Below are 144179 nucleotides of genomic sequence, written 5' to 3'. Positions count from 1 at the left end.
GTGGTGAAACAGAGGAGTCACTGTCAGTCCTTTTGAGTTTTGAGTCAGAGTCTTTACAAGACAAGGTCATGTTAGGATATAACAATTATCCCGTTAGAGCTTTTATGGCGAACCCACTGAGCTGTTTCAGGTGCAACATTTATCGTCATGTCGCAGCAGTGTGTAGGAGGGAGATTCCAAGATATGTGAAGTGTGCAGGAGGGCATGGGATGGAGGATTGTGTAGTTATATGGATACATTTGTGTGTCAACTGTAGGGGTGCACATGTTGTTGGGGATCGGAAGTGTCCAGTGAGAGAGAGGCAGGTTGAGGTGGCTAGAGTCAGAGTAGTGCAGAAGGTAAGGCCTCCCGAGTGGAACAGCGGTCTAAGGCACTGCATTGCAGTGTTGCTACACCCTGGGGTTTGATCCCAGACGTGACCGGGAGTCCCATAGAGCAGCACACAATTGGCCCAGCGTCATCCGGGTTAGGGGGAGGGTTTGGCTGCGGGTGCTTTACTTGGCTCATCGCGCTCTAGAGGCACTTTGTGGCTGGCCTCGAGCCTGCAAGCTGACTCGGTTGTCAGTTGAACGGTGTTTCCTCCGACACATTAGTGCAGCTAGCTCCCAAGTTAAGCGAGCGGGTGTTACGAAGCAGCGCGGCTTGGCGGGTCATGTTTAGGAAGACGCATGACTCGACCTTTGCCTCTCCCGAGCATGTTGGGGAACTGCAGCGATGAGACAAGATCGCAATTGGATATCACAAAATTGGGGAGAAAAAAGGGGTAAAGAGAAGAAAATTATGCAGAAGGTGTCGTATGCTGAGGCAGTGAAGAAAGTAGAAGAGGATGGGTCAAGGGTGAGGGATTCTGAGAGGATCCGTGTGAATAGTACATATGTGCTTGCACAGAAGGATAAGCCAATGAGTGATATACAGTGCATTCGGAAAGTATTCAGACCTCTTGACTTTTCCACATTTTGTTACGTTACAGGCTTAAAATGGATTAAATAAAAACAAATCCTCTCAATCTACACACAATACCCCGTAATGACAAATTGTAACAGGTTTTCAGAGATTTTTGCAAATGTATTAAAAATGTGCATAAGTATTCAGACCCTTTGCTATGAGACTCGAAATTGAACTTGGGTGCATCCTGTTTCCATTGATCGTCCTTGAGATGTTTCTACAACTTGATTGCCCCTTACAGTTCAGTGTTGTGATACCTGTGGTAAATTCAATTAATTGGACACGATTTGGAAAGGCACATACCTGTCTATATAAGGTCCCATAGTTGACAGTGTATGTCAGAGCAAAAACCATGCCATGAGGTTGAAGGAATTGTCTATAGAGCTCCGAGACAGGATTCTGTTGAGACACAGATCCAGGGAAGGTTGAAGGTCCCCCAAAACACAGTGGCCTCCATCATTCTAAAATGGAAGAAGTTTAGAACCACCAAGACTCTTCCTAGAGCTGGCTGCCTGGCCAAACTGAGAAATTGGGGGAGAAGGGCCCTGGTCAGGGAGGTGACCAAGAACCCGATGGTCACTCTGACAGAGCTCCAGAGTTCCTCTGTGGAGATGGAAGAACCTTCCAGAAGGACAACCATCTCTGCAGGACTCCACCAATCAGGCCTTTATGGTAGAGTGGCCAGACGGAAGCCACTCCTCAGTAAAAGGCACATGACAGCCCGCTTGGAGTTGGCCAAAAGGCCCCTAAAGGACTCTCAGACCATGAGAAACAAGATTCTCCGGTCTGATGAAACCAAGATTGAACTCTTTGACCTGAATGCCAAACGTAAAATCTGAAGGAAACCTGGCACCATCTCTAGGATGAAGCATGGTGATTGATGCACCATGCTGTGGGGATATTTTTCAGCGGCAGGGACTGGGAGACTAGTCAGGATCAAGGGAAAGATGAACGGAGCAAAGTACAGAGAGAGGAGGAGGAAACCTCAGACTTGGGCAAAGGTTCACCTTCCAACAGGACAACGACTCTAAGCACACAGCCAAGACAACGCAGAAGTGGCTTCAGGACAAGCCTCTGAATGTACTTTTTTTTTTACATGTATTTTAGAGGCTAGATCAGCTTTAATATTGCAGATAGATTGTAGCTTCCATCAATGTAATTGTCTGCATCACTTCCAATCCCCCATATATATTTTTGCTAATATATATATAGTACCAGTCAAAAGTTTGTACACACCTAATAATTCAAGTTCTTTAGTTTTACTATTTTCTACATTGTAGAATAATAGTGAAGACATAAAAACTATGAAATAACATGTATGAAATCATGTAGTAACCAAAAAAGTGTTAAACAATTATTGTTTCCAGTACTTGCCTTATCTCTCATGTATCGTCCATGTAAAAAAACCTGTCTGATTAGAATGAATAATGTCCGACAATACCTTTTTAATTCTATGAGCTATACATTTTGCTAGAAGTTTTGTATCACAACACTGAAGTTTAAGGGGCCTCCACATTTTTTAAATGGACTGGATCTTTATATTTCACACTTGTATCCTGTTTCAGTAATAATGAAATCAGACCTTCTTGTTGAGTGTCGGATAATCTACCATTTACATTAGAGTTGTTAAAACATGCCAGTAACTGTAACGGGCTTCCTCCTTCTCCTCATCCGAAGAGGAGTAGCAGGGATTTGACCAAAATGCAGCGGGTTGTGAATACATAATGATTTTAATAAACAAAAACAGAAGAACACGACGAACACTTGAATAATTACAAAACAAATAAACGAATGTAGACAGACCTGGACACGAACTTACATACAACGTGAAGAACGCATGAACCAGGAAAATAGACTACATAAAACGAACTAACTAACTAACAAAAACCGGAACAGTCCCAACAAAAACCGGAACAGTCCCGTGTGGCGTAACATACAGACACTGACACAGGAGACAATCACCCACAAACAAACAGTGAGAACAACCTACCTTAATATGACTCTCAATTAGAGGAAAACGCAAAACACCTGCCTCTAATTAAGAGCCATACCAGGCAACCCAAAACCAACATAGAAACAGAAAACATAGACTGCCCACCCAAAACTCACGCCCTGACCAATAAACACAACCAAACAACAGAAAACAGGTCAGGAACGTGACAGTAACGGTCCTCTGAGTATATCAAAAAAGTTTTGTATACCTCAACTGATATGCCATCCAGCCATGGAGTTTTCCTGGACTTAAAGCTTTAATTGCATCAAGAAGTTCCTCCTTTGTAATTTGGCCTTCACATGAGTCATTCTGTACGTCTATTAATTTTACATTATTAATAGAAAAAAAAATCCATACAATTAGCGTCTGTTAGAGGAGATGGAGGAGACTGAAACAAAAACATATGCTTAAAGTACTTTGCTTCCTCTTTCAAAATTTGTTCAATCATGGGTAACTCTGTCATTTGTAACAAGTTTCAGTAAATTATTTTTGGTAGCATTTCTATGTTGAAGATGTAAAAATTATTTGGTGCATTTGTCCCCACATTCTATCCGGTTTGCTTTATTTTTTATAATATATTACACTTGAGTTTCTTAAATAAGTTCCTCCATTTCTTTTTGTTTTTCCTCTAACTTATTCTGAGCCTCTGAATGTCCTTGAGTGGTCCAGCCAGAGCCCGGACTTGAACTCGATTGTACATCTCTGGAGAGACCTGAAAATAGCTGTGCAGCGAAAACATAGCTGTGCAGCCCCATCCAACCTGAAAGAGCTTGTAGTGTCATACCCAAGAAGACTCAAGGCTGTTATCGCTGCCAAAGATGCTTCAAAATGTAAAGGGTCTGAAATCTTATGTAAATATGACAGTTTTTTATTTTTAATACATTTGCAAAAAATTCTAATAACCTGTTTTTGCTTTGTCATTATAGGGTATTGTGTGTAGATTGATGAGGGAAAAAACTATTTATTCCATTTTAGAATAAGGCTGTAACGTAACAACATGTGGAAAAAGTCAGGGGGTCTGAATACCTTCCGAAGGCACTATATGCCCGACTAAGGTTGACTTCTGAGCGTCAGTGGTGGAAAAAGTATCCAATTGTCATACTAAAGTATAGATACCTTAATTGAAAGTTACTCAAGTAAAAGTCACCCAGTAAAATACTACTTGAGTAAAAGTCTAAAATGATTTGGTTCTAAATATACTTCACTATCAAAAGTAAATGTAATTGCTAAAATATACTTAAGTATCAAAAGTAAAAGTATAAATAATTTCAAATTCCTTATATTAAGCAAAGCAGATGGCACCATTTTCATGTTTCAATTTTTTTACGGATAGCCAGGGGCAGAAGCCAACACTCAGACATCATTTACAAAAGATGCATTTGTGTAATGAGCCTGCCAGATCAGAGGCAAAAGGGTTGTCTTGATAAGTGCGTGAATTGGACAATTTTCCTGTCCTGCTAAGCATTCAAAACTAGTACTTTTGGGTGCCAGGTAAAATGTGTGGCGTATGGATCCCTACTCACAGGGATCAGCTTAGGCTCCCTCACACTTGGCACACCATCCTCTACTTTTCTCACTGCCTCAGCATACTGAGTGTACAAAACATTAGGAACACCTGCTCTTTCCATGACATAGACTGACCAGGTGAAAGCTATGATCCTTTATTGATGTCACCTGTTAAATCCACTTCAATCGGTATAGATGAAGGGGAGAAGACAGGTTGAAGAAGGATGTTTAAGCCTTGAAACAATTGAGACATGGATTGTGTATGTGTGCCATTCAGAGGGTGAATGGGGAAGACAAAAAAATGGTCTTTGAACGGGGTAATGTAGTAGGTGCCAGGCACACTGGTTGTGTCAAGAACTGCAACACTGCTGCGTTTTTCCACACTCAACAGTTTTCTGTGTGTATCAAGAATGGTCCACCACCCAAAGGACATCCAGCCAACTTGACACAACTGTGGGAAGCATTGGAGTCAACATGGGCCAGCATCCCTATGCAATGCTTCTGACCCTTTGTAGAGTCCATGCCCTGACAAATTGAGGCTTTTCTGTTGGTGTTCCTAATGTTTTGTACACTCTGTGTACAGCTAATGTGTATTTGTAGTTCCTAGGCAGACTAAAACATAGCATCAACAGCACTTCATTGCACTTATCAACAACACCTTTCTTCTCTCTGAGTATGAGCTCTTTGATTGTGCATTGATGAGTGAGTGACCTGTTCTTGTGAATCCGACATGGGCACCTTGTAGAATGGACACCTTGTAGAATGCATGCCACGGCAAATTGAGGCTGTTCCGAGGGCAAAGGGGGAAGCTAAACACTCTAGTGTCCCATGCCCTCCTGCATACTTCTCACACCTCAGAATCTCCCTTCAACATATTGCTGCAACATGACCATGAACTTGGCACCTGAAACACCATAGTGGGATCAGAACAAAAGCTCTCACGGGATAACTTATATACCCTAGCATGACTTGATCTGGCAAACATTTTTCAAAAGAACACAGGGTCTCCTCAGTCTTGTGCTCACCACCGGGTCTGCGTCGCACCAAACGACATACATCACAGACACCGGGGATCCCCAACTTCAGTTGATCCACCTTAACACTTAACCCCACCCCAGTTATCATTCCTTTCAGCGGCGCTCCACGCATCACCCTCTCCTTTAGAGCAGCAGGCAAATAAAAACATCAACAAGGCCACCTCTGGATACTTTGAGCAAATTGATCATTTGACCGCCTCCCTTTCCCAGCCTGATACAACAAACAGAGCGGCCAAAAGGCAATGATCCACTTTCTCCACGAATCGTACTCTCACTAGACCAGTCATCTAGGGGATTTTTTTGATCGTTGGGGTGAAGCTCGGAAGCCTTCACCTCACCTGACGATGCAGGTTCTTTCTCCTCATTTTTGTAAGGATCGATTTCGAGTTCCTTATCCAGCGACTGCTCAGGACATTCAGGCGCATAACATGTATTTTTTCCTCCTGTACTTGTCTCAAAGAAGAAAGTACTCAGCTTTGCCATCCGCCATTTTCCTCACCCGGTCCCTTGACATGAATTCCATTTCCGTGTGGGACTTCAGGAAACTCAGTATCAATCCGTCTGCAGCTGCCATGTCACATGTCCACTAGCTCGAGCACTGTCCCCAAATAAAACTTCCATGCAGGACACAAAATATGGGACTTTACCGGTTCCTGCAGCCTCATTGTTAACGCTAGGCAGGCCTTCATCTTCGGTATTATGGCGGTCCACAAACATAGGTTAGAGGTACATGCTGCCACTTACTGTATGGGCTGTGTGTCAGCCTACTGTTCTGGAGTGTGAAGTCATTACACAAAAAGGGAAGAAAAATTGCCCTACCAACTAACCCTACACCCGTTAAACCTTCACCACTATTCCACTACTTTGGCCCTATCTGATCCTACACCAGTCCAGCAGCCTGGGTGGAGGGGACACTATCGTTCAACACACCTTGTAACTCTTCTGCAGTAAAATCTCGTAAACCCAAGTACTTCTCTGCAGCTGCCACCACAACATCTATTTTCTGTGATTCACGTTCCATTTCTGCGGTACAGTTGATAACCATGGCTATGAATGCTAAGAATCCAACGTTACTGAAGCACATGTTATTCCTATCACTCTATATTGGCCTCAGCCTACTCACAGGGATCCCCTGGACCCATCATCTTCCTCGGCTACTCTCTTCACTGCCTCAGCATACGACACCTTCGGTATCTGTACTACTCTGATCCTGGCAACCTCAACTTGCCTCTCTCTCACCGGACACTTCTGATCTCCCGCACCATGGGTACCCCTACAGTTAACACACCCAACTTTTTCCACTGATACTAAACATTGCTTTGTCTAATGCCCTCCTGCACACCTCTCACATCCAGAAATCTCCATTCTACACACTGCTGCAACATGACCATAAGCTTGGCACCTAAAACACTGTAAAAGGTTCGGGACAACTGACACATCCTAATTTGACTGTTGGGTAATGACCTTGCATCAAAACTCAGTAGGACAGACTGTCTTCTCTGTTTCACCACACTCTCCACCGGGTCTGCGTCACACCAAACGGCAGGCGACACAGACCACGGGAATCTTCAATTTCAGTTGATCTTCAACACTTAATGCCACCCCAGTTATCACTCCTTTCAATTGCGCCCTGCTCCGTAGAGCAAAGGAAGTCACAGATGTCTCTAGGCGCGTGGTGCGGAACGCCCACTTGGTCTGAACGGAAGAAACACAAAAAAAACATCATGAGACAGTCATCCTGAGTATCTCTAGGGCAGAGGAAAGCACCTCCACCACTGCACTCCATCTGAGCATCACCAACACCGGGCAAGGGAACTTCGCTGTTGATGAGACTATCACCAACACTGTGGACGAGATCCAGGCCAACACATCTTCAGAAGCCTCTCCGGTTTCATCGTCTCTGTATTCCTGCATTGAGTTCCTCCTGCCAGAGGTTAATCAGAGGATGATGCCAACAGCCAACGATGTGGTAGCCAGTGATGGGGCCCCAGTTGTTCCGAGTCAGAACATTCTGAAGATAACCATGAGGAAGATCATAGTCCAAATTCCCTGTCCACACGTCCTTAACCCTATTTGACCAGGCACTGGCAGGATAACCAAAGGTTCCAGTAAGCAGTTTCCTTGAGGATGACACTGTGTCCTGGACACCATCGTCACCGCTGTTGATATGAACCTGTATGTATGCTGCCCTATCCAGGTCCTTCTGCTGTGGTAGAAAGAAGAAGAGTTACAGAGACACACGCAGTAAACAACAACAACACTGTGGTTTACATCAGCCACATTTATATTTACAAGCATACATACATTTTTGGGGGGTTCATTCTTCATGTTTAGTAAGCTAAACATCTAATCTTCAGTCCTTCCATGTCTCAGAAAGGTACGTTTGAAAGGATTGTAAGAAATACTGGTGTGGAAACATTTTGAGAATTCCAAATGTATTGATTACATCACTTCTTTATTGCTCTGTACAAATAAATCAATACAACTATGAACATGTGTCAAATAAAAACAAACAAAAACGTGTTCACTTAATACTTTCTTACTTCTGTTTCTGAGGAGCATCATGCTGTAACAGTGTCATACATAAAACCCAGTGTTTAGTGGGCTGCAGTCAGAACAGGAAGTAGGAAGAGGTAGACAGGAAGTCAAGCAGGGAATTTAGGGGGGGGGGAAACATACGCACGCAAACAGCTATTATTCTGCTAAACAAACTGATTAAAAGGTTAAGAAAATAAAGCTATTTTTACCAGTTAGGGGCTAGACACCATTACAAACATGCTCTTTCTTTTGTCAAAAAATAATTCAGAGCTTCACCAACAGATCTGTGCTTCAGATGGGTTCAAACTGGGAAATGTGTGGCGTCATCAGTGAGGCATATCAGCAATATGTCTGCAGTCGTATGACAGTATAACACACGGTGCATCCCAATCAATAAATGGTGTCTGCTGGTGACACCATAGAAATGAGTAGGGATCTTTATGGATGGCATATTGTCTTAGCAAATGAATATTGATCATCTCAAATGTACATCCTAAAGTGTAAAAAACAAAAGAAAGCAACAACAAAAAAGATTGAAACGAAACCTTGAACGGGTTCATTGTGAAGGCATTCAGCCACTCTCTCTGCCACAGACAGAGGAAGACAGAGCCATGACATCAGGCTCCAAATAAATACCCTCTAGAAATATGAGTAACTTCCAATCCTCGTCTGTACGTTACCCTATTATTTCATAGGGTGAAGGGGGTAAGGGGGAGCTTTTCCAGTTTGACAAAAATCAGCGGGCACATCTAAAATAAAACCCTATTCCCCATACAGTGCACTACTTCTGGCCAGAGCCAAGGTAGTGTATTTATGGGGAATAGTGTATGATTTGAGATGTCGCCCCGCTCCTGCTTCATACAGCAATAGCCGGTTGCGAATCCTCCTCCACCTCCACCTCGCTACCCTCCACCTGGATCGCAGAGTTCACCTGTCCCTCTGCTGACACCTGCAACACCCGGATCTCAACACCCGCTTCCTTCAGTCTCTCTATGTCCTCCTCACACATCTCGGTCACCTCCCCGTCCACCAACATGGCTGTTTCCGACAATGCTACCACACCTACGGGCTCCACAATAACATGCTCCACGCTTATCCCGTCCTCTAGTAGAAGGGTCTCCCTCTCGCCTCCCTTCTCCTCCCCGGCCACTTCCCCTTGCGTTGCCACGGTGGCGGCAGCAATGACCAGTTCCTGGGTTATCAGCTTGTCGTCTGTGACGCTGTGCAGGTCACGGAGATGTTGGCGGAGGTCGTCGGGCTGGGTGAACCAGAGGTCACACATGGTGCAATGGTTAGGCTTTTCTCCCGTGTGTGTCGTCAGGTGATCTTTAAACAGCTCCCAGCTGTTGAACACACTGCTGCACACCTGGGGAGGGGGGAGAGGTCATTTTACAATCCAGCATATGCCCTACTCAGGGATGTGATGGGTGATTTTGACTCTTTATAAATCAAGAAAAAACAAGAGCGTTCTCTGCACCTGACATTCGTAGAGTTTCTTGCGTCCCTTCTTGGCCCCGGCTCCGTTCTGACAGGCAGCCATGTGACATTTCAATGTGCTGTTCCTGGCAAAGCGCTCATGGCAGTCTGGACACGCAAACGGTTTCTCACCTACACACACAAGGGATAAACTACTTATTACATCCACCGCATAACTCAGGAGATTCTATTAAGGTGGTCTGATTTACATTCACTTCACAAGAACAGGTCATTCACTCATCAATGCACAATCAAAGAGATCACACTAAGAGAGAAGGTGGTGTTGATGTGCAATGAAGTGCTGTTGTTGCTATGTTGTAGTCTGCCTAGAAACTACAAATGCACATCAGCTGTACAGAGTGTACAAAACATTAGGAACACCTTCAACAGAAAAGCCTCAAATTCGTCAGGGCATGGACTCTACAAAGGGTCAAAAGTGTTGCTGGCCCATGTTGACTCCAATACATCCAACAGTTGTGTCAAGTTGCCTGGACGTCCATGTCTCAAGGTTTAAACATCCTTCTTTAACCCTTTTACTCCCCTTAATCTACACTGATTGAAGTGGATTTAACAGATGACATGAATAAGGAATTATAGCTTTCACCTGGATATCTATCTGGTCAGTCTATCATGGAAAAAGCAGGTGTTCCTAATGTTTTGTACACTCAGTGTATAGTTAACTCAGGCACTTCTACAAATATGAACCCCTTAATTAATACCTCTTGGTATGATAACTCTTACCAGTGTGCTTTCGTAAGTGCTCCTTGAAGTGTCCAAAGTGGTCAAATTGCTTGTCACAGTACTCGCACACGTGTGTCTTCTTCTTCTGGGACTGGCTGCGCGACAGCTCCTCCGCCTCGTAATGTAACGCGTTCAAGTGCTGTTTCAGCGCCCCCTCCCGCGTGTACGCCTTCCCGCAGTGGCAACACGCATGAGGCTTGTCCAGCGCGGCCATGTGCGCGCGCATGTGCTGTTTAAGGTGATAGTACAGGCGGAAGCTGCGATCACATTTGTTGCAGCGGAACATGTTGTCCAGCTGAGAGATCTGGACCTCGACCATCTCCAGACTCTCGAGAGTCTTGGGAGGTGTCACCGTCTCCTCCTGATACACCATCTCCTGGATCACACACACAAACCATGATGTATGGATGCATTGAGATGAAAGGATGACTTGTTTTGAGAAAGATTGGAAAGATCAACAAAAAATATTCTTATATATAATTTTTGTTTTGTTTTGAATCAATGTGTGTGGTTTTTACATGTGCCACAGAGAAACAGAGTGCTTTGTTTACCTCCTCCAGTCCTTCCTTCTTCAGGACATGCAGCGTTAGCCCCCCCTGCTGGTACTTGCTGGTAATGTCAGCAAGCAGAGCCAGGGCAGAGTCATCAGAGACTGCCTGGGTGTTCCGAACAGCGTCCACCACCTCCTCCAGCCCCGTCTCCTCCACCTCAATGGTACCCTCCCCGATCTCAATCTCCACCTGCAAGGACAGACTTGGGTCAGCACAGCAATACATATCAGGAGGAAAGGACGGATGATGAAGAGGATGATGAGTATCATTTGGGACACTTTATGCCGATTTTATGTCATAACAAATACAAACATAATGTGCAATTGTAGATCTCTAACCTGCTCCCCCGCCACTGAGGGAAGAGTTTCAGATATCTTCCTCTTCTTGGCCTTGCTATTCCCTGCCGCCAGAGCCTGGGATAGCTGGAAAAGGGTGCCATCACCCATCCTATGGAGAAGAGAGAGAGAGGGTTATATTCATTCAAAGTGAGGGTTATATTCATTCAAAGTGCTTTACGTTCCAACAGATACCATTAAACAAGAATAGAACCCAACACGCAAGCCTTCAGAAAGTGTTCACACCCCTTGACTTTTTCCACATTTTGTTGTGTTAGAGCCTGAATGTAAAATGTTTTATTTTTGTTTATTGAATGTTTAAAACATATAATATACTTGCAGTGAAGCCACTCAACAACTACATCACATTAGTCATCTAACAGACTCCCATCCAGAATGACACACAGAAGCAACCAGGGTCAACACCCTGGTCAAGGGCACGTCGACAGATCTAACACAAGGTCAAAAAACGGGGACCAGAAACAGCGATCCATCAGCCGACGGCCCAAGCTCCCAACCACCAGCCCTCCAAGATCCCTCCCCACAGTTCCCCAAGAGCTGACCCTCAACCATCTGAGACCCCCCCCCCCCCCCCCAGTAAAAAAATTACCAAAAATAAAAAAAATCCCATTCACCACCCCCAAGACCCCCCCCATGCACCAACAAAATATATATATAAAAAAAGAGAAAGACAAAGCAAAACAGAAAACAACAATGCAAAAAACAACAAAGACACCAAGGACAACAAAATCATGACCGCAAGGCCAACTGAATATGTTTGAGTGCATATATGGCACTATTTACCTGCGTGTGTGTCAGTGTATGTGCACATTTGAATGAGAGTGTGAGTATATGCATGTGTACAAACACCTGCACGGCATCAGCCTCATGCAAACCCGGCATTAGCTGTAACAACACTGTCCCTCAGTGTCATTCAAACATACTTTTTGTTTTATACTTTTATCTTTGACCATCATTCTACACGCCGCCCAACAACTCCACTCCACAACACAACTCAACAACTCCACTCCACAACACAACTCCACATCCCAAACTTCAGCTTCCCTCAGCCCCTCCCACCTAGCTCTGCTGGCCACCCACTTCAGATTTCTACACACCACATATTTTTCAACTATGCTGTGATGTTTAACATAGAAATTCAATCTATCTAATCGAATCTACAGACTGCGAGTTGAAGATAAATACTTTTACTAAGAGTATTAGTATATTATTAATTGACTGACCTGGTCTCTCCAGATCTCCCAACAGTACTAAACTCAGCAAAAAAAAAAAAGAAACGTCCTCTCACTGTCAACTGCGTTTATTTTCAGAAAACTTAACAAGTGTAAATATTTGTATGAACATAACAAGATTCAACAACTGAGACAAAAACTGAACAAGTTCCACAGATATGTGACTAACATAAATGGAATAATGGGTCCCTGAACAAGAGGGGGGTGAAAATCAAAAGTAACAGTCAGTATCTGGTGTGGCCACCAGCTGCATTAAGTACTGAAGTGCATCTCATCCTCATGGACTGCACCAGATTTACCAGTTCTTGCTGTGAGATGTTACCCCACTCTTCCACCAAGGCACCTGCAAGTTCCCGGACATTTCTGGGGGGGGAAATGTCCCTAACCCGCACCATCCGATCCAACAGGTCCCAGACGTGCTCAATGGGATTGAGAGCCGGGCTCTTCGCTGGCCATGGCAGAACACTGACATTCCTGTCTTGCAGGAAATCACGCACAGAATGAGCAGTATGGCTGGTGGCATCGTCATGCTGGAGGATCATGTCAAGATGAGCCTGCAGGAAGGGTACCACATGGGGGAGGAGGATGTCTTCCCTGTATCTCAGTGTTGAGATTTCCTGCAATGACAACAAGCTCAGTTTGATGATGCTGTGACACACCACCCCGGACCATGACGGACCGTCCACCTCCAAATCGATCCCGCTCCAGAGTATAGGCCTCGGTGTAACGCTCATTCCTTCGACGATAAACACTCCTTCACTCACGTGAATCCGGTTTTGGTGAAACAAAACCGCGACTCGTCAGTGAAGAGCACTTTTTGACAGTCCTGTCTGGTCCAGCAACGATGGGTTTGTGCCCATAGGCGACGTGGTTGCTGGTGATGTCTGGTGAGGACCTGCCTTACACCAGGCCTACAAGCCCTCAGTCCAGCCTCTCTCAGTCTATTGCGGACAGTCTGAGCACTGATGTAGGGATTGTGCATTCCTGGTGTAACTCGGGCAGTTGTTGTTGCCATCCTGTACCTGCCCCGCAGGTGTGATGTTTGAATGTACCGATCCTGTGCAGGTGTTATTACACGTGGTCTGCCACTGCGAGGACGATCAGCTGTCCGTCCCGTCTCCCTGTAGCTCTGTCTTCGGCGTCTCACAGTACAGACATTGCAATTTATTGCCCTGGCCACATCTGCAGTCCTCATGCCTCTTTGCAGCATGCCTAAGGCACGTTCACACAGATGAGCAGGGACCCTGGGCATCTTTCTTTTTGTGTTATTCAGAGTCAGTTGAAAGGCCTCTTTAGGTCCTAAGTTTTCATAACTGTGACCTTAATTGCCTACCATCTTTTAGCTGTTAACGACCGTTCCACAGGTGCATGTTCATGAATTTTTTATGGATTATTGAACAAGCATGGGAAACAGTGTTTAAACCCTTTACAATGAAGATCTGTGAAGTTATTTGGATTTTTACAAATTATCTTTGAAAGACTGGTTCCTGAAAAAATGACGTTTCTTTTTTTACTAAGTTTATTTCTAGGGTAAATTTTAGATCAATGTTCTGCATTTTCCGCCATCCCTGAAAGAGAAAACAGGCTACTTGAGGGCAATACCAAAATAAATGGTCTATTGATTCTGTATCCTCACAAAAAAAATCTGCAGAGCTTTGATGATTGAATGCAACATTATTTAACATTTTGTTGGTGGCAAGAATTCTATATAATACTTTTAGCTGAAAAGCACAAAGTCTTGAATCTTGCGTCATTATTTTTATATCACCTCATACACCCTGTACCGTGGAATTGGTACATCATAAATCTCTTCCCAAATATTTTGCAATCTGTATGGCACAGCTGTCAACATCCTGGTCCTCAAATGAAACTGGTATATTTTCCTATTTATGCTATTGGTATTCCTCTGTCAGTTGATTTTTTTATATTGGCCAGACAGACCAGTTCCCTACCTCCTTCAGCTGCCAACTGCCTCATCCATTTTTGGGGTAATGCTGTAATCAATTGGTTGTAATCTTGGATTGAGCAAACCTTCCCATAGAATTCTGATCACTCCATGAAAGACATAACTCTACCATAACAATTTACAATATAATTTACAAACAAAATACCCTTTTCAAACATCTTTCCCATAAATACAGGTATTTTATCAACCAGCACATTTGAGTTCAGCCAAAATATTTATTCCACTCAAAATTGATTAAAATTGAGATTGTGTAGGCTAGTGACACTATACCCTATAAAGTGGAATTGTGTTTTTAGACATTTTCACAAATTGTAAAAAAATAATAAAAATAAATAATGAAAAGCTGAAATGTCTTGAGTCAATAAGTATTGAACCCCTTTGTTAGGGCAAGTCTAAATAAGTTCAGGAGTAAAACATGTGCTTAACAAGTCACTTAATAAATTGCATGGACTACCTCATCTCTGTGCATCACACAATTATCTGTAAAGTCCTTCAGTCGAGCAGTGATTTTCAAACACAGACTGAACCACAAAGACCAGGGAGGATTTCCAATGCCTCGCAAAGAGCACCTATTGGTAGATGGGTAAAAAATAATAATAAAGGAAACATTGAATATCTGTTTGAGCATTACACTTTGGATGGTGTATCAATACACCCAGTCACTACAAAGATACAGGCATCCTTCCTAACTCAGTTAGGTGAGAGGCCTAGTTACAGTTTTGACTTAAATCAGCTTGAAAATCTATGGCAAGACTTGAAAATGTCCGTCTAGCAATGACAGACACTGCTCGGAACACCTAGACAACCAACTTGACAGCTTGAAGAAATAAAAAAATTATGTGAAACTATTGGACAATCCAGGTGTGCAAAGCCCTTAGAGACTTACCCAGAAACACTCACATCTGTAATCACTCTTAGAGACTTACCCAGAAACACTCACATCTGTAATCACTCTTAGAGACTTACCCAGAAACACTCACATCTGTAATCACTCTTAGAGACTTACCCAGAAACACTCACATCTGTAATCACTCTTAGAGACTTACCCAGAAACACTCACATCTGTAATCACTCTTAGAGACTTACCCAGAAACACTCACATCTGTAATCACTCTTAGAGACTTACCCAGAAACACTCACATCTGTAATCACTCTTAGAGACTTACCCAGAAACACTCACATCTGTAATCACTCTTAGAGACTTACCCAGAAACACTCACATCTGTAATCACTCTTAGAGACTTACCCAGAAACACTCACATCTGTAATCACTCTTAGAGACTTACCCAGAAACACTCACATCTGTAATCACTCTTAGAGACTTACCCAGAAACACTCACAGCTTAATCACTGCCAAAGGTGATTCCAACATGTAATGACTCAGGGGCGTGAATACTTTCTGTATTTCATTTTCAATACATTTGCTAACATTTTTATAAACATGTTTTCACTTTGTCATTATGGTGTATTTTGTGTGGATGGGTGAAAGAACACAATCTAATCCAATTTGAATTCTCTAACACAGTGGTTCCCAAACGTTTTATAGTCCCGTACCCCTTCAAACATTCAACCTCCAGCTGCGTACCTCCTCTAGCACCAGGGTCAGTGCACTCTCAAATTTTGTTTTTGCCATCATTGTAAGCCTGCCACACACACACTATAAGATACATTTATTAAACATAAGAATGAGTTTGTCACTTCCCACGAACCGGGTTGTGACAAAGAGCTCTTATAGGACTAGGGAACAAATAATAATCAATAATTTTGCTCTATATTTAACCATCTTACATATAAAACCTTATTTGTTCATAGAAAATTGTGAATAACTCACCACAGGTTAATGAGAAGGGTGTGCTTGAAAGGATGCACATAACTCTGCAATGTTGGGTTGTATTTGAGAGCCTGTCTTAAATAATTTTCCACACACTGTGCCTGTATTTACTTTTCATGCTAGTGAGGGCCGAGAATCCACTCTCACATAGGTACGTGGTTGCAAAGGGCATCAGTGTCTTAACAGCACGATTTGCCAAGGCAGGATACTCTGAGCGCAGCCCAATCCAGAAATCTGACAGTGGCTTCAGAGTAAATTACATTTTCACAGAACCACTTGTTGCAATTTCGATGAGGCTCTCTTGTTCGGATATCGGTAAGTGGACTGGAGGCAGGGCATGAAAAGGATAACGAATCCAGTTGTTTGTGTCATCCTTTTCGGGAAAGTACCTGCGTAATTGCTCACCCAGCTCACTCAGGTGCATCGCTATATCACATTTGACATTGTCTGTAAGCTTGAGTTAATTTGCACACAAAAAATTATACAATGATGGAAAGACCTGTGTGTTGTTAATGCAGACAGAGAAGAGCTCCAACCTTTTAATCATAGCCTCAATTTTGTCCCGCACATTGAATATAGTTGCGTAGACTCCCTGTAAACCTAGATTCAGATTATTCAGGCGAGAAAAAATAAAATAAAAAATCACCCAGATAGGCCAGTCGTGTGAGAAACTCGTCATCATGCAAGCGGTCAGACAAGTGAAAATTATGGTCAGTAAAGAAAACTTTAAGCTCGTCTCTCAATTAAAAAAAACGTGTCAATAGTTTGCCAATTGATAACCCTTGCACTTCTGTGTGTTGTAAAAGCGTTACATGGTCGCTGCCCACTATTGCATAGTGGAGAAAATACACAAGAGTTCAGGGGCCTTGCTTTAAAAAGTTAACCATTTTCACTATAGTGTCCAAAACGTATTTCAAGCTGTTAGATATTTCCTTGGCAACAACAGCCTCTTCGGTGGATGCTGCAGTGTACCCAAGTGGCGTCGGGAGCAACTGCTTGCACTCGCTTTACCACTCCACTATGTCTCCCTGTCATGGCTTTTGCGCCATCAGTACAGATACATACACATCTTGACCACCAAAGTCCATTTGATGTCACAACGTCCCAGTGGGACTCTAGCGTCCCACCTCGCCAACAGCCAGTGAAATTGCAGGGCGCCAAATTCAAACAACAGAAATCTCATCATTAAAATTCCTCAAACATACAAGTATTGTACCCCACAAAAGACAGAAATAGCACACTAACCTTTGATGATCTTCACCGGATGGCACTCCCAGGACTCCATGTTAGACAATAAATGTGTGTTTTGTTCGATAAAGTTAATCTTTATGTCCAAAAACCTCCTTTGAAATTGGCGCGTTATGTTCAGAAATGCATTGTCTCAAACAAACATCCGGTGAAAGTGCAGAGGGCCACATCAAATTACAGAAATACTCATCATAGACATTTATGAAAGATACAAGAGTTATACATACGATTAAAGATAAACGTCTCCTTAATGCAACCGCTGTGTCAGATTTGAAAAAAGCTTTACGGCGAAAACACACCATGCGATTATGTTAGGTCAGCGCCTAGCCACAGAAAACCATACAGCCATTTTCCAACCAAGGAGAGTTGTCACAAAAGTCAGAAATAACGTTAAAATTAATCACTTACCTTTGATGATCTTCATCTGATGGCACTCCCAGGTCTCCATGTTAGACAATAAATGTTTGTTTTGTTCGATAAAGTTAATCTTTGTGTCCAAATACCTCCTTTTTGTTCGAGCGTTTAGTCCAGTAATCCAAATGCACAAAGCGCGCTCACAAAGTCCAGACGAAAAGTCAAAAAAGTTCCATTATAGCTCGTAGAAACATGTCAAACGATGTATATAATCAATCTTTAGGATGTTTTTATCAGCTTTCAGCCTGACCACTGGTTGAAACAGCTCTTATTCGCTCCCCTTTCATAATAGAAGCCTGAAACAACTTTCTAAAGACTGTTGACATCTAGTGGAAGCATTAGGAAGTGCAATCTGACCCCATAGACACAGTATATTGGATAGGCAATCACTTGAAAAACTACAAACCTCAGATTTCCCACTTCCTGGTTGGATTTTTCTCACGTTTTTGCTTGCCATATGAGTTCTGTTATACTCACAGACATTATTAGTGTTTTCTATCCGAATCTACTAATTATATGCATATTCTATCTTCTGGGCCTGAGTAGCAGGCAGTTTACTCTGGGCACCTTATTCATCCAAGCTACTCAATACTGCCCCCCGTTCCCAAATAAGTGAATTATTTGACTAGGCTACCTGTATTTGACATTGTGTTGTTATTTCACTGAACACTAGCTGGTTTAATTTTATTTTTGGCAGTGAAACGAGGCTACTCAGGTGATAAAAAAATCTCACCCAAATGTATAGATAGCCCCGTTAGAAAATATAAATGGACTGTTTGAAAATGTGTGTTTTTTTTAAAAGTAAATAAATAATATATATATATACTTTTAAATGTAAATCACATTTTTATTTGGCGTACCCCCGACGGCATTGCGCGTACCCCTGGAAAATCCAGTTTGGGAATACCTGCTCTAACACAACAAAACGTGGAATAAGTCAAGGGGTATGAATACTTTCTGAAGGCACAGTAAGTAGTAAGGGACTATATTAGTAGTAAGGGGGTCCAGATGTTATAATGGCCGTCCAACCTGTTGTTGAGGGCCTTGATGGCCTCCTGCATCTGGAGGTACTCTGCTGCCTTCCACACGTCGTTGACCTCCTCTGGCCCATTGACAGCCAGCGTAGCCGTGTACGTAAATTCCATCAGCTGGCGGAAAGCTGAGTTACTCACTCCTGCACAACACAGCGGATTGATGGGTACATTGGGTTATTGTGTGATAGTCTTATAGTTATTGTCAGAAGTGGCTGTAGGCCTTGTTTTGTTTCTCAGGGTCTATAGCGCTATCTGCTATCGTTTATTTTCTTGATTGATGACAGACATACGTCAGTGGATGCATCAGTGGTTCAGCAGTACATACCTTCAATCTCAACTAGTGGCTCCTGTGTGAAGTCCTGGAAGAACTTGTGGAAGAACTGACTGCACGCTGCTAACACTGCCTTATGGGCCCTGAACTGGTGTCCTACAGACCAGAGGTAAGATGAACGCATGAATGGTACAGCACATAATAGAATACTTAATACAATGTGGGCATTTTTCCTTAACACAATGATATTGAAAAACTTTTTTTTGTTCTACTATTAACCTACAAGACTGAAACAAGGCTGTTTTTGTATTAATAAAATATATAATTAACTTTTAGTTGACAAGCTAAAGCTGCACCTTCACTTTCTGCAATTCAACAAACATCACTGAGGATGAGCTTACCGTCCACTATGAGAGTGATGTCTGTGAACTGGTCCAGCTGTCTCTGTTCATTCAGTTTGTCCAGCATGACTTTATAATGGTCTGGGAACTGACTACCACACTCCTCACCCTCATCTGCCATGGCTCAGCCCCTCACCTGCACACAAGGAAGAAATCCATGCAGAGATGGCACACAGTTCACATCACCAGTAATGACAGACTATATGGTCTGAGTGTACAATTACATCTGGGCAAACAAGTTAAACATGAACAACATGCTCACAGCATATTGATGCACAGACAGTAATGTGATTTTAACATAGATTTAAATACAATGTTATCATTGGGCATTCTGCAGCTTTTATGAATATGTATAGTACCAGTGAAAAGTTTGGACACGTACTCATTCAAGGATTTTTCCTTTATTTTTTACTATTTTCTACAATGTAGAATAATACATCAGAACTATTAAATAACACATATGGAATCATGTAGTAACCAAAAAAGTGTTAAACAAATCAAAATATATTTGAGATTTTTCAAAGTAGCCACCCTTCGCCTTGATGACAGCTTTGCACACTCTTGGCATTTTCTCAATCAGCTTCATGAGGTAGTCCCCTGGAATACATTTGAATTAATAGATGTGCTTTGTTAAAAGTTCATTTGTGTAATTTCTTTCCGTCTTAAAGCGTTTGAGCCAATCAGTTGTGTTGTAACAAGGTAGAGGTGGTATACAGAATATAGCCTTACTTGGTAAAATACCAAGTCCATATTAGGGCAAGAACAGCTCAAATAAGCAAAGACAAACAACATTCCATATTTTACTTTGGAAAGTTTCTTCAAGTGCAGTTGCAAAAACATTCAAGCGCTATGATGAAACTGGCTCTCAGGAGGACCGCCACAGGAAAGTAAGACCCAGAGTTACCTCTGCTGCAGACGATAAGTTCATTAGAGTTACCAGCCTCAGATATTGCAGCCCAAATAAATGCTTGAGTTCAAGGTTTCAGGTTCCTTTGCAGCAGTTCAAGTAACAGACATCTCAACATCAACTGTTTAGATGAGACTGCGTGAATCAGGCCTTCATGGTCGAATTGCTGCAAAGAAACCACTACTAAAGGACACCAATAAGAAGAGACGGAAACACGAGCAACGGACATTAGACCGGTGGAAATCTGTCCAAATGCAAGATTTTGGTTCCAACCGCCATGTCTCTGTGAGATGCAGAGTAGGTGAACGGATGATCTCCGCATTTGTAGTTCCCATCGTGAAGCATGGAGGAGGAGGTTTCTTTGCTGGTGACACTGTCTGATTTATTTAGAATTCAAGGCACACTTAACCAGCATGGCTACCACAGCATTCTGCAGTGATATGCCATCCCACCTGGTTTGCGCTTAGTGGGACTATCATTTGTTTTTCAACAGCACAATGACCCACCACACCTCCAGGCTGTATAAGGGCTATTTTACCAAGAAGGAGAGTGATGGAGTGCTGCATCAGATGACCTGACCTCCACTATCACCCGACCTCAACCCAACTGAGATGGTTTGGGCTGAGTTGGACTGCAGAGTGAAGGAAAGGCAGCCAACAAGTGCTCAGCATATGTGGGAGCTCCTTCAAGACTGTTGGAAAAGCATTCCAGCTGAAGCTGGTTGAGAGAATTTTCTTTAAATATTTGTTTTTATTTTTAATCCCAGCTCCCATCCCCGCAGGAGGCCTTTTGCCTTTTGGTAGGCCGTCATTGTAAATAAGAATTTGTTCTTAACTGCATAGTAAAATAAAATAAAAATTAAATGCCAAGAGTGTGCAAAGCTGTCATTAAGGCTAAGGGTGGCTACTTTGAATAATCTCAACTGTATTTTGATTTGTTTAACACTTTTTGGGTTACTACATGATTCCATATGTATTATTTTATAGTTTTGATGTCCTCACTATTATTCTACAATGTAGAAAATAGTCAAATAAAAGGAAAACCCTTGAATAAGTAGGTGTGTCCAAACTTTTGACTGGTACTGTATATTTCCATCTTTGTCTGCCAATGTGGGCAATATTTGTGGGAAATATCGCTGTTTGTCGTATGTGTGTGTTCTGCACAAATTGGACCGACAGTATTTCGTCATGAAAAATGATAACGTTCGAGGCGGGAAAATTGCGTCAACCTCATGTGTTATCCAATAGAATATTACCGATGCAAAGAGAAGACGTCGAATTCAGCCAATCATGCGTTTGACAGCAGTGTGATTGGCATCAAGTTGACCAATTGAATATAGCAGACAATGCTAACGGTAGCTAGCAAGCTTAGCTGCAGCAGAAGGCCTCGGGCTATAATTGAGGGCCGTAAAATCAAAGTTAACGATATATATTTAATCAGAATGTGTACCTAATACTAGCAACGCTAACTACATAATGGGTTATAAGAAGCAGCGAACAATCTAGTTAACGTTAGCCAACAAGTTACAGTAGCTAATCCTTTCAAATAGACCCATAAAGGCTCTCCCCATTTCGAGTTTGACCATCGCCAGTACGTCATCAAATCGCGCATTAAAATACACTTTTTCCTGAGACATTTCTTAATTTAGACATAATTTGCCTGAAATATTTCACCTCATACATCTGAAAACATACCTCAAGTTACGTTCTGCCGCTTTATTAAGTTGTTTTTGCGTATAGCTCTTTCCCGACACTTGCAGCGTTGCTCTTCTCTCGTTCGTCTAAAAAGGGCGGTCGCTCAGTCGGGCCTCAGATTCCCAGCAGTCACTGCAAACTCCAGAAGACGCCGAGGAGCGTTGCTGAGCAACAGATGGTCTTCTCCCGTTTGGTTTACCGGAACACGGGCCCCTTGGTTCGGTTCTCGGGTCCAGTTCCATTTCGGTAGTCAGCTCCTTCCCCCTTTTTTCATATTCTACACAAAACAACAATACAGTACACCAAAATATACAGAAACACACCAAAATACAATGGAGAGTATTTTTTGTTTTGTTCGTTTTTTCTACTAATAGGTGTTAGGCTATTTCATGGCCAGGATATTATTTTATGTGCTTTTAATGAACAACAACAATCTTTCCCATATCTTTTGTGAGTCTGTCTGTATTATTTTCTCCAGTCTGTGCTAACATGATTTCATGTGATGTTTTAATCAACATATTCATCCATTCCGTAAAACATTGGATTATTAAAGATTTTCCAATACCTGAGGACCAGTCTTAATTAACACTGACACAATACCAAAGCATAATATTTTATATTCTGTTTGGTTACGTCGCGTTCACATGCTATTCAGAACTAGGAAACTGGCATTTTCGGCTTGTTAACTGCTTATAAACGTGCTGCGTACAACCAGTTAATAAGTCAGACATTTTCAAGTTTCCTAGTTCCGACCTGCACGTGAACACGGCATAAATCCCTCTCTATTCCAACCTGTCACTTACCACAGGGTTTCCCAAACTCGGTCCTGGGGCCCCCCCTGGTTGCACGTTTAGTTTTTTCCCTAGCGCTATACAGCTGATTCAAATAATAAAAGCTTGATGATGAGTTGGTTATTTGAGTCAGCTGTGTAGTGCTAGGGCGAAACCCAAAACGTGCACCCAGGGGGGCCCCCAGGACCGAGTTTGGGAAACTTAACAGATAATGGGCTTGTTTGAGTGGTAAGGCTGAAGCAACCGACTGCAGATGAAAGTCGAGGAGTGAAGTTGAGGGAGGTGCATCTGCTACAGCTGAAAGTCAGACACTGATGTGGTTTTCCAACAACAATAAGGCTCAGTGCAACATGGCAGTGTTGTCATTGTTTGTAAAAGTTTTGCTTTACACACTCCAACCAACCCCCATATCTCACACTCATAAATAAATATATGTGTGTATATTCAGTGTACAACATTGTACTATCAATTGGGGTGAGAAAGCCTCAAATATCACATTTATTTGTGTAATGACCGATGCTGGAGTCGAGAAGCAGGTACAGGAAGTCAACATTTAATTAGGTACAGACACGGAACAAGACAGGAACAGCGCCAGCAGACACGGGTATACAAAGACAGACGACAATCAATGCAGCAGCGGGGAACAGAGATGGGGAACTGAAAAATATAGGGGAGGTAATAAACAGGTGATTGAGTCCAGGTGAGTCCAATAATACGCTTGCGCGTGACGGGGGAAGGCAGGTGTGAGTAATGATGGTGACAGGAGTGCGCAATGCTGGGGAGGCTGGTGCCCTCGAGCGCCAGAGGGGAAGAGCGGGAGCAGGCGTGACAGTACCCCCCCTTCTGGGGTCGCCACCCGGCATCCCACCTGGGCGAGCCTGATGGGCCGGCCGAGGCACGAGCGCTAGACAAGCCGGTTGGACGTGAATTCCTGACGAATCAGCAGAGGTGTGAGAGCCTGGCGAGCCGGCTGAGGCATAGCAGCCTGACAATCCGGCTGAGGCATGAAGGCCTGTCAATCCTGCTGAGGTGTGGAAGCCCGATGATCTGGCGGAGGCGTAGCAGGAGTGCGTAATGCTGGCGAGCCTGGTGCCCTCGAGCGCCAGAGGGGAAGAGCGGGAGCAGGCATGACAATTTGTACATATCCACTGTATACGTATGAATCGTGGAAAAAGTTGCATCACAGATAGAACCAGTGGTGACCCGTCATTCAGGGCAGGTGGGGCAGAGCCTGTTTTGAGCCCCACCTGTGTTGCATGTTATTTTGACATTAATACGTGTCACATATCAGTTTGCAAACAGCGTAATAAAATATATGTCATTGAGTTAAGAAAGCCGCATACAAACATGGTCTCTTTTTTTCTTTCTTGAGTAAGGAAGCTCCAACATGCAGGTGTTTCAGCCTAGCTCAGTGCTTTCTGTGGTGGTGGGGCAGCCAGGGGAGTTGGTAATGTTCTCAAGTTGTGCCGTGATTGGCTCAGTGTTCTGTCACTCATGGGGACACTACGTCACTGCAAAATCTACAGGGAGAGCTCAAAAATTCAAGCCCCCTGGGTGCTGCCATAGAGATACATTAGAAGTGCCCTTCCAAAAAGGCTCAAGGTCATTGGCCACAGATAAAAGGACGTCAAATCACGTTATATCTACCATAGCTTTGATTGGACTGATCATGTCAACATCATACTTTCACAATCTTAGCTAGCAAGCAAGACAAGCAGTCATCATCATGACTCATGTTGACAATCTACTGGTGTCGTGGAAAATCGGTTCAAAATATAACGCTTACAAAAACTTTTAAATTCAATATACGCTTTTAATACAACGTATCACAAACCGGGATGGTCCGTGGATCACACACCGTTTCCCAGAGCCCTGGCTCTTGTATTTATACACATACAGCATATGAGTCCATCCCACATGCAAATGAAGATACTTCCCCTAAGTCATCTGCCACTATTATCTTTTTAGTTCAGGCTTTCTGCTTGTTCATGCCCAATAACGCCCATATCTGCTTTCAGTTAGATTATAATGGTGGCAGGACCCTCGCTCGTCCTAAAAATAATATATGTCCATCTATCCTATAGGCCTATGTCTTGGCCTTGTATTTAGCTCAGTATATTCTTTGGTATGTTTGCCCTTATTAGGATCAGCAGACTATGTGTCTCTTCTATCATTAGTGTGTCCAGTTGTCTTAGGCGCCTATGTGTCGCCTTCTCTTCCTGTAGTCTGTTTTAGTGTTCAGCTGTCCTATACGTCTATGTGTCGCCTTCTCCTCCTGTGGTCTGATGTACACTTCTATGTCTGTCCCTAAATGTATCATTCACTCCCACACTGGCAAATCCTTTTCATTCCTTGTCGTATGAAGATAAATTATGGATAAAATGTATGTGCTCATCGGCCATTGGACATAAACATTACACAACAAGTTAGAAAACGCAAATTCAACAATGAGTCGTTTGGAAGGAATCAGTGGCTAACTGCAAGCGTTGCAAAAACAATCACTAGCCTGCAATTCCGTGGAAAGGGTGTGTGGTCCAAGTCTGGGTTTAACGGTCTCTTTTCCAAGCTTAAAAGTATAAACATTCAACACCATGTGCCAGAAAAGTTTGAATCCATTGGCCATGCTGTCAATCCATCATGACTTCTGCCGAGTTCAAAACAACTGGAAACTCAGAACTGCTCTGACTGGGAAAATAAGTTTTGAACGGTCATCCAACTCGGAATTCCAAGTCGGAAACTCGGGCCTCTTTCTAGAGCTCCGATCTGAAGATCACTGACGTCGTGATTCAACCTTGTTTTTTCCAAGTTCCCAGTTGTCTCGAAAGCACTATAAATCCAGAGAATGCCTGACTTTGATGACAAAGTTTGATGACAAAATTTTCCAAAAAGGACTGCCTCGCCACCTTCCTGTTCAAGTGAGCATAGCACAACAAGGTGAGTCCAAAAAAGTCTTGTATGCTGCTGCATAAATTATGTAATATTTTTTTTTTTATGTCACCTTTATTTAACCAGGTAGGCTAGTTGAGAACAAGTTTTCATTTGCAACTGCGACCTGTCCAAGATAAAGCAAAGCAGTTCGACACAACAACACAGAGTTACACATGGAATAAACAAACATACAATCAATAATACAGTAGGAAAATCTATATACAGCATGTGCAAATGAGGTAGGATAAGAGAGGTAAGGCAATAAATAGGCCATGGTGGCAAAGTAATTACAATATAGCAATTAAACACTGGAATGGTTGGATGTGCAGAGGATGAACGTGCAAGTTGAGATGCTGAGGTGCAAAGGAGCAAGATAAATAAATAAATACAGTATGGGGATGAGGTAGATTGGATGGGCTATTTACAGATGAGCTATGTACAGGTGCAGTGATCTGTGAACTGCTCTGACAGCTGGTGCTTAAAGCTAGTGAGGGAGGTAAGAGTCTCCAGCTTCAGAGAGTTTTGCAGTTCGTTCCAGTCATTGGCAGCAGAGAACTGGAAGGAGAGGCGGCCAAAGGAAGAATTGGCTTTGGGGGTGACCAGTGAGATATACCTGCTGGAGCGTGTGCTACGGTTGGGTGTTGCTATGGTGACCAGTGAGCTGAGATAAGGAGGGGCTTTACCTAGCAGAGACTTGTAGATGACCTGGAGCCAGTGGGTTTGGCGACGAGTATGAAGCGAGGGCCAGCCAACGAGAGCATACAGGTCGCAGTTGTGGGTAGTACATGGGGCTTTGGTGACAAAACGGATGGCACTGTGATGGACTGCATTCAATTTGTTGAGTAGAGTGTTGGAGGCTATTAGTAAGCTGTTAGTAGTCCATGTGCCTCACCCTAATAATGTGGTCCCTTTCCCCCTCATAATTTAGCCTACTGTTCTGACTTGGTCATGCACATGTAGCCTATAGCCTGTTTCAGAGAAATGTAATCATTGAATATTGTAAGAGCTTTCATTGTCTGCTTCTATGCCCCCTTTATTTATCCTACGGTTCTGACCTGGTGTACAGGGAGAATACTGTAAGAACGGCCCATGTTCTGAATTCTGTCGCTGTACATTTCAAAAGTGTTGAACCAATTGACTACGTCCGTCGCAGCTCGCTCATTAATGTCTTAATTGAAAATCTGTGCGTCGTCCCCTTATGCCTTAGTTTGTACATCTCATTTGTCAGTAGAAACCACATTTGTTTAAGCAAGTCAGCCATAGCAGCTATTTCTTTTTAAAGGCAGTAAATGAGGCTGAATGAACTGTTTCGCTGTCAGACAATAGCCAGGTGTAGCAGTGGTAAGGATTCACTTCATGGTGCTGGGGCACCATTTGTCAACATTATAGTGCAATTAATGTATTTTTTAGTGTTGTGTTGTGTCGTGGCTTTGCTGGCATGTATATGAAATGTATTATTCTTTTTTTGCCCCACTAACATTTAAAATTGCCACTGGATAAAACAATACGCCAAATATTTCACCGGATGTATAAGTGTGAAGCATCCAATTGGCATTTCCACTCACTACCAAATATAGGGATGAGAGGAAGCCCAGTGGCCGGCAGCAGGAGAAGATGGATTTTGACCGATATTATGCACATTTTCACATCAATGAAACATTTGATCTCAACACAGTTTTCTGTTCTCAAAACTAGAATATGTTACGAACAGAGTGGACTAAGTTTTGTAGATTTTACCCTTTGCTAAATTAAATAAAAAATTGCATTTAAAATGTTTTGTTCATGAGCATGGCCTTATTTCTATTACAACATATTGGATGATTGTCATTCATATTTCATTCACCCAGTTCAATGTAAAAGCAATAAAAAAAGTTTGTTACTAATACAGGGTCAGAACAACAGGTCAAGGGCAGGCAGAGGTCAGTAATCCAGATTCAGAACGGCAGGCAGTCTCAGGGTCAGAGCAGGCAGGGGTCAAAACCGGGAAAAACTAGAAAACAGTAACTAGAACCGACAGGAGCAAGGGGAAAACCGCTGGTGGGTATCACAAAACAAAATGAACTGGCAACAGACAAACAGAGAACACAGGTATAAATACACTGGGGGATGAGGTATTGGGGGATAAATGTATTGCCACCGGGCCCCGGTGGCAATACCTTTGTAAAACTAAAAGCTTACCTTGACGTGGAAGAGTTCAAATGTTGTGTTGGATAGTCATAGCCAGCTAGCTAACATAGCATCCCTCTGTTTGAGCAGGGTGTTTGAGTAGGCTAAACTTGCTAGCTGCATAATGCTTCAGCAAATGTATATTATCCCAGGGGTGCTGGAAGACACAATGTAAGAAACCTAATTTATGTCCCTCTTACTACCCTGAATGCCTCTGCTGATCCTACAGCTATTTTATGCTATGAACCAGAGTTATACCGTTAGCACTGAGGCTGTAATAGGTCTGGGTGTAGCTGGTGCAGAGGAGTCAGGTGCAGGACAACAGAGATGAGTAATACACGTAAATTTACTCAAGACTTGTGGTAGATTAATTTCTGTATTACCAAAGAGAGAGAGAGAGAGAGACAAACTTCACACACCAGTCAGAGTTATACTTAATCGACACCTTTAATAATAATTAAGCTTTGCAATAGCATTTGAATTTCAACAATTCACTATCTCTAATGAATAGTTTAGTGTCAACATAATGGCAACTGAGATCTTTTATAGCAAAGATCCACCCCCCTAGTCGACATGACAAACCACAGATAATAGGAACTGTTCACAAAGAAAGACTTTTATTTGAGAGAGGAGTATCCCATAGCCAGATAGCATTCGCTATAAATTATCGTTCAGTTTGGGCTCTAAGACGAGGTTCTAATTTCGTTCCTGGTACTTCATAGTACAAAAACACCAACTCATCCAATGGCATATATCAATTGTCAACTCTAGATACTGCCACCCCACTCCTGGACAAGCTCACTGAGGGGAGTGAGCCTCGAGGTCATATACTATCTCAAGATAAGTGCAACATCAGAGGGGACATACAATGGTTCCAGACACTGCCATACTCATCCCCCCAATGGGAAAAGGAGGGAGTGACTGGCATACAGACATTGTGGAGACACTTAATTGGTTCCCCGTTAATCACGCCATCCCTTCACATGGTTTAAGAATAGGTAAAGACACATTCACATAAGAAGACAATGTTCCATTCTGTCCTCCTCCCCTTCTGATATTCTGCATAGCACCAAATGGTTTAACAGATACATTCACACATTCACACAAGCCTGACCTCTCCCCTCTCTGGGCCCAAGTGACTGAGCCCTAGCTGAGAAGGGGTAGGTGCAACTGCCAACCCTATAGTCCAAAGGGAAACATTCTAATGACAAGTATCTCACATAAGCATATTATGCAAATAAAACATATTATCTATGTTACCCAACTAATTCTGATTAATCCCCCACAGACTTAAAAATACAAGTCGATAATACTGAGCCCACAATACGGACCGTAAATACAACAAACAAACACACACAAAAACCGATGGGGGAAACAGAGGGTTAAATAATGAGCATGTAATTGGGGAATTGAAACCAGGTGTGTAAAACAAAGACAAAACAAATGGAAAATGAAAGTGGATCGGCGATGGCTAGAAGGCCGGTGACGTCGACCGCCGAACGCCGCCCGAACAAGGAGAGGGACCGACTTCGGCGGAAGTCGTGACAGAGGCGGTGTGCCCTAGAAGTAAGTTAACTGTGTGCAGCTCACCCTGCACTAATATAAATAACCTGGGCATGTCTACCTCTGCTAATCTTCCCAGTAAAACAATAAAAACAATCAAGCATACCAGAAAAGGGGAAAAAATTGCCCCCTTTAACATATATAGCTTAAGAAATTTGCTAGTAACAGATGACATTCATATTCTGACAACCTCTGAAACTCACTTAGATAATACCTTTGATGATACAGTGGGAGCAATACATGGTTATGAGATCTATAGAAAATACAGAAATGCCAAAGGTGGAGGTGTGGCTGTTAATATTCAGAACCACATTCTTGTAAAGCTTAAAGAGGATCTCATGTTAAATACTGTTGAAGTAATTTGGCTACAGGTTCATCTGCCTCACCTAAAGCCCAGTCTGGTGGCACGCTGCTATAGACCACCAAGTGCTAACAGTCAGTATCTGGATAACATGTGTGAAATGCTTGATAATGTACGTGATATCAATAAAGAGGTATATTTTCTTTGTGATTTAAATATTGACTGGCTTTCATCAGGCTGCTCATTCAAGAGAAAAACTGGGAGGGGTTGTGTTGTGGGTTAAAAAAGCACCGCTGCTCTTTAAATACTTCACTCACTGCATCAAGTCACACCCTATGAACGGAGCAAACGTATCTCAAAGTCAAGAACGTACAAGAATGTTTTGGGAAAACGGTAGCATTCAGTACAAACTGTTCCGCAATGTAGCGAACGTTAAAGCAAACTGAATGCACGCCTGGTGTGGTGCCTAGTTGAAACAAAATCCTGCAGTACCTGCGGTACTCCAGGAACAGGGTTGCCTACCCCTGCTCTAGGGTCCTGTGGTGAAAGGACTGCTTTGCAAGGTCAATACCTTGCACAATACCTTGGGTAGTAGCTTTCTTCCAGGGCTCATATTCACAAAGCGCATCAGAGTAGGGATAGTGACCTAGGATAACCTCCCCCTTGTCAATGTAATTGTACTCTGTGCGAAGGCAAAATTGATTATCCTAAAATCAGTAATACTCTGTAAATATGGGCCCTGGCCTGTCAGCAATGTCACTCCACCTGAAATGCAACAACAACAAAAACATGACTAAGAATGAGCTTATTCAGTCAGTAACTTAGCTAACTAGCTAATTAAACACGAATGTAAATGTCCACAAGCCCCCTTATCAGCCAAATTATATGGAAACAATGCTTATTTGCAGTAAAATAAGGAGGGGCATTTTTCTTGCCAACTTGCAGTCCCAAAAGCATCAATAAACAGGCAGGGGAACAAAGTAGTTTAACAAAAACTGTTAACATAGTCAGTAACAAGCTACTCTTTAAAATATATCTACCAATTATATAGCTGAGAGAATGCCAAGAGTGTGCACAGCTGTCATCAAGGCAAAGGGTGGCTACCTTGAAGAATCTAAAATGATATTTATATTTTGATTTGTTTAACACTTTTTGGTTACTACATGATTCCATATGTGTTTTTTCATAGTTTTGATGTTTTCACTATTATTCTACAATGTAGAAAATAGTCAAAATAAAGAAAAACCCTTGAATGAGTAGGTGTGGCCAAACTGGTACTTTGACTGGTACTATATATATGTGTTTTATATATTTTCCTTTATTATGCTCCCCTATCCCTACTACCCCTCCCCTAATTGGAGTAAACAAATGGACAACACCACTTAGGCGTCTACTTCCAGCTTATACACACTATATACACAACCGTTCAAAAGTTTCGGGCCACTTAGAAATGTCCTTGTTTTTGAAAGAAAAGCTATTTTTTTTGTCTATTAAAATAACATCAAATTGATCAGAAATACAGTGCAGACATTGTTAATGTTGTAAATGACTATTGTAGCAGGAAACGGCAGATTTTTATGGAATATCTACATAGACGTACAGAGGCCCATTATCCGTAACCATCACTCCTGTGTTCCAATGGCACGTTGTGTTAGCTAATCCAAGTTTATCATTTTAAAATACTAATTGATCATTAGAAAACCCTTTTGCAATTATGTTAATACAGCTTTCTGATTAAAGAAGCAATAAAACTGGCCTTCTTTAGACTAGTTGAGTATCTGGAGCATCAGCATTTGTGGGTTCGATTACAGGCTCAAAATGGCCAGAAACAAATAACTTTCTTCTGAAACTCGTCAGTCTATTCTTGTTCTGAGAAATGAAGGCTATTCCAATGCGAGAAATTGCCAAGAAACTGAAGATCTCGTACGCTGTGTACTACTCCATTCACAGAACAGCGCAAACTGTCTCTAACCAGAATAGAAAGAGGAGTGGGAGGCTCTGGTGCACAACTGAGCAAGAGGACAAGTGCATTAGTGTCTAGTTTGAGAAACAGACGCCTCACAAGTCCTCAACTGGCTGCTTCATTAAATAGTACCCGCAAACCACCAGTCTCAACGTCAACAGTGAAGAGGCGGCTTCTGGATGCTGGCCTTCTAGGCAGAGTTGCAAAGAAAAAGCAATATATCAGACTGGTCAATAAAAATAAAAGATTAAGATGGGCAAAAGAACACAGACACTGGACAGAGGAACTCTGCCTAGAAGGCCAGCATCCCGGAGTCACCTCTTCACTGTTGACGTTGAGACTGGTGTTTTGCGGGAAGTCTTGTGGAAGAGGATCTTCAGATCCACAGCCTCCAGTGGTTAAAAGGTGTCCTCACAAGGAGCATCCAAAACCAAAGCTAATACCCAAGTGGGCGCAATAGGTTTAGAAACAGGTCTGTGACAGTGCACACCTTTTAGGAACCGCACTACTAGGGCATAAGGTTGAAAAGCTCCTGCTTGAAAGCTCCTGTAGGAACATTAAAATGTCCCCCAGAGAACTCTGAAAAGGCACAATTTATTTTGGCACCATAGCCAGGGTCAAAGCCTTGGCCGAGGGTGCCAAACCCACCCATGCGCCTGGGACAACAGACCCCTGCGCAGTGGGACTTGCCATGCGTCCCCGGCCAACAGGCAAATGATCCTCGCAAATCAAGGTTGCTTGGGCCAAAGGGGAGCCACACGAATCGACAACAAGCCCTCCAGGCGCCACCTTTCCAATGTGGGCTGAATCAGCTCCACAGGGAAATATCCGTAGAGGGGGGTTCGAGGCCACTGGGGTGCCAGAGCATCCGTCGAGTCCCTTATAGAGAAAAACAGACGACATTGAGAGATTTTTCTTGCAAAGCATCAAATGCTTACGTCTGCCCTGCCGAGCATTTCCCATATCTGGTAGACCACCCAGGGGTGTAGCCTCCACTCCTGAGAAAGAGGATCCCACCTGGATAAAAGAGTTGAGGCAACCAGGGACATGCGTCGCCCGTAGCAATACCATGTGCACACTGATGCTCTGCAATAGGGAGCGAGGCAAGGTTAGGAGGGAGAGAGACAGGGGGCTTGTTTGTCATTGCAGCCGACAGTGCAGGCAACAGCTGACTGACTGATCGACAAAGAACATTGCATCATAAATAATTACTCATTATTATTTGTCGTCAGTCAGTCACAATTTACCCATAATACATTATGGTTTTAATCCTCTTGAACACAACCAGTTTCTCCCTGTCTGTTGATGCAAGCCACTGACATATTGTCGCTCCGGGGGGGATGCTTCTGTTGCTTGCGGGATACAACTGACAATAGCAGAGGGTCCCACCACTGGGCCAGGGCCGGTCGGCATGACGGGGACACCCGAAGCGACTGGCTTAGCTGCAAGATGTGTCCAGGTGAGGGGCTAGCACAGGGGAATGACTTCCATCACAGAAGCCATCAACCACAGTAGGTGTAAGCACTGGCAAAAACACACTGTGTGACCCAGCCAAAATATGGGCTAAGCAGAGCCGGAACCCGGACACCCTCCGCGGGTATACAAAAGCGCGATATGCGTGTGCGTCTAGCTCAAGACCCAGAAAAAGAATGTGCTGAGACAGAGTCAGACAGCTCTTTTTCTGGTTTCTTATGAAGCCTAGAGACCAGACATGGGACAGTACCATGGATGTGTGTAACACTGTTTGCTCCCTCAACTCTGCTACCACCAGCCAATAGGCTGTCATTCTGAGGCGCTTGTTGTTGTTGTTGTTCTTCTTCTTCTTCTATGATATAATGGCGGTCTGTAAACCAACGTTAAAGGTACATGCCGCTACTGTGCTGGAGTGTGTGGTCAATCACGGTTAGAAACATTTCTATATCCTCCTACCTAACTCAGTACTGTTGAGAAAATAAAAAAGAACCCTATTAACTTCTAATAGACCCTCCCCCATCTCCAAATTCCCTAACAACCCCCCTCCCCCCTCGATCCTTACACTCTATGAGATGCTTGTTGAGGGCATGTAGGTCTAAAATGGGACGCAAAGCCCCGTTCCTTTTTGAAACCAGGAAATACTGGATCTTCTACAAAGGAACCACTCGGATTGCCTGCTTCTGGAGACCGGAGGATATTTCCTTCCTCAAAACAGGCGCTGAGGGGACTCACAACAAATTGTAGCCTGTAACCTGACCTCACTGTTAGTATCATCCATGGCGACACTGCACATGCACGCCATTGGTCGGAGCAGACAGCGAGCCTCCCATGAAGTGCCATCTGAAGGGGCCGGATGCTATCTTGTGGACTGGGAGAGATTGGTTATTTTTCCATTTCTACCATTCTTGACAACGGTGTGTCTGAACGTGGAGAAGGGACACTTTTCATTAAACTTAAATGCGGGAAGCACAACACTTTGGACACCCGTGAACACGGTGGAACTTGCAATTGAAAAAAACAGTGCCCGTCCCATGCTGGGTTCCCGGCCCCCTCTGGGTACAAGTGCTCCGGCATTCAGTGACATCCCCTGATTGGCAGTGCCACCTGGGGGTACTGTTGTCACAACAAGCCTCACTCGGTTTAGGTGGTAAGATGCGTTCCGGTAACCATCTGGAACCCAGCAGTGGACCGCACACATAAAAAATAAACCCAGGGAAAATACTTTATCATGGAGGCTATCCTACTGACCAGTCATATGTGCTGGCGACAAAGTGCCTTGTGATCTAACTGAGAACGGGACAGAATTTAATTCCTAGGAATGAAAAGCTTTGAGCTGTAGAAAGACAGCTCATTCCGGGGTTCATATGAACCACAAGGAGTGTGTGGGATAATAGCATGGTCGTGTTCAAACTTCTTGTTCCCTCGACTCTGCTACCAACAAACAATTGCCACAGAGCCCATAACCTGTATCGCTAGACAGCTCATAGGGACTAGTGAGCTACAGGCAAGAATAAGCAATCAATCCCAGTAAGGCTCCACCTAAGGGGAGGGGTGCCTCCTTGTGGACAGAGAGTGATTCGTCCAATTTATTAATCTCACCCTAGGGAGATCGATATACCCCTTGAACCCCGTGAACACCATGGTACATAATGTTGCAGCTACTGTCTCTTATGACCGAAAATAACTTCTGGACATCCGAACAGCAACTACTCACCTCGAACTGGACAAAGATTTTTTTCTTTAATGAGTCCGACGTGAAGGATATACTGCTTTCTCGGGAAAGGGCCCAAATCCACGTCATTTGTAGGCGAGTGAGTAAACTTCCACTACCATCCCTTCTATTGGCCAACGTGCAATCATTGGAAAACAAAATGGATGATACACGATCAAGACTATCCTACCAACGGGACATTAAACACTGTAATATCCAATGTTTCACAGAGTCGTGGCTGAACGACGACACGGATAATATAGAGCTGGCGGGATTTTCTATGCATCGGCAGGATAGAGAAGCTACGTTTGGTATGACAAGGTTTGTGCGCGATGTCTAATAGTCTTGGTTGTATCATAAGGTAGAGTACCTTTTGATAAGGTGTAGACCACACTATCTACCAAGAGAGTTCTCATTTATATTATTCGTAGCCATATATTTTCGGGATAAGTGTCTCATCCATGGGACAGTTGGCTAATGTAGGCTAATGTGATTAGCATGAGGTTATATGTAACAAGAACATTTCCCAGGACATAGACATATCTGATATTGGCAGAAAGCTTAAATTCTTGTTAATCTAACCGCACTGTCCAATTTACAGTAGCTATTACAACGGAAGAATACCATGCTATTGTTTGAGGAGAGTGCACAGTTTTGAACTTGAAAAGTTATTAATAAACAAATTAGTCAAATTTGGGCAGTCTTGATACAACATTTTGAGCAGAAATGCAATGGTTCATTGGATCAGGCTAAAACTTTGCACATACACTGCTGCAATCTAGTGGCCAAAATCTGAATTGCACCTGGCCTGGAATAATACTGGAATAATACATTATGGCCTTTCTCTTGCATTTCAAAGATGATGGTACAAAAAAATACAAAAAAACGTTTTTTTCTTTGTATTATCTTTTACCAGATCTAATATGCTATATTCTCCTACATTTCTTTCACATTTCCACAAACTTCAAAGTGTTTCCTTTCAAATGGTATCAAGTAAATGCATATCCTTGCTTCAGGGCCTGAGCTACAGGCAGTTACATTTGGGTATGTCATTTCAGGCGAAAAATGAAAAAAAAGGAGGATCCTTATGAGGATCATAAATCTGTTTTACGTCATTTCTACCAGCATGTCACATGTGCAACCACAGAGGAAAAAAACTCTACAGCGCTTTTATTCCACACACAGAGATCCATACAAAAGCTCTTCCTTACCCTCCATTTGTAAAATCTGACCATAATTCTATCCTCCTGATTCCTGCTTACAAGTAAAAACTAAAGCAGGAAGTACCAGTGACTCGCTCAATACGGAAGTGGCAAGTGTCTTCACTGACATTTTCAAACTCTCCCTGACCGAGTCTGTAATACCTACATGTTTCAAGCAGACCTCCATTGTCCCTGTGCCCAAGAAAGCGACGGTAACCTGCCTAAGTGATTACCGCCCCACAGCACTCACGTTGATAGCCATGAAGCGCTTTGAAAGGCTGGTCATGGCTCACATCAACAGCATCATCATGGATACCCTAGACCCACTCCAATTCGCATACCGCCCCAACAGATCCACAGATGATGCAATCGCACTCTATATTGCCCTTTCCCACCTGGACAAAAGGAACACCCATATGAGAATACTATTCATTGATTAGAGCTCAGTCGTCAACACCATAGTGCCCACAAAGCTCATCAATGAGCTAAGGACCCTGGGACTAAACACCACCCTCTGCAACTGCATCCCAGACTTCCTGACGGGCCACCCCCAGGTGGTAAGGGTAGGCAACAACACATCTGCCATGCTGATCCTCAACACTGGGGCCCCTCAGGGGTACGTGCTTAGTCCCCTCCTGTGTTCCCTGTTCACCCACGACTGCGTGGCCAAACACGACTCCAACACCATCATTAAGTTTGCTGACGACACAGCAGTGGTAGGCCTGAATACCGACAACGATGAGACAGCCTATAGGGAGGAGGTCAGAGACCTGGCAGTGTGGTGCCAGGACAACAACCTCTGCCTCACTGTGAGCAAGACAAAGGAGCTGATAGTGGACTACAGGAAAAGGCTGGCCGAACAGGCCTCCATTAGCATCGACGGGGTTGTAGTGGAGCGGGTCGAGAGTTTCATGTCCTTGGTGTGTACATCACCAAAAAACTACCATGGTCCAAACACACCAAGACAGTCGTGAAGAGGGCACGACAACACCTTCCCCCCCTGAGGGGGAAAAAAAGTTCCACAGCTGCACCATCTAGAATAATATTCTGACCGGTTGCAATCACTGCCTGGTATGGCAACTGCTTGGCATCTGACCATAAGGCGCTATAGAGGGTAATGCGTTCGGCCCAGTACATCACTGGGACCAAGCTTCCTACCATCCAGGACCTGTATACTAGGCAGTGTCAGAGGAAAGCCCAAAATATTGTCAAATACTCCAGCCACCCAAGTCATAGACTATTCTCTCTGCTACCGTACGGTAAGCAGTACCGGCTACTTAACAGCTTCTACCCCCAAGCCACAAGACTGCTGAACAATTAATGAAATGGCCAATCGGACTATTTACATTGACACCCCCCCATTTGTTTTTACACTACTGCTACTCGCTGTTAATTATCTGTGCATAGTCACGTTACCCATATCTACAGGAAAAAATTACCTAGACTAACATGTAACCCCGCACATTAACTCGGTACCGGTACCGCCTGTATGTGGCCTCGTTATTGTTATTTCATTGTGTTACTTTTTATGATTTTTGACTTTAGTTTCTTTGGTAAACTCTTTTTGGTAAACTTTGATTTGATTTGGTAAACACAGGCTAGGGAGATCTTATACGTTTTGTTCTATGAGATAATCTTCATCAGCTAACGTTACATTTTGTGAATTTTGAAGGATAAATGTAATCACAAAAAGCACATAAAGCACATAAATGCTTCATCATTCATTAAGGTCATGTTAACTGACTGATATTATCTCATAGAACAAAACGTATAAGATCTCCTATGCATGTGTTAACCTCAGACCTTATTTTCAGCGTTTATCCCCAAACCGTTTTCTTTCCCCATTAATTTTACCCATAGGAATGGCTGAACAAACCAGAGGTAAATCATTTGCAGTTTTTAGGACTATAAGCTGGTGAGATCTTTAGAAATGACTAGAATCAACCAATCTCTCATGGCCAAATTCTGATAAGGAAGCTGACCAAATTTAGCAAGAAGGTACTTCTGGATAAACAAATCTAGTCTAGAAGAGAATAAAATAGAACTATTATAAATTTTGTGTGGTCTGCCTTTCTGCCTATTTCACATAGAATATATTCATTGTCTGCAATGGAATAACTTGTCTCAAAGGTTTTCAAATTAGCCTACACAGCATTTGTAATCTGCCGTTGTCAACATACACCTTTTGAATTTGCAGACAAGACAATTTTCTAAGTTAATCGTTTACGCTTAAGATAGTATCATTGACTTCAGATCAAGTTCAAGTTTTTTTGTCACATGCACAATTACAGTGAAATGCTTAACTTGCAAGCTCTACCCAAAAGTGCAGTGATCAATATCAAAATGGTAATTAATTGTTTTCTACATTGTAGAATAATAGTGAAGACATCCAAACTATGAAATAACACATATGGAATAATGTAGTTACCAAAAAGGTTTTAAACAAATCTAAATATATTTTATATTTTACGTTCTTCAAAGTAGCTATCCTTTGCATTGATGACAGCTTTGCACACGCTTGGCATTCTCTCAACCAGCTTCACTTGGAATGCTTTCCCAACGGTCTTGAAGCAGATCCCACATATGCTGAGCACTTGTTGGCTGGTTATCCTTGACTCTGTGGTCCAACTCATCCCTAACCATCTCAATTGGGTTGAGGTCGGGTGATTGTGGAGGCCAGGTCATCTGATGTAGCACTCCATCACTCTCCTTCTTGGTCAAATAGCCCTTACACAGCCTGGAGGTGTGTTTTGGGTCATTGTCCTGTTGAAAAATAAATAATAGTCCCACTAAGCGCAAACCAGATGGGATGGTCTATCGCTGCAGAATGCTGTGGTAGCCATGCTGGTTAAGTGTGCCTAGAATTCTAAATAAATCACAGACAGTGTCACCAGCAAAGCACCCCCACACCACCACACCTCCTCCTCCATGCTTCACTGTGGGAACCCACATGTGGAGATCATCCGTTCACCTACTCTGCGTCTCATAAAGACACAGCGGTTGGAATAAAACATCTCAAATTTGGACTCATCAGACCAAAGGACAGATTTCCACCGGTGTAATGTCCATTGCTCATATTTCTTGGCCAAAGCAAGTCTCTTCTTCTTCTTGGGTTCCTTTAGTAGGGGTTTCTTTGCAGCAATTCGACCATAAAGGCCTCATTCACGCATTCTCTTCTGAACAGTTGATTTTGAGATGTGTCTGTCACTTGAACTCTGTGAAGCATTTATTTGGGCTGCAATTTCTGAGGCTGGTAACTCTAATGACCGTATCCTCTGCAGCAGATGTAAGTTTGGGGTTCCCTTTCCTGTGGCAGTCCTCATGAGAGCCAGTTTCTTGATAGCGCTTGGAGGTTTTTGCGACTGCACTTAGCCAATTAACTTGCCTAAATATTTTGAAATAACTTACATTTGTTTTGAAAATATAAGCTTGAATAGGCATGGACTGATTGATCCAACAACCAAAAAACATATCTTAGTTAAGCTTTCCTAATGAACCAGAAAATCTGTAGTTATTTCTGTTTGTTTATCAAAGTTTGCTGACTAACCCATTGATCCTACTTTGTAGTAGGCCTATTTCCTATTTGTATTTGTTTTGGATCTCCATTAGTTGCTGCCAAGGCAGCAGATACTCTCCTAGGATCCAGCAAAAAATAAGGCAGTCATTTATTTTATAATAACACTTTTAAACATTAAAATAAATTTCACAATACATTAAGTGTACCCCTCAGTTTTAAATGAAATCTTGACAAATACCATTCAAATCACATTTTAATTGTCACGTGCTTCATAAGAGAACAGGTGTAAACTAATAGTGAAAATTACTGACTGAGCATTTTGTTGGATTAAGGTTAAAAGACAAAATGCTCTTACGTTGAGGAGGTTTTGCAAATCCAATTCGTTTTCCACATTGATTTAACTTCAACACATAGATTTTTGGGGTCGAAATGACGTGGAAAAATATTGATTCAACTATTTTTTTCCCAGTGGGCTCTTCTACAGATCTATGTGTGGACCAATTAAAATAAATACCACCATTGTGTCATCTAAATGGGCCAAAGATTGTTTTTTTGATACAATCTTGATTGTCTTTCAACTTATACCCAATTACACCTGTACTGTAATCTTACCTGTGGATAAACCTTGTCCTATGGTACCTACTGCCATAATAGGGAGAAGAGTTCAACCAAGTCTTATGTCATTGACTTGCTGTGGTCCTATCTTCTAGCTAGCTGACTTCTGCCCCTTAGTGATCACTGTTTCATAAGCTGACCTAGATCCATACGGAATGAGAAACACTTTGCTGCTTAAGGACTTAAGTTCTGTGTTTCCCAAGAGTTCATTGCATCCTTGTATTTTTTTATGATGTCTTTGGAACTTTGACTTTTATGTCTCTGTGCCCTTGAAATGGAACACCAGAGATAAGCCATTGGCAGTTAAAACCTCTTTGTAGAAGATTGGAATTTTCATACCATGCTGCAAGACAGTACATGGAACAACTTTGAGATTTTTTGGTGCATTTTTCTGTTCAACTTTACAACACAGTATAGCCTTCATGGTTTGCAAGTCCATACATGCACGCTCTCTCTCCTTTTTGTTAGATTGATCTGTTTTGTGTCAAATTGTTCAGTTAGGCGATCAGGTGATATACTGTACTTGTGCTGACTTGCATAACATGCTGGACACTGGCCAACCCCCACTTCCTCTCCCTCCCCTCACCCCGTTTCTTCACTACTCCTTTTTCACTTCTCCCCTTCAGAGAAAAACAGGATGTCAAAATGTTCTGTTCTTTAACCATTCTGTGGCAGGCTTCACTTTTTCAGGCAAAGGAATGAGACAGAGGTAGTCATATGATCTGCATGCAAATCAAGTGAGATATAGGGACATTTTGATTTACAAGCCTAGTGCGCACAGACATGACAAACAATTACAAAGCAATAATGATGGTTAAAAGTTCACTGTTACTTTCCATGCTATTCTCAAGATATGTGTACTCTCCTTCTCTCTCTCTCTTTTTTTCCTCTCTCTCTCTTTCTCTCTCTATCACACACACATGCAAGATGTGCAGTAGTGCATCTGCACAGAACCCCATCATGAACTTTGTCTTCCTTTCGGGTATACAGGAAAATAACAGTGCGAGTATAAAAGGGGGGAGCAGAGGCAGTTGTTGTTGTTCCAAAAGCTACTGCTAGACAGAGCTGAGCTGACTAAGGAGGGACATTTTAACAGAGGGTAAGTGACTGCAGAATTATTTTGTAACTTGTTGTGCATTCTGATAATACAGAGAACAGCCTACATCTCTCTCTCTTTTCTGTATATAACCTGTGATGCACGATATGAACAAATTGAGATAGTGTTTTGCTATTTAAAAAAATGTTGTTTTTTGATGCTCCGTGCGGCATATATTTAATCATTTCCAGTTGGTTCACAATTAAGTGTTTCTATAGCATTAATATGCAGAGAAAGAGAGAGAACCTTCTGCATTTACCCACCCGTCTCCGAATCTTAATTTTTCTGTTGTTCATCAGTTTGCCTTTGGTTGTGCAATAGAATAAAAATAAACTAAATGAAACAACAAAATGATATCCCTATAATAAAAGGCAAGAAGTGTAAAACATCAGAAATAATTACCTTATATTCTAATCACTAATTTATTTCATATCAGCAGATAAATATATATTTTTTCAAAGTCAGTCAAAACTGGAGAAATGTAACCACTCTCAAATTCATAGACAGAGCTATGGATGCAAGAACTGACCCTCCATAATATGAAAATAATAGTTTTAACCATGTTTTGTGGCTATACAGTGTTTGTTTACATTTACTTTATTTACAAACATTGGTGTAAAGGGTTCTGATGGGCTACGACAGTTGAACTAAGCTCACAAGGCATTTGTAAGGACCAGTACCAAAATATTGTGCACTCACAAATGTAAGTTGCTCTGGGTAAGAGCATCTGCTAAATTACAAAAAATATATATATATATATATATTCTTCAAGAATCAATGGGTACATATAATTAATTTATGAGTCCAAAAATGGATGCAGCAACTGCAGATTGCTCCTTTACCTGCCATTGAAAATACCTAATAAATCAGTTCCTTTTAGAGAAAGAGAAGTAATTTAGGAACATTTGGACACACCCAACGTTTGTACATAGGGAACATCCCCCTCATTCTCTGAGATTGTCAGCTTGAGCTTTCTCTTTAGTGTTGACACAGGAAAGGGACACTGTTCAAATCTTCATTACCTGAGTTGACTCTAACCTTTGTCTTACTTCTTTCTCTCTCTCTGTCTTTCTCTTCTACTCACACACCCTCAGCAGATCGAGCCTGCTGCAAGGCACCGTGATGAAGGCGGGGCTCAGCCTGCTCCTGGCTCTCTGCCTGCTCCCTGGGGGCAGAGCAGAGGGGGAGGGGACCCGCTGTAAGCCACCACCTGGTTGGAGCATTGGGGAGGTGGAGCCAATGAAGGGGGTTATGGGCCAGGTCACGGTGGTGGCCCTCCTTCAGGCCAGTTGATTGTTCTGCTTGGTGCAGGCATCCTTGTAAGTGGACCAGATAGGGCTCTGTTCCATTCCCTTAGCCACTTTCCTACCCTTAGTGGGGTGTGTTTTTTTTTAAAAGAATCTTTAAAATTGACACTTTTCCGGTTGTCAACAGCACATCTCTTTATAGAACGCCCGTTCTTTATTTTGTTATAACATGATTTATTTTGGCCATCTCTCCATATCCTCATTTTTCACTTCCTTGTTGTGTTCCTTTGAGCAGATTGGATGAGCTGCGCCTGAAGCTGGAGGGCCAGGGTCTGGACAATGTGACCTATATGGTGGTGAACCACCAGGCGGACCAGGCCCAGCACCTCCACACGTTGCTGAGCCAGAAACTGTCTGAGAACATCATATTGTACAAACAGGTGCCCAAACAGGATGACGTATGGCAGGCCCTGGCTGGAAAGAAGGATGACTTCCTCATCTATGACAGGTCAGCTCCTTACTGTGGTCTGTCTGTCTGTCTGTCTGTCTGTCTCGTCTGTCTCGTCTGTCTCGTCTGTCTCGTCTGTCTCGTCTGTCTCGTCTGTCTGTCTGTCTGTCTGTCTGTCTGTCTCGTCTGTCTGTCTCGTCTGTCTCGTCTGTCTGGTCTGTCTCGTCTGTCTGTGTCTCGTCTGTCCGTCTGTCCGTCTGTCCGTCTGTCCGTCTGTCCGTCTGTCCGTCTGTCCGTCTGTCTGTCTGTCTGTCTGTCTGTCTGTCTGTCTCGTCTGTCTGTCTGTCTCGTCTGTCTGTCTCTTGCCTGCCTGCGCTTGGTCTGCTCAGAAATACAAAACAGTGCTCAGCATTCTGTCTGTTCCTCTCTCTCTTTCACACACAGTAGCTTGTCTTATACAGTATCATATACATACCTCTTTTTCCTACAGCATGCTGCTGTGTAATCATTAAAGTATCCCTCTCTCTCACTCTCAATTAAATTCAAAGGGATTTATATGCATGGGAAACTGTATGTTTACATTGTCAAAGCAAGTGAAATACAGTGCCTTCAGAAAATGTTCATACCTCTTGACTTATTCCACATGTTGTTGTGCTACAGCCTGAATTCTAAATGTATTCAATTCATTGTTTTCTCTCACCCATCTACACGCAGAAGCCCATAACTACAAAGTGAAAACATGTTTTTAGAAATGTTTGCAAATTTATTGAAAAATGAAATATAAAATTCTCACCCTTGAGTCAATACTTTGTAGAAGCACCTTTGGCAGCGATTACAGCTGTGTCTTTCTGGGAAAGCCTCCAAGAGCTTTCCACACCTGGATTGTGCAACATTTGCCCATTATTCTTTTCAAATTGCTTCAAGCTTCGTCAAATTGGTTGTTGATTGTTGCTAGACAACCATTTTTAAGTCTTGCCATAGATTTTCAAGAAGATTTAAGTCAAACCGATTACTCGGCCACTCAGGAACATTCACTGTCTACTTGGTAAACAACTCCAGTCTAGATTTGGCCTTCTGTTTTAGGTTATTGTCCTGCTGAAAGGTAAATGTATCTCCTAGTGTTCTTTGGAAAGCAGACTAAACCAGGGTTTCCTCTAGGATTTTGCCGGTGCTTAGCTCCATTCCATTTATTTTTCATCCTGAAAAACTCCCCAGTCCTTAACAATTACAATAATACCCATAACATGATGCAGCACACACTGTAATTGAAAATATGGAGAGTGGTACTCAGTTATGTATTAGATTAGTATTGTGGAGTAACTACAATGTTGTTGATCCATCCTCAGTTTTCTCCTATCACAGCCATTAAACTCTGTTACTATTTTAAAGTCACCATTGGCTTCATGGTGAAATTCCTTAGTGGTTTCCTTCCTCTCCGGCAACTGAGTTTTTGTAGTGACTGGGTGTATTGATACATCATCCAAAGTGTAATTAATAACTTCACCATGCTCAAAGGGATATTCAATGTCTTATTTTGTTTTGCATTTACCAATAGGCGCCCTTCTTTGCAAGGCATTGGAAAATCTCGCTGCTCTTTGTGGTTGAATCTGTGTTTGATATTCACTGCTCGACTGAGGGACCTTACAATTGTATATGTGGGGTACAGAGATTAGGTAGTCATTAAAAAATAATGTTAAACACTATTATTGCACACAGAGCAAGTCAATGCAACTTATTATGTGACTTGTTAACCACATTTATACTCCTGAACTTATTTAGACTTGCCATAACAAATGGGCTGAATACTTTAACAATTTCTAAAAACATAATTCCACTTTGACATTATAGGGTATTGTGTGTAGGCCAGTGACACAACATTTAAATTTCATCTATTTTAAATTCAGTCTGAAACACAACAAACTGTGGAAAAAGTCAAGGGGTTTTACAAAAGTGAAATAAACAATCAGAAATGAACAGTAAACATTACACTCACAAAAGATTCAAAAGTATAGAGGCATTTCAGATTTCAGAAAATACATAAACATATATATGGGTTGTATTAACAGTAGTTTGCCCTTTTCTTGTGGCAACAGGTCACACAACTGTTATGGGTTTAAGATGGCACAGTGATGCCATCTGTTGGTAAATGTTTATTACTGCAACTCATGTATTTATACCGGGGTGCTTGAGATACCCGGAAGTGTCATGATGTACAGAACAAGGCTGGTTACTCGCATGAATGTCTCTGTCTCGTCATTTACCATTGGAACAAACATGGTGTCAGAAGAGGGATCACTAACCATGCTTTCCGCAAATTAGAGTAACCTGTTCTGGTTTACCAAACAATTGTTTATTTGAGTAAAATTTCGCCGGAATTGGCTTTAGCTAGAGTGAGTTTGCTAGTTAGCTTCAGTGTTGTTAGCACCGGTTAGACATGGCAGCGAACATTCCCCCTCCCGCCGTTATGAAGCTCAGCGGGGATTGGAGCACGAACTGGGATACGTTTAGAGGTGAATGGGAAGACTATGCGCTAGCAACGGGACTTCTGGAAAAGGACGAAGAGGTAGTGGCTGCCACTTTGAGGACTATAATGGGAACTGAATGCCGACACGTATACAAACACAACCTGAACCTAACAGCAGCTCAGCAAGGTAACGCTATAACTATTCTTGATGCTCTTGAACATTACTTTAAGCCAGCAAAGAACGTCATCTACGAGCGTTATGTTTTTGGTTGTTGCAAACAGGAGAACGGGGAGTCCATTGACAGCTTTGTCACTAGGTTAAGGGAAAAGGCAGCTACATGTGACTATGGTGCTTTAAGAGATGAACTGATCAGAGATAAGATTGTGCTTGGCATAACTGATGAGGGCACCCGCAGACGTTTGCTGAGAGAACGTGACCTGACGCTGGTCTTGGCAGTGGAGACATGCCGTGCAGCAGAGCTTACTGATATACGGATAAGGTCCATGGAGCTAGAAAGGCAACATATGGACAATGTCAATGCTACATTCAGGCAGCCAGTAAAGAAATTCCCCTTTGCCACAGCTAATGCTAATACTACAGCCAACTCTGCAGTAGACAACCCCAATACATGCCGATATTGTGGCATTTCTCATGGACGAGGAAAAGAACACTGCCCAGCCTATGGAAAAATATGCAAATCCTGTGGTACAGCTAATCACTTTGCAAGGGTCTGCATGAAAAGCAAGAGAAAGGAGGGTAAGGTGCACTCTATTGAAACAAACCCAGATGAAGGGAACAACAGCACGGAGGATGTATATGCTAGCGAGTGCATAGGGGCAGTGAAGGCAAAAGGGAAAAAGTGGTTCGTCACTCTGCTACTTAATAATAAACCACAGCAATGCCAGATAGATTCAGGGGCCACATGCAACGTTATGAGCCTTAAAGATAAAAGGAGGCTCGCGCCCAGAGACAATCTCACACAGAGTAGCACCAAGCTGAAACTGTATTCAGGCCAGTTCATGACCTCTTTAGGCCTGTTTGTGACAGAGTGTGTTTTACGTGGCCAGAAACACACCCTTGAGTTTGAAATAGTTGAGGCTAGTCAACAGCCATTACTGTCAGGTTCTACATGCGAGCGCCTTGGGCTTATTAACTTTACCATCCCAGCTGATCTTAACATTATAGATAAAGTCAAGGCTGGGCCCCTGAGCAAGGAGACACTCCTAAGCAAGTACCATGATGTCTTCAACGCCCCGGTCGAGTCAGTTCCCGGGGAAGTCCACTTTGAGTTGGACGCAGCAATCCAGCCTGTCCAGTGTGCACCCCGTAATGTACCAGTGGCCATGAAAGCAGCTACGAAGGCTCAGCTTGACAAATACGAAGCAGATGGCCACATGATATCCGTCACTGAGCCTACAGACTGGATAAGTAATATGGTTATCATCAAGAAACCAGACAAGCTACGGATATGCATTGATCCTAAACACCTCAACCGGGCTCTGCGACGTTCACATTACATTATGCCCACGTTGGAGGATGTTCTTTACAAGCTCCCAAAGGCCAGAATCTTCACGCTCGTGGACGCTAGAGATGCCTTCCTGCAGTGCAAGCTCGACGAGCCCAGCAGCTACATGACCACCTTTTGGACACCCTGGGGCAGGAAGAGGTGGTTGAAGCTTCCGTTTGGTGTCTCCGTGGCTCCAGAGGTGTATCAGCGGAAGCAGCACGAGCTGTTGATGGGACTCAGTGGCGTGGAACCCATAGCAGATGACATCCTCGTAGTGGGCTGTGGGGACAGTGATGAGGAGGCAGAATGTGACCATGACGCCAAGCTGCTGGCCCTGATGGTCAGATGCAGACAGGTCAAGCTAAGACTAAGCATAAAAAAGCTTCAGTTTAAAGTGCCAGAGGTCCGCTTTCATGGGCACATTTTGTCCTCCATCGGATTGAAGGCGGATCCTGAAAAAGTGAAGGCTGTCTTGGAAATGCCCCACCCATCTGACGTGAAGGGAGTGCAGCGCTTCGTCGGATTCGTCACTTACCTGGCCAAATTCCTACCGCGGCTCTCTGAAGTGTGTGAGCCACTAAGGAGGCTCATGGACAAGGACGCCATCTGGCATTGGCTCCCAAAACATGACGCAGCGGTGAGGGAAATAAAAAAACTGGTCACCCAGACACCTGTACTGCGTTACTACAATGTGTCAAAACCTGTCACGATTCAGAGTGACTCAAGCCAGTATGGACTTGGCTGTTGCCTCATGCAGGAGAGCCAGCCTGTGGCATTCGCCTCTAGGGCACTCACCCTAACAGAGCAGAACTATGCCCAGATAGAGAAGGAGTGCCTCAGCATTGTGTTTGCATGCCAACGCTTCCACCACTACCTGTACGGGCGTGACAATATTACCGCAGAGACAGATCACAAGCCCCTTATTGCTATATTCAGCAAGCCTCTTCTGAATGCCCCAAAACGACTGCAGAGCATGCTACTGGCCCTACAAAACTACAACCTCACGGTGGTGTATAAGCCAGGGCCAGAGATGTATGTGAGTGACACGCTCAGCAGGGCTACTGCATCAGGCATTCACACACGCTCCATGCATGAACAACACGCAGTGTGCAGCTTACAAAGAGAGCAAGTGGATGTTGAACACATCAACCAGGCTGACTACCTCAATGTTACGGACCAGCGCCTTATACAAATCAGACAGCACACAGACAGGGACGGACAACTCCAGGAATTGAGGTCTGTGATTATGATGGGCTGGCCCGACTGCAAGGAAGAAACTGCTTTAGCCGTCAGAGAATATTGGCAAGTCAAAGAGGAGCTCAGTGTTCAAAACGGAGTAATATTCATGTGTCAGAGAGTCGTTATTCCCCGGTCTCTGCGCCATGAGATGTTGGCGCGTGTGCACTCAAGTCACATAGGAGGTGAGGCCTGTTACAGACAAGCACGTGACACACTGTATTGGCCAGGAATGCAGAGTGAAATCAAAGACTATGTCAGTAAATGCACAATCTGCAATGAATATGCCATTGAACAACAGAGAGAGACGATGATGTCCCACGAGCTACCGATGCGCCCCTGGCAGATAGTAAGTTTAGATCTCTTCCAGCACAGTGGCAAAGACTTTCTGCTGGTAGTTGATCATTATTCAGACTTTTGGGAGATTGACCTCCTCCCCGACCTCTCAGCAGAGACAACGATCAAACGCTGCAAGGCTCAGTTTGCCCGCTATGGCCAGCCAGATAGGGTAATTTCAGACAATGGACCCCAATTCTCCGGTGTTGAGTTCCGAAAATTTGCTGCAGGATGGGAATTTGAGCACGTCACTTCATCACCACGATACCCAAAAGCTAATGGGAAGGCGGAGTCCGCAGTAAAAATCGCAAAGAACCTCTGCAAAAAGGCTCTGCGAGAGGGCAAAGATGCCTGGAAAGCAATCCTGCAGTGGCGCAATACCCCGACAGAAGGCATGGATAGCAGCCCGGCCCAGCGCCTCATGGCACGGCGCTTAAAAGCAGCTCTGCCAGTAGCCAACACTCTCCTGGAGCCCTGTGTGGTGACTGACGTGCTGGTGAAGCTACGTCACAGAAGACAGGTCTCCAAGTTCATCTACGACAAATCAGCAAAAGACTTACCTGAGCTCAGGGTGGGTGAAACGGTGCGAATGAAGCCACTACCAGGGGACCGGACGGGCCTCTGGAGACTCGGATCCTGTGTACAGAAAGTGGCACCACGCTCCTACTTGGTCGAAGTGAATGGATCATTGTACCGTCGCAACAGGGTTGACCTTCGGATTGCTGAGCCCGCACCTACTCAGAACCCTGATGGTCAAAGGGGTCGCATGACAAAAGACGGAACTCCAGCAATGGTGCCTGAGGCACTGGGCGAAGAGCCAGGTGATCACAGGTCAAGTCACATGGGGCCTGAGGCACTGGGCGAAGAGCCAGGTGATCACAGGTCGGCTGCTCCCTCGCCCATCAATACTCCTCTTAGACTGTCAGGTGACACGCCTGTGCGGGAACCCGCAGTCCTCGCAGACAAGCCCCCTGTCTTTTCACGCTACGGGCGTTTGTCTCAGCCACCAAAAAGACTTAATCTGTAGGTTTCCCATCAGGGTTGACAGAAAGAGAAAAGAAAAAAAAAAAGTAAAGAGACTATCAAAATGTGTTAAGTTGTTATCTGAGAAAAAAAAAAAAAAAAAAAAACTAAACTGTTCATGTTGGAAACTATTACTAGGTTTGTTTTGTTAATGAATTGACACCTCCTGTCCTATTTTATTAAAGGGAAGATGTTATGGGTTTAAGATGGCACAGTGATGCCATCTGTTGGTAAATGTTTATTACTGCAACTCATGTATTTATACCGGGGTGCTTGAGATACCCGGAAGTGTCATGATGTACAGAACAAGGCTGGTTACTCGCATGAATGTCTCTGTCTCGTCATTTACCATTGGAACAAACAACAACTTGCTGATGTGATAGCACTCTATGGTATTTCACTTAATTTGTTTTCTAATTCTTTGTGGATCTGTGTAATCTGAGGGAAATATGTGTCTCTAATATGGCCATACATTTGGCAGGAGGTTAGGAAGTGCAGCTCAGTTTCCATCTCATTTTGTGGGCAGTGCCTGTCTTCTCTCGAGAGCCAGGTCTTCCTACGGTGGCATCTCTCAACAGCAAGGCTATGCTCACTGAGTCTGTACATAGTCAAAGCTTTCGTTAATTTTGGGTCAGTCACTCAGTTATTTTCCAACTGTGTACTCTCTGATTAGGGCCAAATAGCATTCCAGTTTGCTCAGTTTTTTAGTAAATTCTTTCCAATGTGTCAAATAATGATCTTTTAATTTTCAAATGATTTGGTTGGGTCTAATTGTGTTGCTGTCCTGGGGCTCTGTGGGGTCTGTTTGTGTTTGTGAACAGAGCCCCAGGACCAGCTTTCCTAGGGGACTCTTCTCCAGGTTCATCTCTCTGTAGGTGATGGCTTTGTTATGGAAGGTTTGGGAATCGCTTTCGTTAAGGTGGTTGTAGAATTAACAGCTAATTCCTGGGTTTTGATAATTAGCGGGTATCCTCCTAATTCTGCTCTCCATGTGTTATTGGTGTTTTACATTGTACACGGAGGAGGTTTTTGTAGAATTATGCAATTAGTCTCATTTTGGTATTTGTCCAATTTTGTGAATTCTTGGTTGGTGAGCGGACACCAGACCTCACAACCATAAAGGATAATGGGTTCTATAACTGATTCAAGTATTTTTAGCCAGATTCTAACTGGAGTTTTATGATCCTTTTGATGTCATAGAATGCCCTTCTTGCCTTGTCTCTCAAATTGTTCATAGCTTTGTGGAAGTTACCTGTGGTGCTGATGTTTAGGCCAAGGTATGTATAGTTTTTTGTGTGCTCTAGGGCAACCGTGTCTAGATGGAATTTGTATTTGTGGTCTTAGCATCTGGATCTGGATTGGAACACCAATATTTTTGTCCTACTGAGATTCACTGTCAGGGCGCAGGTCTGTTAATGATAATCCAGAGGATTTTCCCAAGGTTGCTGTTGATGCATATGCCACGGTAGTTATTGGGGTCAAATTTGTCTCCACTTTTGTGGATTGGGGTGATCATTAGTTGGTTCCAAATATTAGGGAAGATGCCAGAGCTGAGGATCACGTTAAAGAGTTTAAGTATAGCCACTTAGAATTTGTGGTCTGCATATTTTATCATTTTATTTAGGATACCATAAACACCATAGACCTTTTTGGATTGGAGGTTTTGTATTTTGTCCTGTAGTTCATTCAATGTAATTGAAGAATCCAGTGTGTTCTGCTAGTCTTTAATAGCTGATTCTAAGATGTGTAATTGATCATGTATATGCTTTTGTCTCTCTCTCTCTGTCTCTCTCAGGTGTGGTCGTCTGACCCACCATATCTTCCTCCCCTTTTCCATCCTGGGTACTCCCTACGTAGAGAACGCCATTAAGGAGACCTACTGCCAACGCATCTGTGGGGACTGCACGTATGAGGTACACACTCTCACACACAATCGGTATGTCTGTGTTAGTATGTGGGAATTAGTTCTATGACAAACCATCCAACACCCATCCTCCTTCTCACACACAGAGCACAGAGATCCCAGCAGAGTGCAACAGGATGGTAGAGGTAAAGCCTGAGGGAGAAGAGAAGCCAGTCACTGGAGGGGATACACCTCACGGTGGACGCGGCCATCATCACCATGGCAATGGGCACGGTCACCATGGCAAAAGCCATGGTCACGGTCACCATGGCGAGAGTGAGGTGGGGCGCGATCACGGTCGTGGCCATGGGGTGGAGCAGCAGCAACACCAACATGGTGCTGAGGGGCTCCACCATGGCCAGGCCCATGGCCAATTGCACGTTGGTCAGGAGCATATGGGTCAGCAGCCCAAGGAGGCGCAGGAAGGGCATACTATGCAGAGACCCTGAGTGAAGGGGAGGGCCAGGTGAAAGGCGGAGCTCAGTTGACATTGGAAGGAGGGGTCTGATATAAGTCCCTCCTCCAAGGTCAGCTGATGCTGACACTGACGGGGGCTGTTTGGCAATGGGGTGAGCAACGAGCCAATCGGGCTCTGACACTGTGATGAGGCGCTGCCCGCCTCCTGACAGTGACAGGGACTGATGGGCGACTCCACCAATCACATCAGGGAGACCTGACAGTGACGCTCGCCCCCCGCTGACTGACAGCAGCCTCCGCCAGTGATGTCAGCCTGATCCCCGGGTGTTGAAACCTGAGGCTGAGAGCAGTTGTAAGCAAGTTGTGAAAGTTACCTTGCTTATAGGCCTCATATTAACATCTGTGAGACCAACACCGGGGCAAAGCGCTCATACCATCTTACCAACTAGTATTGCTCCGGTACTGTAAAGCCACACTTGATAGAGAGGGATGGAGGAATACATTGGGTCTGGTAGAAGAATGCTAAGCCTAAACCTATTACGATATGGGGAACAGGATGGTATTTGAGATGTACCCAAAGAGATAGTATGACATCAAGGAAGGTAGCCTCCACCCTCTCTCTCTCTATCAGTGCGTTGGTGTCACCCTCCCGGAAGTGTATGGGGTGACTATGTTGACGTTTCTCCCCCTCCGTTTTGCTCCCTCCATCCAAAATGAAGGCAGGCACAGAAACTACGCTTTAGTGGTGTCTGTCTGATGTCCGGCTGGGGAGAGGGGAGGGAGAGGGCCATCCAATATGACCACCCCCTAAAGTTCAAAGTTCACAATATCGAGAGCTTTGGATGGAGTATGAAGGAGTAGCGGCCAATGTTGAAATAAACTGACATCATGGCCAGAAATGAAAGATTTAAACCAAAGTTAGACATTGTTATATTCAGCGTTAGTTATACATTGTTATATTCAGCGTTAGTTAGACATTGTTATATTCAGCGTTAGCAAAACAAATTTGGTTAAAATACATCATTGATAGAGTAAGATTTTTCTATTATGACCCCATCAACCTTTTCAACTTTTTCTTCAACTAAAAATCTAATGTCACTCCTTTCAAGCAACCACATTTATTTTTACTTTTGAATTAACGCTGTTTATTAAAGCAGTAGTATGTTTTGTAGACAAAATTCAATATTCACAGTTGTAATAATGTGTGTTTAGTTTTCCATTTTTCTGTCACTGTTATTGCTGTTGGCAATATTACACACATATCTATAATGCACTGTTTGTGAACTAACAAAACAAAGTGACCACTTTTCAACTAACAAAACCAGCTGGAATGAAGGTGGGTAGAGAGAAATATTGAATATACTGTACTTAATGAAGGTCTCTGGGGAAGACTACGGTCACCTAGAACACCCTATGCTTTGTACAGAGCAAATTCTTTCTGACTGTGGAGTGTAGGTGGTGGAACATGTAAGAAAATATCAATAAAGAATGGTTGATGCACTCATATTGCACTATGTGGTTTCTCTCTCTCTCTCTATATATATATATACATTATATATCTTCCCTCTCTCTCTCTCTATATATATATATATATATATATCTTCACTCTCTCTATTTATATATATATATAAATATATACATATATCTTCTCTCTCTCTACTCTCTATCTATTTATCTCTCTCTATATATACATTTTTCTTTCTTTCATCACATTCCCAGTGGGTCAGAAGTTTACATACACTCAATTAGTATTTGGTAGCATTGCCTTTAAATTGTTTAACTTGGGTTAAACATTTCGGGTAGCCTTCCACAAGCTTCCCAAAATAAGTTGGGTGAATTTTGGCCCATTCCTCCTGACAGAGCTGGTGTAATTGAGTCAGGTTTGTAGGCCTCCTAGTTCGCACACGCTTTTTCAGTTCTGCCCACACATTTTCTATAGGATTGAGGTCAGGGCTTTCAAATCAAAGTTTATTTGTCACGTGCGCTGAATACAACAGGCTCTAACCAATAGTGCAAAAAAAGGTATTAGGTGAACAATAGGTAGGTAAAGAAATAAAACAACAGTAAAAAGACAGGCTATATTCAGTAGTGAGGCTATAGAAGTAGCGAGGCTACGTACAGACACCGGTTAGTCAGGCTGATTGAGGTAGTATGTACATGTAGATATGGTTAAAGTGACTATGCATATATGATGAACAGAGAGTAGCAGTAGCGTAAAAGAGGGGTTGGCGGGTGGTGGGTGGTGGGACACAATGTAGATTGACCCGTTAGCCAATGTGCGGGAGCACTGGTTGGTAGGCCCAATTGAGGTAGTATGTACATGAATGTATAGTTAAAGTGACTATGCATATATGATAAACAGAGAGTACCAGCAGCGTAAAAAGAGGGGTTTGGAGGGGGGGAGGCAGACAATGCAAATAGTCCAGGTAGCCATTTGATTACCTGTTCAGGAGTCTTATGGCTTGGGGGTAAAAACTGTTGAGAAGCATTTTTGTCCTAGACTTGGCACTTGCCATGCGGTAGTAGAGAGAACAGTCTATGACTGGGGTGGCTGGGGTCTTAGACAATGTTTAGGGCCTTCCTCTGATACCGCCTGGTGTAGAGGTCCTGGATGGCAGGCAGCTTAGCCCCAGTGATGTACTGAAAACCTGCTCCAGAGTGCTCAAGACCTCAGACTGGGGCGAAGGTTCACCTTCCAACAGGACAACGACCCTAAGCACACAGTCAAGACAAGGCAGGAGTGGCCTTGGGACAAGTCTCTGAATGTCCTTGAGTAGCCCAGCCAGAGCCTGGACTTGAACCCGATCAGAATCTCTGGAGAGACTTGATATTAGCTCTGCAGTGACGCTCCCCATCCAACCTGACTGAGCTTGAGAGGATCTGCAGAGAAGAATGGGAGTAACTCCTCAAATACAGGTGTGCCAAGCTTGCAGCATCATACCCAAGAAGACTCAATGCTGTGATCGCTGGTAAAGGTGCTTCAACAAAGTACTGAGTAAAGGTTCTGAATACTTAATTTTGCAAACGATTGAATCCATTTTAGAATAAGGCTGTAACGTAATGAAATGTGGAAAGAGTGAAGGGGTCTGAATACTTACCGAATCTTTAAAACTTGATTGCTGATAAACAAAACATTTAGGGACTATATCAACTATGGACTACTGAAATAAAATACAAGATAACATTTTCCTTTAAGTGTGTTAAGGGGTGTTGGCCGCGCCCAATAATTGGCAACACCTACTAATTGGCCACATCGATCTTAATGAGTGCTTGTTTCCTTTGAAACGGAGTCTGTTTAAATAGACTAAAATGAACAGCTTTGTATGAGTAAAAACATGGCATGCCTGCTCCATCCTGGTGACAGATAATGGACTAATTACATGGATAAAGATCAGAAGATTATAGGTCATGCTCTCACTGATGCTGTGTCACAAAAAAAAAGAAATGTGTTTGTATGATAAATGCCTAAGGAAATTAATTTCCATGTGTCCCAACTGTGCTTGGAGTTTAAAAAAGTTAACCCAAAATAAGATAGCAGTGTTATTAAAAGTTTCATTAAAACATTCAGTGAAAGTTAAAGTTTTAAGTAAGTTATTTAAAAACCTCTCAATAACCTTTAACTTCCATTCTTAAAGCGTTAATAAAACCTCCCATGGAAACGTTCAAGAGTAAAACATTCTCAGAACCTCCCTACAACCTAAAAATCAACATGCCCAGAAAAAAGGTGAAATTTTCACTTCTGTTCTCAGAACGTTTAAAAAACATTTTGTTTTACCGGTCAGGAAACGTATGGCTTCGTTCCCACAACCAATGTGAAACCAAAAACATACAGTACCAGTCAAACGTTTGGACACACCTACTCATTCAAGGGTTTTTCATTATTTCTACATTGTGAAGCTGGTTGAGAGAATGCCAAGAGTGTACAAAGCTGTCGTCAAAGTAAAGGGTGGCTAATTTGAAGAATCTCAAATATAAAATAGATTTAGATTTGTTTAACACTTTTTTGGTTGCTACATGATTCCATGTGTGTTATTTCATAGTTAGATGTCTTCAATATTATTCTACTTCTAATAAACCAAATGTGCTAGCTGGGAAGTAATTTGAGAAGCCCTTCAGAGTGGTTTGACTGTCAAAGGAATTTGGCATGTCACCTACTGTACAAGTGTCTAGTTCTTTAACACCTGACTCACATGTTAGTCAAGTAGTGGAAGTCATATTACTACAAACATGTATCACGGTAATAATCATGTACAACTTTTTACAACTATTCAAACAAAACAGTAAACAGTAAAGCACTCCCAGAAACATTTTTTGTTGTTGCCTGCAATTCAGAACCATTAACACCAGATGGCAAAGGAGATCCGTTAAAGGTCCCAGAGCTCTCCCTTGCACAGGCCATCCTGCTCATTGCCAGAGCGCGTCTCTTTGTGTAAGCAGCCTGTAGACTAGTTATACCAGAAAACTGGGCAGTGTTCCTTCTCCTTTGCACAGACGACTGGGTTCACAAATTACATTCCTGGGAGGAACATTGCTTTCAAAGTGAGTCAACTCCGTCTCTGTCTCTACATATTACAGGCCTAGGCATAATACTGCTGTAGTAGGCTAATAATCATTTAATTAATAAAAGTGATGTTCCTACTCTAATTATTTGTATAAAGAAACCCACTTTTCAAATATTTTTGGCCCTTCAATGTCATCCTCACTGAATTCTCATAGTTAACAAACCACACATCAATCAAAACAGACTTTTCAACTGTGACCAGGAGGTTACCTTTGCGTGACCAGTGTGACCAGGAGGTTACCTTCGTGTGATCAGTGTGACCAGGAGGTTACCTTTGTGTGATCAGTGTGACCAGGAGGTTACCTTTGTGTGATCAGTGTGACCAGGAGGTTACCTTTGTGTGATCAGTGTGACCAGGAGGTTACCTTTGTGTGATCAGTGTGACCAGGAGGTTACCTTTGTGTGATCAGTGTGACCAGGAGGTTACCTTCGTGTGATCAGTGTGACCAGGAGGTTACCTTCGTGTGATCAGTGTGACCAGGAGGTTACCTTTGTGTGATCAGTGTGACCAGGAGGTTACCTTTGTGTGACCAGTGTGACCAGGAGGTTACCTTTGTGTGACCAGTGTGACCACGAGGTTACCTTCGTGTGATCAGTGTGACCAGGAGGTTACCTTTGTGTGATCAGTGTGACCAGGAGGTTACCTTTGTGTGATCAGTGTGACCAGGAGGTTACCTTTGTGTGATCAGTGTGACCAGGAGGTTACCTTTGTGTGATCAGTGTGACCAGGAGGTTACCTTTGTGTGATCAGTGTGACCAGGAGGTTACCTTTGTGTGATCAGTGTGACCAGGAGGTTACCTTCGTGTGATCAGTGTGACCAGGAGGTTACCTTCGTGTGATCAGTGTGACCAGGAGGTTACCTTTGTGTGATCAGTGTGACCAGGAGGTTACCTTTGTGTGACCAGTGTGACCAGGAGGTTACCTTTGTGTGACCAGTGTGACCACGAGGTTACCTTCGTGTGATCAGTGTGACCAACTGCAAAAAGTGTTCTTTCTCTTTCTTTCCTCAAGTTAACACGGCAGCATGTATTGCCTTACCTCTGAGGACTAAACTGGGATTCTACACAGCACATAGTGTATAAAACATCAGGAACACCTTCCTAATATTGACCTGCATCCCCTTTTGCAATCAGAACAGCCTCAGTTCATCTGAGCATTGACTCTACAAGGTGTTGACTCCAAAGCTTCTGACAGTTCTGTCAAGTTGGCTGGTAGTGGATCTCTACTCTGAATAGCTTGTTCCATCTCATCCCACAGATGCTCAATTGGATTGAGATCTGGTGACTGGGCAGGCCACTGCAGTAAGCTGAATTCACTATCATGTTTGTGGAACCATTCCTGGACAATCCTAGCCTTGTGGCATGGGACATTATTCTGCTGAAAAAAATGTGGAGATGGATACACTGCTGTCAGGATTGGCGATGATGTTCAGACATCATGTGGTATTCAAACGTTGCTCCACTTTTATCAAGGGGCCCAATGTGTGCCATGAAAACACACCCCACACCATCAGCCTGCAATGTTGACACCCGGCATGATGGCTGCATATCCTCATATGGTTCTCCATACCCTAGTCCTCCCATCAGCGTGAAACAGCAAGAACCGGGATTCATCAGACCAGGCAATGTTTTTTCAATTGTCCAGTGTTTTCGTTCCTTAGCCCACTGCAACCCCAGTGTCTTGTTTTTTGTCAGAAAGAAGTGGAACTCCGTAAAGTCGTCGGCTGTCATACCCCATTCGTGTCAAAGTACGACGAGTTGTTTATCCTTGTTTGCGTCTTTGGGCACCAATGTTGTCCTGGACTGTCAGTTGACTAACTGTAGCCCGTCTGTTGCTCTGCACAATTCGTGTCAGCCTCTTTCGTCAATGACACATTTTCGACCACTGGCATGCCGTTGGCAGGATGACCTTTGGGTGGTGGACCATTCTTGATACACATGGGAAACTGTTGAGCGTGAAAAAACGAGCAGTGTTGCAGTTCCTGACACACTCAAAACGGTGTGCTTGGCACCGACTACCATACCCCGTTCAAAGGCACTTAAATCTTGTCTTGCCCATTTACCATCTAAATGGCACACATATGCAATCAATGTTTCAATTGTCTCAAGGCTTAAAAATCCTTCTTTAACCTGCCTCCTCCCCTTCATCTACACTGATTGAAGTGGGTTTAACAGGTGACATCAATAAGGGATCATAGATTTCACCTGGTCAGTCTGTCATTGAAAGAGCAGGTGTTCCTAATGTTTGTACACTCAGTGTACTTAGGAGTTTATGTAATGGGGTCAAGGCATCCTCTTCCACCTTTAAAAAGCATATTCCAGAAGCGTCTCTGCACAGCAACTGTAATGGAGCTGAATAACCATTGAGACTGCTCCTCTAAGAAGGTCAACAAGCAAGCAGAGGCAATAAACGAGTGCTGTGTGGGCAGATAGCGTGGGCGTAATTGGCCTGAAGATCCAATACAGGGGGAGCAGTGACTTATGGGTAATTACCTGCAATGTCCTGGGACGCAGACCTGTGAGTGGCTGGCTCTCTGATCCAATCAGCCCCACACTGAGCAGCTGGGTACACAGGCTCTGTCTAATTGGCCAATCTGTTGTCCTCTCGACACAGGGCTGCTTCCAGGATGCTTCCTGATCCACTTAGCGCCGGAGAGACCCACACAGATGCATGGACAAACGCGCGAGCACGCACACACTCTTTATTCCTTGCTGTGTAGAGCATTTACTGAATCAACACCCTCCACTGTCACAGCACATTGTGAACTCATCCTGAGTGACCTAAAATGTGGAATATCACGCTCCTATTTCATCTGCATCAGAAGGTTTAATGGCCCATGCATTCTGGCCTTTAAATCTACACTCAGGCATGACCTTCTTAAGTAGTGTGAGAAATCAACAACAATGTACAAATACCTAACCGACAAAGATATGTATTTATTGTGCATCTTTTTGAAAGATTTAACAGAAAACATGAAAGAAAACAATGCAGCAGAACTTCAGAAACCCGTGGAACGTCGAGGCCCTCAAACCAGACCCTGTCACATTTTGTCAAGCAGGGTGTATAGCCAATCAACTCCAAAATAAATCCCAGAACTCAACACTTTCAGCCTAAAAATAACAAACAAACATAACATAACATAACCTGAGCCTGTAGCGTCGATGCTCTGGTCTGCTGATGCAAACGTTTCATGTCGATTTAAAAACCACTATAACTCATAGTAGTACCCTCCTGCTCATCTCACTCTTAATTGTCAACGTATGAAACACTTACGATAACCCTTTGACACAGATGACATGGGATTGTACAAAAACAATATAGAGTTCAGTTACAGTACGATCAGACTAAGATATTGGCTTTTATCTTGAAATAATACTTGTGCTACCATATCTATACTGTATCACCATATACAAAATACTCTGTAGGAAAGCTTCTTATTGGCTGATGGATCAAAACACACATTATCTTATCTTTGTAGTGAATAAGAAGGCAATATTTTAAACAATGTCATTGAAGCTTATTGATAGGTGTCTCCACCTTCAATTATTATACAATTTTACAACAGACTTTGCTATGCATTCATGATAGATAATTCACAGACTTGACTTAGTCTGAAATACAAAATATAACAGCCTAAATCATATAGTGTCTAATATTCCAAAGCACAAATAATTGAGCTAATATTGACACATTAGTATTCAATTTAACATAAGGTACATTGGCAAAATTACTGACACAAATGGTAAACAAATGTCTGGTAACCTTGAATGGTAACACTTTACTTGACACCCAGCGTCATAACAGGTTATGAGAGTCATAACCATGTCATAATGTCATAACGTTGTCATGACATATATATTTAGACCCATTGTGACATATATTGCGTTATTTTATGACTGGTTATGACACCTACATAAGAATGTCAAAACCCACAAGGCAAAACGTTCCATTTCACCATAGCCTACGAGTCCACAGTATTACCTACCCTCAATGCAGGAGGCGAACAAGACACTCATGTACGAGGCTTATATGATTATGATGTTGATAATGCTTCTTGACAGTGTCATAAAGTGTACTTTCTTAGACCAAGTAAAGTGACACAGGATGGTCATAATGCTTCATGACAGTGTCAAAAAGTGTATTTTCTACAAGTTCATTAAAATATGATGAAAAAAACATTACTGTAAAGAATTCATTGCAACAACAAAAAAGGATTTAAGAAACAAACTTTCAAAGAAAGGAAACTATTTGGCATGGAAAAACTAATTTGAATAAATGTGGGTTTTGACACTTATGTAGGTGTCATAACCAGCCACAAAATAATGCATAATATGTCACAACAGGTGTAAATATATGGGTCATGACAGTGATATGACCATATTATGACAGGTTATGACAGTGTCATAATGTTATACCTTGGGTATAGCAACTTTGGATGCTACAAACCACGTGCATGTCGTATAGTACATTCCACTATACAAACATTTACCAATGTCCAACAGACTAAACCTTAGCAGTACTTATCTAAATAATCTGATAGAGCTTTCCTTATAGTGTACATACACATAGGCACCTCTGGCTTATTCAGTTAATTGCAAAGTTTTAGAATGTTGCATATAGAAATGCAATGAATAGAGCTGACTCCAATGCTTTCATATTCTACTACACAACATAGAACCATGTCTGTTCCAAGATAATGCATTTCTATTTCAACCTTCTATGAAGTTACATCCGCCTGAATAAGCCTGTGGCAAGGCTGAATGCAGAGAGGAAACGTACCAAGCAGCAATATTTCTGACTAGTAACAAGACAAAATACAACATACATAATACAGTAGTTGTTACAGCACTAGTAGATATATTAAGACATTTATTTTTCAATGTTTACATGCTGGTAGCAGAAAGAGAGAAAGCGAGAGAAAGAGAGTGAGAGAAAGAGCGAGAGAAAGAGAGAATAAGCATGACAGAGAATGGCACATTTGCACAGGTTGTGAACGATATCATGTGTCTAAAAACAGTTATCATTCATTAATTGTTAAATAGATTAATCCACAAGTGAACATTCTTGCTGTGCCGGCATAATATATGTTATCATATTTACCTCAGAAACCTGGTCTTAAGGTTTGATTGGCAAGGGCTGTGTATCACAGCCTCGATCTAAAATAGCTTATTCTATGCTGTTGTATTTCTGAAAAAGCCATGCAAATCGTCAAGTCCAAGAGTTCCTGTAGTGAACAACACAAAATAATCACAGATTTCCTGCACTTATAGAGGCTTTTAGTCTGTATGATGCAGTTTGTACAGGCTGAATGTATCCCAGATATACACAGAAACTTTGCAAATCCAATCAGTTTTCCACATTGACTCAACGTAATCACATTGAATTTGTTTGTTGAAATGACGTGGAAACAATGTTGATGCAACCAGTTTTGGTTCAGTGGGACAGCTCCTCACATATCCTCTGGAGCTGATGGTTCTCTTGTGGATGAAGATAATCTTTCTGATGATGGTAATAATATTTCATTTGTAGTGTGCATTTTCCACGCTCAATGCGCATAAGGTAGAAAACAAAAACAAAAACGTTTAAAACAGCATGAAGTATAAACAACGATCACAATACATGGAAACATGACATACTAATGCAAAATACAGACTTTAAGCAAATGAAGTGATGATACATCTACACTGAGTTTACCAAACATTAGGAACACCTTCATAATATTGAGTTGCACCCCCCCTCTCCTTTTACCCTCAGAACAGCCTCAATTTGTCGGGGCATGGACTCTACAGGGTGTCAAAAGCATTCCAGCATGGGATGCTGGCCCATGTTGACTCCAATGCTTCCCACAGTTGTGTCAAGTTGGCTGGATGTCCTTTGGGTGGTGGACCATTCTTGATACACACGGGAAACTGTTGAGGGTGAAAAACCCAGTAGTGCTGCAGTTCTTGACACACACAGACCGGTGCGCCTGGCACCTACTACCATACCCCGTTCAAAGGCACCTAAATCTTTTGTCTTGCCCATTCACCCTCTGAATGGCACACATACACAATCCATGTCTGAATTGTCTCAAGGCTTACGAATCCTTCTTTAACCTGTTAACTCCCTTTCATCTACACGGATTGAAGTGGCTGTAACACGTGACATCATTAAGGGATCATAGCGTTCACCTGGAATTACTAATGCAGATTAATCAAATATGATAAAGTGTTCTTTGTTTTAATGTTACATTTCCCGTTCACTTTCAGTTGTTGCCCTTTACGACAGTGTGTGTGTGTATGTCAGCTCAAAAGAAGAGTGGATACTATCCTTTCCCCTTCTGTGTGTGTGCGTGCCTGGGTATGTTTGTAAGGTTTTGGGCGTATAGAAAGCTCTGAGCTTCTAAGTACATATTTCACTACATCAAAGGAGCTAATTTTACTATCATTACAAAGTGCAAGCGAGAGCACATTAACATTGGCATTACATTTAGAAACAATAGAAACAGAAAAATATTATAACTACCCCTTTTCACATTCCAGTCATAGAGTAGTACCACAGTATGAGTCATAATACCCATAACACCTAGTGGTCAAACAGGGAAATGATTCCAATCGTTTTCCCACCATAAATCTTTCCCTTAGGGGATTTTATAAATAGGTCAACTAAGGGCTGTGTTTCGTGTAGGCTCACCCTGGCATGACGTTTTGATAACCGTGTAAATCTCTCACGGACCAGGTGTCTTATCAATATATTTGCCTGTATTTACCCGCACAAAAATGAAATGCTAATTTATGCTAATGTCACTATCATAAAGAACTACAAATGCCATGATGATCTGGACTAGACTGCCAAATCGAGGCAAAGGTGAGAATCTCTGGATGAACTATTGTTAGCTAAATGTAGTAATGAATAAATTGGCAACATTTATTTAAACAGAGAATTCTATGAACTGTCTTGTGCAAATTTTAAATTGACACAATGTATGTTATTAAGGTGTCAGCTAGAGATGACGTGCAGGAGCTTGCAGGGATTTGTAGTTTTGCATGTCTACTTTGACACTAATTTAAAAAATGTAGATTCTGAGCGTAAATAGATCTGAATATATTGATAAAGTCACCTTGTCCGTGAGAGATTTACATGGTTATCAAAACGTCACGCCAGGGAAAGCCTATACGAAACATAGCCCTTATTTTAAGTGTTTCTAAAATCCCCTTTGGTGGAAAATGAATGATTGGAACCATTTCCCTGTTTGTCCGCTAGGTTTTATAGTTATTATGACACCTCCACTGTGGAGCTCTATTGTCCCTGCAATTACAATTTATACAAAGTAAGAAAGTAGAACATATAAAAGCAGTCTTTCCTATATTGTGAGAATTAAGTCTATGCTGTAAGTGAAATCTGCTTGGTGTTACAGATTTTCTTGTTCTCTGTTTATTATAGTGACCGGTGTCTGAGTTGTCACAGTGAGTGCAGACAGGTTGTCTAATGGCCGTGTTAAAAACTGACCTCAATCTGGTAATAATTAGACGACTCTGCCGCAAAAAGGATGAAAGAGAAATATAAGCATAAAAATAGGCCATTAAGCAAAATAATGAGAGCGCGAAATGAACGACCGTAGTTACTAATAGTCACTGCTCGCTGTAGCGCTAAGTTTGACAAACAGCACACTCAAGTGTTCTGTCAATTAATGAGGCCATAACGATGATGTTAAAGTTGGTGTGTTTGTATAAATGGCAAGTAGATGTGCTTGTTATTCTCCCAGACATTTTGTTATTGGATCCATCTACAGTCAAATTAAGACTTAAACCAACAAGCTAGAGTATTAAATATGTATATGTTAAACGTACATATATATATATATATACATTAAGGTGGGACTATGTGTGTCTGCAAGGCAAATGTTTACATTGCACCTCATCAGTCAAACAACAGATACATTGAAGTATCAGGTAACATAGAACTAGAACCATGTCTGAGCTTGTCTGTCTGTGTATGTATGGTGCATAAGTGTATCTGTGTGTATGTTAGAGAACCGTGCATTTCAAGGTTTCAGACTGTGGGTTTTTCGGTGTCTCAGTCTCAGTCAGAAAGAACACAGTAAGATTTGTTCACGCATTACCTTAAGCTCTATCAAACCAGAAAGGCCAATTTTACAGAAGCTCTTTCCTCAAGTTCCAGTCACTCATAAAAGCCAAACACAACAACTAAACATTTCTCTTTCTCAGCTTCCCTTCAAGCAAACTGTCAAACAAACGACTATGCTTGTTGTAGAGTCTGTCCTGTGACATATTTGGCTTCCAGCATTGATCAAGTAGAACAAGGCTGTCTGTAATGATTATTGACTTTATGACAAGTGACCTCCAACCTCTATGCCCCAAGGCCTCCTGGGCGGTGTAGTTTTTCTTAAGGCGAGAGGTTGCCCAACAGGTCCGGGGTGAGGTACCCTATGGGCATGACGGGCAGGGGCTTGGAGGGGGGTTGTGGGGAACAGGTAGGGGACCTCTGGGGGGACGGGGGGTTGAGGAGAAGGCTGTGCTGGAAATCAACATCCTGAACCACAGTGTAGTCCGAAACAGGGGGGAGGAACTGAGCAGGGGGGGAGTCAGGAAGGATGTAAGGGGACTGGTAGTCCCCTAGGGGGGTGGTAGCAGGAAGATAGGCCTCCTGGTGGGGCTTGCTCTCGGCGGAAGGTGGGGGGAAGGTGTGGTAGACCTCCCCAGGTGAGGAGGGGTCAGGGGTGCTCATCTGCCGGCCACTGCTCTCTGTCGTGTAGCCCCCTGTCTCAGGAACAACCACCAGCAGCTGAAACTTCAGCTTGTTCGTTCTCCTCTCCTCCTCTTCCTCACTCTCCTCCTCTCCTCCCTCCATTTTTCCCTTCTTATCCTTCTCTGTTGTTGGAGTGTTCTCCGGGGCTCTGACCTGCTGGCCTGGCGAGAGCACCACCCCTCCGGTGGGCGTCACATCGCTGACCTGGGCATAGAAGTCCATGTTTACCCAGCTCTGAGGGCCTCCCAGCTGGGTCTGGACCAGGTGCCTCTCCCCTCCCTCTGGAGGTAAGCCTGGAGCCTGGAGCCGGGGGCATGGGACCTCCATCACATCTAGGGACGGGGTGCTTGAGTGGCTCCAGTTCCCCAAGCATGGCTCAACTTTGTCGGGTTGGCAGGACAGGAGGGCAGCCATTAACATCAGGGTCTCCTGGTCAGGCAGCTCTGGATCATAGGAGCTGGCCCGGCCAGAGTCATCATCAGGGATACTGAGAGAGGGAGGGAGAGAGAAAGAGAGAGGGGGACAGAGGGAGGGAGAGAGAGAAGGACAGAGGGAGGGGGAGAGAGATAGAGGAGGGAGGGAGGGAGGGGGAAAGAGAGAGAGAGGAGGAAAGAGATAGAGAGAGGAAGGGGTGGAAGGGGAGAGAGAGTTACCTGGAGGTACCATTCCAGATCCCGAAGCTAGCTACTTTAACGCTGCTTCATGCATCCAAAAGAGGCTCCTGTAGACTGACACTTTCCTAGTATAATTTCAGAAATGTTTCACTGAACAAAGCCTGCTCCATCCTATACCCGAGGCCATGAGAGCAGCCATGGTTTGCGTGGTGGTTGTTGTGACCGAGCAGTCTCTGTGAGTCTGAGCTCTGGTTGTCCTTCTCCCCAGGCTCGTCTGCGTCCAGCTCGATGAACTCCACCCAGGGCACGTCCTGGTACAGGTCCGGGGGGTAGGAGTGGAGAGCCCCCATACCAGCTCCACTCAGGATGAAGTTCAGCTCGTCCAGCTTTCCCTTCTGGATGGGGTGTGACAGAGAGAGAGACATGACATTTGAAATGTTGTTATTCTTTTGGAACTTCTCGTGAGTGTAATGTTTACTGTACATTTTTATTATCTACTTGTCTTGCTATGGCAGTTAACATATGTTTCCCATGCCAATAAAGCCCTTGAATGAGAGAGAGAGAGAGAGAGAGAGAGAGAGAGAGAGAGAGAGAGAGAGAGAGAGAGAGAGAGAGAGAGAGAGAGAGAGAGAGAGAGAGAGAGAGAGAGAGAGAGAGAGAGAGAGAGAGAGAGAGAGAGAGAGAGAGAGAGAGAGAGAGAGAATGGGTTTGAGACAGAAGAAAGGGAGAGTTAGTGTGGGTGAGAGATTTTCCATGAGATTGAGGTCAGGGCTTTGTGATGGCCACTCCAATACCTTGACTTTTTTGTCCTTAAACCTGATGAGGACAGAGGGCACTGTTTTCACTTTGGGGGAAAAACGTGCCCAATTTAACCGGCCTTGTACTCAATTCTTGCTCGTACAATATGCATATTATTATTACTATTGGATAGAAAACACTCTCTAGTTTCTAAAACCGTTTGAATTTTGTCTGTGAGTAAAACAGAACTCATTTGGCAGCACACTTTCTGACCAGGAAGTGGAAAGTCTGAAAATGATGCTCCGTTCAAGGGCCTGCCTATAAATGGGTATGATACGTATGAGTATACATGCACGTCATACACCTTCCCCTAGATGTCAAGAGGAAGTGAGAGAAGAAATGAAGTGTTTATCTTGGTCTGAGGTGGAATTAATCCTCTTGGCACGACGAGTCACCCATTTTTTGTTTTCAGGAAGGCGCGAAGTTGGACCTGGATTTGCCTTCTGAATAGCTGTCGTTATAGGCGACTACTATCTCCGGCTTTGATTTTATTTGATACATGTGACAATATCATCGTAAAGTATGTTTTTTCAAAATAGTTTTATTAGATTTTTGAAATTTATTCGGGATGTTAGGCGTGTTGTGTTGTGTGCCATTGTTCAGAAAGGAGAGCTTCGCGCCACTTGGCTAGTGCGCTTGCTAATTCAAGAGGGACAATGGACGTTCTAAATCCAAACAACGATTGTTCTTGACAAAGGACCCCTTGTTCAAAATTCTGATGGAAGATCACCAAAAGTAGGACCCATTTTGTGATGCTATTTCATATATCTGTCGAACTGTGTACTAGTAGTTTTGCGCCCAGGTTTTGGCCACTCTCTCGCTATAACATAAGCCTTATGTCGTAATGAAGATATTTTTAGAATTCTAACACTGCGATTGCATTAAGAACTAGTGTATCTATCATTTCCTATACAACATGTATTTTTTTGTAATGTTTATGAATAGCTATTTGGTCAGAATAGGTGAGAGTCTAATAGAAATATCCGCATATTCTGGGAAAAAGAAGCTACGTTAGCATAATGGATAACCACTGATTTCAGCTCTAAATATGAACATTTTCGAACAAAACATAAGTGTATGTATAACCTGATGTTATAGGACTGTCATCTGAGGAAAGTTTATGAAGGTTAGTGAAAATTAATATCTTTTGCTGGTTTATTCGCTAACGCTAACGTGCCTATTGCTATCGCTAACGTGCCTTGATGAATGAATGCGGTTGTGTGGTAGGCTATTGTAGTAAGCTAATATAATGCTATATTGTGTTTTCGCTGTAAAACACTTAAAAAATCTGAAATATTGGCTGGATTCACAAGATGCTTGTCTTTCATTTGCTGTACATGATGCATTTTTCAGAAATGTTTTATGATGAGTATTTAGGTATTCCACGTTGGTCTCTATAATTACTCTGGCTGCTTCGGTGCTATTTTTGACGGTAGCTGTGATGGTAGCTGCAATGTAAAACTGATTTATACCTCAAATATGCACATTTTTCAAACAAAACATAGATTTATTGTATAACATCAGATGACATCAGACTGTCATCTGATGAAGTTGTTTCTTGGTTAGTTTGGTTGGTTCTTGGTTAGTTAGGTTGGCTTTGAGCATGCTACCTGTGCTGTGAAAAATCTCTGTCCTTCTTTGTATTTGGTGGTGAGCTACCAAATATACGTGCTATTTTAACTGTAAAACATTTAAAAAATCGGACATGTTGGCTGGATTCACAAGATGTGTACCTTTCATTTGCTGTATTCGACTTGTTAATGTGTGAAAGTTAAATATTTCTAAAAAATATATTTTGAATTTCGCGCTCTGCCTTTTCAGTGGAATGTGGGAGGAGTTCCGCTGGCGGAACGCTGGAGCGGTAAAGGTTAAAGCCATTTTGCCACAACTTTGGAAGTATGCTTGGGGTTGTTGTCCATTTGGAAGAACCATTTGCGACCAAGCTTTAACTTCCTGACTGATGTCTTGAGATGTTGCTTCAATATATCCACATAATTTTCCTTCCTCTTTATGCCAACTATTTAGTGACGTGCACCAGTCCCTCCTGCAGCGAAGCACCCCCACAACATGATGCTGCCACCCCCGTGCTTCACGGTTGGGATGGTGTTCTTCAGCTTGCAAGCCTCCCCCTTTTTCCTCCAAACATAACGATGGTCATCATGGCCAAACAGTTCTATTTTTGTTTCATCAGACCAGAGGACATTTCTCCAAAAAGTACAATCTTGTGCCCATGTGCAGTTGCAAACCGTAGTCTGACTTTTCTTTATGGCAGTTTTGGAGCAGTGGCTTCTTCCTTGCTGAGCAGCCTTTCAGGTTATGTTGATATAGGACTCGTTGTACTGTGGATATAGATACTTTTGTGCCTGTTTCCTCCAGCATCTTCACAAGGTCCTTTGCTGTTGTTCCTGGGATTGATTTGCACTTTTTGCACCAAAGTACGTTAATCTCTAGGAGTCAGAACGCGTCTCCTTCCTGAGCGGTATGACGGCTGTGTGGTCCCATGGTGTTTATACTTGCGTACTAGTGTTTGCACAGATGAACGTGGTACCTTCAGGCGTTTGGAAATTGCTCCCAAGGAGGAACCAGACTTGTGAAGGTCTATAAATTTTTTTCTGAGAGCTTGGCTGATTTTTTAAAATTTTCCCATGATGTCAAGCAAAGAGGCACTGAGTTTGAAGGTAGGCCTTGAAATACATCCACAGATACACCTCCAATTGACTCAAATTATGTCAATTAGCCTATCAGAAGCTTCTAAAGCCATGACATCATTTTCTGGAATTTTCCCAGCTGTTTAAAGGCGCAGACAACTTAGTGTATGTAAACTTCTGACCCACTGGAATTGTGGTACAGTGAATTATAAGTGTAAATAATCTGTCTGTAAACAATTGTTGGAAAAATTACTTGTGTCATGCACTAACCGACTTGCCAAAACTATAGTTTCTTAACAATACATTTGTGGAGTGGTTGAAAACCGAATTTTAATGACTCTAACCTAAGTGTATGTAAACTTCCGACTTCAACAGTTTTTTTTGTGTTTTAAGCAGGTATAAAAAAAAGAAGAGAATACGTATTTTAAGTAATGTTTCAATTGCAATTCTGGCTCTAGGTAAAACAAGTAAAATAAATACATAATGACGTATGTGAATGTATGTGGCTATGAGAAGTGTAAAATCCTCCTATGCTGTCATTATCACTCTCCATTAGGGTTGCAAAGGGTCAGAAACTTTTCAGGAAATTTTCCATGGGAAGATAAGCCTGGGAATTTTGGAATTATGCTTAAATTCATCAAAAAAGTTCTTATAACAGTGAACCTTTTTTAGTGGGATACACAAGTCAAATTTAGGTCTTGTGGCATATTTTGGTTAAACTATCCCCAATTCAATGGAATTGCAACCCTCTGCATGCACAGTGCACTCTTCCATCACATGTACAGCTGATTCTCAAGATCTTGCACACTAATGAGATGCTAATGAGCCCACACTACTACACTGTCTGAGCCAAGGACTACATGCTTTCTCGTAAGTTTTGATTACAATACTGGGTGAGGTGAATATATTTTATATGACATACATGATTATTTGTTAACTAGTAAATAGTAGCCTCCAGCAAAGTGTGTTTAAATCATTTCTAACTTGTTAACAATTTCTGCTAGTTAGTTTTTGCTACCAATTGGGTTTTAGCTTGCTTGAGCCTGCTAAACAAGGAGTGTTAATTCACCCTGTTTCCATACATGTTTCATTTTAAAACACATATCTTACAAAGCAGTTGTTTTATCTAACTGCTTAACTATTTATCTGTACATGGAATTGTATTGGGTTTAAAAAAATAAAAAATAAAAAAATCTTTACAGGAAAATGCCACGGGTACTATCTGATGTGTGGAGACATTAAACTGCAGCAAATGTAGAAGGAAAAGCGGTGTACATTTGCAAATACTGTGCCAAATCATATGTGAAGAATGCAACACATCTGGCCAAGTGCATAAAGTTCCCTCAGCGCTCACAACAAGCAACCTCTGACAAAAATCCCTCTACTTCTATTCGAGGTGAAAATGATGAATCAGACACCTTATCGATAGCAACAACTCACGGTCCTCCGGGAATGCTGATGAATGTCTTGCTCGAGTTGTGTATGCAACTGGTTCAACTCTGATGCTCACAGACAATGTGTATTGGGAGAAATTTCTGAATGTTCTTCGCCTAGCACGCACCCCTCCAACCAGACATGCTTTATCTACTAATTTGCTGGATGCAGAGTTCAACAGAGTTTAAGTGAAGGTCAAGCAAATCATAGAGAAAGCAGACTGTATTGCAATCATCTCTGATGGATGGTCAAATGTTCGTGGGCAAGGAATAATTAACTACATCATCTCCACCCCTCAACCAGTATTCTACAAGAGCAAGGGACCACAGACATAACGGTCTCTACATTGCAAATGAGCTGAAGCCAGTCATCAATGACCTTGGACCACAGGAGGTATTTGCACTGGTGACAGACAATGCTGCAAACATGAAGGCTACTTGGTCTACCCTCACATCACACCCATTGGCTGTGCTGCTCATGCATTGAATCTGCTCCTCAAGGACATCATGGCACTGAAAACAATGGATACACTCTACAAGAGAACCAAGGAAATGGTTAGGTATGTGAAGGGTCATCAAGTTATAGCAGCAACCTACCTCATGAGGCAAAGTGAGAAGAATAAGAGCACCACATTGAAGCTGCCCAGCAACACCCGTTGGGGTGGTGTTGTCATGTTTGACAGTCTCCTGGAGGGGAAGGAGTCTCTCCAAGACATGGCCATTTCACAGTCTGCCGATATGGACAGCCCATCAAGAGGATCCTCCTGGATGATGTATTTTGGGAGAGAGTGGTAAGCAGCCTGAAACTCCTGAAACCTGTAGCAGTAGTCATTGCACAGATTGTTGGAGACAATGCCATCCTGTCTGATGTTCAGACTCTGCTTGCAGATGTAAGAGAAGAAATATGTAATGCCCTGCCCATTTCACTGTTGCTCCAAGCAGAGGAAACTGCAGTTCTGAAATACATGAAAAAGCGTGAAGACTTCTGCCTGAAGCCCATACACGCTGCAGCATACATGTTGGACACCAAGTATGCTGGCAAGAGCATCCTGTCTGGTGCAGAGATCAACAAGACCTATGGCGTCATCACTACCATGTCTCGCCACCTTGTCCTGGATCAGGGCAAGGTTCTTGGAGGTCTCACAAAATACACTTCCAAGCAAGGGCTTTGGGATGGAGATGCAATATGGCAGTCGTGCCAACATATCTCATCAGCCACCTGGTGGAAGGGACTTTGTGGATCTGAGGCTCTTTCCCCTGTTGCCTCCATCCTCCAAATCCCACCAACATCAGCCATCTCAGAGCGCAACTGGTCCTTGTTTGGGAACACACACACCAAAGCATGCAACAGGCTGACCAATACAAGGGTTGAAAATTTGGTGGCAGTCCGGGCAAATTTTTGGCTTTTTGAGCCTGACAACGAGCCATCCTCAACAAGGTTGGATAGTGAGAGTGAAGATGAGGCCTTAGAGTCTGACGTTCAAGAGGTGGACATTGAGGAGGTCCAGGGAGAAGACATGGAAGCTTGAGAGGAAGACAACCGAAGCCTATGTTTCTAGACTATCATTTTAAAGATATATGTTGAAAACATTTTTGGGAGATGCGATGGATCATTGGGGATCATTCAATATTCCATTTCTTTTGTTGTTCAGTGAAATCATCCCATGTTTAGACGGGCGGGCGGGTACGGGCAACGAATGGTTGACGAGCATGCACTTAGTTTAACTTGGATTTAAGAGCAGTTGGAGGCCACGGAAGGAGTGTTGTATGGCATTGAAGCTCGTCTGGAGGTTTGTTAACACAGTGTCCAAAGGGCCAGAAGTATACAGAATGGTGTCGTCTGCGTAGAGGTGGATCAGACAATCACCAGCAGCAAGAGCGACATCATTGATGTATACAGAGAAGAGAGTCGGCCCGAGAATAGAACCTTGTGGCACCCCCATAGAGACTGCCAGAGGTCCGGACATCAGGTCCGTACAGTACTCAGGTACTCTATCTGAGAAGTAGTTGGTGAACCAGGCGAGGAGAAACCAAGGCTGTTGAGTCTGCCGATAAGAATACAGTGATTGACAGAGTCAAAAGCCTTGGCCAGGTCGATGAATACGGCTGCACAGTATTGTCTATTATTGATGGCGGTTATGATATCGTATAGGCCCTTGAGCGTGGCCGAGGTGCACCCGTGACCAGCTCGGAAACCAGATTGCATAGCGGAGAAGGTACGGTCAGATTCAAAATGGTCGGTGGTCTGTTTGTTAACTTGACTTTCAAAGATTTTAGAAAGGCAGGGTAGGATAGATATAGGTGTATAACAGTTTGGGTCTAGAGTGTCTCCCCCTTTGAAGACGGGGATGACCGCTGCAGCTTTCCAATCTTTAGGGATCTCAGACGATACAAAAGAGAGGTTGAACAGGCTAGTAATAGGGTTTGCAACAATTGCGACGGATAATTTTAGAAAGCGAGGGTCCAGATTGTCTAGCCCAGCTGATTTGTAGGGGTCCAGATTTTGCAGCTATTTCAGAACATCAGCTAACTGGATCTGGGTGAAGGAGAAATGGGGGAGGCTTGGGAAAGTTGCTGTAGGGGGTGCAGAGCTGTTGACCATGGTAGGGGTTCATAGGGACACTGAGTGGTTTCCTGTTCATAGGGACGCAGTGGTTTTACTTGAGCTACTGTACAAGTGGTGGGGTTGTTTGAAAAGTACATGTTCCTCATCAACAGCAGCCCACATCCCATTTCAACAGCACACCAACACAATGACACCTGGTCACACCTGACCCCACATCCTCCTCCCGTTTGCTAGTATCTCTAGAGCATATACAATCAAATCTTCTTGGTCACATGCTTCGTAAAGAACAGGTGTAGACTAACAGTGAAATGCTTACTTCCCAATAATTGAGAGAGAGATAAAATAGAGAACTAATATAAAAGTAATAATAAAAACACAACAAGTAATCTCTTATAGTATGTTATTGTTCAACTTTCTACTCAAACCATGTTTTTAATTAACATCAATGTGGATTATGTGTTTTCATCATATGTACTTGAACAGAAAAACTAGACTTGGATCATATAACACAAGTGTCTCCCTAGCCTACCTGTAGGAGATACACTACATGACCAAAATTATGTGGACACCTGCTCTTCGAAAATCTCATTCCAAAATCATGGGCAATAATATGGAGTTGGTCCCCCCTTTCCTGCTATAGCCCCCACTCTTCTGGGAAGGCTTTCCACTAAATGTTGAAACATTGCTGCGGGGACTTGAATTTAAGACTTGCTTTTAGCCACAAGATCATTAGTGAGGTCGGGCACTTATGTTGGGCAATTAGGCCTGGCTCATTGTCGGCATTCCAATTCATCTTTAAGGTGTTTGATGGGGTTGTGGTCAGGGCTCTGTGCAAGCCAGTCAAGTTCTTCCACACCGATCGACAAACCATTTCTGTATGGATCTTGCTTTGCACGGGGGCATTGTCATGCTGAAACAGGAAATGGCCTTCCCCAATCTGTTGCCACAAAGTTGGAAGCACAGAATCGTCTAGAATGTCATTGTATGCTGTAGAGTAAATGTTTCCCTTCACTGGCACTAAAGGACCTAGCCTGAATCATTAAAAACAGCCTCCTCCACCAAACTTCACAGTTGGCACTATGCATTCGGGCAGGTCGTATTCTTCTGGCAACCGCCAAACCAAGATTTGTCTGTCGGACTGTCAGAAGGTGAAGCGTGATTCATCACTCCAGAGAATACGTTTCCACTGCTCCAGACTCCAATGGCGGCAAGCTTTACACCACTTCAGCCGACGCTTGGCATTGCGCATGGTGATCTTAGGCTTGTATGCAGCTGCTCGGCCATGGAAACCCATTTCATGAAGTTCCCGAAGAAACAGTTATTGTGCTGACATTGCTTCCATAGGTTGTTTGGAACACATTAGTGAGTGTTGCAACCGAAGACAGACAATCTTTACGCGCTACGTGCTTCAGAATTCAGCGGTCCTGTTATGTGAGCTTGTGTGGTCTATCACTTCGCGGCTGAGACGTTGTTGCTCCTAGATGTTTCCACTTCACAATAACAGCACTTAGTTGACCCGGGCAGCTCTAGTAGGGCAAAAATTTGACAAACTGACTTGTTGGAAAGGTGGCATCCTATGAAAGTGCCACGTTGAAAGTCACTGAGCTCTTCAGTAAGGCCATTCTACTGCCAATGTTTGTCTATGGAGATTGTATGGCTGTGTGCTCGATTTTATACACCTGTCAGTAACGAGTGTGGCTGAAATAGCCAAATCCACTAATTTGAAGGGGTGTCCACATACTTTTGTATGTATAGTGTACATCCATAATCAGTCAAGCCTGAGATCTTAATTAATAATATACTGAAGAAAAATATCAACGCAACATGTAAAGTGTTGGTCCCATCTTTCATAAACTGAAATAAAAGATATTCCATACAAATATTCCATACGTACCAAAAGCTTATTTCTTTCAAATGTTGTGCACAAATTTAATTACATCCTTGTCAGTGAGCATTTCTCCTTTGCCAAGATAATCCATCCACCTGACAGATGGGGCACATCAAGAGGTTGATCAAACGGCATGATCATTACACAGGTGCACCTTGTGCTGAGGACAATAAAAGGCCACTCTAAAATGTGCAGTTTTGTAACACAACACAATACGACAGATGTCTCAAGTTTAAAGGGAGCGTGCAATTGGCATTATGACTGCAGGAATGTCCACCAGAGCTGTTGCCAGATAATTTAATGTTCATTGCTCTACCATAAGCAATGTCGTTTTAGAGATTTTTGCAGTACGTCCAATTGGCCTTACAACCGCAGTCCACATGTAATCACGCCAGACCAGGACCACCACATCCGGCTGCGGGATAGTGGTGGGGTTATGGTATGGGCAGGCATAAACTACGGACAACAAACACAATTGCACTTAATTTGAATCCAGAGAGATACCGTGACAAGATCCTGAGGCCCATTGTCGTGCCAATCAACTGCCGCTATCACCTCATGTTTCAGCATGATAAGCCACGGCCCCATGTTGCAAGGATCTGAACACAATTCTTGGAAGCTGAAAATGTCCCAGTTCTTCCATGGCCTGCATACTCAGCAGACATGTCATTCATTGAGAACGTTTGGGATGCTCTGGATTGACGTGTATGTTCCAGTTCCCGCCAACATCAGCAACTTCACACAGCCATTGAAGAGGAGTGGGACAACATTCTACAGGTCACAATCAAGCCTGATCAACTCTATGTGAAGGAGATGTGTCGCGCTGCATGAGGCAAATGATGGTCACACCAGGTACTGAGTGGTTTTCTAATCCACGCCCCTACTTTTTTTTTTATAGGTATCTGTGACCAACAGATGCATATCTGTATTCCCAGTCATGTGAAATCCATAGATTAGGACCTAATAAATGCATTTAAATTGACTGATTTCCTTATATGAACTCTAACTCTGTAAAATCTTTGAAATTTTTGCATGTATTTATAGTTTTGTTGAGTATAATAATCTGTAATGCACTCTGAGCCATAACAATTCACACTTGTTTTTACATCCTAAATACTTGATCACACCTACTCAAAAGACAAACTCACGCACGCACGCAGTGTTTGTCGTCTTACCTTAAGCAGTGCTGGATCTATCCCTTTGATTTTGGGTGCAGGGACAGGAGGCAGCAGAATCACCATCAGTCTGAGAGGAAGAGATGAGATGAAGATGTGTGTGTGTGTGTGTGTGAGTGTGTGTGTGTGTGTCCTCACCTCTGCTGCTGAGAGAAGATGATGAGCATGAGGAGAATGGCCACGCCCACAGCCCCGAAGATCAGGACCAGAGTCACAGGGAACGTTGACTCTAGAACAGGATCATCATCATCAACTTAATCATCATCATCGTCTTCATCACGGCCATCATCATCATCATGGACCATCATCATCATCATCATGGACCATCATTATCATCATCATCATCATCACCACCAACATATATGTATCTTATAATGAAGAACACTTATTTAACCATTGTCATTATGCAGTGATACTATCTTATCCTTGCACAAGATGGCTGCCATGTTTGTTCCCAGGGACGGCAGTTGAAAAATTTGCCATCTGGCTAAAATGGGCACTTTTACAGTAATGTTGATTAATGTGCACTGTCTCTGTAAAACTACATTTAATAGTGTAAACAACACCGCCCCTCCTCTTCCCTCTGCCTCAACATGAGCCACCCTGTCTGACTCCACCCAGACCCCGCTCTACCGCACCCTGCCTGACCCCAACCTGCCCTGCCCGACCCCAACCGGACTCTGACCTCTCACCTTTATTGGGAATCTCTGGCACGTGGACAAAGATGACATCACTGAACTCCCCAAAGTTATTGAAGGCCCTCATTGCACAGTGCACACGCACCTCGTACGCCTCTCCTGTCTGAAGGCCGTAGATAGACTGCTGGGTGCCAAACTCATGCTCCAACTGAGAGACGGGGGAAGAGGGAGACACGGGAAAAAACATTTGTAAGAGAGGATGTAAAGCTATGAAATGTCCAAATAAAAAGTGATTATGTCTCAGAGTAAATTTGCTTCTATATACAGTCTTCTGTGCCACAAACAAACTTGGTACTGTCGCTGATTGAGGCAGTCGACAACAGAATCTCTCTACTTGTTTGTGTCTATGAGAGGTTGATCTGTCAGTGACCTTCCCTGGCCTTGCCCTCTAACTCCTCTGACCCCTGCCCCTCATCAAGACCCTGTTTTCCCAGAAGGCCTAGCTCTGGCTTCCGCTACGGCCCCATCAAAGCTGCAGAGGCAGCTGGGTAATAGGCTGAAAGCGCCGTCAGGGTGTGTGTGTCCCTGTGACTCACCACTTTCCAGTGTGAGCTGTTCCTCCTCCTGTACTGGACTTCATACACCAGTGTCAACCATCCAACGGATACGTCAGCCGATGGCGGGGGTTCCCAGCTTGCCATGATGTCATAGTTCAGGCCCGACCGGCTGATATTCAGCAGCGTCCAATTCAGAGCCACTGGCGGGTCAGGGTGCACTGGCAGGGACGAAAGGGCCTAGGTCAGTATATGAATGACTGGCCAATAAATGACAAATAGTGTAAAGTGGTTTCCTTCTCCATATGCATTATGCACTGATGAAACAAGTCAACCAATTTAGAATTGTCTTCAAGACCTCAATTGGTTTAATCATGTGTTTTCGAGCTGGACTGGGACAAAGCCTGTACCCCTTGGGGGTCCCAGGACCAGCATCTCACGTCCCCCTGCTAGTCTATAGACCAGGGGTCCCCAACTACATTCAGCCGCCAGCAGATTGTTTCTTGAGCGGAGGGTCGAGGTGCCAGAACATAATTATAAATAACTTGTACACTGCAAATTGACCGCAAGAAGCCCAAACAGATTCACTATTTGACAAAACATACATTTCAAACCTTGATTACATTGGGATACGTTCACATGTGTCTCTATGGGAAGACTTGGGAACAGATTTCCTACATCACTTTGAGCTGATTTCCTGGTGATTTTTTTCCTGGTGTCTTTTATGTCCAACAATAACATGTTTTAAATCAATTATTTATTTAAGAGTTAATTTATTTACTTTTACATGGGGTGCCAAATAAAATCATCCGCGGGCCGCCAGTTGGGGAACCCTGCTATAGAAAATGTCTATCACACTGTCCACCTCACATTAGAAGAGCATGTCTGAAACATGTCCCCGCAAGTGTACCTGTATCCACTAGTCCAGTCGGTGTGAAACCTCCCTGAATAATAACAACAGCTGCTGCTATGATCAGTCATTATCATCAGCTCTATTCTGCCTGAGGATTGTCCACCCCTCCTCCGTCTGTTCATCCCTGCTGTCATCTTTCCATTCACCTCTGAACACAGGGTTTCTGGTAGAAACGGCCTCCATCGCTCGGCTATCGTTAGTCTCACATGCTGATAGTCCTTCTCTGCTTTTGGAGGTGCGGGATGGAGAAGTTGCTTTACAATATTTCATTATTTTTCCTACGGTGTCCGTCTAATACGGATACTTGTCATTTCCACACATGTTCCCACTGTTAGGTAAAGGACCCACAGGTCCAAATTAGATATAGTATATTCAAACTGTGGGAGCATGGTCTGACATTGACCAACATGCAACAGGACAATGCTGTTGTCCTGGTATTTCTGATAACGTGTTGGCCCTCTAGGCCTTACTGCTCCTGGTCCTCCTGGGAACCCAGTGTGCTTATAGGTTTTCATTTCAACGCAATTACTTCTGTCAACATGATTTAACGAAACAGTAATCAACCCCTCGTCCCACGACACGTTTGGATGGCCCCGCAACCAATCATGTAGATGGACGCAACAAAGTGTTAAAGTCAACTGCCACTGATGATGTCAAGACTGAGACTTGATGACAATTGTGTATTTCAAACAGTCAATTTCTGGATTTTTAAAAGACATCAGTGGCTTCCAGAAAATGAACAGGGATTTCATTGAGGACCCCACCCAGTAGGTAAGCCAGTCAGGCCCATTCAGATTCCTCACTTCTGCATCTGGGCATAAAGAAGTGTCTAGGAGCTATCAACTAAGTGTTGTTAACTACAACAGTCCATATTAGCATGTCTCTGTTGTGCCCTCACCAATGTCCTGCAATTCGAAGCACAAGGTATCGTAGGTTTTGTTCTGGCTTTCAGAGTGGAGCCGCACACAGTATTTGATCCAGATAACCGTGTTGTTCTTATTAAAGAAACATTCGTTCTTCACAGAGGAGGAGTAGTCAGGGCACTCCTTCCATTCCTTCGTCAAGTCATTCCTAAGGGAGAGAGAGAGGTATTTTAGAGGTCTATTATGCAAATATACATTTTAGAGGTATATGCAGGTATACTCTCAAGTAGGGGTGTGCCGAGTACCCGGACAAAACGACTATCAAAACGGATATGGAGAATTTTCAGAATACTATTATGACACAAGTACTATTTATTATTATCCGTGATCAGAAAAAAACCACGTCCAAGTAAGTCAATCGCATTTAAATCACACTTCCTGGTCTTTCGATCATGAGTAAATCCGATTACGAGTATCAAGTGTAATAAAACGGATACGATTATGAGTATAACGAGATCGGCACACCCCTACTCTCAAGTCCGCATAGGTCATTGATAAAGAGAGAATAAAACTTAAATAAACAGCTCTCTCTCTCTGCTCACTTCTTCCAGTACTGGATTTGCAGTGCTCCGGGTTCCGTGAGATTCTGGAAGCTTCCGGGACTCCACCAACACCTAAACGTCTCCTGTTCACTGGACTTACACCCAGTCAAATGAGGAGCCTGGACAGAGGGATCTGAGAGAGAGATTTTTATATTGAAAAAATACCTTTATTTGCCCAGTAGTTTGATTTCAGCACAATCTTTAATTCTGAGAGAGAGAGACTTCAATGATCACAGAGAAGCAAACTGACAAAATGACATGGGCTACTGCATAAGACAAGACACAGTATGTGACTCCATCTGTGGTGTGGATCAAATCTTTCATTAGGAGAAATATGCAGGCCTCTGAGGTGTGGACTTGGAACAAACTTTGATATGGGGTGGAACTGAGTGTAATTGAGTTTGTGCTTTCCTCTGGGTTGAGACAGGGAGAAGCAAAGCATTTCATACAACAGTTAATCGATGGCTGTTCATACATACACATTCCAAGCTAGCTGTGCGCTATGCATTTCACTCAGGCAAAGCATTACTACTGTAGAAAACAGTGACATTTTGAGTCATCAAATCTTGGTAGCAGGGCACCTGAGTGTAACCTAAATATACAGTTTCCTACTCTGTTTTTCCATTGCCACTTCTCTTCGATCCCTCATCAGCCACTTCTCTTCCTCTACCCCCCCCCCCCCCCCCACCCGGCCCATTCTCCCTTCCTCTACCCTCTCCACACCCCACCGGCCCATCCTGCCTTCCTCTACCCCCTCCACCCCCACCGGCCCATCCTGCCTTCCTCTACCCCATCCACCCCACCCGGCCCATTCTCCCTTCCTCTACCCTCTCCACACCCCACCGGCCCATCCTGCCTTCCTCTACCCCATCCACCCCACCCGGCCCATTCTCCCTTCCTCTACCCTCTCCACACCCCACCGGCCCATCCTGCCTTCCTCTACCCCATCCATCCCCCCCACTGGCCCATCCTGCCTTCCTCTACCCCATCCACCCCATCCCCACCGGCCCATCCTCCCTTCCTATAACCCCCCCCGGCCCATTCTCCCTTCCTCTACCCTCTCCACACCCCACCGGCCCATCCTGCCTTCCTCTACCCCATCCATCCCCCCCACTGGCCCATCCTGCCTTCCTCTACCCCATCCACCCCATCCCCACCGGCCCATCCTCCCTTCCTATAACCCCCCCCGGCCCATTCTCCCTTCCTCTACCCTCTCCACACCCCACCGGCCCATCCTCCCTTCCTATAACCCCCCCGGCCCATTCTCCCTTCCTCTACCCTTCCCCCCCCCACCGGCCCATCCTGCCTTCCTCTACCCCATCCACACCGGCCCATCCTCCCTTCCTCTACTCCCTCCACCGGCCCATCCTGACTTCCTCTACCCCCTCCACCAGCGGCCCATCCTGCCTTCCTCTACCCCCTCCACCAGCGGCCCATCCTGCCTTCCTCTACCCCCTCCACACACACACCCCTACCGGCCCATCCTCCCTTCCTCTAACCCCGCCACACCCCCACCGGCCCATCCTCCCTTCTTCTACCTCCTCCACACACCCCCACCAGCCCATCCTCCCTTCCTCTACCCCCTCCACACCTCCACACCCCCACCTGCCCATTCTCCCTTCTTCTACCTCCTCCACACACCCCCACCTGCCCATCCTCCCTTCTTCTACCACCGTCACACCCCCATCCTCCCTTGCAGCCAGTTTGTCATCCGGTTGTGAGGCTCTGGGTTTGGCACAACCATAAACAAGGGTCTGAAGGTGCCATTGATTTCTGCTCTCCCCTACTGAATGCAGCACAGAACCCAGAACCCACATACAAAGTCATCTACTCTCATAAACATGTCTACTAAAATCTTCAAATACTAGCCATTTCAATGAAAATGTACTTTTTTTGTTTGTGGAAACGCTTTGCATTTGATAAGTGGCAATATCATCACCATCAAAACCATTATCAACATGGAACATACAATACATGACCAAAAGTATGTGGACACCTGTTCGAACATTTCATTCCAAAATCCTGGGCATTAATATGGAGTTGGTCCTCCCTTTGCTACCTCCACTCTTCTGGGAAGACTTTCCACTAGATGTTGGAACATTGCTGCAGGGAATTTCTTCCATTCAGCCACAAGAGCATTAGTAAGGTTGGGCACTGATGTTGGGCGATTATGCCTGGCTCGCAGTTGGCGTTCCAATTCATCCCAAAGGTGTTCGATGGGGTTGAGTTCAGGGCTCCATGCAGGCCAGTCAAGTTCTTCCACACCGATTTCGACAAACCATTTTTGCATGGACCTCACTTTGTGCACGGGGGCATTGTCATACTGAAACAGGAAAGGGCCTTTCCCAAACTTTTGCCACAAAGTTGGAATCATGGGATCATCTAGAACACCATCATATGCTGTAGTGTTAAGATTTCCCTTCACTGGCACTAAGGAGCCTAGTCCGAACCATTAAAACAGCCCCAGACCATTATTCCTCCTCTACCAAACTTTACAGTTGTCAGATATGTATTCGGGCAGGTAGCAATCTCCTGGCATCCGCCAAACCCAGATTTGTCCATCGGGACTGCCAGATGGTGAAGCGTGACTCATCACTCCAGATTAGTCAGCACTCGGCAGTCCCGTTCTGTGAGCTTGTGCGGCCTACCACTTCGCGGCTGAGCCGTTGTTGCTCCTAGACGTTTCCACTTCACAATACCAGCACTTACATTTGACCTGGGCAGCTCTAGAGGGCAGAAATTTGACGAACTAGACCTGTTGAAATGTGGCATCCTATGACGGTGCAACATCGAAAGTCACTGAGCTCTCAAGTAAGGCCACTCTACTGCCAATGTTTATCTATGGAGATTGCATGGCTGTGTGCTCGATTTTATACACCTGTCAGCAACGGGCGTGGCTGAAATAGCCAAATCCACTCATTTGAAATGGTGTATTTGGATACTTGTGTGTATATAGTGTATTTCTCAGTTTCTTTGGGATGTTAAATACATGTACATACTGCATTCAGGTTCTATGTGAATATAGGCCTACAGCTCCTATTTCAGTGCATTCCTCTCTCTCGCCGTCTCTTCCTCTCTTTTTCTCTCTCTCACACCAAGGTCGATCTGTTGCTCCCTGCACTCTGTTATTTCAACCCTTCCTAACTCCCACCCCTCGAATTCCAGCTGCCACAAGCAGAGTTCCCGCAGACCTGGAAAGCCATGCGGCCACAACCTACAGCAAGGAGAATGGCCTACAAGTCAAGTCAAAGTTTATTTGTCATACCGTATTCACATGGCACAACACAGTAAAATAAAATGCTTACTTGCAGGTTCACTCTTACTCTCCACAGGGTGCATAACAAGAAAGAATAGTTATAATAAAATAAATATAAATACAGTGAGGCACTTATACAATGTTTGTGTTTGTGTGTTCGTATGTTTGGGCATATATGCTAAGGTCTGAGAGTCAGTGCAAGGAGACTGTTGGTGTGCAGGTGGTCAGCAGTCATTGTGTAGATAATGACCGTACCATCTAAACCGTTGTGACATATTTCCATAACCAAACTTTTCCATAACCAAAAATATTGTATTTTCAGCTGTTTGAAGCTGGTGTACAAAACCGAAAGTAAAAGACGCAGAAAGTCAACTGTGGAACGGGAAGCATAGAAATAGCATATCTACCGCTTCTTAGATTTACTTTCAATGACAAATCTATAACTTACATATCTATGTAAATTTGGTTTGGTCGGCCAAAAAGTTACATATTGAAGCTTTAAGATACTCGGAGTTCAATTTTAATGAAAAAAAATCTAACCCCTGCCAACTGAAAGATTTGATTAAAACCTGTTAAGGCTAGGGGGTGCTGTTGTCACTATTTATGGAAATCGTGTAATTTTTGAAACGGCTTCCTACAAAATTCTTGATCGTACAATATGCATATTATTATTATTATTGGATAGAAAACAGTCTATAGTTTCTATAGCCGCTGAAATTTTGTCTCTAAGTGGAACAGAACTCATTCTACAGCAATTTCCCTGACATGGAGTCAGATTTCACACATTTTGGCCCCTGTTCTGGAGTCAGTTTTAAGGCCACTGTTATTCCTATGAGTATACGGACACTGCTTACGTCTTCCCCTGGATGCCTTTACGTGATGACGCTTTGAATGGTATCGATTGCCCAATCACAGCCACTATAAATGAAAAAATCCTGTAGGTAGGAACTCTTTTCTAGGTGCGTCAGGCGCGCGGAGGACACCGACCTACTGTTTTTCCAAGCATTAGTGTAGCCAGTTATATTTCTCCGGTCATATTTTTACTCGTTATAGGAGTTAAAAACATCATAAGGTAGTTAATTTAAAGCGTTTTATAGCAATTTATATCCGTTTAGTGCGATTTTGGGACATTTATTTCTGAGCCACTGTGAATCTCTGGGCACCGTTCCAGTTCATGCCGAACGCAATGTGCATTTCTGCATGGCAAGAGGACAGCTTTCGGCCAAAAGACGATTAGACCCAAGAAACGATTCTTTGACCAAGATTCTGATGGAAGAACAGCTCAAAGTAGGAACAATTTATTATGATAAATCGTGTTTCTGTCGAAAAATGTTAGTGGCTTAGGACGCCATCTTTTTTGACGTAGCTTCGCTTGGCGCAAACTGTATTGAAAAGTAAGGATAATTTAAAAAATGTAATTCCGCGATTGTATTAAGAATTAAATTGTCTATCAATCGCTGTCCACCCTATATTTTTTAGTCACGTTTATGAGTATTTATGTATACGACTAGATTACTGTCTAATGTGGCGCAGGACATTTTCTGACCAGCTGGGCTACTTTTCTCATTGTCTAACCATGATTTTGGTGGCTAAATATGCACATTTTCGAACAAACTGTATATGTATGTTGTAATGTGATGTTACAGGAGTGTCATCTGAAGAATTCTTAGAAGGTTAGTGAAAAAATTAATATATTTTGGCGATGTTTACGTTATCGCTCTCTTTGGCTAGAATCAATGCTGGTGTAATGTTTGCACATGTGCTATGCTAATATAACGATTTATTGTGTTTTCGCTGTAAGACACTTAGAAAATCTGAAATATTGTCTGTATTCACAGGATCTGTATCTTTCGATTAGTGTACGCTGTGTATTTTTCCGAAATGTTTGATGATTAGTAGTTAGGTAAACACGTTGCTCATTGTATTTATTCTAGTCCATTTGTGACGGTGGGTGCAATTGTAAACTATGACATCTACCTGAAATATGCACATTTTTCTAAAAAAACCTATCCTATACCATAAATATGTTATCAGACTGTCATCTGATGAGCTTTTTTCTTGGTTAGTGGCTAACAATATGTTAGATTAGCCGAATTGGTGATAGCTACTGGTGTTGGTGGACAAAGAAAAGATGGTGGATTATGCTAATGTGTTTAGCTAATAGATTTACATCTTTACATATTGTGTCTTCCCTGTAAAACATTTTAAAAATCGGACATGTTGGCTGGATTCACAAGATCTGTGTCTTTCATTAGCTGTATTGGACTTTAATGTGTGAAAGTTAAATATTAAAAAAAACTTTTTTTTTTGAATTTCGCGGCTCTGCCTTTTCAGTGGGGGTGGGGGGGTGTGCCGCTAGCGGCACCCCGGGGCTAGACAGGTTAATGGTAGAGATTCATCGAAGAAAACACGTACAGATGTAGGATCTTAATTTGAGACAGTTTTCTATAGCAAGAATATAATCCTGCCGCAACAGGAAATGTGAATTATTATGTGGATTCAAAATGTATGGACATTTTTGTAGGGCAAATCAAGTTTCTAAGTGGAAATTACAAACTTTAGAAGCCTTTTTAAAACTCAAATACATGTTTGTATTTCCTGCTTTGCAGGATAATTCTCAGCAACAAAAGAGTGATCAAATTAAGATCCTCCATCTGTAGCTTAAAACAACTTGCCAAGGCAATTACTGTAAAGCTAAACTAATAGGCTAAGCATGAATGGAAATATTGCATTAAAGAACCTTTCCAAATAGATTTAAAAAAACATACTACTGGTAGACTTCTGAACAGTAAATTGTTTACAAATGTCAAATCATGACTTTTTCTCTATACATTTTAAAATGTTAGCAAAATTTATCAAAATAGACTAAGATCAAATAAATCTGAGTCATGGATACAATAATAATAATAGTAATAATAAGGCCCCGTCAAAAGAAAGTGTACTCCATCGTAGCTTGTGTACTAGGCTAAGTAAGTGAAAGGATTGTGATGAATTAATGCTGAAGTTGTAAAGTTGTAGGTGGTTTTATATAAAAGCGTCTGCTAAATTACCATATATTCTCCACTAACCTATCACCAACGGGACACATCTATCCAGCCTCCCAGCCTAAAGTGTGTCAGATGTGAAAGGTCCGAGGTGAAACGGTCTCTTGCATGCTCATTCAAACCTTTGATCTGTAAATTTTTGACAACTAAAGGTCCAGAGACCTTTGTCAGTAGCTTTTTGTGATGTCATCTACAGTCAGGTACAAAATTATTGGCACACTTGATAAAGATAAGCAAAAAAGGACAAATAAATAATTATCTCTCTCACTCTCAAATAGTGTTTGCCTGGATTTCTTCCTCCATACAGCGTAGCTAGGAAACGAGAGCCAGACTCACTGCTCAGATGTCAGCTTTGGTCATCGTGCATCACACAGACCCTCACCAGTCAAAATAAATCACTTTATGGGAGTACCAAAGCTGCCTGGTGACTAATGATAAATCCTGGTTTGAAAAGAGCAAAAGGCATGATAGGGATGAATCAGTGGGTATATTGCTAAACGGTAAGTTAATTACCCTGAAGAGGCTGACGCTGACTCATTTCCAACTCATTTGATTTGATCAACCATGGGGCTAAACAGATGATGTTGGCTTAGATTGATGACAACTTGTAAGCTATATTTTTTTGGGGGGGGGTGGGCATATTATGGGGTGGCAGGTAGCCTAGTGGTTAGAGCATTGGGCCAGTAACTGAAAAGTTGCTAGATCAAAACCCCGAGCTGACAAGACAAAAATCTGTCGTTCTGCACCTGAACCAGGCAGTTAACCCTGTAACGCTCGTCGTGGGTGGAAGAAGAGGAGGACCAAAGCGCAGCGTGGTAAGTGTCCATATTGTTTTAATACGAATAAATGAACACTTAACAAAAACAATAAACCGCCAAAGGAACACATTTTCCTCTATCTTTTTTACTACAAAAATAGAAACACACCATTTTCACATATGTTGATGTTGTGGTGGTGCTGGAGAGGATGAATATGTCGTTGAAACATTTAGAAGAAATTTCCCTTTAAGAGTCTCACCTAACATTTTCATAGGAATATTCCAGTAATGTGCAAGGACTGTTACCAAGAGACCATTTCCTTATTGTCAAACAGATCTTATCCAGAATGTGGTTACCATGTTCTCAGCATTTTCAATATTAATGTTCTAGACACTTTTCATTGGAACGTTCCAGTGTCCAGTTTTCTGAGGGATAGGAGAATATTCCATCAACGCCACACCTTCAACGTACACAGAACATGGCTACCATGTTCTCTGAAAAGAAGATAATGTTCTAGGCATGTTTCATGGGAACGTTGCAAGAATATTCCTGTGTCCATAGAAGTTTAACCTAAGGCCAATGTCCGTGCCCCCCCTACGGAAATACCATTAGAATAATACAAAAGTTCCCATAAAAATCTGTCAGTTTAAACTAGAGATATGTTTTTTGAATGCGTCTCAATCCACCACATCCGCCTATGTCGCACTACTGCATCTGCGGTGAAAGGTGACAAAGCTCGAGCGGTGTTTGTCAGAACATGCGACATCCCGAAAATCTTCTCTTCTCACAAATCGTCTGCAGCATCCGAACGATTTGGCCTACAACTATTATGACCCCTCAATGGAAAGATGACTCTCACGAACACAATGGTTTTGACCTCCACAAGTGTCAGGAGACTTTTCTGAAGTTGGTACAGCAGATCTGCCAACTTCTGTCTGTAGCATCCGGACAGTTTGGGCTACTCTGTGCAAAGGTGGGACTCTCATGAACACGTACATGTCGGTTGTCTTGCTCTAGGATGCCCACAGGCCTCACAAGACTTGTCTGAAGGTCCCTTGGTACCAGTTGAAAAAATGAATGGAAGTATATATGGAGACTGTTTAATGCCCAAAATATGGGGTTGAATATATAACAAAAAAATATGTATTCCTGGTATTTGTTATACATCTCTCAGATATAGGACAGACACTTCAGAGCAAACTTCCTTTTGACATTTTTGGGGGACTATCTTTTGTTCCATGTAGTGAATCTGTTATTCACTGCATTAGTATGGGCTAAGGCTAAATTCAAAATCAAATAGATAAATTATCCTTGATAGGACCTTCTTAAAACAATTCCATGTAGCTTAGTAGAACCCCCCCACCCGGTATAGACAAGACTTAAACTCTGATGGGTTAAATCGTTCTGTCATGGCCCCCTAGAGGCTTGTGTCTAGTTCCCAGCTTCTGGTAACAAAATACAATTTTAGGACGTCTCCTAATGGTCCCTGTAGGGGTGTTCGATGTTGGTCCTGGAGGTTCGAAACACTTGGTTTTTATCCTCTTTTTCTAATAAGGGACGAATTCAGACCTGGGGCATCAGGTGAGTGCAATTAACTACCAAGTAGAAACAAAAACACAAGTGTTTCGGCCCTCCAGGACTGGATTTGAACAGCCCTGCTTTAAAGAAATGACCTTTCTGTCTCAGGTACTGCTTGTTATCTTGGCCATGAACTCGGTTTTATTTATCTGATAAACCACTGAGGCACAGTGTGTGTGTGTCAAAACAAATTGTATTGGTCACATACACATATTTAGCAGATGTTATCGCGGGTGTAGTGAAATGCTTGTGTTTCTAGCTCCAACAGTGCAGTAGTAGTTAAGGGATCCTGAGTGGCGCAGAGGTCTAAGGCACTGCATCACAGGGCTAGACGCATCACTACAGACCCGGGTTCGATCCCGGGCTGTATCACAATCGGCTGCGATTGGGAGTCCCATAGGGTGGCGCGCAAAGTGTCGTCTGGGTTAGGGGAGGGTTTGGCTGGGGTAGGCCGTCATTGTAAATAAGAATTGGTTCTTAACTGACTTGCCTAGTTAAACAAAAAAAGTAACTCACAACAATACACAAATCTAAATGTAAAATAAAGCGTGTGTGCTGTCAGAGTTAGCGTGCAATTCTACATGCATGAAAAGGATGTTCACAATAATTAAAAACAGCCTTTTATTGTCATTCCATTCACAGGCTCATCAGAATGCCATGTAGGCCTTTACAGTTTCTTCTTCATCTAGACACACCAGCCAGCTGCAGTCTGATCCTTGCCTTAAATGTTTCCCATCATTAGATCCTTGCCTTAAATGTTTCCCATCATTAGATCCTTGCCTTAAATGTTTCCCATCATTAGATCCTTGCCTTAAATGTTTCCAATCATTAGATCCTTGCCTTAAATGTTTCCCATCATTAGATCCTTACCTTAAATGTTTCCCATCATTAGATCCTTGCCTTAAATGTTTCCAATCATTAGATCCTTGCCTTAAATGTTTCCCATCATTAGATCCTTACCTTAAATGTTTCCCATCATTAGATCCTTGCCTTAAATGTTTCCAATCATTAGATCCTTGCCTTAAATGTTTCCCATCATTAGATCCTTGCCTTAAATGTTTCCCATCATTAGATCCTTACCTTAAATGTTTCCCATCATTAGATCCTTGCCTTAAATGTTTCCAATCATTAGATCCTTACCTTAAATGTTTCCCATCATTAGATCCTTACCTTAAATGTTTCCCATCATTAGATCCTTGCCTTAAATGTTTCCCATCATTAGATCCTTACCTTAAATGTTTCCCATCATTAGATCCTTACCTTAAATGTTTCCCATCATTAGATCCTTGCCTTTAATGTTTCCCATCATTAGATCCTTACCTTAAATGTAACTCATCATTAGATCCTTGCCTTAAATATTTACCATCAATAGATCCATTGCTCCCTTGTAACTACTGTGCTTAAACCTGTAGCTCTGAATACAGATGTGATTAGCTAGTAAGTGCCCTATATCCGTGCCCTATATCCATCCCCATAGGCCCCATGTAATATCCCTCTGCTGTACAGGACATTCTGTCATTTTAAAAGCATGTCCTTTCACCAACCATGTTGCTCTCTCCACTTAAGTGTCCAAATCAGTGGGATTGAATGTGATTTCCGTGCAAATTGAGTTAGGCTACATCCATTCAGAGCATGACATTAGAAAGACTACAGCTTTTTACACACACATTAACATGCACACAAACGCACACGCACGAACACACACAAAAACACTGAACACAGACTGAACACACAGAACAGAGGAAGCGGTTGTTTCTTACTAGTCTCTGAGGTACGCTGGCAATTCTTTGCCCTTAGCTTTCTATCACCGGCACAAACCAAATTAAATGCTACTCAAGGCCATCTTACTGTGTATACACGTCTGCAGGACTGATCCATTAAAGCCAAACAGATGAGCAAGACAGACAGAGTGAGTGTTAGAAAAACGGTGTTTACTGAACACTGGTTCTATTAAGTAGGATGATAATAGCTAATATTAAGTGCTACAGTAAATGTGTGTTGACGGGAAAGGTCTCCTCTGACTGGGGTGTTCATGCAGCGCTATTACATTAGTAACCATAGAAATAGGATTATAATCCCAATAGGATCTCTATGACATTAAACATATCCATCATTCACTCATCTGACTAATTAGCAAATGATGGAACACAGCATAGTTTGTCACCACACTGATAAGAGAGACGTGAGAACAAAACCCAACCCACAAGGCCTGGGTGTGTCTTACAATATGGGATAGATTGAGACATACACACCAACATAACCACACACACACACACACACACACACACACACACACACACACACACACACACACACACACACACACACACACACACACACACACACACACACACAGACACACAGACACACAGACACACAGACACACAGACACAGACAGCAGGTGGGACCTTGTGTCTTTGAGCGAGAAGAAAACGAGATACTGGCTAATGTTCTATCCTCATTTCAAAGTTATCCAATAGGTGAGGGCAATATGTGACCCATTTCAGGAAACTAGGCGTATGTCACGGGTCACTACTTCACACGAGAGTCGTTTGAACGTAAAGTGTTCATTTTTTTATCAAAATGCATTTTTTGGCAGAAATGCCTTCTCGAACATATGAACTTTTATGTGCCATAATAACAAAATTGTATGCCATCTGTAAATACGAATAAAATGTATATATTACGAGCCTAGTTGGTTTAGCCAAAGAAGACATCAACCTTCCCGCTAGCCATGATTGGCTGAGATAATGAGTGGGCTGGACATGCCGAGAGATGAGTTTGTATTGGTCTGCCATATAGCTCGCTTCTGTCTATTTGAGCTGGTCAGTATGTCTAGGTAATCATGTCTAACGTGGCTTTAAAAAAATGTAGCATGTATTACAACTAAGTGTTCTTCTCCACTTTCTGGAGGACTGAGTTTTGAAATCAGTGGAATTTGAGTATGATAGCTAAGGAGATGGAGAAAACACCTGTCTCCGGATTACATCTTCAAACTAAGGGCAACCATGGCATCTGACAGGAGACGCGTCTAACCATGCATGATGTATACGGGTAAGATAGTCTAGCTAGCTACATTTTCAGATATTACACATTTCTAATTGACATAAAGAGCCATTTGCTTGGCTAGCTATAGCCTAATGTTAGCTAGCTAACGTTCAACCTGGTTGGTTAGCTACCTAATGTTAGCTAACATTAGATTACCAACCAGGTTCACTTGTAGATTCATGCAGGGTAGTAACATCATTATGTGATTATGGTTCATTAGGGTTCATTGTTTACCTAACTAGCTAGCTAACTACATGTCTTAACAAAAGACTCTACTATGCAAGTAACCATTTCGAGTGCGTTCGTAAATTCAGTCTGGCCATCTACACCAATTTCAGAGCACTCTCGTCTGAGTGTGCGAGACAGCGCAGAATAACTGCTGAATTTACGAATGCTCAACACCCGTTGAATATGGCCGGTGTCAGTAAACTCATCAGCCAGAGCGTCTGCTGTGCGCTCTGAACGCAAAGCGCTCTGAATTTACGAACGGGCAATCTGAAAGCACAGTTGCAGTCACCAACGCTCTGGATAACAATGCTCTGCTAGGGCAAGTAACGCTGTTGTTGCTGTTCTCGCACACTTAGATGTATGGAAGTAGCTAGCAACTTAGCTTGGGTGCTTGACTGCTGTTAGTACATTCGGATCACCCCTTAAAGAGATGGGTGGGGCTAAAGCTTAAGAGGTTGTGAATGATGCTGTCACGTGTGTCATACGAATGAGACCAAGGTGCAGCGTTGTACACATACATTCTATATTTATTTAAAAAATGAACACTGAACAAACTAACAAAACGAACCGTGAAGCTAATATGAATAGTGCAGACAGGCAACTAAACATAGAACAAGAACCCACGAACACAAAAGGGAAAATGGCTACCTAAATATGATTCCCAATCAGAGACAACGATAAACAGCTGCCTCTGATTGGGAACCATATCAGGCCACCATAGACATACAAATACCTAAACCTACAAAACCCCTAGAACTATAAAAACTAGCATACTCACCCTCGTCACACCCTGACCTAACCAAAATATAAAGAAAACATAGATATCTAAGGTCAGAGCGTGCCAGATGCTGAATGGGTGTAGACAAAGAAGAGCTCTCCAATAGTAGTACCAAAACATTCAAAGGACATTTTCTCAAAAGTGAGTTTACTTTCAAAGCAAAATTACTTTCCCACTGTTCCTCAACTGAAGTGTATGATATACCATTTTGTAGCTCTGAGTCTCTACTTTTATCCAATTAAAAAACACAATTAAATATTTTGCTACATAAGACCGATTTGAGCCGGACGGTCACATACATTTTTTCTATTAGATAAATCTGAAGAAAGGAATAAAGGAAGGGACTATTCACACCAAGGCTGGTTGTTGAAATCGTCTTCTCCATCATGATCACTGATACGTTAACAGAATCTCGTGACCGATGGCGATGTTCCGGTGCCTTGGATTAGCATGACTTATTATCCTGAATTTGCAGAGCTGGTGCTTGAATTGGGGACCTGGATTTTAACCCAAAAGTTCTCTAGTAATCACTGCTTACCTGCAAAATTGTCGCATCAGATACCTCCATGTTGTCATTCAGCGCAGCCTGGATGGTAAACATAAGTGTACTTTTCAAAAGGGGAGGGCTTTGGTTGGAGGGGGGCTGAGTATAGATTTGAAAACCTTCCCCTGGGAACCAAATGGAGTGGCAGGACATTAAGATGCTAATTCTTAAGCAGAGTTTTGGCAAACTATGTATATCTACGGTTCTGCTGTGTCACCATGACCTGCTGGCCCATATATCTTCCTGGCACCAACCTGACACACACACACACACACACACACACACACACACACACACACACACACACACAATTCCATTCAGGAAGTGCTTGAGATTTCAAATCATCGATGTAGGATGTGCTCCAATAAAACATTCCTCAAATCTTAACATATGTTTTTCAGAATATGAAAAATAAGTCTGAATGACAAATAAATGTTAATAAAGTACACAACCTTTTCAAAAGTTTGGGGTCACTTAGAAATGTCCTTCTTTTTGAAAGAAACGCTTATTTTTTTTTATTTTTAAATAACATCAAATTGATCATAAATACAGTGTAGACATTGTTAATATTGTAAATGACTATTGTAGCTGGAAACTGCAGATTTTTTAAATGGAATATCTACATAGGCGTACAGAGGCCCATTATCAGCAACCATCACTCCTGTGTTCCAGTGGCACGTTGTATTAGCTAATCCAAATGTATCATTTTAAAAGGCTAATTGATCATTAGAAAACCCTTTTGCAATTATGTTAGCACAGTTGCAAACTGTTGTTCTGATTAAAGAAGCAATACAACTGTCCTTCTTTAGACTAGTTGAGTATCTGGAGCATCAGCATTTGTGGGTTCGATTACAGGCTCAAAATGGCCAGAAACAAAGAACTTTCTTCTGAAACTCGTCAGGCTATTCTTGTTCTGAGAAATGAAGGCTTTGCCATGCGAGAAATTGCCAAGAAACTGAAGATCTCATACAACGCTGTCTACTATTCCCTTCACAGAACAGAGCAAACTGGCTCTAACCAGAATAGAAAGAGTGGGAGGCCCCGGTGCACAACTTAGCAAGAGGACAAGTACATTAGTGTCTAGTTTGAGAAACAGACTCCTCACAAATCCTCAACTGGCAGCTACATTAAATAGTACCCGCAAATCACCAGTCTCAATGTCAACATTGAAGAGGCCACTCCAGGATGCTGGCCTTCTAGGCAGAGTTGTAAAGAAAAAGCCATATCTCAGACTGGCCAATAAAAAGAAAAGATGGGCAAAAGAACACAGACACTGGATAAAGGAAGATTGGAAAAAAGTGATATGTACAGACAAATCTAAGTTTGAGGTGTTCGGATCACAAAGAAAAACATTTGTGAGAAGCAGAAAAAATAAAAAGACGCTGGAGGAGTGCCTTGAAGAAGGGACCTTGAAGAAGGAAGGCTATCACTCCATTTTGTAACGCCATGCCATACCCTGCGGACGGCGCTTAATTGGAGCCAATTTCCTCCTACAACAGAACAATGACCCAAATCAGAGCTCCAAACTATGCAATAACTATTTAGGGAAGAAGCAGTCAGCTGGTATTCTGTCTATAATGGCGTGGCCAGCACAGTCACCGGATCTCAACCCTATTGAGCTGTTGTGGGAGCAGCTTGACAATATGGTACATTAGAAGTGCCCATCAAGCCAATCCAACTTGTGGGAGGTGCTTCAGGAAGTATGGGGTGAAATCTCTTCAGATGACCTCAACAAATTGACAATTAGAATGCCAAAGGACTGCAAGGCTGTAATTGCTACAAATGGAGGATTCTTTGATGAATGCAATGTTTGAAGGACACTATTATTTCAATTAAAAATCAATATTTATAACCTTGTCAACGTCTTGACTATATTTCCTATTCATTTTTTCAACTCATTTCATGTATGTTTTCATTGAAAACAAATACATTTCTAAGTGACCCCAAACATTTGAACGGTAGTGTATATTGGGTCACATCTTAAGCTGTAGGCCTGAATAACCTAATTTCCACAAGACTACAAACGTTGAGCTCAGCTGTAGGGTAAAAAACATATTTACACCTTAAGCGGTTAAAAAGACACTTTAAAGCACATGTCAAACTCATTCCACTGAGTGTCTGCGGGTTTCCGCTCCTCCCTTGTACTTGATTGTTGAATTAAGGTCACTGTTTAGTAAGGAACTCCCCTCACCTGGTTGACTAGGTCTTAATTGAAAGTAAAAAACTAAAACCTGCAGACACTCGGCCCTCCGTGGAATGAGTTTGACAACCCTGCTTTAAATGGTCTTTTTAACAGTTTTTAAGGGGGAAATATGCTTTTTACCATACAACTGAGCTTCACCGTTTGGAGTCTTGTAGAGTTTGACACCCCTGCTTTAGAGGTTCATGCTGAGGCATCATGCTGGTTTTGAAGTGAACAGATGAGGGTGAGGTATTGGTTGTGTATGTAACATTTACATGTTTATGAAGGAAGCTTCAGTGAATTATGCCCCTATACTGTATATCATCAAGTTAAAGGACAGGCTGAGGGGCAGTGTTAGACTACACCCTGTTTTCATGGACAGAAACAAAGCAGAGAGAGACACAGACGGACGGGACAGACACACTGAACACCAGATACACACAAGGGAATGTAAACAGGTTTTAAAAATAACTGCCAACACGCGCACTCACCTATGTCTTACTATACTTGTGAGGACTTTTTGGGGATCAACAATTGATTATTATTCAAAATCCTATTTTCCCTAACCGGTAAGCCATAACCTTAACCCCCTAATCCTAAAATAGCCTTTTTACAAGTGAGGACCGGCAAAATGTCCTCACTTCTCTGAATTGGTTTAGTATTCTAGTGAGGACTTCTAGTACTCTCAAGTACAGTAAAACATGTACACACACACACACACACACACAATGTCCATAACAAACCAAACCCCTGTGTTCAGATCTACAAAGACAACTTCAACACACCTCTAAGAAACAAAGAGAGGGGCCTCCCGGGTGGCGCAGTGGTCCAGGGCACTGCATCGCAGCGCTAGCTGCGCCACCAGAGTCTCTGGGTTCGCGCCCAGGCTCTGTTGCAGCCGGCCGCGACCGGGAGGTCCGTGGGGCGACGCACAATTGGCCTAGCGTCGTCCGGGTTAGGGAGGGTTTGGCCGGTAGGGATATCCTTGTCTCATCGCGCTCCAGCGACTCCTATAGCGGGCCGGGCACAGTGCGCGCTAACCAAGGGGGCCAGGTGCACGGTGTTTCCTCCGACACATTGGTGCAGCTGGCTTGCGGGTTGGAGGCGCGCTGTGTTAAGAAGCAGTGCGGCTTGGTTGGGTTGTGCTTCGGAGGACGCATGGCTTTAGACCTTCGTCTCTCCCGTACGGGAGTTGTAGCAATGAGACACGATACCACGAAAATTGGGCAGAAAAGGGGGTAAATTAAAATAAAATTTAAAAAAAGAAACAAAGAGAATCCCCTATAAAAGTTAACTGGAGCTCTATCTAAGGTTGAAAATCTATCCAACTTGTCAATGTTTATACCGTGCTAGTCCATTTTCACAAACTACTGTCTGCACACCAAAACTTCTTATTCTGAAAACAAACCGGAAGCAAACCTGTGAAATGAAAGTAGCAGGAGTTGTTCATTTTTAAAGTACATCAAACCATTTAGTGAATGTATTTGGCCATAGGAAAAATAACTACTCAGTTAATAGCTTCCAATTGACTCATTCATCCCCCTCCTCTCCCCTGTAACTATCCCCCAGGTCATTGCTGTAAATGAGAATGTGTTGTCAGTCAATTTACCTTGTAAAATAAGAGTTAAAGAATATACCAACAATACTTCTAAGTGGGTTGGATTGAGTTGAGCGTTAAGACCATCGTCCCATTCTACTTTGAAGTGTCATAACCAGTCTGCCGGGGTCCACTCACAGTCCCAGACAGATCAGCCAGGATCCAGTCATTTATTAGCCCAAGATAATGTTCATCTCCTGTAATAACCTCACAACCACAGCATTAGCCTCGTTATGTCATATTAAGAATGGCTGAGAGTAAATATAGATGAGTCGGTCGGGTTACAGTTACCCTTCTCAACAGACACGCACACGCACGCACGCGCACACTGCTTTGGCATTGGATTGCTTTGTTCAGATTAGTCGCTGGTCTCTCACACAGACTGACTGAGGTGGTTCTAGCCTAGTTTTCCCTGGGTGGTTTTAGTTGTCATGAGCCAACATAAAATATTCTCACATAATTTTGTTCTGTTACTGGCCTCCTTATAGATGTGTGTTTCTACCTGGAACATGGAATAAGGCCTGAACATTGTATGGTTTCTCTAGGCTAATATCTGCCAGATGTTTGAATGTTGTGCCAGGAACACTACCAGAACTGAACAAAGCTGGGATCTCCTGGCAAGATGCCAAAGCCCTCATACAGAAGAGAGTGAGGTGGAGAGCCATGGTGGACGCCCAATGCTCCCAAGGGGACAGGATTAAGTCAAGTATGTCAATGTTGTGCCAGTGGCACCCTGAACTAGTAGCACAAATTGGAAATGTATCATCCTAACATCCCTCACCCCTTGACATTTCTTCCCTGGTTCTCCGTCCATTCTTTCCCATAAATGCTTGTCTGTATCGTTGGGCCCTGTCTTTCCTTAACGTGTCTGTATCGTTGGGTCCTGTCTCTCCTTAACTTGGCTGTATCGTTGGGCCCTGTCTCTCCTTAACTTGGCTGTATCGTTGGGCCCCGTCTCTCCTTAACTTGGCTGTATCGTTGGGCCCCGTCTCTCCTTAACTTGGCTGTATCGTTGGGCCCTGTCTCTCCTTAACTTGGCTGTATCGTTGGGCCCTGTCTCTCCTTAACTTGGCTGTATCGTTGGGCCCTGTCTCTCCTTAACGTGTCTGTATCGTTGGGCCCTGTCTCTCCTTAACTTGGCTGTATCGTTGGGCCCTGTCTCTCCTTAACGTGTCTGTATCGTTGGGCCCTGTCTCTCCTTAACTTGGCTGTATCGTTGGGCCCTGTCTCTCCTTAACTTGGCCAAGCCCTGCTACAAACCGTAAACACAACCCAGTACTGCTCTCTGTAGGGCTCAGACTGAGGGCTCTGAAATTGTAGTGTGTGTGTGTGTGTGTGTGTGTGTGTGTGTGTGTGTGTGTGTGTGTGTGTGTGTGTGTGTGTGTGTGTGTGTGTGTGTGTGTGTGTGTGTGTGTGGGGCGAGGCGTACCAAACCCTGTGCGGTCACCGCTTGTTTCTGCCTGCATGGCTAAAGAGCAAGAGCCTCAAAATCAGCACAGCAGGATCAATAGGTACGCAGGGTCCAGACAGTCAGACGCACGCACATAGGCACACACTCACACACTAATCACCCTGGTCTGGCCCTAAACACAGGGAGCGTCTCCAAAAGCATATTTTCTGCTTGTTATGCGGTCTGCTCACTGGTGAAAAAACATTTAACAGGAAAAAAATTGTAGCTAAAGATTTCTAGGAAGGCCCAACAGAGCTTGAATCTCAGAGGCATGTCTGGTAAATATATGTTAAGGGTAGAAAATACTAAAACAGGTTGGGGTAGAAACTATGACGGAACTAGAGACACACACGCTGTGTGACTTCAGGAGCGTTTAGATAGAAGCGTGGTAGAGGAAATAGTGTAGTGACTAAGAGGAGAGAGAATGAGAGAGGTGGAGAAAGGAGGGAGATGTTTGACCGTTGTTGAGGAAGACTGGGCCAGTTCCAAATCAAATCAAATGTTATTGGCCACATACACATGGTTAGCAGATGTTAATGTGAGTGTAGTGAAATGCTTGTGCTTCTAGTTCCGACAGTGGAGTAATATCTAAAAGTAATCTAACAATTCCCCAACAACTACCTAATGCACACAAATCTTATGGGGTGAATGAGAATATGCGCATAGGCAAGCGGCATAGGCAAGGTGCAATAGATGGTATAAAATACAGTATGTACATATGATATGAGTAATGTAAGATATGTAAACATTATTAAAGTGGCATTATTTAAAGTGACTAGTGATCCATTTATTAAAGTGGCCAGTGATTGGGTCTCAATGCAGGCAGCAGCCTCTCTGAGTTAGTAGTGGCTGTTTAGCAGTCTGATGGCCTTGAGGTAGAAGCTGTTTTTCAGTTTCTCCGTCCCAGCTTTGATGCACCTGTACTGACCTCGCCTCCTGGATGATAGCGGTATGAACAGACAGTGGCTCGGGTGGTTGTTGTCCTTGATGATCTTTTTGGTCTTCCTGTGACATCGGGTGTTGTAGGTGTCCTGGGGGGCAAGTAGTTTGCCCCCGGTGATGTGTTGTGCAGATCGCACCACTCTCTGCAGAGCCTTGCGGTTGCGGGCGGTGCAGTTGCCGTACCAGGCTGTGATACAGCCCAACAGGATGCTCTCGATTGTGCATCTGTAAAAGTTTGTCAAGGTTTTGGGTGACAAGCCAAATTTCTTCAGCCTCCTGAGTTTGAAGAGGCGCTGTTGCACCTTCTTCACCACGCTGTCTGTGTGGGTGGACCATTTCAGTTTGTCTGTGAGGTGTACGCCGAGGAACTTAAAACTTTCCACCTTCTCCACTGCTGTCCCTTCAATGTGGATGGAGGGGTACTCCCTCTGCTGTTTCCTGAAGTCCACGATCATCTCCTTAGCACTACCTTCATTGGCAACCAATCAAATGAACACGGAACTCTGTGGTTCCCGGAGACTGCTCAGCATCTGACTACATCCCAAATGACACCCTATAGGGTGTCCCCATAGGGCTCTGTTCATAAGTAGTGCACTTCATAGGGAATAGGATGGAATTTGGGACACATTATGATGGCCAGGCGTTATCTAAATAGTTATCAGAAGTTTATGTAAACTGGAAGCTATAAGTGTTTGCAGCAGGTTTTGGGAACAGCCTATTGCCAGGTGAACTAAAGACCCCCGGGGAAAGCCAGACACTAGAATCAAACCATTTGTGTATCGTTTTAGCTACCCACAGTTTAGTAACACATATCACAAACTCAAAACCAGAGAAAGCTCACTAATAAAAACTACTTTAGTAGGTATTATCTTTGTCATTGCTTTTTTATTTAGCCAACTTTTGAAATTGTTCAAATGACATGTTCTACATGCTTTTGTCACCTGTTTGAACCTTATCCATACCCACTCTGACCTTCTAGAAGTCCAGGAACAGTGAGGCTTAGTTTCAGAGAGGAGAGAGGCCACACCACCCAGATGTTAATGTGAGAGAGGAGAGAGGCCACACCACCCAGATGTTAATGTGAGAGAGGAGAGAGGCCACACCACCCAGATGTTAATGTGAGAGAGGAGAGAGGCCACACCACCCATGTATTCATGTGAGAGAGGAGAGAGGCCACACCACCCAGGTATTCATGTGAGAGAGGAGAGAGGCCACACCACCCAGATGTTAATGTGAGAGAGGAGAGAGGCCACACCACCCAGATGTTAATGTGAGAGAGGAGAGAGGCCACACCACCCATGTATTCATGTGAAAGAGGAGAGAGGCCACACCACCCAGATGTTAATGTGAGAGAGGAGAGAGGCCACACCACCCATGTATTCATGTGAGAGAGGAGCGAGGCCACACCACCCATGTATTCATGTGAGAGAGGGGAGAGGCCACACCACCCAGATGTTAATGTGAGAGAGGAGCGAGGCCACACCACCCATGTATTCATGTGAGAGAGGAGCGAGGCCACACCACCCATGTATTCATGTGAGAGAGGGGAGAGGCCACACCACCCAGGTATTCATGTGAGAGAGGGGAGAGGACACACCACCCAGGTATTCATGTGAGAGGATCGAGGCCACACCACCCAGGTATTCAAGTGAGAGAGGAGAGAGGCCACACCACCCAGATGTTAATGTGAAAGAGGAGAGAGGCCACACCACCCAGATGTTAATGTGAGAGAGGAGAGAGGCCACACCACCCATGTATTCATGTGAGAGAGGAGCGAGGCCACACCACCCATGTATTCATGTGAGAGAGGGGAGAGGCCACACCACCCAGATGTTAATGTGAGAGAGGAGCGAGGCCACACCACCCATGTATTCATGTGAGAGAGGAGCGAGGCCACACCACCCATGTATTCATGTGAGAGAGGGGAGAGGCCACACCACCCAGGTATTCATGTGAGAGAGGGGAGAGGACACACCACCCAGGTATTCATGTGAGAGGATCGAGGCCACACCACCCAGGTATTCAAGTGAGAGAGGAGAGAGGCCACACCACCCAGGTATTCAGGTGAGAGAGGAGAGAGGCCACACCACCCATGTATTCATGTGAGAGAGGGGAGAGGCCACACCACCCATGTATTCATGTGAGAGAGGGGAGAGGCCACACCACCCATGTATTCATGTGAGAGAGGAGCGAGGCCACACCACCCATGTATTCATGTGAGAGAGGGGAGAGGACACACCACCCAGGTATTCATGTGAGAGAGGGGAGAGGACACACCACCCAGGTATTCATGTGAGAGAGGGGAGAGGACACACCACCCAGGTATTCATGTGAGAGAGAGGAGAGGACACACCACCCAGGTATTCATGTGAGAGAGGGGAGAGGACACACCACCCAGGTATTCATGTGAGAGAGGAGAGAGGCGACACCACCCAGGTATTCATGTGAGAGAGGAGCGAGGCCACACCACCCATGTATTCATGTGAGAGAGGGGAGAGGACACACCACCCAGGTATTCATGTGAGAGAGGGGAGAGGACACACCACCCAGGTATTCATGTGAGAGAGAGGAGAGGACACACCACCCAGGTATTCATGTGAGAGAGGGGAGAGGACACACCACCCAGGTATTCATGTGAGAGAGGAGAGAGGCCACACCACCCAGGTATTCATGTGAGAGAGGAGCGAGGCCACACCACCCAGGTATTCATGTGAGAGAGGGGAGAGGACACACCACCCAGGTATTCATGTGAGAGAGGAGAGAGGCCACACCACCCAGGTATTCATGTGAGAGAGGAGAGAGGACACACCACCCAGATGTTAATGTGAGAGAGGGGAGAGGCCACACCACCCAGATGTTAATGTGAGAGAGGAGAGAGGCCACACCACCCAGATGTTAATGTGAGAGAGGGGAGAGGCCACACCACCCAGATGTTAATGTGAGAGAGGAGAGAGGCCACACCACCCAGATGTTAATGTGAGAGAGGGGAGAGGCCACACCACCCAGATGTTAATGTGAGAGAGGAGAGAGGCCACACCACCCATGTATTCATGTGAGAGAGGAGAGAGGCCACACCACCCAGATGTTAATGTGAGAGAGGAGAGAGGCCACACCACCCAGATGTTAATGTGAGAGAGGAGAGAGGCCACACCACCCATGTATTCATGTGAGAGAGGAGCGAGGCCACACCACCCATGTATTCATGTGAGAGAGGGGAGAGGCCACACCACCCAGATGTTAATGTGAGAGAGGAGCGAGGCCACACCACCCATGTATTCATGTGAGAGAGGAGCGAGGCCACACCACCCATGTATTCATGTGAGAGAGGGGAGAGGCCACACCACCCAGGTATTCATGTGAGAGAGGGGAGAGGACACACCACCCAGGTATTCATGTGAGAGGATCGAGGCCACACCACCCAGGTATTCAAGTGAGAGAGGAGAGAGGCCACACCACCCAGGTATTCAGGTGAGAGAGGAGAGAGGCCACACCACCCATGTATTCATGTGAGAGAGGGGAGAGGCCACACCACCCATGTATTCATGTGAGAGAGGGGAGAGGCCACACCACCCATGTATTCATGTGAGAGAGGAGCGAGGCCACACCACCCATGTATTCATGTGAGAGAGGGGAGAGGACACACCACCCAGGTATTCATGTGAGAGAGGGGAGAGGACACACCACCCAGGTATTCATGTGAGAGAGGGGAGAGGACACACCACCCAGGTATTCATGTGAGAGAGAGGAGAGGACACACCACCCAGGTATTCATGTGAGAGAGGGGAGAGGACACACCACCCAGGTATTCATGTGAGAGAGGAGAGAGGCGACACCACCCAGGTATTCATGTGAGAGAGGAGCGAGGCCACACCACCCATGTATTCATGTGAGAGAGGGGAGAGGACACACCACCCAGGTATTCATGTGAGAGAGGGGAGAGGACACACCACCCAGGTATTCATGTGAGAGAGAGGAGAGGACACACCACCCAGGTATTCATGTGAGAGAGGGGAGAGGACACACCACCCAGGTATTCATGTGAGAGAGGAGAGAGGCCACACCACCCAGGTATTCATGTGAGAGAGGAGCGAGGCCACACCACCCAGGTATTCATGTGAGAGAGGGGAGAGGACACACCACCCAGGTATTCATGTGAGAGAGGAGAGAGGCCACACCACCCAGGTATTCATGTGAGAGAGGAGAGAGGCCACACCACCCAGGTATTCATGTGAGAGGATCGAGGCCACACCACCCAGGTATTCAAGTGAGAGAGGAGAGAGGCCACACCACCCAGGTATTCATGTGAGAGAGGAGAGAGGCCACACCACCCAGATAATCATGAGAGAGGCCACACCACCCAGGTATTCATGTGAGAGAGGAGAGAGGCCACACCACCCAGATAATCATGTGAGAGAGGCCACACCACCCAGGTATTCATGTGAGAGAGGAGAGAGGCCACACCACCCAGATAATCATGAGAGAGGCCACACCACCCAGGTATTCATGTGAGAGAGGAGAGAGGCCATACCACCCAGGTATTCAGGTGAGAGAGGAGAGAGGCCACACCACCCAGGTATTCATGTGAGAGGATCAAGGCCACACCACCCAGGTATTCATGTGAGAGGATCAAGGCCACACCACCCAGGTATTCATGTGAGAGGATCAAGGCCACACCACCCAGGTATTCATGTGAGAGGATCGAGGCCACACCACCCATGTATTCATGTGAGAGAGGGGAGAGAGATCCCTGTGTGATGAGTCAGGGGAGAGTTCTGAACTCCTGCCAAAGACGTGTTCCTACATTAAATCTTCACCAGCAGGCCAACAGCGACCCATTACTTTTACAGTTTAATCCATAAGGGAGTGCTCCAGGTTTATGCCCTTATAATCTATGGACCACTGAGCTCTGGGTAGAGGATGAGGAGAGGATTGAGGACTCCCTATGGAGAGTGCTGTTAGACAGGGTCACAGAGAGATCCATAATGTACTGGAGCCCTCTAGACCAAATTCAAAAACATTCTAGATTAGTGGAGACAGGCTCATGGTAAGTGACAAAACATTCTAGATCACTCCATACAGATTGACCAAACATCATGTGAGGAAACAGTTTCTACAATAGAGGTTGGCCCAGAGCTGTTCACTTTAACCCACTTACAATGGACAGAGTCCATTTGAGCAGCAGCCAGTGCATTGCAAGGACATCGCTCAACTCCGGGTCCAGCTATCTCTCTCTATAACGCCATGTTCTGAACTCAAAGACTCGGAGCATAGTTTCACAAATGATGTTGCAACAGAATATGGCCATGAATATGACATTCCTGAATTTTGGTCCCTTAGATTGCACCATTCAGGAGAGACACCATTTACATGGTTACTAGAGCAAAACAATTAGGGCTCCCTTGCCCATTTTGTTACTCATGATATCTATAGTTTATTAAGTTTGACATATTATTTACATATTATTTGCCCTTTGTAGTAGTGGTTAATAAACATACAGTATATAAAATGCATGTCTTCCTTGGCTGCATGGCGGGAGCTGTGTTAGATCAACATGTAACCCATCCTGTCTGCCTGTCCCTGGACTTTGTCACAGCCCAGTCCAATCTATTTACCTTCACTATTGATCTGGTGCAGTCTGACTGGCCGAAAAACGAAAGGCTGCTGTTTGCTCAACCAACAACCTTTTCCCATGTGTGCAAATACAGCACTCTGCAACTGTTGTCTGATATAAGATTTGATAAGTGTAAATGCCCTGTACTGTGCAATATTAGATCAAACAAGAAAGGACATCGATTCACATGCTAAAGATTTGAAACTAAAAAGAGCAATAGATTCGATTTAGAAAAAAAGGAGTATTGTGTTATAAGATTGATGATTGTTGTCAGAGATAAATGGCAGTTACCGTAGGTGGAATCAGATACAGTAGGAGTGTCATACAGTTCAACACATCACACTCTCTCTACAGCGCTGATAATCACATGACGAGACCAACAAGTGTGTGTTGAAAGGTACGGGGTGTAGCAGTCTACCTGATGACGTCATAGAGCCAGGGCCCATCAGCGAGGCTGATCTCACAGCAGACAGCAAACCCAGGGGGAAGAGGAGGAGGAAGGATGGAGCAGCCATGACAGGGGGAGCTTTCCTTTGCTGGAGAGAGAGAAACAGATAATTGTCAGTGATGTTACCCAATGACATCCCTGTGTGAAATACTGATCCAATATCTTCTTTACCCTGCACTCTTCCTTTCCCTACCACCCTCTCCTCTCTCAACCCTTATCTGCCCTGCTAGCACAAACTGTGGCTGACATTTATTTCCAGCTGGCCTATGTGAAACCTAACCCCGGACAGCACATAATTAACATCCAAGCAGCTACAGAGACGCTCCACACTACTGTGCACAAGATACTGTATGTTGCCCAGAATGTTTGTAGTGTGTGCGTGCGTATCCATAATATAAGAGGCACAGTATAACTTGTGTGCATATGAAATAGTTCCCTCAAAGGCTTTATGCATTGATTGTACGGCTGTCAGCCAGGTCATTGAGACATCAACAGAAATCTACAGAGGTGACAGTCTGGTGACTGGAACATTATGCTCCTTTCTCTTACCCTGCCAGCTTGGGATATTTCATTTGATTTCTGCTGTAGCGACAAGCAAAAATGTAAATGCAATACATTTTGTATTTCAAACGCACACCAATGTATAATTAAGCTGACCTTCAATGGCATAGCAGACACTTAGGCCTATCCTTAGTGACTTAGCAAATGTCCATTCAATATGACTACAGTAGTTGCTGACTGTAACCTTTACAGTTCCAGGTGGGCCCGTGCGGTGCCATCCTCCTAAAACTAAAATAGCCGTTCTCATGAAGGCGGCGCGGCAGTGACACAGCAACACTGACAAACTGTTGTGGTTCACCAAGGGGAACAGATTCTACATGTGGCAAGTCCAGACCCTATATATAGGCCAACCTCTGTCTCTCTCCCTTTATCTCCGTCTGTCTCCCCCTCTCCCCCCTCTCTTTCTGTCTCCCTGTCTCTATCGCTCTCTCTCTCTTTCAAACATCTATTTAGAGCACTGCTTCCCAAATCTGACTGGATTGGGGTCAACTAGAAGTCTTTAGAACATTCTGGTAACCCCTTAGTGGATATAACAGGGGTTTCTTGCCACAACCTTGTCCTCAGCGACCACCCAGAAGGGACTGACTGACTGACTGGTCAAGAAGCCTTAGGGGAGACACTAGAGACTAATATTCCTACCAATACTAAAATCGCAATTTATACAAGTGGGGTATTCATGACACTATTCAATAACGACCTGGAGAAGACCTGGCTATGTTAGAAAAACGACCTGGCCAAGACGTGTTTTATGACAAAGCCACCCATGACAACAATGCAGAGGCCGGCAGAACAGGAAGGACTAGAAATTTGAGCCTATTGGACTGAAATAGACACTGTTGTGAAGACCTGAAGTACCAGCTTCAAGGCAGAGTAGGTTGAGAATGGGTTACATATATGCTACATTTTGTTTTGAAATGTTATTATGTACTGTATGGCATTTGTGATAAGTATCAAATGTTATCCTACATATGATCTGTCCATTGAGAAGCATAGGAGCTCAATCATATATACACTGAGTGTACAAAACATTAGGAACAGCGTGTTCCTAATATTGAGTTGCACCCCCTTTTGCCCTCAGGACAGTCTCAATTCGTCGGGGCATGGAAGCTCACTCATATCTGTAATATAAACAAACCACTTCCTGAGAGTCAAAGCCCATCTGTTGCGTGTGTGTTTACAGGCCAGGAGGCCAAGATATACAAGGCAGGGATTTAAAAGTAAGGAATCTGGCAAGAGGGATGCTTGTTTGGCCATAGAAAATGGTTCAGTCCAAAATCAATTACTTCTTTCTTTCCACTTAGTTGTGCTCCCTCTTTCTCACAGTCTACATTTATCACCCTCTATTCCTTCTTCTCGCACCTCACACTCCTCGGGGAACGCACTCCTCGCAGTCTCTGAAAAAGTGTTGTACTGAAAAAGTTTGGCTACTAGCTAGCTACCTTCTGAGTTTGGATCCCGCGACGGGGCTGGCCACAGTTGCTGGGACCTCTGCCATCTGTCCAGGGATCCTGCCGATCAGCGTATGATGTGCTGCTTGGTGTAGCAGCTAGCCTAGCTACCACTATTAGCTGCCTATCAAGCTAGCTGGGTTTTCTTGAGGGTTTGAAAGTAGCCTGCGACGTGGTTAGCTCTTGTGGCTGGGAACACAGATTGTCCCGGGCTTATGACTGTCTAGATCCCTGTTGTTTGTTGCCGTTTCAGGACTATCCTGAAGCTGTGCGCCAGAAGAGAAAATAACTTATCCCGGCCATAAAAGCAGCCAGAGCGCGTGGGGACATTGCTTACATTTGCTATGACAGGCTCATTGTCCACCCTCCCTCTCAAAATCCTGGAAGGGAATAGACAGCCAAGCCTATGGTTTCATAGTTTCAACCCCCCTGCACACACATCAACTGATTAATGATTTCTCTCTTGATTTGTTTGTTCTTTTCCATATTATGTCCATCTCTGAGAAGCTACCCAGGAAAGGGATGAAAATAGTCCATTTTAATATATGTATTCTTACATGCTGACCACACCGCTCGAGTGTTGCGAAATAAATGTACACATACATGTTATTTTATCATTGCACCCACACTGCACACGCGCGTCTGCATGGCCAGGCGCTAAAATAGAACTGGATTCTATTTGTGACGCTCAACACGCTGCAAGTACGGCCTCTCCCATCTCCTCATTGGTTTTCAGGAGCATATACCCATGTGCCATCTCCTCGAAGAATAAATACACAACGCAGAGGACTAAAGGTCAAGAGGGAATTAACCATCAATGGAAAGTGTTTTCTCTGTAATATGGAATTATGATCAATGGAAATAGTTGTTTTTAAGGATTAATGGGTCAGAGAAATGGGACAAATTTCAGTCCACGACTCATAGCTACATGTGGCAAGATTTCATTGGTCTGAAAAGTCTACATTGAGCCTGACTCATGATACTGGTTATTTGGCCATTGGCCCAATTTTATTGCCAGAAATTCTAATTGGTCAACCACAGGCTCGGGTTGGGGGTGATAAATTACATCCTGTCTTTTGTTCTGTGGAGAATCATTGAGGACAGTGAAGAATGAACATCTACTTCTCAGCATAACAACTATGATTTGTTCTCTTTGAATAAACCTATTTTTCTCCCCCTGATTTGCTTTGGGGTCGGTGTTATTGAAGAATAACAACAACTGCTAACAGTTTTTAGGAGCATATACCCAGGTGGGTGATTGAAAGATTAACTGAGGTCCACACTCCATTCGGTGGTGGTAATCCACCTAAAGTTAGTTGCCAACCGCCATATAAAGTCCAAAATAAGAAGAAACCTGAAGGAAGGAGGAGAGATGACTAGAAACTAATTCAGATTACCATTTTATCTGTGGATTAATTGTCTGAGTAGAGGACCTTGTGCATTTTAGGTAAAATAACAACCCAATGTTTATATCCCAGGACAAATTAGCTACCAACAGCAAGCGAGCTAGCTAAATTGCCATAAATGTTTAATGCTTTTCGACCTGTTGCCAAATTAATATAATTGGTTCAGGGTTTGTTTTGATATTTCAACCTGCGTGTCCTTAAGGCGTCTGGTGTGGGTGAACAAAATCAACGCGCACGCGTGCGTGCGGGTTGGTCAGCATGTTAGAAATAAGGTTCATGAAATCAATATACACAGATATATACACTGCTCAAAAAAATAAAGGGAACACTTAAACAACACAATGTAACTCCAAGTCAATCACACTTCTGTGAAATCAAACTGTTCACTTAGGAAGCAACAATAAATTGACAATAAATTTCACATGCTGTTGTGCAAATGGAAAAGACAAAAGGTGGAAATTATAGGCAATTAGCAAGACACCCCCAATAAAGGAGTGGTTCTGCAGGTGGTGACCACAGACCACTTCTCAGTTCCTATTCTTCCTGGCTGATGTTTTGGTCACTTTTGAATACTGGCGGTGCTTTCACTCTAGTGGTAGCATGAGACGGAGTCTACAACCCACACAAGTGGCTCAGGTAGTGCAGCTCATCCAGGATGGCACATCAATGTGAGCTGTGGCAAGAAGGTTTGCTGTGTCTGTCAGCGTAGTGTCCAGAGCATGGAGGCGCTACCAGGAGACAGGCCAGTACATCAGGAGATGTGGAGGAGGCCGTAGGAGGGCAACAACCCAGCAGCAGGACCGCTACCTCCACTTTTGTGCAAGGAGGAGCACTACCAGAGCCCTGCAAAATGACCTCCAGCAGGCCACAAATGTACATGTGTCTGCTCAAATGGTCAGAAACAGACTCCATGAGGGTGGTATGAGGGCCCGACGTCCACAGGTGGGGGTTGTGCTTACAGCCCAACACCGTGCAGGACGTTTGGCATTTGCCAGAGAACACCAATATTGGCAAATTCGCCTTTGGCGCCCTGTGCTCTTCACAGATGAGAGCAGGTTCACACTGAGCACATGAGCACATGTGCTCGACTTGACAGAGTCTGGAGACGCCGTGGAGAACATTCTGCTGCCTGCACCATCCTCCAGCATGACCGGTTTGGCGGTGGGTCAGTCATGGTGTGGGGTGGCATTTCTTTGGGGGGCCGCACAGCCCTCCATGTGCTCGCCAGAGGTAGCCTGACTGCCATTAGGTACCGAGATGAGATCCTGAGACCCCTTGTGAGACCATATGCTGGTGCGGTTGGCCCTGGGTTCTTTCTAATGCAAGACAATGCTAGACCTCATGTGGCTGGAGTGTGTCAGCAGTTCCTGCAAGAGGAAGGCATTGATGCTATGGACTGGCCCGCCCATTCGCCAGACCTGAATCCAATTGAGCACATCTGGGACAACATGTCTCGCTCCATCCACCAACGCCACGTTGCACCACAGACTGTCCAGGAGTTGGCGGATGCTTTAGTCCAGGTCTGGGAGGAGATCCCTCAGGAGACCATCCGCCACCTCATCAGGAACATGCCCAGGCGTTGTAGGGAGGTCATACAGGCACGTGGAGGCCACACACACTACTAAGCCTCATTTTGACTTGTTTTAAGGACATTACATCAAAGTTGGATCAGCCTGTAGTGTGGTTTTCCACTTTAATTTTGAGTGTGACTTCAAATCCAGACCTCCATGGGTTGATAAATTTGATTTCCATTGATCATTTTTGTGTGATTTTGTCGTCAGCACATTCAACTATGTAAAGAAAAAAGTATTTAATAAGAATGTTTCATTCATTCAGATCTAAGATGTGTTATTTTAGTGTTCCCTTTATTTTTTTGAGCAGTATATATATATATATATACACACACACACACACACACACACACACACACACACACACACACACACACACGAAGTCGGAAGTTTACATACACTTAGGTTGGAGTCATTAAAACTCGTTCTTCAACCACTCCACAAATTTCTTGTTAACAAACTATAGTTTTGGCAAGTCAGTAGGACATCTACTTTGTGCATGACACAAGTCATTTTTCCAACAATTGTTTACAGACAGTAGTTACCAAGTATAAACACCATGGGACCACGCAGCCTTCATACCGCTCAGGAAGGAGACGCGTTCCGTCTCCTAGAGATGAACGTACTTTGGTGCGAAAAGTGCAAATCAATCCCAGAACAGCAGCAAAGGACCTTGTGGAGATGCTGGAGGAAATAGGTACAAAAGTATCTATATCCACAGTAAAACGAGTCCTTTATCGACATAACCTGAAAGGCCGCTCAGCACGGAAGAAGCCACTGCTCCAAAACTGCCATAAACTGCACATGGGGACAAAGATCATACTTTTTGGAGAAATGTCCTCTGGTCTGATGAAACAAAAACAGAATTGTTTGGCCGTAATGACCATCGTTATGTTTGGAGGAAAAAAGGCGGAGGCTTGCAAGCCGAAGAATACCATCCCAACTGTGAAGCACGGGGGTGGCAGCATCATGTTGTGGGGGTGCTATGCTTCAGGAGGGACTGGTGCACTTCACAAAATAGTTGGCATCATGAGGAAGGAAGATTATGTGGATATATTGAAGCAACATCGAGACATCAGTCAGGAAGTTAAAGCTTCGTTGCAAATGGGTCTTCCAAATGGACAATGACCACAAGCATACTTCCGAAGTTGTGGCAAAATGGCTTAAGGACAACAAAGTCAAGGTATTGGAGTGGCCATCACAAAGCCCTGACCTCAATCCTATAGAAAATGTGTGGGCAGCACAGAAAAAGTGTGTGCGAGCAAGAAGGCCTACAAACCTGACTCAGTTACACCAGCTCTTTCAGGAGTAAATGGGCCAAAAGGCTACCCGAAACATATGAACCAAGTTAGACAATTTAAAGGCAATGCTACCAAATACTAATTGAGTGTATGTAAACTTTTGACCCACTGGGAATGTGATGAAAGAAATAAAAGCTGAAATAAATGATTCTCTCTACTATTATTCTGACATTTCACATTCTTAAAATAAAGTGATGATCCTAACTGACCCAAGACAGGGAACTTTTACGAAGATTAAATGTCAGGAATTGTGAAAAACTGAGTTTAAATGTATTTGGCTAAGGTGTATGTAAACTTCCGACTTCAACTGTATATTCAGAGGTCGAGAGCTGTGCGTCCTCTGAAACACAACCCAACCAAGCCGCACTGCTTCTTGACACAATGCCCTCTTAAACCGGAAGTCAGCCACACCAATGTGTCGGAGGAAACACTGTACACCTGGCGACCGTGTCAGCCGAACCGCCACAGAAGTCGCTAGAGCAAGATTGGACAAGGACATCCCTGCCGGCCAAACCTTCCCCTAACCCAGACGACGCTGGGCCAATTGTGCGCCTCCCCATGGGTCTCCCGGTCGTGGCCGGCTGCGACAGAGCCTGGACTCGAACCAGGATCACTAGGACCACTGCACCACTCGGAAGGCCTGATTCAGCCAACTAAATCATCCTATCAGGGAGTTTACAAATACTAGAGGAAAAAGATCATCCAAACGTATTGATCAAATTTGTACTCATATTGTAGCTTTGTCCTAAAGCTGTATCCATACCCAGTGGATGCAGTGATCAAAATAGTGGAGTTCCAAAAGCTGGGCCTAAAATAGTGTATAAGAGATTCTTATTTGGATAATGTTAAAAATATTTGTTTGTCTGAGGTGATAAATAAGGAGCATACAAACGCTGCACTTTTTGAATGCATGCATTTGCTTCTTCCAATTATTGATAAACATGCACCTGTTAAGAAACTGACTGTTAGAACTGTTAAGGCTCCATGGATTGATGAGGAATTGAAGAACTGTATGGTTGAAAGAGATGGGGCAAAAGGAGTGGCTAATAAGTCTGGCTGCACATCTGACTGGCTTACTTACTGCAAATTGAGAAATGATGTGACGAAACTCAACAAAAAGGAAGAATAAACTGTATTATGAAGCCAAGATCAATGATATAAAGAATGATGGAAGTACTTTAAATTAAATTATGGACAGAAAGACAAATTCAACTTTCATCAAATCAGATGGCTTATTCATCACAAAACCATGATGTTGCCAATTATTTTTATGATTACTTTTGGCATAGTTGGCATAGTGGACAAGCTTAGGCAGGAAAAGCCAACAATGAACAATCATATTCATGCATAAAAAAACAAAATAATGAAAGAACAGCATTGTAAGTTTGAATTTTAACTGTGGGAGAGGTGAAGTTAATGTCATCAATTACTAATGACAAACCTCCTGGCATTGACAAGTTAGATGGAAAGCTACTGAGGATGATAGCTGATTATGTCATGCGTTTAATCTGAGTCTAGATGAAGGTGATTGTCCTCAGGCCTGGAGGGAAGCCAACATCATTCCGCTACCCAAGAGTGGTAAAGCAGCCTTTACTGGTTCTAACAGCAGACCTATCAGCTTGTTGCCAGCTCTTAGCAAACTGTTGGGAAGGGCACTCAACATGTACTGCACTGACACAAATGACTGATGATTGGTTGAAAGAAAGTGATAATAAGAAGACTGTGGGAGCTGTACTGTCAGATTTAGTGCAGCCTTTGATATTATTGACCATGACCTGTTGTTGAGAAAATGCACACTTCCGTTCAAAAGTTTGGGGTCACTTAGAAATGTCCTTGTTTTCAATGAAAACATACATGAAATGAGTTGAAAAAATGAATAGGAAATATAGTCAAGACGTTGACAAGGTTATGAATAATGATTTTTAATTGAAATAATAGTGTCCTTCAAACTTTGCTTTGATCAAAGAATCCTCCATTTGTAGCAATTACAGCCTTGCAGTCCTTTGGCATTCTAATTGTCAATTTGTTGAGGTCATCTGAAGAGATTTCACCCCATGCTTCCTGAAGCACCTCCCGCAAGTTGGATTGGCTTGATGGGCACTTCTAATGTACCATATGGTCAAGCTGCTCCCACAACAGCTCAATAGGGTTGAGATCCGGTGACTGTGCTGGCCACGCCATTATCGACAGAATACCAGCTGACTGCTTCTTCCCTAAATAGTTATTGCATAGTATGGAGCTCTGATTTGGGTCATTGTCCTGTTGAAGGAAAAAAAATCTGCCGTTTCCAGCAACAAAAGTAATTTACAACATTAACAACGTCTACACTGTATTTCTGATCAATTTGATGTTATTTTAATGGACCAAAAAAAATGCTTTTCTTTCACAAACAAGGACATTACTAAGTGACCCCAAACTTTTGAAAGGCTTTTCAATCTCTATCTAATATAACTCAGAGGGTTTCTTTAATGGAAGCCTTGCTAATGTCAAACAAACAGGGTGTGGTGTACCGCAGGGCAGCTTTTTAGACCCTCTACTCTTTTTACTAATGATCTGCCACTGGCATTAAATAAAGCCTGTGTGTCCATGTATGTTGATGATTCAACCATATAAACTCAGCAAAAAAAGAAATGTCCTCTCACAGTCAACTGTGTTTATTTTCAGCAAACTTAACATGTGTAAATATTTGTTTGAACATAACACGATTCAACAACAGACATAAACTGAACAAGTTTCACAGACATGTGACTAACAGAAATGACATAATGTTTCCCTGAACAAAGGGGGGGGGGTCGAAATCAAAAGTAACAATATCTGGTGTGGCCACCAGCTGTATTAAGTACTGCAGTGCATCTCTTCCTCATGGACTACACAGATTTGCCAGTTCTTTCTGTGAGATGTTACCCCACTCTTCCACCAAGGCACCTGCAAATAACCGGACATTTCTGGGGGGGGAATGGCCCTAGCCCTCACCTTCCGATCCAACAGGTCCCAGACGTGCTCAATGGGTTTGAGATCTGGGCTCTTCGCTGGCCATGGCAGAACACTGACATTCCTGCCTTGCAGGAAATCACACACAGAACGAGCATTATGGCTGGTGACATTGTCAAGCTGGACCATCATCCCTGGTAGGACAAAACTGCAACTTGTCAGTGAAGAGCACTTTTGCCAGTCCTGTCTGGTCCAGCGCCAGTGGGTTTGTGCCCATAGGCAACATTGTTGCCAGTGATGTCTGGTGAGGACCTGCCTTACAACAGGCATACAAGCCCCCAGTCCAGCCTCTCAGCCTATTGCGGACAGTCTGAGCACTGATGGAGGGATTGTGCATTCCTGGTGTAGCTCGGGCAGTTCTTGTTGCCATCCTGTACCTGTCCCACAAGTGTGATGTTCAGATGTACCCAATCCTGTGCAGGTGTTGTTACAAGTGGTCTGCACTGCAAGGACGATCAGCTGTCCGTCCAGTCTCCCTGTAGTGCTGTCTTAGGCGTCTCACAGTACGGACATTGCAATTTATTGCCCTGGCCACGTCTGTAGTCCTCATGCCTCCTTGCAGCATGCCTAAGGCACGTTCACGCAGATGAGCAGGGACCCTGGGAATCTTTCTATTGGTGTTTTTCAGAGTCATTAGAAATGCCTCTTTATTGTTCTAAGTTTTCATAACTGTGACCTTAATTGCCTACCGTCTGTAAGCTGTTAGTGTCTTAATGACCATTCCACAGGTGCATGTTCATTAATTGTTTATGGTTCAATGAACAAGCATGGGAAACAGTGTTTAAACTAGAGGTCGACCTATTATGATTTTTCAACACCGATACCGATTATTGGAGGACCAAAAAAGCCGATTGTCACATTTTGTTACGGGAGCGACGCAGGAGATGAGAAGCAGGTACGGGGGATGAAAGTTTATTAGCTGACGGACATGAAACAGAACAGGAGCAGGTACAGGGAGTGAAGGTTTATTAGCTGACGGACATGAAACAGAACAGGAACAGGTACAGGGAGTGAAGGTTTATTAGCTGACGGACATGAAACAGAACAGGAACAGGTACAGGGAGTGAAGGTTTATTAGCTGACGGACATGAAACAGAACAGGAACAGGTACAGGGAGTGAAGGTTTATTAGCTGACGGACATGAAACAGAACAGGAACAGGTACAGGGAGTGAAGGTTTATTAGCTGACGGACATGAAACAGAACAGGAACAGGTACAGGGAGTGAAGGTTTATTAGCTGACGGACATGAAACAGAACAGGAACAGGTACAGGGAGTGAAGGTTTATTAGCTGACGGACATGAAACAGAACAGGAACAGGTACAGGGAGTGAAGGTTTATTAGCTGACAGACATGAAACAGAACAGGAACAGGTACGGGGAGTGAAGGTTTATTAGCTGACGGACATGAAACAGAACAGGAACAGGTACGGGGAGTGAAGGTTTATTAGCTGACGGACATGAAACAGAACAGGAACAGCATCTGGACAGGAACACGTAACAAACACAATACAGAGCAATGTGGACACAGGGAACACAACAAAGGAACAGAGATAGATATACAACAAAGGGAAGGAGTCCAGGTGAGTCCAATGAGCGCAGCTGTGCGTAATGTTGGTAACAGGAGTGTATGATGACCGGTAGGTAGTCTGGCGCCCTCGAGCGCCAGGGAGGAGGAGCGTGAGCAGACATGACACTGATACCGATTAATTGGACCATTTATTATATATATATATATATTTGTAATTATGACAATTACAACAATACTGAATGAACTTATTTTAACTTCATATAATACATTAATAAAAATATATTTAGTCTCAAATAAATAATGAAACAGGTTCAATTTGGTTTAAATAATGCAAAAACACAGATTTGGAGAAGAAAGTAAAAGTACAATATGTGCCATGTAAAAAAGCTAAAGTTTAAGTTCCTTGCTCCGAACATGAGAACATATGAAAGCTGGTGGTTCCTTTTAACATGAGTCTTCAATATTCCCAGTTAAGAAGTTTTAGGTTGTAGTTATTATATGAATTATAGAACTATTTCTCTCTATACCATTTGTATTTCATATACCTTTGACTATTGGATGTTCTTATAGGCACTATCGTATTGCCAGCCAAACCTCGGGAGTTCATAGGCCTGAAGTCATAAACAGCGCTGTGCTTCAAGCATTGCGAAGAGCTGCTGGCAAATGCAGGAAAGTGCTGTTTGAATTAATGTTTACGAGCCTGCTGCTGTCTACCACCGCTCAGTCAGACTGCTCTATCAAATATCAAATCATAGACTTAATTATAATATAATAAACACACAGAAATACGAGCCTTAGGTCATTAATATGGTAAAATCCGGAAACTATCATTTCGAAAACAAAACGTTTATTCTTTCAGTGATATACGGAACTGTTCCGTATTTTATCGAACGGGTGGCATCCATAAGTCTAAATATTGCTGTTACATTGCACAACCTTCAATGTTATGTCATAATTAATTACGGTCTTTGTTAGGAAGAAATGGTCTTCACACAGTTCGCAACGAGCCAGGTGGCACAAACTGCTGCATATACCCTGACTCTGCTTGCACAGAACGCAAGAGAAGTGACAATTTCCCTAGTTAATATTGCTTGCTAACATGCATTTATTTGAACTAAATATGCAGGTTTAAAACAATTTACTTGTGTATTGATTTTAAGAAAGGCATTGATGTTCATGGTTGGGTACATTGGTGCAATGACAGTGCTTTATTCGCGAATGTGCTTTTTAAATCATCACCCGTTTGGCGAAGTAGGCTGTGATTCGATGATAAATTAACAGGCACCACATCGATTATTTGCAACGCAGGACAAGCTAGTTAAACTACTAATATCATCAACCATGTGTAGTTAACTAGTGATTATGTTAAGATTGATTGTTTTTTATAAGATAAGTGTAATGCTAGCTTGCAGCTTACCTTGGCTCCTTGCTGCACTCGCATAACAGGTAGTCAAGCCTGCCACGCAGTCTCCTCATGGAGTGCAATGTAATCGGCGTCCAAAAACGCAGATTACCGATTGTTATGAAAATTTGAAATCGGCCCCAAGTAATCGGCCATGTCAATTAATCGGTCGACCTCTAGTTTAGACCCTTTACAATGAAGATCTGTGGAATGGAAGACCCATTTGCGACCAAGCTTTAACTTCCTGACTGATGTCTTGAGATGTTGCTTTAATATATCCACATAATTTTCATCCCCAATGATGCTGCCACTCACGTGCTCACGGTTGGGATGGTGTTCTTTGGCTTGCAAGCCTCCCTCTTTTTCCTCCAAACATAATGATGGTCATTACGGCCAAAGAATTCTATTTTTGCTTCGTCAGACCAGAGGACATTTCTCCAAAAAGTATGATCTTTGTCCCCATGTGCAGTTGCAAACCGTAGTCTGGCTTTTTTATGGCGGTTTTGGAGCAGTGGCTTCTTCCTTGCTGAGCGGCCTTTCAGGTTATGTCGATATAGGACTCGTTTTGCTGTGGATATAGATACTTTTGTACCTGTTTCCTCCAGCATCTTCACAAGGTCCTTTGCTGTTGTTCTGGGATTGATTTGCACTTTTCGCACCAAAGTACGTTAATCTCTAGGAGACAGAACGTGTCTCCTTCCTGAGCGGTATGACGGCTGCGTGGTCCCATGGTGTTTATACTTGCGTACTATTGTTTGTACAGATGAACATGGTACCTTCAGGCATTTGGAAATTGTTCCCAAGGATGAACCAGACTTGTGGAGGTCTACAATTTTTGTCTGATTTCTTTAGATTTTCCCATGATGTCAAGCAAAGAGGCACTGAGTTTGAAGGTAGGCCTTGAAATACATCCACAGGTACACCTCCAATTGACTCAAACTATGTCAATTAGCCTATCAGAAGCTTCTAAAGCCATGACATAATCTTCTGGAATTTTCCAAGCTATTTAAAGGCACAGTCAACTTAGTGTATGTAAACTTCTGACCCACTGGAATTCTGGTACAATGAATTATAAGTGAAATAATCTGTCTGTAAACAATTTTTGGGAAAATTACTTGAGTCATGCACAAAATAGATGTCCTAACCGACTTGCCAAAACTATAGTTTGTCAACATGAAATTTGTGGAGTGGTTGAAAAACAAGTTTTAATGTCTCCAACCTAAGTGTATGTAAACTTCCGACATCAACTGTAGTTAAACTGCAGCTGGCCTTGGACAGAGCGGCACGTCTTGCTCTTCATTGTAATCAGAGGGCTGATATAAATACTATGCATGCCAGTCTCTCTTGGCTAAGAGTTGAGGAGAGACTGACTGCATCACTGCTTCTTTTTATAGGAAACATTAATGTGCTGAAAATTCTCTCTCCCCCTCTCGCCACAACCCCCCTATTCCAGCATGTGGCCCCATTCTAATTGACCATCAATCTTCACTTCTTTCCCTTTCCTCTAGATTCTGCTGTTTAACCTCTCGCTCAATTCTCTACCAAACAAGACCAGACAGCTTACTCTACTTCATAATCTTTGAGTTTCTGCTCCACACTGTTAGAAAAAAGTCTGTCCCCATAGGAGAACCCTTTTTGTTCTCCTATGGGACTGCAGGCACACTCTGAATCCATCTAAAACACACTGCTACTGTTCTGAGGATCAACCCCTAACGCCCACTACGAACCAACCAAACTCCTGCCAGAGATACATGACTACACCTTCCTGACTAAATATATGCTTTGGGTAGCCTAGGTATTGTACTGCGCAGCAATCATTCACCAATGTTACAGATAGTCACCTAGGAGGCAATGATGTCATAATGTACAACCTATTAGAATCTAAATCTATAACTTTATTAACACCATAATTGAATCAACCAAACAGCATCATACTTTGTTGTCCATAACATAGGCAAAGGGGTATGATGGTTAGCCAACATCAAATCAGGCCGAAAGGTAGAATTGCGTAAAGGCCCTACCTGAACTGAAATCCCAATGGAAGATTTTTTCCATTTATTGATTGGGGCTTTCATCCAGTCAGTTAGTCTAAGTGGAGAATTGTTTTCATGTTTTGCCTTTGTTGCAATGTCTTTAGTGTTGTGAGCAGAAGGTGTAGAATTAGAGGGTTGTAAGTCTATGGATCTGAGGCCTCTCTAATCTCCTGTCTATCTTTGTTCTGTCCTGCTCAGGTTCTTGTTCTATGGAGACCATCAGTGAAGTGTTATTCTTACCTGGGGTAACAGGGTTCGGCAGCTAACACTCATCAGACTAGCCTCCAGCTAATTCCTCTCTCCCTTTCTCCCCCCCCCTCTCTCTCTCGTTCTCCCCCCCCTCTCTCTCTAGTTCTCTCCTCCAAAACGCTCTCGTCCCCACCTCTCTCCCCCTCTCCTCCCTCTCTCTCGTTCTCTCTTCGCCACCTCTCCTTCTTCCCCCCTCTCGTTCTCTCCTCCCCACCTCTCGTCCTCCTCTCTCTTGTTCACTCCCACCCCCCGCTCGCTCGTTCTCTCCCACCACCCTCTCTCGCTCGTTCTCTCCCACCCCCCTCTCTCGCTCGTTCTCTCCCACCCCCCTCTCTCGCTCGTTCTCTCCCACCCCCCTCTCTCGCTCGTTCTCTCCCACCCCCCTCTCTCGTTCTCTCCCACCCCCCTCTCTCTTGTTCACTCCCACCCCCCGCTCGCTCGTTCTCTCCCACCCCCCTCTCTCGCTCGTTCTCTCCCACCCCCCTCTCTCGCTCGTTCTCTCCCACCCCCCTCTCTCGCTCGTTCTCTCCCACCCCCCTCTCTCGCTCGTTCTCTCCCACCCCCTCTCTCGCTCGTTCTCTCCCACCCCCCTCTCTCGCTCGTTCTCTCCCACCCCCCTCTCTCGCTCGTTCTCTCCCACCCCCCTCTCTCGCTCGTTCTCTCCCACCCCCCTCTCTCGCTCGTTCTCTCCCACCCCCCTCTCTCGCTCGTTCTCTCCCACCCCCCTCTCTCGCTCGTTCTCTCCCACCCCCCTCTCTCTCGCTCGTTCTCTCCCACCCCCCTCTCTCTCTCTCGTTCTATCCCACCCCCTCTCTCTCTCTCGTTCTATCCCACTCCCCTTTCTCTCTCTCGTTCTCTCCCACCCCCCTCTCTCTCTCTCGTTCTCTCCCACCCCCCTCTCTCTCTCGTTCTCTACCACCCCCCTCTCTCTCGTTCTCTCCCACCCCCCTCTCTCGCTCGTTCTCTCCCACCCCCCTCTCTCGCTCGTTCTCTCCCACCCCCCTCTCTCGCTCGTTCTCTCCCACCCCCCTCTCTCGCTCGTTCTCTCCCACCCCCCTCTCTCGCTCGTTCTCTCCCACCCCCCTCTCTCGCTCGTTCTCTCCCACCCCCCTCTCTCGCTCGTTCTCTCCCACCCCCCTCTCCCTCGTTCTCTCCCACCCCCCTCTCTCGCTCGTTCTCTCCCACCCCCCTCTCTCGCTCGTTCTCTCCCACCCCCCTCTCTCGCTCGTTCTCTCCCACCTCCCTCTCTCGCTCGTTCTCTCCCACCCCCCTCTCTCGCTCGTTCTCTCCCACCCCCCTCTCTCTCTCTCGTTCTCTCCCACCCCCCTCTCTCTCTCTCGTTCTCTCCCACCCCCCTCTCTCTCTCTCGTTCTCTCCCACCCCCCTCTCTCTCTCTCGTTCTCTCCCACCCCCCTCTCTCTCTCGTTCTATCCCACCCCCTCTCTCTCTCTCGTTCTATCCCACTCCCCTCTCTCTCTCTCTCGTTCTCTCCCACCCCCCTCTCTCTCTCTCGTTCTCTCCCACCCCCCTCTCTCTCTCGTTCTCTCCCACCCCCCTCTCTCTCTCGTTCTCTCCCACCCCCCTCTCTCTCGTTCTCTCCCACCCCCCTCTCTCTCTCAGTCTCTCCCACCCCTCTCTCTCGTTCTCTCCCACCCCCCTCTCTCTCTCATTCTCTCCCACCCCCTCTCTCTCTCGTTCTCTCCCACCCCCCTTCTCTCTCGTTCTCTCCCACCCCCCTTCTCTCTCTCGTTATCTCCCACCCCCCTCTCTCGCTCGTTCTCTCCCACCCCCCTCTCTCTCTCTCGTTCTCTCCCACCCCCCTCTCTCTCTCTCGTTCTCTCCCACCCCCCTCTCTCTCTCTCGTTCTCTCCCACCCCCCTCTCTCTCTCTCGTTCTATCCCACCCCCTCTCTCTCTCTCGTTCTATCCCACTCCCCTCTCTCTCTCTCTCGTTCTCTCCCACCCCCCTCTCTCTCTCTCGTTCTCTCCCACCCCCTCTCTCTCTCGTTCTCTCCCACCCCCCTCTCTCTCTCGTTCTCTCCCACCCCCCTCTCTCTCGTTCTCTCCCACCCCCCTCTCTCTCTCATTCTCTCCCACCCCTCTCTCTCGTTCTCTCCCACCCCCCTCTCTCTCTCATTCTCTCCCACCCCCTCTCTCTCTCGTTCTCTCCCACCCCCCTTCTCTCTCGTTCTCTCCCACCCCCCTTCTCTCTCTCGTTATCTCCCACCCCCCTCTCTCTCTCGTTCTCTCCCACCCCCCTCTCTCTCGTTCTCCACCCCTCTCTCTCTCTCGTTCTCTCCCCCCTCTCTCTCGTTCTCCCCTCCTCCCCTCTCCCTCGTTCTCTCTAGCCCCAAATCTCTCTCGTTCTCTCTCGCCCCAACTCGCTCTCGTTTTCTCCCCCCTTTCTCTCTCGTTCTCTCCCACCCCCCTCTCTCTCTCGTTCTCTCCCACCCCCCTCTCTCTCTCGTTCTCTCCCACCCCCCTCTCTCTCTGGTTCTCTCCCACCCCCCTCTCTCTCTCGTTCTCTCCCACCCCCCTCTCTCTCTCATTCTCTCCCACCCCCCCCTCTCTCTCTCGTTCTCTCCCACCCCCCTCTCTCTCTCGTTCTCTCCCACCCCCCTCTCTCTCTCGTTCTCTCCCACCCCCTCTCTCTCTCGTTCTCTCCCACCCCCTTGTTCTCTCCCACCCCCCTCTCTCTCTCGTTCTCTCCCACCCCCTCTCTCTCTCGTTCTCTCCCACCCCCTTGTTCTCTCCCACCCCCTCTCTCTCTCGTTCTCTCCCACCCCCTTGTTCTCTCGTTCTCTCCCACCCCCTCTCTCTCTCGTTCTCTCCCACCCCCTTGTTCTCTCCCACCCCACCTCTCTCTCGTTCTCTCCCACCCCCCTCTCTCTCTCGTTCTCTCCCACCCCCCTCTCTCGTTCTCTCCCACCCCCCTCTCGTTCTCTCTCACTCGTTCTCTCCCACCCCCCTCTCTCGTTCTCTCCCACCCCCTCTCTCGTTCTCTCCCACCCCCTCTCTCTCGTTCTCTCCCACCCCCTCTCTCTCGTTCTCCCACCCCCCCTCTCTCGTTCTCTCCCATCCCCTCTCTCTCGTTCTCTCCCACCCCCCTCTCTCGTTCTCTCTCTCTCGTTCTCTTCCACCCCCTCTCTCGTTCTCTCCCACCCCCCCTCTCTCGTTCTCTCTCTCGTTCTCTCCCACCCCCTCTCTCTCGTTCTCTCCCACCCCCTCTCTCTCGTTCTCTCACCCCCTCGTTCTCTCCCTCCCCCTCTCGTTCTCTCACCCCCCCTCTCGTTCTCTCTCATTCTCACCTACCCCCGCCTCTCACTCTCGTTCTCACCTACCCCCGCCTCTCTCACTCTCGTTCTCACCTACCCCCGCCTCTCTCACTCTCGTTCTCCCTCAACCCCCGCCTCTCTCTCTCTCGTTCTCCCTCAACCCCCGCCTCTCTCGTTCTCCCTCAACCCCCTCTCTCTCGTTCTCCCTCAACCCCCTCTCTCTCGTTCTCCCTCAACCCCCCCTCGCTCGTTCTCCCTCAACCCCCCCTCGCTCGTTCTCCCTCAACCCCCTCCCTCTCGTTCTCCCTCAACCCCCTCTCTCTCGTTCTCTCTCGTTCTCCCTCAACCCCCTCTCTCTCGTTCTCCCTCAACCCCCTCTCTCTCGTTCTCCCTCAACCCCCTCTCTCTCGTTCTCCCTCAACCCCCTCTCTCTCGTTCTCCCTCAACCCCCCCTCTCTCGTTCTCCCTCAACCCCCTCTCTCTCGTTCTCCCTCAACCCCCTCTCTCTCGTTCTCCCTCAACCCCCTCTCTCTCGTTCTCCCTCAACCCCCTCTCTCTCGTTCTCCCTCAACCCCCTCTCTCTCGTTTTTCCCTCAACCCCCTCTCTCTCGTTTTCCCCCAACCCCCTCTCTCTCGTTCTCCCTCAACCCCCTCTCTCTCGTTCTCCCTCAACCCCCTCTCTCTCGTTCTCCCTCAACCCCCTCTCTCTCGTTCTCCCTCAACCCCCTCTCTCTCGTTCTCCCCCCTCTCTCTCGTTTTCCCTCAACCCCCTCTCTCTCGTTTTCCCCCAACCCCCTCTCTCGTTTTCCCCCAACCCCCTCTCTCGTTCTCCCCCATCCCCCATCTCTCTCGTTCTCTCCACCTCCCATCTCTCTCGTTCTCTCCACCTCCCATCTCTCTCGTTCTTCCTCACCCCTCCTCCCCCTCTCACCCCCCTCTCGTTCTCTCAACCTCTCTCTCGTTCTCTCCACCTCCCCTCTCTCTCTCGTTCTCCCTCACCCCTCCTCCCCCTCTCTCGTTCTCTCGTGTTCTCTCACCCCCCCTCGTTCTCTCACCCTCCCTCTCTCGTTCTCTCAACCCCCTTTATCGGTCTCCCACCCCATATCTCTCTCGTTCTCACTCCCCCCTCTCTTGTTCTCATTCTCTCTCCCTCTCGTACCCTCTCTCTCGTTCTCCTTCGCCCCCCCCCTCTCGTTCACTCCTCCTCTCCTCCCCCCTCTCTCAACCCCCCTCACGTTCCCTCACTCCCCCTCTCTCCTTCTCTCACTCTCGTTCTCGCCTCTACCCCCTCACTCTCGTTCTCTCCCACCCCATCTCGTTCTCTCCCCCCTCACTCTCGTTCTCTCCCCCCCTCGCTCTTCTCCCCCCTCGCTCTCGTTCTCTCCTCTCCCCCCTCGCTCTCGTCCTCTCCTCTCCCCCCTTGCTCTCGTTTCTCCCCCCTCGCTCTCATTTCTCCCCCCTCGCTCTCATTTGCTCCCCCTTCGCTCTCATTTGCTCCCCCCTCGCTCTCATTTGCTTCCCCCTCTCCTCTCCCCTCTCGTTCTCCCCTCACCCCTCTCGTTCTCCCCTCACCCCTTCACTCTTGTTTTCGCCTCGCCCCATCTCGTTTTCTCCTCTCCCCCCACTCTCTCGTTCTCTCCTCTCCCCCCTCGCTCTCGTCCTCTCCTCTCCCCCCTCGCTCTCGTCATCTCCTCTCCCCCCTCGCTCTCGTCCTCTCCTCTCCCCCTCGCTCTCGTTTGCTCCCCCTCTCCACCCCCCTCGCTCTCACCGCCCCCTCCCTATCATTTTCTCCTCTCCCCCCCTCGCTCTCATTCTCTCCTCTCCCCCCTCGCTCTCATTCTCTCCTCCCCCTCGCTCTCATTCTCTCCTCCCCCTCGCTCTCATTCTCTCCTCCCCCTCGCTCTCATTCTCTCCTCCCCCTCGCTCTCATTCTCTCCTCCCCCTCGCTCTCATTCTCTCCTCCCCCTCGCTCTCATTCTCTCCTCCCCCTCGCTCTCATTCTCTCCTCCCGCTCGTTCTTCCCCCTCCCTCTCGTTCTTCTTCCCCCTCCCTCTCGTTCTCTCCTCCCCACTTCTCCTCGCCAACTCTCTCGTCCTCTCTTCGCCCCCTCTCGTTCTCCTACCCACCTCTCTCGTTCTCTCGTCCTCTCCACCTCGTTCTCTCCCACCCCCTCTCATTCTTTCCCTCCCCCCACCTCTCGTTCTCCTCGCGCCCTCCCTCTCCTCGCACCCTCCCCCCTCTCCTCGCACCCTCACCCCCCTCCTCGCACCCTCCCCCTCACTCCCCCATCTCCTCCTCCCTCACCCCCCTTCTCCTCTCCTCCTCTCACCCTCTTCCTGCTCTCTCTTTCCCCCTACCCACCTCTTCTCGCCACCTCTCTCGTTCTCTTGTCCTCTCCACCTCATTCTCTCCCTCCCCCCACCTCTCGTTCCCCCCACCTCTCCTCGCGCCCGCCCCCCTCCTTTCTCGTGTGCTCCCACCTCTTGTCGCGTCCTCCCCCTTCGCCCCCTTCGAGCTCCCCTCTTCTCCTCCCCCCTTCCTCCTCTCCTTGCGCTCCCCCCTCTCCTCCTCCCTCCTCTCTCGTTCCCCTCTCATCCCCCTCCCCCCTCTCCTCCTCCTCTCATTCCTCCCTCTCACCCCCTCTTCCTCCTCTCTCATTCCTCCCTCCCTCACCCCTCACCCCCCCTTCCTCTTCTCGTTCTTCGTTCCTCCCTCCTCTATCACCCCCCTCCTCCTTCTCTCTCGTTCCTCCCTCCTCCCTCTCACCCCCCTCTTCCTCCTCTCTCGTTCCTCCCTCCTCCTGTCTCACCCCCCTCTTCCTCTTCTCTCATTCCTCCCTCCTCATCTCTCACCCCCCTCTTCCTCTTCTCTCGTTCCTCCCTCCTCATCTCTCACCTCCTCTCTCGTTCTTCCCTCACCCTCCTCTTCCTCCCTCCCTCACCCCCCCCTTCCTCCTCTCTCGTTCCTCCCTCCTCTCACCCCTCTCGTTCCTCCCTCCTCTCTCACCCCTCTCACCCCTCTCGTTCCACCCTCCTCTCTCACCCCTCTCGCCCCCCTCCTTTCTCACCCCTCTCGTTCCCCCCTCCTCTCCTCTCTCGCCCCCCCCCCCCCTCTCGCCCCCCTCACCCCCCTTCCTCCTCTTGTTCCCCTCTTGCTTCCCCCCTCTCCTCTTCTCGTTCCTCCCTCTTCCTCCTCTCTCGTTCCTCCCTCCACTCTCACCCCCCTCTTCCTCCTCTCTCGTTCCTCCTTCCTCCTCTCTCACCCCCTCTTCCTCTTCTCTCGTTCCTCCCTCCTCTCTCACCTCCTCTTTCGTTCCTCCCTCCTCTCTCACCTCCTCTCTCGTTCCTCCCTCACCCCCTCTCTCGTTCCTCCCTCACCCCCTCTCTCGTTCCTCCCTCACCCCCTCTTTCTCCTCTCTCGTTCCTCCCTCCTCTCACCCCTCGCCCCCCCCCTCCTTTCTCTCCTCTCTCGCACCCCCCCTCCTCTCCTCCCTCTCGTTCCACCCTCCCCTCTCACCCCTCTCGCCTCCCCTCCTCTCCTCTCTCGCCCCCCCTCACCCCCTCTTCCTCCTCTCATTCCTCCCTCCCTCACCCCTCCTTCCCCTCGCACCCCCCTCACCCCCCCTTCCTCTTCTCGTTCCTCTCTCGTTCCTCCCTCCTCTCACCCCCCTCTTCCTCCTCTCTCGTTCCTCCCTCTTCCTCCTCTCTCGTTCCTCCCTCTTCCTCTCTCACCCTCTTCCTCCTCTCTCGTTCCTCCCTCCTCCTCTCTCACCCCCCTCTTCCTCTTCTCTCGTTCCTCCCTCATCTCTCACCCCCCTCTTCCTCTTCTCTCGTTCCTCATCTCTCACCTCCTCTCTCGTTCCTCCCTCTCTCATTCCTCCCTCTCTCATTCCTCCCTCTCTCATTCCTCCCTCTCTCATTCCTCCCTCACCCCCCTCTTCCTCCCTCCCTCCCCTCTTCCTCCTCTCTTGTTCCTCCCTCCTCACCCCCCTCTTCCTCCTCTCTCGTTCATCCCTCCTCTCCTCCCTCTCGTTCCACCCTCCCCTCTCACCCCTCTCGTTCCACCCTCTCTCACCCCTCTCGCCCCCCCTCTCCTCTCCTCTCTCGCCCCCCCCTCTTCCTCTCTCATTCCTCCCTCCCTCACCCCTCGCACCCCCCTCACCCCCCCTTCCTCTTCTCGTTCCTCCCTCTTCCTACTCTCTCACCCCCCTCTTCCTCCTCTCTCGTTCCTCCCTCCTCCCTCTCACCCCCCTCTCCCTCCTCTCTCACCCCCCTCTTCCTCCTCTCTCGTTCCTCCCTCCTCATCTCTCACCCCCCTCTTCCTCTTCTCTCGTTCCTCCCTCCTCTCTCGTTCCTCCCTCCTCTCTCGTTCCTCCCTCCTCCTCTCTCGTTCCTCCCTCCTCCTCTCTCGTTCCTCCCTCACCCCCCTCTTCCTCCCTCCCTCACCCCCCTCTTCCTCTTCTCTCGTTCCTCCCTCCTCTCACCCCTCTCTTTCCACCCTCCTCTCTCACCCCTCTCGTTCCACCCTCCTCTCTCACCCCTCTCGTTCCACCCTCCTCTCTCACCCCTCTCGTTCCACCCTCCTCTCTCACCCCTCTCGCCCCCCCTCCTTTCTCACCCCTCTCGTTCCCCTCCTTTCTCACCCCTCTCGTTCCCCCCTCCTCTCCTCTCTCGCCCCCCCTCACCCCCCTTCCTCCTCTTGTTCCCCCCTCTCCTCTTCTCGTTCCTCCCTCTTCCTCCTCTCTCGTTCCTCCCTCTTCCTCCTCTCTCGTTCCTCCCTCTTCCTCCTCTCTCGTTCCTCCCTCCACTCTCACCCCCCTCTTCCTCCTCTCTCGTTCCTCCTTCCTCCTCTCGTCCCCCTCTTCCTCTTCTCTCGTTCCTCCCTCCTCTTTCGTTCCTCCCTCATCTCTCACCTCTCTCGTTCCTCCCTCACCCCCCTCTTCCTCCTCTCTCGCCCCCCCTCCTTTCTCTCCTCTCTCGCCCCCCCCCCCTCCTCTCCTCCCTCTCGTTCCACCCTCCCCTCTCACCCCTCTTGTTCCACCCTCCTCTCTCACCCCCCTCCCCTCTCTCGCCCCCCCCTCCTCCTCTCCTCTCTCGCATTTTATTCCTTCACGTTGCCAAATGAAGCCCTCGGTTCTAGATTGAAGCGGTGCTATAACTTTGCCCCGAGTCAAAAGCTTAGTAACCCAGAACCTGTATATTCACATTGTCCACTTTAATCCTCAACAGCTCTCCGGCAAGCCTGTCTGTAAGCTCCTTCATAAATAGCAGATGAAACCCAGCTCACCACCAACATGTTTCTTTCCTCTGGAAGAAACTCTCGAGACCCAGTCACGTTTCATAGATTCCTACATTTCAAAATGTTCGTAACTTGCCTCAAGATACAGTTCCAAGTTCAGTTTTGTGTTACACCGACAAGCCTAATTAAAAAGGTTAGAGGATAATAAACTGATCCTAGATATGTGACGACAAGCAATTTCAACCCACCTCTCCCTAACACACACACAAAGGTTTGGGGTCACTTAGAAATGTCAGTTTTTGAAAGAAAATTTTAAAAAAAATCCCATTAATATCAAATTGATCAGAAATACAGTGTTGACATTGTTAATGCTGTAAATGACTATTGTAGCTGGAAACAGCTGATTTTTAATGGAATATCTACATAGGCGTACAGAGGCCCATTATCAGCAACCATCACTCCTGTGTTCCAATGGCACGTTGTGTTAGATAATCCAAGTTTATAATTTTAAAAAGGCTAATTGATCATTAGAAAACCATTTTACAATTTTGTTAGCACAGCTGCAAACTGCTGTGCTGATTAAAGAAGCAATAAAACGTGCCTTCTTTAGACTAGTTGAGTATCTGGAGCATCAGCATTTGTGGGTTCGATTACAGGCTCAAAATGGAAACTCGTCAGTCTATTCTTCTTCTGAGAAATGAAGGCTATTCATGCGAGAAATTGTCAAGAAACTGAAGATCTCGTACAATGCTGTGTACTACTCCCTTCACAGAACAGCACAAACTGGCTCTAACCAGAATAGAAAGAGTGAGAGGCCCTGGTGCACAACTGAGCAAGAGGACTACATTAGTGTGTTTTTTGAACGGTAGTATATATATATATATATATATATATATATATATATATATATAACACACATACTGTTTCCTGTGTGTGTGTGTGTGTGTGTGTGCCTATATATATATTATATACACACACAGGAAAAACTGTGTATGTATGCTTGCATGTACGTACGCACAGTACCAGTCAAAAGTTGACACACCTACTCATTCAAGGCTTTTCTTCATTTGTATTATTTTCTACATTGTAGAATAATAGTGAAGACATCAAAACTATGAAATAATACATATGGAACCATGTAGAAACCAAAAAGGTTTGGCCAATAGGCTACCTGCCGACTAGACTTGGAGCCTCTTTGGATTGTGATGCGGCTAAAATTCTATGACAGTCAATCTAGAAGCTATTGAACCAAGATGCAAAGTTTAAGGTTCGCCATTGCCCCCACAAACGTTTGCAAATAGTTTTTTTTCATCAGTAAGTTATAAACTTGCGCAAACACCACACTGCCTACAACATGAGTGTGCATGTCCTACAGATGTGGCAATGGATAGAACACATTGGTGTGTGTGTGTGTGTGTGTGTGTGTGTGTGTGTGTGTGTGTGTGTGTGTGTGTGTGTGTGTGTGTGTGTGTGTGTGTGTGTGTGTGTGTGAACCACATAGGCAGGAATGTTCTCTTCAGTCTAGGGGTGTGAACGTTTAAACAAAGTTGGGATCCTTAACATTTTCTAGACGATAGGCTATAAAGGCCTGGGGAAAGTTGAAAACCAGAGAGGAAGAGGCATGCAAAACAAGACATTGCAAGATGCATATGATATCAAGATGCCCGCATGGTCCTGCCTGCCCGGTCCTCTCTCTCCCTCCCTCAGGCTGTCCTGCCTGCGCCTCCTCTCCCTCCCTTCCTCGCACTGGCCGGCCTGCCCTTCCTCTCCCTCCCTCCCTCCCTCGCGCTGGCCGGCCTGCCCCTCCTCTCCCTCCCTCCCTCGCGCTGGCCGGCCTGCCCCTCCTCTCCCTCCCTCCCTCGCACTGGCCGGCCTGCCCTTCCTCTCCCTCCCTCCCTCCCTCGCGCTGGCCGGCCTGCCCCTCCTCTCCCTCCCTCCCTCGCACTGGCCGGCCTGCCCCTCCTCTCCCTCCCTCCCTCGCACTGGCCGGCCTGCCCCTCCTCTCCCTCCCTCCCTCGCGCTGGCCGGCCTGCCCCTCCTCTCCCTCCCTCCCTCGCGCTGGCCGGCCTGCCCTTCCTCTCCCTCCCTCCCTCCCTCCCTCGCGCTGGCCGGCCTGCCCTTCCTCTCCCTCCCTCCCTCCCTCCCTCGCGCTGGCCGGCCTGCCCTTCCTCTCCCTCCCTCCCTCCCTCCCTCGCGCTGGCCGGCCTGCCCTTCCTCTCCCTCCCTCCCTCCCTCCCTCGCGCTGGCCGGCCTGCCCCTCCTCTCCCTCGCGCTGGCCGGCCTGCCCCTCCTCTCCCTCCCTCCCTCCCTCCCTCGCGCTGGCCGGCCTGCCCCTCCTTTCCCTCCCTCCCTCGCACTGGCCGGCCTGCCCCTCCTCTCCCTCCCTCCCTCCCTCCCTCGCGCTGGCCGGCCGGCCTGCCCCTCCTCTCCCTCCCTCCCTCGCGCTGGCCGGCCTGCCCTTCCTCTCCCTCCCTCGCGCTGGCCGGCCTGCCCCTCCTCTCCCTCCCTCCCTCCCTCGCACTGGCCGGCCTGCCCCTCCTCTCCCTCCCTCCCTCGCGCTGGCCGGCCTGCCCCTCCTCTCCCTCCCTCCCTCGCGCTGGCCGGCCTGCCCCTCCTCTCCCTCCCTCCCTCGCACTGGCCGGCCTGCCCTTCCTCTCCCTCCCTCCCTCGCGCTGGCCGGCCTGCCCTTCCTCTCCCTCCCTCCCTCGCGCTGGCCGGCCTGCCCCTCCTCTCCCTCGCGCTGGCCGGCCTGCCCCTCCTCTCCCTCCCTCCCTCCCTCGCGCTGGCCGGCCTGCCCCTCCTCTCCCTCCCTCCCTCCCTCCCTCGCGCTGGCCGGCCGGCCTGCCCCTCCTCTCCCTCCCTCCCTCGCGCTGGCCGGCCTGCCCCTCCTCTCCCTCCCTCCCTCCCTCGCGCTGGCCGGCCTGCCCCTCCTCTCCCTCCCTCGCGCTGGCCGGCCTGCCCCTCCTCTCCCTCCCTCCCTCCCTCGCACTGGCCGGCCTGCCCCTCCTCTCCCTCCCTCCCTCGCACTGGCCGGCCTGCCCCTCCTCTCCCTCCCTCCCTCGCACTGGCCGGCCTGCCCCTCCTCTCCCTCCCTCCCTCGCACTGGCCGGCCTGCCCCTCCTCTCCCTCCCTCCCTCCCTCGCGCTGGCCGGCCTGCCCCTCCTCTCCCTCCCTCCCTCCCTCGCGCTGGCCGGCCTGCCCCTCCTCTCCCTCCCTCCCTCGCACTGGCCGGCCTGCCCCTCCTCTCCCTCCCTCCCTCGCACTGGCCGGCCTGCCCCTCCTCTCAAATCAATTTAAGGGGCTTTTATTGGCATGGGAAACACATTTTAACATTGCCAAGGCAAGTGAAGTAGACAATAAACAATAAAAACAGTAAACATTACACACACAGAAGTTCCAAAATAATAAAGACATTTCAAATGTCTCCCTCACCAATGTGTCTTTATTGGCATGGGAAAATACATTTACATTGCCAAAGCAAGTGAAAATCAAAAGTGAAATAAGCAATCAGAAATGAAGAGTAAACACACACAAAGGTTTCAAAAGGATAAAGACATCTCAAATGTTATATTATTAGCTATGTACAGTGTTGTAACAGTGTGCAAATAGTTGTAGTATGAATGGCAAGGGGTAATAAATAAACAGATAAATATGGGTTGTATTTACAATGTTGTTTGCGCTCCACTGGTTGCTTTTTCCTAGTGTAACAGTATAACTTTAAACCGTCCCCTCGCCCCGACACGGGCGCGAACCAGGGACCTTCGGCACTCAACAACGGTCGCCCACGAAGCATCGTTACCCGTCGCTCCACAAAGGCCACGGCCCTTGCAGAGCAGGGGGCAACACTACATCTAGGTTTCAGAGCAAGTGACGTAACTGATTGAAACGCTACTAGCGCGTACCCGCTAACTAGCTAGCCATTTCACATCCGTTACACTAGTGGCAACAGGTCACTGCAGCATTCTTGATTTTCCCCCTTCACCTGGTTTCTTTCTCCCTCCATCCATCCGTTCTCTCCCTCTCTCTACCTCCCTTCCATGCTCCTACTTCTCTCTCCCTCGCTCTGGCCTGCCTGCTCTTTGCTAATGATGCAAGTGTGTGTTCAGTCTGTTTGTAGAATATCCTAGCCTATTCATGGCACTGATGTTGCTGGGATACAGAGGTATCTTCGGGCCAGTCTTGCAAACACAGGGTACTTACACTTTATTGCTGAGTGAGTGTTTTTCTGTTTTTGTATCAATATTCAAATTACAGTAGGCTACCGGTAGCTTGTATCGATTACCTTTTTCAGACAATGAAATGTGGCCCCTTGAAAGCATCTCGGCTACGACATGTTTGCTTGTCTGTTAGGTAGGTTACACTACATATTTTTTAAATGCCAACACGAAACCTTCTCTGGAGACGAAACATTTTACTTGTCTGTAAAGGAATGCCGCTCCTGAAGTTCCATCACTAGGCGACCAGAACTGTCAATCAAATAATCTTGAGCTGCTGCGCGCAGCCTGCCTACCTGTGCACAGACCAACCTCCTAAAAAAGTATTTTAAAGTTTGTTAAATACTGGGACTTACCAAGATATTTACACTGAACAAAAATATAAAACGCAACATGTAAAGTGTTGGACCCATGTTTCATGAGCTGAAATAAAAGATCACAGAAATGAACCACATGCACAAAAAGCTTATTTCTGTCAAATCTGTTTACATCCCAGTTGGTGAGCATTTTAGCCTGTCAAGATAATCCATCCACCTAACAGGTGTGGCATATCAAGAAGCTGATTAAACAGCATGATCATTACACAGGTGCACCTTGTGCTGGCGACAATAAAAGGCCACTAAAATGTGCAGTTTTGTAAAAAAATAAAATAAAACACAATGCCACAGATGTCTCAAGTTGAGGGAGCGTGCAATTGACGTGCTGACTGCAGGAATGTCCACCAGAGCTGTTGCCAGAGAATTCAATGTTCATTTCTCTACCATAAACCACCTCCAACGTCATTTGAGAGAATTTGTCAGTACATCCAACCAGCCTCACAACCGTAGACCATGTGTAGCCACGCCAGCTCAGGATTCCACATCCGGCTTTTTGACCTGCGGGATCGTCTGAGGGGAGGGAGGGCGAGGCGCTGAGGAGTATTTCTGTCTGTAATAAAGCCCTTTTGTGGGGAAAAACTAATTCTGATTGGCTGGGCCTGGCTCCCAAGTGGGTAGGCCTATGCCCCCTCATGGCTGGCCCCTGCCCAGTCATTTAAAATCCATAGATTAGGGCCTAATGAATTTATTTAAATTGACGGATTTCCTTATATGAACTGTAACTCAGCAAAATATTTGAAATTCTTGCATGTCGCGTTTATATTTTTGTTCAGTATAGTAGAAAGAAAACACATCTAGCTACCATACCATAAACTGCAGAAACAAATACAGCAGCACATCTATCAGCAATGTTAATTGTTGTCAGGAAAACAATCCAAGGCTTGCAGTTAACGTACGACGCCTCCTGGGGGCCATGTTGGAAGACCACCGCATTAATTATTCCGTTAACAGCCGACACGCTAACCCAAACTGCAGTGCCTAAAACTAGTTGACTCATCACCACGGTCATTTTCTGTGGATTATTTGGCTGCTCTAACAATGCAGGAAAGACAACAGGAAAAAAATGTATACAGATTCCCCGCACTCATGAAACACCGTTGGTGATACCAATGAGCTTAGACTCAAGAACTATCAAAAAAGTTAATAAACCTTTTTGCACGTTAAAACCTGAACCCAAGTTTAATTTAGATGTTATGCTAACAAGGTGTTAACAACAAGACTACAGTAAGTTAACCAAAAATAGCTACCTTGAAAGGTTGCAGTCTTAGCATGTGTCACATGAGTTTCACATTTTGTTGAAGCAATTTTTTCACCGTGATTGTTCAATAAAAACGACCTTGTCTTGAATGTAACCATGTGGCCTAGGCCAAAAACGGGTCCTGGCTAAAAGGGATCCAACTTCTGTCAAATTAACGTCAAGGTAATGTTTTGCACTTTAGTTTACCCTAACCCTATTCCTAACCTTAATCTAAATGATCCTAACGTTCATTCTCGTAACCTGCTGCGTAAATTCTCCTAACTTGCTACGAAATGTAAAATATTAAGTTAATTTGACCAAAGCTGGATCCCTTCCATGACAATGAAAAAGGGAGACGCAAGTTGTACGATATGACGTCCATATATCCTGGAGGACATTATTGTCAAAAAAAACAGCGGTTATCATGTATTCGTATAATAACCCAATGATAATTTGTTGAGAACTTCATTCATAAGAGGGAAAATGTATGGACATAGAACAAAGGCTTCAATGGGATAGGACAACCTGCTGTGTTGACTATTGGTTGTTCTTTATACGATATTCATTATACACTAAAACATCGGAATGAATTAAACACAGCAAAACAACACTTAAGCGATCTGATGGTATAGCTGACCTGAGAAAGTGATTCTAGCATCAGGAGTGCTTTTCATTTGTTATGTACTACTGTAGGTTCAACCAGCTGACCTCTATCAAGACACCCATTCCCACTGTGAATGAGCAATGCTGCAGCAGCATCAGTTTCTACTTTGTCCTTTTCCAGATATGAAAGGAGACCTCCCTCAGTTATATGAGATGGTTGTCATAGGCTGTGCTTTGGACAATCTGAATGATTCTGTTGTGCCATTTACGTAGAGTGCATCTTCAGGTGCGTTAGTGCTGGGCTGGAACAGAAGCATGCACACCCAGCAGGGTTGGCCTGCTCCAGTTGTAATAGGATTATACATTGTGTGTAACTTTTAAACTGTATTTTTGCTCACAAAATGTGCTATCATAGGTTCACATAATCCATGGTATACAAGGATGTACCCTTATTTTGTTGTGACATTCATTGGGACCTCTTCATCTGCAGACAGGGTTTTACGGCTCTGTATCTGAGGACAGAAAACATCAAAGAAACAGGCTTCATTACACTCAAATTAGACAGCACTGAATATTATGTTGCTATACAGTATCTCTCTGTCCTCAGTTTTTCCTTGCTAGAGACTGGAACAGGAGAATAGGTTCATAATGTCCTCCCACAAAGGTAATAGACCTGCCCTATCCAGAGTAGCCTACTGTGCCTTCTCGGACAGCTGGAACTGCTGGCTAATCTTGTCACCCTCTTCCATGGCTGTTAACTAGCTACCAAGCTACAAATTCATTTAGAGCTACAGTACAACAATAAATACATGAAGATAGGTAGCTAACTAGCTAATACAGTAGGAAGTTAGCAAGCTGGTTATATTTAACTCACTTAGCTACAGTATGTAAAGTTAGCTAACTAGTGAACATTACATTAGCAGCTTATTTGAGTACGCCTGCACACTAGGTTTCTTACATTGATCATTTTCAAAATATATTTACTTACTTGAGTAGGTTCTCCCACTGCCTCCATTTTCTAGGTCCTTAGAAAAATGAAGTTTCCAGCAGTTGCAAAAGGCAGCCGGCCATGTGGACGATTAGAGGACTTCCAACAAACTGACTTCGGTCGTCCAACATGGCGCCTGGTGCGGTTGCTAGGTGATTTGTCACACAACTGCAAGCCCTCTATAAAGAACAGTCTATACCGGAGCGGAATTCTACTGTCTGATAAGGTACCGAAGCTTCTAATTGCCTGAAAAGTTATCAATAGTTGCGGTCGACGTGTTACTGTAGCTGTGTTCTATGTCTGTAAAAGGTCGTGGTAGATAGAGCTTCATTGCCCGGCCCTAGAGGTCATACATATGTAATAGGACCATTATTCTGCATTGTGAATTGAGGTGGAATTGTATGGGTTTTTTCTTACTGTTTTAACGGAAAACTGATTTTTTTTAAAACAGTTTAAACGTTAAGCAAAATTGTCCATTTGTTACATCCCTACTTCAGACCAGGGCAGGGATAGTTTGACTATAGGGTGTCCCCCTGCTTTCCAGTGTTGTGTACAAATATATTAACTTTCAAATCAGATGGCGGTGCTTGGATTATATACCAGTCTCTCTTTTGTGCCAGTAGGCAAGGCCTGAGTGGGAAGTGCTGTGGGTGTGCATGCGTGTGCGTAAAGGCATGCAGGCCTGTTCTTTGGATGGTGCTCATGTCTCCTGCTCTTATTTCAGAGGATTGGAAAACTCCCAGTCAGCACAGTGAGTCTGGAAGAGGATCAGTACAAACATCTGCAAGCCCTGCTATGGGAAGGCAAGTGGATGTATGTGTGTATGCGTGAGTGTGACAGACAGCAACTGGTAGAATATGGTGCTTGTGTATGTTTTCAGTTTTCATATGTGTGAGAGTGAGAATAGAGAGTAATCAATTTGATACTGAATCTCTGCACATCTTTTAATTGAGCCGCACATGGAAAATTCCATCCTTTGTTTTGTGTGTGAATAGCTGCTATGTTCATTCTTTTACCTGAAACACATCTTTATGACGTCTCACCGATCTTCGCATTGTTCTAGAAACCCTAGCCAAGGCAGCAGATTACTGAAAAAAACGTGTGGATTTTACATAACATAGTAGGCTGGGTCTAACTCATTTGTGTGAAAGTAAAACAGGGCCGGTTCCAGTCTGAGGGCCTTATGCATAATGTTTCTGTCATGTGTGCTGTGTGTATTACAATACAATCAAATCAGACATGAGCGCGAGTGGCACAGCGGTGTAAGGCACTGCACTTCAGTGCTAGAGGTGTCACTACAGATCCTGGTTCGATCCCGGGCTGTATCACAACTGGCTGTGATTGGGAGTCCCTTAGGGCAGTGCACAATTGGCCCAGCTTCGTCCAGGTTAGGGGAGGGTTTGGCTGGGGTAGGCAGTCATTGTAAAATAAGAATTTGTTCTTAAGTCACTTGCCTAGCTAAATAAAGGTTAAATAAAAATAAATACAACACCCACCACCTAAATAAAATTTGATTTTCAACTTATTTATTTCACCTCTTCAAACCTCTCAAAATGGCATTGTTAGGTTAGAGATCTAACCAAGCCACATTTAAAGTGTTTATAACAGTGTCAAACAAATTTCCCCCGGGGGCCGCATTCGATCTTCAATGAGGTCCGGGGGGCTGCACTGAATATTCGTTATATTTCCTCACGGTTAAAATTTGTTTTAAAAAAGGCCTCTATTGTTTGGGGAATTTCCGATGCTTCCTGACTGTCTAGCTTTCATTTTGTGATTATTCGCAAGCTGGACATGGTCAAGAAACTGTGAATGTAGGTCCATTCTAATTTATACACAGTTTCGATTTAATTGAAGTATATTGAATTCATCCCCACTCCCCACCTAAAGACGTATTTTTTATTATTCACTCAAACCACACACGTTCCGGATTGGATCCCCTCGCATGTTGGACACCACTAGATTATAATAAATGAAAAGCCCTTTTCAACCCACTCTGTATCCTGAGGACCACTATCCTCTCCTCTCAATTCTTACTGCTGTTCCCACACCACACTGGGAGTGACTGGCCCATCACTGCAGCCTGAGATTTGAGCGCGTGTGTGTGTGTCTGCATGTGTGTCTGCGCGTGTGTGTCTGCAGGTGTGTGTGTATTTAAGGGTTTTATAGAGCTTGACTTGTAGAAGGTAGATTTAACGGTCCACTTCTGTCCTCGTCTATAAAACTCTTGTTTTCAGCAACATACGGTACATCACATACCGTATGCCAATCAGCCTGCATTACAGAGGTGGCCTCTAAAGTCCAATGCTGTTCACTATACTTATTTCTAAAGGGTCCCTATCACTGCCCGCTGCACTAAGCACAGACATGTTGATGAAGTATAATATACAGGGGGAAACAAAGTATGACGTCTGTAAAACAATATTCTCTTCAGCTCATCTCTGCTCACCCTGTACGTGATTTAGAATAGTGAATCACCATGTACTAGACCTACACTCCATAGAATAACAGAGATTCTCGGCTCTCCAAACAACCCATTTAAAATATCTGATGCACAGTATCTCTCAGCCAGTGGTCTGGTCTCACTTTAGTCATGTCAATTTTTCGTACCTTGAATCAGCATGGGGAATAATATAACGATGTGCACACACAGTCTATAACATTTTGATACAGCGCTAAATAAAATATAAATAAATTGGACTACTTCACAAAATTTCCACATAACACATTCATTTAGATAGCCACTCTATGTGGGTGCTAGCAAATTTGCAAGCAGGCTAAGTAGCGCTAGGTATCAACTGCCAATCCAGTAGGGGCTTGACGCTAAAGTGAGCTTTGATTGATCAATAGCATTGTGATATCGTGGAGTATTTGCACAAAGTTCAGCTTTCCCCACCTTTGGTCCCACCCTCTTCATGCTTCCTCGCCCATGGTCATGGCTAGAAGTCATACAACTTTTGTCAAGATTTGACTTTTTGTAGCAGGTTAGAAGAACTTACACAGCAGGTTACTGTAGGATAATTAGGTTAAGGTTAGGAAAAGGGTTAGTGTTTGCTAAAATGCAAAAAACAACACTTTTAATGTTATTTTGACTAAAGCTAGATCCCTTCTAGCCATGCCCCCCGCCCAACTGTTGCCCAACTGCCTACTTCACTTCCCTCCATTGAAAATGAATGGGTCTCCATTTGTTTTATCGCTCCCCAAGTGTTATGTTGAAATAAACTGTCAGTTTTGTCCCAATTTGGTTGAGTATAAAACAATCAGAATAGAGAAAGACATTAAAACAGCGTATCATTAATTTACTGCCATCCTAGGGTCATGCACTACTCATAAAGCATATTTAAACTTTTATTATTCAGAAACATGAAATACCGTCAAATACCTCTATAGCAGCTTACTGTCAAAAACATTGAAAAATACCATATTGCCCAGCCCTTAATAGGGTAACAAGACAGGAATCAGGAGGATTAAGACATGATGTTACATCACCATTCCATTCCCAACCATTAGGAATAGATCAGACTAGTGCTGTGGCCGGCCTGTCACCGACTAAAAATAATCTGAGTCAACCAAGAGTCGTGTGTTCTTTCAACCAATCGATTGGTTGACATTTTAAAACGTGTATTTTTCCATATATAGACACAACCGGCTTGAATAAAATCAACTATATGTAGGCTACTGAGCTTGTCTGATGCTTTAAGCACTGTGATAAAAAAAGATCAATATAGCCTAACCAGAAGAAAAAACCTGTTCCCGACCCTCCTCCTCCCGCTGCTGCTGGCCTTCGCAGATTCTGCTATTAGGCTCCTGAAGTTGCCAGTAATAGGCTACACCATCGGTCGGCAACCTATTAAAATTTGTAGTGCCATGTTATCGTACCATTTCTACTGATCTGCTGATCGAGGCCAGTTATGGTTTTCATATACACATTTTCGTGGAACAGTTTAATTTATTTTATAATTAAGTCTGAAGTTTACATACACTTAGGTTGGAGTCATTAAAACTTGTTTTTCAACCACTCCACAAAAGTCTTGTAAACATTTACAAACTATAGTTTTGGCAAGTCGGTTAGGACAACTACTTTGTGCATTAGACAAGTAATTTTTCCAACAGCTGTTTACAGACAGATTATTTCACTTATAATTCACTGTATCACAATTCCAGTGGGTCAGAAGTTCACGTACACTAAGTTGACTATGCCTTCAAACAGCTTGGAAAATTCCAGAAAGACATGGCTTTAGAAGCTTCGGATAGGCTAATTGACATCAATTGATTCAAATTGAGGTGTACCTGTGGATGTATTTCAAGGCCTACCTTCAAACAGTGCCTCTTTGCTTGAAATCATTGGAAAATCTAAAGAAATCAGACAAATTGTAGACCTCCACAAGTCTGGTTCATCCTTGGGAGTAATTTCCAAACGCCTGAAGGTACCACGTTCATCTGTACAAACAATAGTACGCAAGTATAAACACCATAGGATCACACAGCCGTCATACCGCTCAGGAAGGAGACGTGTTCTGTCTCCTAGAGATGAACGTACTTTGGTGCCAAAAGTGCAAATCAATCCCAAAACAGCAGCAAAGGACCTTGTGAAGATGCTGGAGGAAACAGGTACAAAGGTATCTATATCCACAGTAAAACGAGTCCTATATAGACATAACCTGAAAGACCGCTCAGCAAGGAAATAGCCACTGCTCCAAAACCGCCATAAAAAAGACAGACATGGGGACAAAGATTGTACTTTTTCGACAAATATCCTCTGGTCTGATGAAACAAAAATAGAACTGGTTGACCATAATGACTATTGTTATGTTTGGAAGAAAAAGGGGGAGGCTTGCAGCCGAAGAACACCATCCCAACCGTGAAGCAAGGGGGTGGCAGCATCATGTGGGGGTGCTTTGCTGCAGGAGGGACTGGTGCACTTCACAAAATAGATGGCATCATGAGAAAGGAAAATGATGTGGCTATATTGAAGCAACATCTCAAGACATCAGTCAGTAAGTTAAAGCTTGGTCGCAAATGGGTCTTCCAAATGGACAATGAGCCCAAGCATACTTCCGAAGTTGTGGCAAAATGGCTTAAAGACAACAAAGTCAAGGTATTGGAGTGGCCATCACAAACCCTGACCTCAATCGTATATACAATTTGTGGGCAGAACTGGAAAAGCGTGTGCGAGCAAGGAGGCCAACAAACCTGACTCAGTTACACCAGCTGTCAGGAGGAATGGGCCAAAATTCACCCAACTTATTGTGGGAAGCTTGTGGAGGGCTACCCGGAACGTTTGACCCAAGTTAAACAATTTAAAGGCAATGCTACCAAATATTAATTGTTGTATGTAAACTTCTGACCCACTGGGAACGCGATGAAAGAAATAAAAGCTGAAATAAATAATTCTCTACTATTATTCTGACATTTCACATTCTTCAAATAAAGTGGTGATCCTAACTGACCTAAGACAGGGAATTTTTACTCTGATTAAATGTCAAGAATTGTGAAAAACTGAGTTTAAATGTATTTGGCTAAGGTGTATGTAAACTTCCGACTTCAACTGTATTTGCCGCTGCTCGACATTTTTTGTTTGTTATTGATGACCAAAAGCCTATTGACCAAACAATTGACCAGTCGACTAAATGTGGTCACCCCTAGATCAGACAATAGACCATTGATCACTTTCCTGTTGTAGATGCACCCACAACAGTGGGGTTTTGCACCCAAAAGGTTTATAAATAAAGACCAGGGGATATTGTATTCATTCATAATAACCATTGAATAGCCTTTAGCCTGTTTAATGTAAAATACTAACAATTTTTGACTGAAATGCATTTAGTGGCCTATTGCATGGTTGGCATACATGTATAACAGCACATGTTTTTTAAAAGATCCTGCACAGTCGTCCAATTTCTCATTTAAAAAAGCCTTCGAGTGACCAATACATAGGCAAATTAGGGTTTAAAAATACAATTATGACATGGATTTCAGTATGTATTGCATGCAATAGGTCACTCCATGCATTTCGAATGGTAATGCAGTTCTAGCTCAGTGCCATACTTCAGATTGGAGTTTTGGGTCATTGCAGGTTTACACTAGGGCTAGGCTATCATTCATTCACACACTGTCAACAGGAGTCGAAGCCCTGCGAAATCAATAGGGAACAAATGGAGCTATGAAGCATTGAATTCTGTCCTGAGAATCTTTAACTATTCAAGCATACATGGTACACCATGTAATGATGCACTAAATCGTGTTTGAAAAGGGAATTCCGGAGGTGTGAACTTCTTACAACTAATGAAGTCCTTTGGAAACCGAAACACCTTAACCACCTCCACCAGAAGACATCTGCCACGCCGAAAACGACCAAATATTAACATCGCAGAAATGTGCAACACACCGCACGTAATACATCGCTTCAGATAGCAGATCATTCAAAAATAATAAAAGAACTAGTTCCCTTGAGAGTTTCAGCTAAAGTAAAAACAGCTTTTATCAATAGACTAATATTGAAACATAATAGAATAGAATTGCACACCAACAAATGTAGCAACACGATGGTTAATTATGTTGAATAGCGATTTATCAAAACTTTTTGCCAGTCCCAGTGTGCGAGATGCATCCACAAAAAGCATTGAGAGGACATCTCAAAAGAAATCAAATACATTTGTATAATAGGCAGACAATTGAATGAATCATTTTATTCTATAAACGCACTCACCTAACACGAAGATGTCAGCTGGAAAAATACGCGAGTGGTATCGACTTCTTACGATTTGTTCATCTGACAGAACCAGGGCAAACACAAGTGGTCCGCCTTTTAACTCCACGAGTAGCCTACCCCCTCAACGGTCGATGTAAAGAAAAAAAAAATCCAAGAATATCCCAATGTTCACTTTACCATACTTCAAGCTATGAGTAAGCACCTCTAACAGCGATTATTTTTGATTGATTCCTCTATTTGACCAAATTGACCCGTCCCTATCGTTAGATTATTTCGACTGGGATCAAGTGCGACAGAGGGATTCGGATAGGGACAGTGTCCCTTTCACTGCTCCGGGCTCTTGCAACAGTCAAGCACATAAATAAGCGCCCCCGTCCGGAAAATATTTCCAAACTCCTCACTGAAATCAAGAGGGTGAAATACATTTCCCACTGGGCACAGACGTCAATTCAACGTCTATTCTACGTAGCTTCAATTTAATTTAATTGAAATGAAGTGGAAACGGTCGTGATTGGGAGTCCCATAGGGTGGCGCAAAATTGGCCCAGCGTCATCCGGGGTAGGCCGTCATTGTAAATAAGAATTTGTTCTTAAACTGACTTACCCAGTTAAATAAAGGTTCAATAAAAATAAATAAATATGGAAATGATTAACAAGCAGGTTGTTTTGTAAATGTGAAATGTTTTGTTAATGCCTATGAATTGAATGTTAGCCTTTCAATTGCATCCAAAGGTCCTGTCATCAGACTCAATTCAAGCTGTTGTGGAAGAGTCGAGAGAACATTTATTTTTTATTTTTAGTGCAAGCTTCTATTTGCCTCTATCTGATTAGGCTATTCGCAATTAACAGATGTTTTTATTTAACCTTTATTTCACTAGGCAAGTCAGTAAACTTAAGGAGCCAACCCTTTCTTTAAATTTTCACCTAAAATTACATACCCAAATCTAACTACCTGGAGCTCAGGACCTGAAGCAAGGATATGCATATTCTTGATACCATTTGAAGGAAACACTTTGAAGTTTGTGGAAATTTTAAATTCATGTAGAAGAATATGACACAATAGATCTGGTAAAAGATAATACAAAGAAAAAACATGCAAGAGAAAGGCCACAATATATTATGCCAGCCCAGGCGCAATTTAGATTTTGGCCACTAGATGGCAGTAGTGTGTACGCAGCGTTTTAGACTGATCCAATTAACCTTTGCATTTCTGTTCAAAATGTTGTATCAAGACTGCCCAAATGTGCCTAATTGGTTTATTAATACATTTTCAAGTTCACAACTGTGCACTCACTCAAACAATAGCATTTTCTTTCACTGTAATGCTATTGTAAATTGGACAGTGTAGTTATATTTACAATAATTTAAGCTTTCTGCCTATATCAGATATATCTATGTCCTGGGAAATGTTCTTGTTACTTACAACCTCATGCTAATCACATTAGCCTACAATAGCTCAACTGTCCCGCAGGGGACCCACCGATCCTGTAGAGGATTTATTAAGAACAAATTCTTATTTACAATGACAGCCTAC

General features: G+C 44.6%; 2 protein-coding genes and 1 pseudogene across 7 annotated transcripts; 1 reads left to right on the top strand and 2 right to left on the bottom strand.

The window, feature by feature from the left end:
- Positions 1-7747: 7747 nt before the first annotated feature.
- Positions 7748-22252, bottom strand: LOC129826704 (zinc finger protein 131-like). The gene is made up of 9 exons (XM_055887712.1): positions 22142-22252; positions 19541-19676; positions 19194-19295; positions 18864-19008; positions 11126-11234; positions 10788-10976; positions 10237-10612; positions 9497-9627; positions 7748-9385 (listed from the first exon to the last, which is right to left on the bottom strand). Exons 2-9 carry the CDS (start codon positions 19659-19661, stop codon positions 8876-8878), a joined length of 1683 nt encoding a protein of 560 aa, XP_055743687.1. The 5' UTR covers positions 19662-19676; positions 22142-22252; the 3' UTR covers positions 7748-8875.
- An 18769-nt stretch (positions 22253-41021) lies between these two features.
- LOC129826703 (selenoprotein Pa-like) lies at positions 41022-53553 on the top strand (annotated as a pseudogene). 4 transcript variants are annotated; one of them, XR_008755068.1, is made up of 6 exons: positions 41022-41108; positions 41362-41470; positions 42562-42786; positions 43010-43222; positions 51525-51642; positions 51740-52387. The product of XR_008755068.1 is annotated as a selenoprotein Pa-like, transcript variant X4 (transcript). The 4 variants fall into 4 exon arrangements; XR_008755067.1 differs by having other exon boundaries at positions 41023-41108; positions 42565-42786; positions 51740-53553; XR_008755065.1 differs by having other exon boundaries at positions 41023-41108; positions 51740-53553.
- Positions 53554-59527: 5974 nt separating this feature from the next.
- On the bottom strand, positions 59528-143032 carry LOC129826702 (growth hormone receptor-like). 2 transcript variants are annotated; one of them, XM_055887710.1, is made up of 10 exons: positions 142644-143032; positions 105486-105603; positions 80052-80184; positions 79485-79657; positions 77716-77894; positions 77174-77327; positions 76620-76710; positions 76482-76551; positions 66151-66368; positions 59528-65846 (listed from the first exon to the last, which is right to left on the bottom strand). In XM_055887710.1, exons 2-10 carry the CDS (start codon positions 105580-105582, stop codon positions 64997-64999), a joined length of 1965 nt encoding a protein of 654 aa, XP_055743685.1. In that variant the 5' UTR covers positions 105583-105603; positions 142644-143032; the 3' UTR covers positions 59528-64996. The 2 variants fall into 2 exon arrangements, with proteins under 2 accessions (XP_055743685.1, XP_055743684.1); XM_055887709.1 differs by lacking the exon at positions 142644-143032 and adding an exon at positions 106173-106368.
- Positions 143033-144179: the final 1147 nt, after the last annotated feature.

The sequence above is a fragment of the Salvelinus fontinalis genome, chromosome 28, assembly GCF_029448725.1.
Source record: "Salvelinus fontinalis isolate EN_2023a chromosome 28, ASM2944872v1, whole genome shotgun sequence".
Taxonomy (NCBI): Eukaryota; Metazoa; Chordata; class Actinopteri; order Salmoniformes; family Salmonidae; genus Salvelinus; species Salvelinus fontinalis.
This window is presented reverse-complemented; position numbering and strand designations above follow the sequence as displayed.

Coding starts and splice junctions, on each gene's coding strand:
- LOC129826702 (XM_055887709.1), bottom strand. Junction 77,328..77,715: donor ACAGCTCACACTGGAAAGTG/GTGAGTCACAGG, acceptor CCCGTCTCTCAG/TTGGAGCATGAGTTTGGCAC. Junction 76,711..77,173: donor GCCAGAGATTCCCAATAAAG/GTGAGAGGTCAG, acceptor ATCCTGTTCTAG/AGTCAACGTTCCCTGTGACT.
- LOC129826704 (XM_055887712.1), bottom strand. CDS start 19,661: ATGGCAGATGAGGGTGAGGAGTGTGGTAGTCAGTTCCCAGACCATTAT. Junction 11,235..18,863: donor ATCAAGGCCCTCAACAACAG/GTTGGACGGCCA, acceptor TCTTCTCCATAG/GATGGGTGATGGCACCCTTT. Junction 9,628..10,236: donor GCACTTACGAAAGCACACTG/GTAAGAGTTATC, acceptor TTGTGTGTGTAG/GTGAGAAACCGTTTGCGTGT.